The sequence below is a fragment of the Scleropages formosus genome, chromosome 22 (assembly GCF_900964775.1).
Source record: "Scleropages formosus chromosome 22, fSclFor1.1, whole genome shotgun sequence".
Classification (NCBI taxonomy): domain Eukaryota; kingdom Metazoa; phylum Chordata; class Actinopteri; order Osteoglossiformes; family Osteoglossidae; genus Scleropages; species Scleropages formosus.
The window spans coordinates 18,598,052-18,742,230 of record NC_041827.1 but is presented as its reverse complement, the minus strand read 5'-3'; the positions used below and the strand labels follow the sequence as shown (position 1 = coordinate 18,742,230).

Here is a 144,179-nt window from a genome sequence, read left to right as displayed (position 1 = left end):
CAAAATTAATGAGAACATACTGCAGAAACTACCAAAAATATAATCTATTGGCAAAAAAGATAAAACACATGAAAATAAGGAATATGCAGTTTGACACTTTGGGTCCAAAGGCAGCAGCTCTAACCACTACGCTACCAGCAGTCCCTGGTATAACAATGCAATGAACAAACAGAAGAACACCAAATGAGGCAAAATTTTGTGAGCGTGCTTTGAAAACAATGAAAATTACACCAGAAAAAACTTGCATAACAAAAAGCAAAGTGTCAAACTGCATATTCCTTATTTTTATGTGTAGTACCCTTGAGCAAGGTACTCATCCTAAATTGCTCTAGTAAAAATTACCTAGCTGTATAAATGAGTAAATAATTGTGGGTAAATAAACACTGTAAGTCACTTTTTGGGGGGTGCTAGTTAAATGAGTAAATTTAATGTAAAGTACATCCAAACTGCATTATCAGAACACAGCAGAACTTGCTGTGACTCTTATGGTGACATCATGGGAAATGATGGTGTCTCACAGCTCTTGGCTTGTGGGTTTTGTTGAGTTTGTATCCAGTTCAGTCTGTGTGGTGTTTGCATGGGTTTTCTACAGGTGCTCTGGTTTCCTCACACAGTCCAGAGATGTGTGTTTCAGGTAGACTAGTGAATCTGCCCCAGGCATGTGTGTGTGTGAGTGAGAGAGAGAGATTGCCCTCTGAACTCGTATCCCATCCAGCGTTTACTCCGCCTCGTTCCTTATACTTCCAAGACAGGCTCTGGAACACCATGATCATGCATTAAACAGTTACTGGTATTGGATGGACAGATTAAAATGATTGTTTGCACTGTTACATTATTTTTATGCACAGGAACTTAATGATATTGTTTTTAAAAGGTACCATGACATGATACCTCCCTTTTAGGTTATTTACCTGCTGCCACTTGTTAATTAGGGATATCTTTTCTGTTAATTTATGTGCACTTTGCAGCTATGGTTGTTGCTGCCCCAGTCAAGGTCCTGTAAGTGTGTGTCATGCGCCCCTTCCAGGAGGCAGAAATGTTGCGCTCCATCTCCTTCCACCCATCAGGCGACTTCCTTCTGGTGGGCACACAGCACCCAACCCTCCGCCTGTATGACGTCAACACTTTTCAGTGCTACGTGTCATCCAACCCCCGCGATCAACACACTGACACCATCTCTGGTGTCAGCTACAACCCCAGCGCAAACAGCTACGTCACTTGCAGCAAGGATGGTAGCGTGAAGCTGTGGGACGGCGTGTCCAACCGTTGCGTTGCCACGTTCGAGAAGGCCCACGATGGGGCCGAGGTCTGCTCCGCCGTCTTCTCCAAGAACTCCAAGTACATCCTGTCCAGCGGCAAAGACTCCGTGGCCAAGCTGTGGGAGATCTCCACTGGCCGCACGCTGGTAAAGTATACAGGTGAGTGAGAGGGAGTGCACCTGTCCTTCAGTGTTTTGCACACCCTTCACAGGGTCAGAGTGCTCCGGCTCATCCAAAGGTCAGAGTAAAAGTTACATGGTTTGCCTGCAAGTAAAATTGTGTGTTTTCAATGAGCTGTTGGGATGTAGCTCTTTGGTTTAAGATTTGGACTTAAAGTCAAAATTGCAGTCCCTACTCATACCTCTTGCTGTAGTACTCTTGATCAAGGTACTTACCCTGAATTGATACAGTAACATTACCCTGCTGTATGTGTGGGTAAATAATTTTAAGTAGCTTTTGTTTAAAGCTGAGCAACAAATTGAATAATTGCACTGGCTCTGGCTTTCCCCGCACCCTTTGCATAACCGTATGGTCTCCTCGGCAGGTGCGGGCCTGAGCGGCCGGCAGATGCACCGCACACAAGCCGTGTTCAACCACACGGAGGACTACGTTCTGCTGCCCGACGAGCGCACCATCAGCCTGTGCTGCTGGGACTCGCGTTCTGCCGAACGCAAGAACCTGCTTTCGCTGGGCCACAACAACATCGTGCGCTGCATCGTTCATTCACCCACCAACCCAGGTTTCATGACCTGCAGCGACGACTTCCGGGCCCGATTCTGGTACCGGCGCACCACGACCGACTGAGCTCCACACTGGCCGGCCCCACCCCAACATCACCGCACTCGCATCTGGTGCCCGTCCGTTCCCTCCCCCCCCGTCTTCTGTTGTCTCTCAGGCTGCTGGAATTTCCTGCCAGCACAGCCAGAGGAGAAAATGTGGTTGAGTACCTGCCAGCCCATTTACTGCTTCTTTTCTCCAGGAGTCTGATGGTTCTCCCCCAAGCTGGTAGTAGCTAATAGTCACTGCTGGGTGGTGCTGTTTGGCTGAATGTCACTTTTTTTTTATTTTTATTTTTTAAATTATCCCCCACCCCTCTTATTGTTTGTGGAGGTTGGGGGGAGGAAGCAACCATTGCCTTTGACTTTAACTTGAATGGTACAAAAGCTGATTTCATCATTGTCTTTTGTGCAATTTCCTTTCTTTTGTAATACCCCCGCATAATAAGTTGCAGTTGGGCAGGTTTGAGGTTGTCAGACTTTTTACAGTGCATTTACTGGTGACTGCATGATGTACATTTTTCATTAAACCATTTTCAGGTATAAATCTGTGTCAGTTTTTTTCATTAGTTATTGAATGCTTTGCAGAAGTGTGTGGTGAAAGTTCAGATGGTTCTCCCCGGCACAGTTTCTTCCTCTTGAAGTTGGCCCCCAATAACATTGACAACAAGGGAGATGTTCATCATTTTTCAAAAACTTTTTTTTTCTTCAGTTGGTGCTTATATGAAGTTATCTGTAATTTTCCGACTCGCGGCTTTCTCTGCAGGAGTGCTGCACGACTCGTCGGTGAGTTCGCCGCCTGGCAGCTCACCGTGCAGACTGGTGGGGGCGGTGTTGAGCAAGTGCCCTGCCACCCTTCCACAGAAGCGGTTTTCCCCCCTCGCGTTTTCTCACGTCGCATCTCCATCCTGCAGCAGCACAGGCTGCCCGAGTGGGCATGACATGGCAGCTCTTGCGGTTTGCCCGTACTATCTGTACAAACCATAGCGCAACTTTCATGAAGCCCATGGCCTGGGGGCGGAGCCCCGCGTGGCACTCGTCGCTAACAGGAACAGCGTCTTTTACGGACAGCGCAGTGGTGACTGTGGTCTTTCTGAGTAATGCAACCCACAGGTTGTTTGTTAATTACACACTCCATCTCTGGAAAGTATGACTTTTTTTTTTTTTGGTCTTTTTTTTTTCCCCAGTGCTTCGGCTAAAGCAGGAAAGGATATCACTCTTAGTTTCCCTGGTTTTGAATTAGTGACGACTTCCTAGAAAAATTTCACATTTAAAGGTTTTTTTTTTTTTAAATTGGGGGACTAAAAGTTTCAGTTGATTTTGAGATGATACCCATGCAGGGAAGAAAAAACAGTTCCATAGGGTTTTTCTTTATCTGATCTACCTTTGTGCGGGGTAGGGTATAGTATCGGAGTACAACTGAGGATAAACTAACAGTCATGTGATATCAATCACAGACGAATAGTTACAAATTACTGTTATATAGCACTGTGCATATATTATTACATTTATAGTGGCGTTGCGTCCTGGGTGTGTCCCCCTCCTCCTCTGGTCTTACGCCCTGTGTTGCCGGGTAGGCTCCGGTTCCCCGCGACCCCCTATGGGACAAGCGGTTCAGAAAGTGTGTGTGTGTGTGTGTGTGTGTGTGTATTTATATTTAGCAGACGCTTGTCTGCAGAGCGATGTACATCTCATAGAAAATACAATGCGTACATTACATTACCAGAGAGACAGGCAAACAGCTGATGAAGTACAATTCAGTAATCAGCCATATCAGTCTTATGAGTGGTTTTTATGAATAAATTCTTCACTGATCTCACAGATGTTACTTAAACCAATTGTAACTAATTTAAATTGAGGTGTAATCACTGTCTAAATCACTCTATTAAGGAACTGCCTATGGGGCAGTTCAGTTCCAGGATGACCTGCTGCAGTGTAGGAAGTGAACTCAAAACGCGGGTGCTAACCAGTTACGCATTGGATCCTTGTGATTTCAGATCTCTCTCACATCTTCGGAACTGCTTGTCCCTTACGGGGTCGCAGGGAGCCGGAGCCTACCCGGTAACAGGGCGTAAGGCCGAAGGGGGAGGGGACACACCCAGGACGGGACGCCAGTCTATCGCAAGGCACCCCAAGTGGGACTCGAACCCCAGACCCACCGGAGAGCAGGACCAGGTCCAACCCACTGCGCCACCGTGCCCCCCATTTCAGATCTCATATTTAACATATTGGGGGGGACAATTAGCCCAGTTCAGTGCTGGATTGCTCTGCTGTGTGAAAATTTGCGTTAATTGGTCAAACTTCACCCCTGTTCCTGGATGTCGGAGGACCTCTGTACAGCTGGGACCCCTGCTCTGCCACACCTGGCTCTTTGGATGGATCTGAATCACCTTTCCCATAAGCAAAACAGACGCACGCACACCAGTATCAATACATTTGACAATTTTTTTTTTAAGATATAGATACAAATGGCTCATGAAAGGAAAATGAAATCTAGGTTACAGTTAAAGAGAATGTCATTTATGATACTTATATGGACAGAATAGAGACATGCTTTAACTGAAAACGAGCTGAGAAAATTATTTTCCAGATTGAAGTTTAAAAGAACAGCTAAAAACTAAGGAAAACACCCATTTACTGTGCAGAGCAACAGCTTGTTTCATGGACAGTGTCATTCATAAAGCCGCAACATTTCAAAGACACCTGCGATGATGCCTCATATCATGTGTACATCATGCATAAGGCAGCAGATGTTCAATTTTCTAAAGGAATTGTTAATTAAGCAATTTGTTAATTTAATTTTTTGCAAGATTACAGTTTATTCCATTTCAGGAGCAGAATTTGATGCCCCCCAATTTAGGTACTCCAGGTGATTACCTGGGTTTGACTAATTATAGAATGAGCCATGACCCCCACATAGTCAACAATTCATCCAGAATTCCCTCATCAGCTGCATTGGGATTGCAATCATGGGGAACATGAGCAGTTACAATAGTTTGAATGCACTTGTTGGAAACCTCTTTGAACATATTTCAGCAGGAAACCAGCCTTTTGTTTATCTATCTGCCACTTTTTCCACCGAAGCATTAAGCTACTTACACAGATTTACTCATCTCGGTAATTTTTACTCCATTAGTTCGAGGTAAGTACCTTGTAATACAGCAGGATATGGGATTCAAACCTACAACATTTGAGCCCAACAGCAGCAGCTCTAACCACTGCACCACCTGCTGCTCTGGTTTCAACTCACCTCAGTAAGGAGGATTTCACGCACCACAAGATCACACGCCCAAGAACACACCCGGGCTGAGCGCTGCAACACACATTTCATCAACTCTCAGGAACTGAGAAATGCCTAAAGTAACTTGATTTTTTTTGGAAATGAATGAAATTGAACGTCGGCGAGTCTTCAGGGGAATCCTCACATCGTAATGCAATAGTTTTGGCGGCGTGATGACTTTTCACACGTGAGCGTTTTCCACTGAACTGATGGGGAAGTCTGCACACTTCCCTTCTGCACCTTGTTCTGCAAAAGCCTTGCTTTGTATACCTGGCGTTTTGACCACTACAGCCAAATTTCACCAGGTGTATCAAGCGGCGCATCAAAATAAATATTCATCATGGGGGTGACATAGTGGGGGTGTGGTGGCACAGTGGATTTGACTGGGTCCTGCTCTCCAGGGGGTCTGGGGTTTGAGTCCCGCTTGGGGTGCCTTGCGATGGACCGGTGTCCTGTTCTGGGTGTGTCCCCTCACCCTCCAGCCCTGCGCCCTGCATTGCCAGGTTAGGCTCTGGCTCAACGTGACCCCATTCGGGACGAGCGGTTTCAGACTATGTGTGTGTGACACGGTGGCACAGTGAGTAGTGCTGCTGTCTCACAGTGCCTGGGTGGTGCAAGAGGATGTGGGTTTGATTCCCTGCTCAGTCTGTGTGGAGTTTGCATGTTCTCCCCATGTCTGTGTGGGTTTCCTCTGGGTGCTCTGGTTCCCTCCCACAGTCAAAAGACATGCTGTTCAGGTCCACCCATAATGTGTGAGTGACAGAGAGAGTGTTTGTGTTCCACTGATGTATGGATGAGTGACCCAGTGTAAGTAGTGTATCTAGCAGTGTAAGTCACCTTGGTGAATAAGACATAGAGTTTATTGGAAGTTGCCTTGGAGAAAAGCTTCTGCTAAGTAAATTTAAGTATCATCATTGGTAACTTTCTCCAATTCAAGGTACCAGTGGTCCAGAGTCTTTCCTGGAAGTACAGGGGCATGAAGCAGGGTAAACCCAGGACAGTCCCTCACAGATCATTCATACACAGTAATTTAGAGTCATCAGTTCACCTGAAACATGTGGACTGTCGGGGGGGAGAGAACATGCAAACTCCACACAAACGGAGCTGGATTTGAACCCACATCCAAACCTGCATCCCAGGACATATGAGGCACCAGCATTACCTACTGTGCCACCTCAAAATAAACATTCCTCCCACTAGGAGCAGCCTGGCTCATAAACTTTCTGTCCCAGCAATGGCAGTAATCAATAATCAATACATGAGCAATACATCAATAACCTGCTAGGTCTCAATCTGGAGGTCCCTCGCAGAGCACCACTTTTCTCTGCAGCAGATGCCAGGAACGAGGGAGCAAAGACCCAAAGTCCCACTGTGCACCCAAGGTCTGTGTGCTGCCGGTCAGCTTGGCGCAATACACGCCTACGTAATAAAAAATAATAATCATTTTGCAATTATCACAGCTGCAGATTCTACTTGATGATGTGAGCAGAGCCGCCTCCACGTCTTCCATTATCTGACGGAATCTTAGTATGTTTACAGCCACCTGCTCATTTATCAGGAACACGGGTTCAGATGCTGTTCTCAGAAGAAGACGCGGACACAGCGACCGGGTGGATGTTGCGTCGACGTCCAGCAGGTCAGCGGGGTGATGAAAGCGGAAAGCCCTACTGTCTAAGGGGAATTTCTTTGCAAGCTTCTTTACTGGGCTTGTCTGTTAATTTTTGTCAAGAAAATGTGTTTATTTAATTGAAATGTAAGCCATTCTCAACGAAGGACACCAGGTGGTGCAGCGGTTGGAGCTTTTGCCACGAAACAGAAAGACGCAGGTTCCATCCACCTGTCCTTGATCGAGGTACTTACCCTCAACTGGCAGTAAAAATTACCTACCTGTATAAATGTGTAAATTATGATAAGCAGCTCAATACTGTAATTTGCTTTGCTACATGGTGGCGCAGTGGGTCTGGGGTTCGAGTCCCGCTTGGGGTGCCTTGCGACGGACTGGCGTCCCGTCCTGGGTGTGTCCCCTCCCCCTCCGGCCTTACGCCCTGAGTTGCCAGGTTAGGCTCTGGCTCCCCGCGACCCCAAATGGGACAAGCGGTTCAGAAAATGTGTGTGTGTGTGTGTGAGACTCGGCTATTTCTGTTGCAATATCAGACTTGGATACGTGGTGTCACCGAACAGACTGAAAGCCGAAGTAACATCATACAAAAGTACCGCCGTGCATCACTTTGGAGAAACTTAAATAAAGAAAGGACTTCTGAATAAATTTAAAAAAAAAATGTGTAAGGCGGAGGTGGTTTCCAGAAAAATGAAGCAGATATTTTTCTGACTACACTACTAGTCTTTTTTTTTTTTTTCTCAAAATCTCTTATTTGTTACACTGATAGCAAAATTTTATCTCGGTAGCGCAGCTTTCGCTGAAGAGATTAAGGCCAGTCTGGGCGGGGGGGGCAGGACGGTCACTGACGGTCACTGACGGTCACTGCCCCCCACGACCCCCCACCCCCGGCTCCTGAGTCCTGCTTCTCCGTGTTGCCCTGGCAACGACGAGCGGGGCCCCGAGAATCCGGCCTTCTGAACGATCCAGCGAAGGAAACCAGGCGGGAGCTGCTGCTGCTGCTGCTGCTCTGGAGGAGGAAGCAGATGGAGAAGAGAGCCAGACGAAGGGTGATTTTCGGGACCCCCCACCCCGCTGAGCCAGACGGGGCGGAGAAGAAGGTGAGCAGCGTTACTTCTGCTTTTCTCCAAACTGAGCGCCAATATAAACTTTGCAGCCTCTCGCAGAAAAATGTGAATCGCTGCAGGCAGCGAGAGAGAGAGAGAGCGAGAGAGAGAGAGAGTTGGGGGCGGGGCTAACTGCTGCAGCCGGCCAATAGCGATGCCTGGAGGCCTCGCTGCGAAAATGACGTCGCCTCGTCACGAATTCCCCGGCGTTCGCCCCGCCCCCTCTTGTAAAGCGCCGGACTCGCAGCGGCGGACCCACACGAGAAGTGCGTGGGAGCGGAGAGCGGACGTACCGCACACACCGCGCGCGCTGCTCCTGCTCATGGCACGGGGCGCAGGACCCCACTGAAGAAGCGGACCCTTTCTCTGCAGACACTGTGGCTTCCTGACGGCTAACAAATGGAGGTGAGTTCCAGACCCTCCCCGGCAACCGTGAGTCGAGCGCGCGGCGCGTTTCAGGTTAAAACCCGGCTTCTGCTGTTGTGGTGAGTTAAAGAGCGTCTCCATGGCAACGGCGATTGAAAGAGTTTTGTGAAAACGCTCCTTCCACCTTGTCTCTCCTCACTCTGCTCTGCTGCCCTGTCTGTCTGTGAGATGTGTCGAGGGACTCGACCACCAAGTGCTGAGGTCGCTCCCAGAGCCGCCGTGTCGGCGACCCCCCCTTGCCCCCCCCCAACCCCCACTGTGAAATGCGATAGGCCTCCTTCCCAAAGGAGATGCCTGAGAACGGGACCCCGCGGGGCTCATTAACATGAGCTTGTGGGAAAACTGTGAAAGGAGGGGGGGTTGACAAGCCGTGGGAGTCCTCACAGGGACAGGCGGGTGAGATCAAACCATTGATGGGACCAGGGAAGGGTTTCTTTGACTCTCTGGTCAACAGGTTGGGTTAGGGTTGAGGTTGGGTCATCGACAGTGGTCCTCTTCATCTTTGTCTGCTAAGAAGTGGAGGGACAGCTGGTAGTGTAGTGGTCAGAGCTGCTGCCTTTGGACCCAAAGGTCCCAGGTTTGAATCTCACCTCTGGCTGTAGTACTAGAGCAGGGTATTTACCCTAAAATTGCTCCATTAAAATTACCCAGCTGTATGTGTAAGTAATTGCAAGTTGCTTAATGTAATGTGGAAATGTCACAGCATGATGGGAGCCCCCACGTCACTGCCCCACAGGCGTTGTCCCCAAGTCCACTGCTGGTCTGAGGTCCTTCTCTTCACCCTGTGCCACCTGGTCAGTAGGTTTCAGACTAACACTAAACTGAGAAAATGCACCAGAGGCGTTTAAGGTGCAGATCCTTGTGGACGTCCGTTGGGCTCGGCCCAACGCTGGGGGTCCCGAGACCCACTCGGTCGTCATGCCACGCAGCACAGGCCAACGATGGGGAAACATGTCCTTAGGAGCGGTGGCGGAACCCATCGTGTCCTGTGTTTTCTACCACTCATAGAGTGTGTTGAGTTGCGTCCCCCCACCAGTGTTCAGGTGAGTGTGATGTGCCCCCCCTGGTATTTGGTGTACAGCACCAGCGAACAGTGTGAGTCCACCTGGGCAACACCTGTATGGGAGGGGCTGGACAGGAGAAGGAGAGCAAAGCTGGGAACTGCTGCAGATGAGCTGGGAGGACGTGGGGAAGTAGGTGGTGCAGTGGTTAGAGCTGCCAGCTTGTACTGGAACAAATAGCGTTTGAATCCCACCTCCTGATTGATCAAGCTACTTACTCTAAATTTTTACAGTAAAAATTACCCAGTTGTATAAATGGGTGAATCACTGTAATTACCTTAACACTAAATTGCTTTGGTGAAAAGTGTCAGATAAACGACTAAAAGTGAACGTTGGCCAATTTCCTACACTTATTCCTCAGCGGACAGTCTGCTCCAATGTGACATACTTCTCAGAGTAAACAGCCGACGGATGAAGAGTTGTAGACACAGACACACACGACTGTTGAGCACATCGCACCAGTTGCTGGGTATAGAACTGATGAGGTGGTGTAAGGGGTCTTCACGAAGCAGTTGGGAGATCAGGAGAGAAGTGGGTCTGAAAGAGATGAGTTTGAGACCCTTCTTGAATGTTGGCAGGGATTCAGCAGCTCTGAGGGGCCATCAGTGTTATTACAACAGTTCGAGATGACGGTCGTACCGAGTACAGGGTTGTGTGAACCGTCCCCTCTGTCGTTGGTGCATTTGTGACACGGCGGAGGCAGCAAGGGGAGGGTCGGGTCCGGGAAAGCAATTCTCCCCTCCTTGCAACTTGGGCACTTCTTGGGAATCCCTGGGACCCCCGGAGCCCTGGAGCAGCGGCTCTTCTAATCCACCCTGGAGAAAATGGAACAGAAACATGCGATAAGGAAGCAGATGTTTAAATAAAAATTCCCCTACTGTATAAATGGGAAAATCAGTGTAAACAGCTTTCTGTAGAAACCTTACACCAAAAGTCACTTCGGAGGAGAGAATCGCATAAGTAAATCAATAATTACAATTTTGCAGAAGGATGTCAGATTTGATAATATTAGACGATTAGTAAGTGTTTTGAGCTGCGGGTTTGAATCCCACTTCCTGCTGTAGTACCACTGATCAGGATTCTTACCCTGAACCGGTACAGTGAAAGTTACCGTGCTGTATAAATGGGTAAATCACTGTACCTTAACAGTGTAAGTCGCTTTTGGGGGAAGAAAAAAAAACATCAGCTAATAGAGTAAATGTAATATTTGCACTTCAGAGCAGATGGTGTTTGGCAGCCGGGGGGGGCACATGGAATCAACAGTAGCTACAGTGGCACGGAAAGCCAACATGGCCCAAGTGGCCTCCCCTCGAACCCCTTTCCACCAGCCCTCTCTCACATACCCCAACGTGAGCCTGCGGTGCCATTCCCCGCTAAACCATGGTATTTGCTTTATGCTCCCCCCCCCGAAGAAGAAAAGGTGGCAGGTTGGCGACACGGCGGTGGGAAAACACGCTGCGGCCACCGCAACCCGCTGTCCAGACCGTTTCCAGCTGTGACATAGTGCCCCGGGGGATCATGGGTAGGGAAGTGTGCCGAGCCATGTGGTGGGGGCCGGCAGAGAAAAAGCAGAAGATGCAGCGGCCAGGAAGTGGCTGTTGAATAAACGCAGAGATAAGTGGCAAGGCTTCGCGAGCACCTCCTGCAGATAAGACCCTACGAGTGTGCGTCTGTCTGTTCGGAACAGCGGCATTTTGCACGATCCTGCTCCTTTGAAAGGAATGTACTGAACCATAATTTCCAGAATTCCGCTAGTTAATGTTAATGGACATCATTTGGATTCAAGCATCAGCTTTAAAATCTACTCATCTGCTTTGTAAATCCAGCCAAATACTATGGTAGCACAGTGTGAAATTAATTTTAGGCTCTGATCTTCCGTGCTGTTTGTATAGACTGCGCAATTACCATAATTTTAAAAAATATTATAACCGTAGACAGCCTTTCACAACAAAAAATGTTTCATAGCCTTTATAGAGTTAATATTTCAAACGTCGTCATGTTTCCCGCACCCTTGATCAAGGCAATTACCTTGAATTGATACAGTAAAAACAACGCTGATCTGTAAATGGGACACTTTGGGGGGAAAAGTGTCTCCGAAAGGAACATAAAAATGTGAGAAAGACATTAGCCAAGGAGTATTAATCTTTATACTTCAAGACACACAGTTGCCTACACCACCACAGTCATATATCACAGTATTTGCATAATATAATATAATTCTGTGATGCATCTCCAGCTACAGTCATGAAGATTCCACTGCAAAGTGTGTGTTTTTGCCTCCATTTGAAATGACTGGTTTTCTCGCAACACACACACACACACACACACACTTGATTCATCTGTTCCTGTAACTTTCCCACCGCTGAAGCAAAAAACCCACATCTTCCCGACTTATGGGGGCGGGGAACCCGGACTGGGGTCACGACCCAGAGCACCCATCTTCCTGTTTGTCTTCTTTAGATCGGCGCTCAGTCCAGATTTGGAACACAGCTCATATCACGAACCTATCGCGCACCCCAAGGTATCCATCCCAGAATGCTTAACTGCATTTTTCTCCAAAGCTACTTACACTGATTTAGTGTAATTTTTACTGTATCGCTTCAGGGTAAGTAATCTCGATCAAGGGTACTGCAGCGGAAGGTGGGATTCGAACCGGGTCCTGCAAATGCAACATTACACTTCCCAGGGTAGGAAATAGCATACTGGTCAAAATGACCCATTTAAAGTCCGAAGGCGCTGGGTTCAAATCCCACTCCTGCTATAGTACCCATTTAAATTTACCTGAACTGGCCCAGTAAAAATTACCCTGCAGTATAAATGAGAAGATGATTGCGAATATGCATTGGATCAAAATGTCAACTAAATGAGATGTAAATGTGGTGCAGCAGTTCTGACCACAAAAGCCTTTGATCTCCCCCCCCCTCCCTCCCAGTGAGGTATTTAAGGGAAGGGATGGATTTTTTTTTTCTTTAAAACTTCCTCTTAGAGCTCTGTTTGACACCTCTGATGGCGAGAAGGTCTGATGTTTCCACATTTTGCCATTGGTTATCGGGTGTGGGGGCGTGGAGGTGGGAGAAATTAATTTAAAAAAAAAAAAAAGAAAGAAAAAACAGAAGTAACACTGGCAGTGCTGGGGGTGCTTTGCGCAATTTCTGCTTTATGCAGCACTCGAGTTGCCCCAATCATCTTAACTGCAGTGTCCTTCTATACACACACACACACACACACACACACACACACACACACACACACACAGAGAGAGAGAGAGAGCAATCGTATGGGAAACTCTTGCGTTTTGCTTTGCAGGTCAACTTCCTGTTAAGGACCCCGAGGCCCCAGCGAGGAATGAGTTCCGTGTCTCTCTGTCCACCGCTGATCCTCTTTAAATATTTACTGCTGCTCGCTCGGCTCGTCCCGTGTGAAAGTATGACACGCATGCGGCTGCGCGGCTCGCTGTCTCCCCTCCTCTCCTCCGCCTGGGAACTGGGGCTCAGCGTCTCCTTCCTGTCATGATCCCGCAGGTTTTAGGCTCTGACACCACTTTGTTTTAGCTCTCAATCTGCTGTCTTTTAGGCTCTGACGGTGCGTAGAAAGTATGCTGATGTGTTTTCAAACGCGCATTCACACGTGCGTCAGACTTCCCGGTCCTGCTCTTTCTTTGGGAGGCCCTAGGGGTCAGAGGGCAAAGGGTCAAAGTGATCTGGAACGGAGGGGTCCTGACCCCCGCTGCACCCGACCCTCTGAACTTAGCAACAAGGATATGCAGTGTTTCTGTCTATTTATGGGACACGTTTCACCAAAATGACTTTGCGTTAAGCGCTCATGCTGATTTAGCCATTTACACACACATAATTTGTACTGTATCAGTTTAGGGTAAGAGCCTTAAGCAAGGACACTAGAGCAGGAGGTGAAATTTGAACCCCTTTCCCATCAAGCTCTAACCACAGCATTTGAATGAAAATCACTGTAGTTCACTGTGAATATAGCACTGATGGAGCACTGAGTTTGACGAGTGCAGCTTCATCATGTGGTTGCCCAGCCCCCCATGGTGCTGAGGGGGAAACACACCTGTGGGTCAACTGAGAGGGGATGGATGACGGCACCCAGTCGGGTGTGTGTGGGTGTGTGTGTGTGTGTGTGTGTGTGTGTGTGTGTGTGTGTGTGTGTGTGTGTGTCCTGACCTTGCTGGTAAATTTTGAAGACAATGAACCCCGTAAAAGAGACCTCATTTGGATGCCCCTACAAAGTAACCCAGCTGTATAAAAGGGTAAATCAGTGTAAGCAGCTCAGTGTACAAACAGATGAATTAATAATGAGTGTAATAACTTGTAAGTAAAAAGGTAAAATATGTTTTTTTTTTAAATAAAAAGTCTAAATTTTTAAGTATCAGTTGCATAGGTTTTTTTTTTCGGTTAAGATCAGGGCTCGTCCCCCTGTCATTTATTTTGCAGAGATCAATGTATAAACACGTGTGTGTGTGTGTGTGTGTGTGTGTGTGTGTGTGTCTTTCAGCGCTTACAGCAGACCGAGCAAAGGGGGAGAGACAGCTGCTCTAAAAGCAACTGTCAGAGGCTGATGTGCTCAAGCAGGAGGAGCTCCATGGGCTCACAGCTGAGGCTGCTGTCTTTTCTCTCTCTCTCTCTCACACACACACACACAAGCACGCACGCACACCGCGTGTGTGTGTGTAAGAGGCAGTCACGGACACAGAAATGAACGTAAATATAGCCCTCCATCCCACCCAATATGTACCCTGTCCAGCCAGGTGCCCCATGCCTCCGCGATGAGCTCAGCGTTGCTGTTAACCTGCATAGAACATATGCTTATGTTATTGCACGTGACTATATTTTCAATATATTCATCAAAATATATATATCAAAGTTCCCCCCCCCCCCCCCCCCCCTCTCTTTTGGTTCCCCTGTTTCTGTTATTATCTGGTGGACTTTCTACACACCAGAATGACCTCAACATCCTTCCGCCTCCCCTGCTGCGCGCAGCGCGTGGAGAACTCGGCCCCCTCCCGGCGTACGACTCGGCAGGAGGGTGAGCAACGGGTGCTAGAAAGCGCACAAAGTGCAACACCCTCTGCAACCCCCCCAGAGCAGTTCGTGTGCCGCTGTTCCGAAATGAATGAGCTCATTAAAATAGCGCACCCTCTGCTTAGCCCAGCCAGAACCGCCCGACCGCAGCTCGCTGTGGGGCTCGATGATAACGAAAAATTACTCTCATAAATTAGATATTTATTAAATTACTACACACACACACACACACACACACATTTTCAGAACCGCTTGTCCCTTACGGGGTCACGGGGAACCGGAGCCTACCCGGCAACACAGGGCGCCAGTCCGTCTCAAGGCACCCCAAGCGGGACTCGAACCCCAGACCCACCGGAGAGTAGGACTGCAGTCCAACCTACTGCGCCACCGCACCCCCCTGCCCAGTTAAAACAATTCATATCAATTTCCATGTGAGTGTCAGTCTCAACCACAGATACTTTTGTATATAATGATTAATAAATTCTGGAGTCTTTTACATGCACAGTATACTTAAATATACTGTATGGTAGTAACAATTAAAGGCAGAAAAAGAGAAAGGTTAGTTTTGCTCATCACCTTGGGTGGTTTGTAGGCCACCAACAACGGTTTGCCAAAGACTTTGATCCTATCGAAAAAAGAAAATCAACTAGTAATACATTATTCATATTTTTTTTTTTTAATTCGCTTTTATATTTGCGGGTTTACCAGCCCAACTTCATCTGGTTGACTGCACTGCCTGGTGCTCTAACCTTCCACCTCCTTGTTATTAATACATCTGACATATCTGGTAATGATACCTCACTCCAGGGGTATCAAACTCATTTCATACTGCAGGGTAAATAGGCCACGTGGTGCCTTGCTGTGGGCTGCTTTCGCACATCATATTTCTACAACAGCTAAGACATAAAATAGCAGGCTGCATAAGCAGAATATCCTACGAGTTTCAGGTTATTAGGGCCGTACTTCTCAATACTCCTATATTTCTGTATATGGATCCAAAATCCATTTTCTTGGGCTTTTTGTTTGATTCTGCCGCACTAATATTTGTGAAGAATAAGCAATTAGCGAGCGGATGTGAATTAACGGGTGGAGTAACAAGTACGTTTATTAATGTACGTTTATCCGTTTAGCAGATGTTTCTCTCCAAAGCGATGTGCATCTCGGCGATCGATCCAAAAAGTCCATTGCATCAACAGGGCAGATTTGATTCAGACTCGTGATTCTTGAACACGGCCAATCTGCCACAGACCACCGTGTAAACCAGCGTACGTTACATGAGGAACTGTGCGCGCACACAGACTGAAACCGCTTATCCCAAGCGGGGTTCCACCAAATCGTTGCCTAACCCGGCGACGCAGGGCGTAAGGCTGGAAGGGGAGGGGACGCACCCAGGACGGGACGCCAGTCCATCGCAAGGCATGTATATGTGTTTATCAAGCGAATGGGAGATCATGGAGAAGTGAGTCAAAAAGTTGTTTTGAGGCCCTGGAATGTTGAGAGATTCAGCAGTCGTAAGTGAACGAGGGATGTTATTGCACCACGTCGGAGCTAGAACCGATAACCTTTGCGCTTTTTATTTTGGGCCTGTTGTGAGTTGGATCACCAAGTGGTCAGAGGTGGAGGAGAGTAGCAGTCTGGTTGGGGTGTAGTGAGTCATCAGGTTTCGGACATATCGTGGAGTGGATCCATTGATGGTGTTGTACGCCATAACCAGAGTCTTAAATTTGATGTGGGCAGCTACAGGATGCCAGTGGAGAAAGAGGATGGCATGGGATACATGGGAACGCTTTGGTTGGTCAAGCACAACTTGTGCAGCAGCTTTCTGTATCCGTTGGAGAGGTTTGATGTCAGAGGCTGGAAGACCAGAGAGGAGAGAGGTGCAGCAGTCTGGTTGGGAGATCGCCACAGCCCGGACCAGAAGTTGCGTAGAGTTTCTTCTAAGATAAGGGTAGATCTTGTGAATGTTTTCAGGATAAATCTGCAGGACTGGATTCTGGCTTTAACATGTTAATAGAAAGGGATATTTGACTTAATTATTACTCCCAGGCTCTCTTATCTGATAAAGTAGGTGAAATAAGAGTTGTACAGTTTGATGGAGTTCTCGACAGGAGGATGGACCAGCTGGGAGTGAAGGAGAGGTTGAGTTGTAGGTGGTGATCAGACATCCATCTCCGAGAGGCAGGCGGCGATGTGCGAAGAAATGCAGTATCTGTAGCTCCAGGCAGAAAGGAGAGGGAGAGCTGGGTATCATTGCAGTAGCAGTGGTAGAAGAATCCTTCGGAGGAGATAAGGTTGAGGGAAGAGGTGTAAATGGAGAAGGGTAGGGTGCCCAGTACTGAACCCTGAAGAACACCAGTTGAGAGAGGCTGAGAGGATGACCGGGAGCCCCGCTAGACCACTTGGTCAGATCTGTTGGCAGGTAGGACTCCAATCATTTCAGTGCTGGTCCTCAGATGCCAAGCTGGCCAAGACAAGAGAGTAGAATCCGGTTGCAGACAGTGTCAAATGCAGCAGACGGGTCGAGGAGGATAAGGACCGAGGAGAGGGAGGCTGTCGTAGCTGACTGGAGCGCGTCTGATACTGCAAGGAGGGCAGTTTCGGTGGAATGTCTGACTTTGAATCCAGACTGATAACCCTCAATGGGATCATTCTGGGCGAAGAATGTAGATAATTGATCACAAGTGGCTCGTTCCAGAGTTTTTTTTTTTTTTTGGCAGAAAAGAGAGGAGAGAGACTGGCCTGTAGTTCTGGACTCATAGATCTATAAAGGGAGGAGAGTTCTGGACTTCTGGATCCATAGAGGGCTTCTTTTACAGCGGTGAGATTTGAGGGTAGTTTTGAGGGCAGATGGGAAGCAACCAGAGGAGAAGCAGGAGTTGATGATGTTGGAGATAAACGAGGTGCGTTGGAGGGAAATGTCTTGTAGGAGAGATGAAGGGATGGGATCGAGGAAGCAGGTGGTGGCTCTGCGTGGCAACGGGAGTTTGGAGATTTTACATTCTGACGTGGGTTGAAATGCGGAGAATGAGACTTCGCAGGAAGGGCAGAGCGGGGAGGAGAAGGTGGTGAAGAGTCTGTGTGGATTGTTGAATAAGACTAGTTTGTTGCGCAAGAACGTCGTTTTAGTCAAGGAAACAATGAGTAATAAAGGCAAAACGACAAAACACAGTGAAACCTGCCATAGCTGCACTATACATGGAACTGCATGGGGGTCAAACGGCACCACGATGACACTAACACACATCCATAATCCAGAACTACAAACTTTAACACACAACTAAACAACCGAGCAAATCTTTACATCACAGCAGGATGAGCGAATCGCGTTGAACTTCTTACGAACATTAACCACAGTGGCAATGCATCATGGGTAGAGCGTTCATCTGTAGTTCTGGGTTTATAAAGGTGGCAGTAGGTAATGGGACGAAGAAATCTATCAACTCTGGTCTTGGGGGTCGCTGGTTTGCATCCCTCCTCGTGCCGTGGTAATGTTGAGCAACATACAGATGCTCCTCAACTTTCGATGGTTCACCTTAGGATTTTTTTTTGACTTTACGATGGTGAGCTGGCAATAGACATTTCGTAGAAACCATTCTTCAAATTTTGAATTTCCTTTTCCCCCCCCCCCCCCCCCCCCCCCCCTCTTTCTCCCCCGAGCGAGCGATACGCGTGGCGACGCTCTCTCGTGATGCTGGGCAGAGGCAGCGATCCCCATCTCCCAGTCTGTCATGCAGAGGTGTGTATTAGGTGTATTAAATACATTTTCGACTTAAGATGGATTTATCGGAATATAACGCCATCATAAGCCGGGGACCACCTGTACTTTGCTTGAACTGATCACATTACTGGTTGACAAAAAATGACCCAACTCTGTACGTTGCTTTATATAGGAAAGTGTCAGAGAAAATAATTAAATGTAAATGTGTGCCGTGTAGTAAGAATTGTGGGGGGAGGGGTGCGTTCTTACCCACCCGCTGTGGCTGGCGTCGTCATGCCTGCTGACTACTGCTGCCGAAGCTCACGCTGCGGTGAGGTTCGAATCCAGCTCAGACTTAGGTTCCACGTTCCAAAGCACATGTTCCGGACTCCTGTCTTGCAAGTCTTTCATGAGGAACATCATGGCCAAGATGGGATGTTGTAAAGCTGGTCCCGCTGGGCATGGTGTGGCTCTATAGTACATGGGGCGCAGCGGGTTTGACCGGGGCCTGCTCTGCGGCGGGTCCGAGGTTCCAGCTTCGCCTGGGTTGCCTTGTGGCGGACTGGCGTCCCGTCCAGCGTGTCCCCCCTCCTCCTTCGACCTTGCGCCCCGTGTTGCCGGGTTATGCTCCGGTTCGCCTCGATCCCGCTTGGGAGGAGCGGTTGCGGCAAATGCAAAAAAAAAAAAAAAAACGCCCTGTAATACATCGATAATTTCCTTAGTACATAACTTCACACATATGGATAAATTTATTGATTTTAATCAGTGTTGTGTTATTAGTACTTATTCACACAGTTCATAACGGCTATTGACATTTATTCATTTATCAGACACTTTTCTCCAAAGCAACATACATCTCATAGAAAATACAAAGTGTTCCTTACATTAGGAGAAAGAGACACTTAGATGCAGACGTGTGATTCTTAAGTGCACTTAGTTTGTGTCTTTCCACCATATGAACCGACGTTCATCACACGAGTAGCTGCGTAAAACTTTATCCGAATATCGACGATTCCTGATCATCTTCCCAGTGATTTTTTTTTTCTTGAAAATTTTTTTTTTTTGAGATACATATAAACTTTCGCATTACAGGAGTAGCTGCAGAAAGGTTTATCCCGGCATCATCTTAGTCTGTTTAGTCATGCCGAAATCTTCACTCAGTCATCGTGTTGGGTTTTTACACGAAACTATTTAGCGATTTACCCATTTGTGCAGGTGTTTGATTTTTGCTGTATCAATTCAGGATAAGTACACTTATCCCTGTTAACCAGTCCTAATTTGTTCTGGAAAAACAGACCAAATATCAAAAATCCAGATAATGCAATTACTTGCTCGATTATTTATTACAGGGGAAATGTCCAGTTATTTTAAACCCGCTCCAGAAATTAGGTTTTCATGAATGGGCTTGTGTGTATAAAATAAATTTAACAACGGAGTGATTCATAAAGGAAAAGTATTGTGACAGTGCGAGTGGATTGTTAAATGTGCGTATGGTTATTTATATGCAGAAGGCAAAGTTTATCACATTTAAAAAAAAAAAAAAATGAACTAGTGCATAACAGAGTGTACAAACAGAAACAGGTGGGAACACAGACTGCTGGGCCGTAAACAAAGACTAGGGTTTACGGTTCCCACAATGCATTGCGACTCAGTCTTACACACACACAGTTTATTGATCGAATGTTAACTGGGCGACACGATGGCACAGCGAGTAGCAATGCTGTCTCACAGTGCCTGTGTTTTGTGAGAGGACATGGGTTCGATCCCCGCTCGGTCTGTGTGGAGTTTGCATGTTCTCCCCCTGTCTATGTGGGTTTCCTTCAGGTGCTCTGGTTTCCTCCCACACTCCAAAGACATGCTGATCAGGTTCCCCCATAGTGTATGAGTGACAGAGAGTATGCGTGTGTTCCACTGATGTATGGATGAGTGAACCAGTGTAAGTCTTGGGGTGCTCTGGTTTCCTCCCACACTCCAAAGACATGCTGTTCCGGTTCAGAAAAGTGTCTGCTTAATGAATGTGGAAGAACAAATAAACAAAAATTTGGACCAGTCAACAATAAGTGATATTGCTAAACTCAAACTAGATGTGTGAAAAACCGAATATTGGGGTACAGGGCAAAGGGGGACGGGTGTACCAGGGCGGTGAAACCTGCCTTTACGTTTGTGACTGAATAACAACTGAAAATTTTCTTTGTGTGTGTTTTTTTTTTTTAATGACCAAATTTAGTTTGCACCTGTCTCCAGCTTACACACCAAACGACAGATGATCTGGCGCTCCTGCACACCTCCGCCCGCCGCTCCGAAGAGCCGTCCGTTGTTTTCGAGAGCAGCTCCAGTCAAAATCTTAGCGAGTCTGCTGCGCTCGATCTGATCTGAACCGTAATCGTATTCATTGTGTCGCTGGAATTTATCACACTGCTTGGGAAACATCTTTGAGGAAGAACAGAGCAGCATTATCGGGAATGCGATGTGCGGTTTGAGGTTTCCGTGTCATTCTTCACTTTCTGAAAGCAGCGCTGGCCTGCGTGGGGAGGGGGTGCGGGGGGCTGCGGACACGCGATCGCGTGGTCGCGCCCCTGTCCGGCACATTATCTGTGACTGTGGCAGCTTCAAATTTTTGTGATTACGCCCTCATTTATCTGGTACTTTTCTCCAAAGCAGTTTAAAATGTTGATGTTACTCTGATTTATACCCCTTTATACAGCTGAGTAATTTACTGGTCAATTCAGGGTAAGGACCTTGATCTAGGCTACTGCAGCAAGACGTGGGATTCGATCCTCGGTTCTTCAAGTCCAAAGGTGGAAGAAGCTTTAACCGCAATGTCACCTGGTGCCTCCATGTAGCGTAAGCTATGCGGCACAAAAGGCCAAGTGAGCCGTAAATATGTGGATGCTGTTTACCGCCCCCCCCCTCGTTTGTGTGCGTCGGAATGTGCTGGAAGCTCACAGGAGCTGTACGTCAAGGGGGAGCCGTCGTGGGGGTTGGGGGCAGGGCGGGCGCAAACCCCAGGCAGCTCGCGGGGTTTGCGCACGAGGAGCGCTTCCAATCTCGGACCCTGGACAGGTGCGCCGGGGGGCCGAGCTGGACGCTGAAAGGAGGCTTTGTTGCAGATCCTTTGGCCACAGAGATGGGCCGCACCATGTATGGTAGCACCAGCCGCATAGACTTATCGGCCGGGGGATGTAGGGCAGCGTGTGAGTGTGCGCGCGCGCGCGCGTACAGTCTAAATCTGAGCCGGTCGCTCCACGTGCGCCAGGTCAAGCGACTCTCGGACCTACGATCCACGCTGGACCCCGATCAAGCTCCCATCCCGTTGCCCCCCCGCCCCCCTTGCCCTATTTTTCCTTCTCGATTCATTTTCTGAATTCATTTATCTGACACTTTTCTCCAAAGTGTTAATCTGCTTACTCCGAGTTACCCTTTTATTCACTTGAGTAATTTTTACAGTATCAGTTCAGGGCAAGTGTCTTGATCGAAGGTAGTACAGGAGGAGATGGGATTTAAATCAAAGTCTCCTGATTGTATGTTAGGGCTCTAACCACTGCGCCACCTGCTGGCCCCACCCATGTTGCCATGCTACACTCACTGGAGCGCTAGCTGGACTCTTTCCAACAGGATTCAGGTATTAGCACATGGCTGAGGGTTTTCTCGTCTCATCCATCCATCCATCATCTCCCATGTTGGATTATTTTTTTAAAACTGGATTAGTCTGTTTTTTATCCACTAAAACCTGATTTGTTGCCGGGCTGCAGCTGTCGTTTCCTAGAGACGTCCATGAGCTGATGGTCAGTCGTTCCCAACAGACTCGCAGCAGGTGCAGCCCGGGAAGCGAAGGGACGCTCCGGTTCACCTCAGCTTGTGGTGTTTGGATCCATCGAATAATTTCGAAGCATTAAGCGGACGGGGCGCGTGGAAGCCGTCCTCACGCTGCTCGTACGCAAGTACGTCACTGTGGTTCGCCGCGGCGGCCGCCGCGCGTTGGATCGTCCGCGAGTGCGCCGGACGCTCGGCCGCGTGGGACCTGCGGAGCTCGGGAATCTGGGGACGCGTGGTTCGAGGGCTTTCGAAGACACGTGCGCGGACCGGATGACAGGGCCGTGTGCGTGTGTGCGCGCGCGCGTGTGCGCAGTGGGGGAAAAATAACAGGCCGGTGGTGTGAGGAGCCCTTAGGCATCGGATGTCCTGTCTTGTTTATGACCTGCTGAAGTTTGGTTGCTCGTTAAAGTGCCTTAATGAAAGCGCGGCGTCGCCCCGAGCGGCGGCGGCTCCTGTTTTTATCCATCTGAGCAGGGAAATTTAAACAATGTCTGGACATAATATTAAACAAGGGTTGGGTCAGCAGGTGGCGTAGTGGTTAGAGCCCTTGGGTTGCAATTAAAGAACCACCTCTGAATCCCCATCCTGCTATAGTACCCTTGATCGAGGTACTTACCCTGAATCGGTACAGTAAAAAATTGCCAGCTGGATAATGGGATAAATCAGTGTAAGTACTTTAGTGTAAAATCATAACAGTGTAAGGTAACATCTTGGAAAAAGTTGTCAGCCAAATGAATTAATAATAATAATAATAATAATAATAATAATAATAATAATATATAGTAGCAATAATAATAGAGGTGCAAAGTTTGAGCACCAGGCAGCATATCTGATTGGGTCATATTAATTTCATATAATAATAAAAAATGAGTGGTAACTGACACAGTAATTAAACGTTCAACAATAAGAGCCTTTTGGAGAAACGCGACTTTTTTGGACTTTGCTGTCCCGTTTGGGACCCGTTTTATACAAGCACGTTTGTCTCAAAGGTCATCCAAGCATCACGGTGCCGGAAGAGGCCCGAACAGCCGAGCTCGCAGTCAGGTAAAGTGTGACCGCTCGTCGACCGAGACCCGGCTGCTCTTCCTGCGCTCGGCAACGAGTCGCGGCCACAAAACCCCACGTTTCGGCACCGTTCCCGAGCGCCCTTTAACACAGCCACCGCAGGGCTCCGCAAGCAGAGGGGCGTGAGAAAGTCAACGGCTGCCTGCTTCTCTCTTAAAATACATCTGCTCAGCTTTAAAATATCAGTTATTACTTGTGTATTTTTATTATAAGCGGTAATAAAATGGGACAGCTGGTGGCGTAGGGGTTACATCTACTGCCTCTGGATCCAAAAGTCGCGGGTTTGGTCCCGACCTCCGGCTGTCGTCCTTACCCTCGACCGTTCCGCTAAAATTACCCAGAAGTCCCTTTGGAGAAAAGCATCGGCGGAAAGAATAAATGTGAATTAATTTGTTTCCCGGGAGCCTTTTTCCTCAAAGTGTCTACCACTGTTAAACTAACCCAAGTGTTATTTTTGAAGACTTGCAAAACTTGCTTAGAAAGGGAGACGAATGTCTTAACGCCGTGGTTTTCTCAGCTTCTTTCACTCGAAGTTAATTTGTACATTTGCGTTCGCATTTGCTCGTTTAGCAGACGCTTGTCCGCACAGCTTCGTCCGTCTCGGAGTAGAGCGAGCGCGTCGGAAACGGGCGAGGGGCTTTGGACGCGGACAGGCGACTTCGAAATGTGCAACTGCTCAGTCAGACCAGTGCTACTGTTTACCACTGCGCTTGACACCAGTACCTGTGTGCAGAACCGATAGGAAACACGGGGATGGGGCTCACAGGTGGTGTGATGGGTGTTTATATAGTCAGGAAATGGGGGGGGGGGCAGCGGGCTTGACCAGGTCCTGCCCTCTGGCGGGTCCGAGGTTCGAGTCCTGCTTGGGGTGCCTTGCGATGGACTGTCGTCCCGTCCTGGTTGTGTCCCCTCCCCCTCCAGCACTGCGCCCTGTGTTGCCGGGTTAGGCTCCAGCTTGCCACGACCCCAGTTGGGACAAGCAGCTTCAGCAAGTGTGTGTGAGAGAGAGAGATTGTGAGTGGAGTGGATCTGAAGGAGATTGGTTTGAGCCCTTCTTGAATGCTGGGAGGGATTCAGCAGCTATGAGGGGCAGAGGGCTCTCATTGCACCACATCGGGGCCGAAAACGAGACGACTTCTTAGAAGACGGGATTAAATCATATGAACGTTACAAGCCCCTTTGTCCTAGTTTCACGTTGAGGTCTTCCTGAGAACTGTCAGAGTGAGGGACCGGCAACATTTCGCTCCTTTTGCGTGGCGCTAAAACGGTGTCCAAGGGTACGAGTTCCGGAGGCGCAGTTATCCAGTTGGAGGCGGATTCTGTCCTTTCGGTAATGAGCCCTTGATCATCCTGCCGTTTGTCTGCCGGGGGGAGCATCGCTAGGTCCGACGCATCTCCCAGCCCCGTCACAACACGGTGCCTAGCGACACCTGAAGCTGTTATCGTCAGCCACGAAGCCTGTGTTTTAGAGCCACGCCTCTCCTGTGAAGGGCCCCACAGGGGTTCGAAGGGGCCCCGCGCCGACCTACGGAAATACTGCTGCGTGAGTCGAAAGGGCCAACATCGGCGCTGTGGTGCACAGCACTACTGTTGAGGAAGGTGTCATTTCTTTGCACCCTGTAATAGCGTTCCTATAATGAGTCATTGTGAGCCCAAAATAGCGAAGGATTTTTCCCCAGTTCCCATTGTTTGTTTTGTCTTTTAATTAAATGTCAGAAATATAGTACACACACACACACACACACACACCGTGGCTGAATCTGCTTGTCCCAAGAGGAGTTGCGGCGAACCGGAGCCTAACCCGGCAACACGGGGCGTAAGGCTGAAGGGGGCACGCCCAGGACGGGACGCCGGTCCGTCGCAAGGCACCCCAAGCAGGACTCGAACCCCAGACCTACCAAAGAGCAGGACCCAGCCAGGCCTGCTGTGCCACCACACCAACCTAAAAAAAAAAAAATAATCTATGCAGTTTTCATTGCTCACATGAAGCGAGCATGTTTTATTAGGGGAGGCACAGCAGGTATTGCTGATGCCTCACGACTCCTGGGCTGTGGGTTTGCACGCGGGTTCGAATCTGGCTCAGTCTGTATGGAATTTGCCCGTTCCCCTCGTGTTTGCGTGGATTTCCTCCAGGTGCTCTGGTTTCCTCCCGCAGTTCGAAGACACGTGTTTCAGCTGAAGTGGCGTCTCTAAATTGCCCTTAGGGGTTGTCTTGACGAATGAGTCTGTGAATGTCCTGAGATGGAGTGGCATCCTGCCCAGGGTGTCCCCTACTTCTCACCGTATTTCTCCCGGTTTGACTCTGCACCGCCGCAACCCCGCGATGCACAAGTGGTTATTGATAGTAAGAGGATGGATCTTAATGCGTCGGAAAAAGTCACTTCCTGGTGTCTTCGCTGATTCTTGCTTTTCCGTTCCGGTCGTCATCTTACAGTCCTCCTGCCCTGTGCCCTTGTTTCCGCAGAAATTGCTCGCCAAGGCTCTCTATGACAACATGGCGGAGTGTCCAGACGAGCTGGCTTTCCGCAAGGGCGACATCGTCACGGTGATGGACTTGAACGTGCCCGGCAGTCACGGCTGGTGGAAGTGCTCGTTGCACGGGCGCCAGGGCTTGGCCCCTGCCAACCGCCTGCACCTCCTCAACCTGTTGCAGGTGGAAGTTCAGAACCCCTATCAGGTCCCCAGCATGTGCCGACCATCCCCGAGCCAAACCTACGAACCAATGGACCGGAACTACAAAGTTCCCTTCGCGCACCAGTTGGCCTCCAGGGGTCTGGGCCCCTCGCCGAAGAGCCAGAGCTCACAAGGCCTGGAAATGCCCATTTCCTCCTACAAGGTAAGGCCTTCTCCTCACGTTTAGGCGACCGAAGTTTGGCGAAAATGAAGAAGTAGAGTTCTCGAGGGCCGGAGATCGAGCGGAGACCAGCGCGCCGTGCGGTCCCCCGGAACAGCAGTCGCGCACCCCTTGACGGCCGCCTTGAGCTGTGAAAAAGTATTGGAGAAAACCGGAATCTTCACGGTTTCTGCAGATTTAAATTTGACGTTAAATTTCAGGTGACGTGGGTTCTCCGCGGAGGACTGGGTCAAAGCTCATGCGCGGTGTGGCGAGACCCTGGTCGGCAAGTACAGGCCGTGTTTAGTTGCAGTCATTGCAGCTAAAGGTGACGCAACCAGTGAGCGACCGCGGAGATGGAATTACTTTTTCACACCTATTGCACCTTTCGTTGTCTTCTAAACCAAGGAAATGACATAAACGCAACACCACGGTCCCTTTATGTCACTCGGGCCCTCTTTATATCACGACGGCAGATGACGGAGGAAACCGAGCCTTTTGTGTGTTTTTCATCGCGTTGTTTTGTTCCCACAGAGTGCATCACAAGCTCTTGCCGCTTTACTCCACACACACACACACACACACACACACACACACACACACACACACACACACACACACACACACACACACACACACACACCGTAGCAGCGTCGGCCATCAAAAACACAGAAGGAATTGGCTCGATTCATCCGGCGCTTGTTAAACGTACCGAAAACACGTAGACGTTACATAGGAAGGGGTGATGGGAAGGTTCTCCCGACCCTCCGGCTTCGTTACACTGTGCTAATAGAAGTGAGAAAAGATCGAGTCGAAGTTAATGTTAAAAAAAAAACAGCAAAAGGAGGGAAGGAAAATAGAAAAAGGAAATGGGGTGAGGGAAAAAATATAATTTAAAATACTTTTTCACAGCTCCTAAGGTGGAATATATTATTTGTACCGGGGAGAAAACGAGCTCCGTTTGTAAACTTCGTTCCAAAAGTTGGACCAAAGAAGGACCTGGTGCAGAAGGATGGTAGGGGTGGAGGGGGCGGTTGGTGATCGAGACGGTGGGGAAGCGGTGCAGTAGGAAGCCCCCGCTGGTAAAAATGGTAACAGATGGGGACTCCCCAGCAGGACAGGCATGCCGCGCTGGGGCTTTACGGCCTGTAAAATAGGAGGCCGGGGATGGGCTTCAGACAGAGCTAAGTGCAAACAGGGGCCCCGAGAGAGCGGAAGGTGTCTGGGCCGCTACCCGTCTTCCTACACCTTCGCCCGCTTCCCCTTGGCGGATGAAAGGAGCTCGGTTTCCATTACACCTTCTCGGGAGAATTTGGCGTTATTAGCAAAACCCAGACGTCCCCGGGGGGCTCGATTTTGGAGGGAGCCCAATTAGACCGACGCGTAAAGTGCGTAAAGGTTGAGTTCCCGTTGTTACGGCAACCGGGTGATGCGCTAACGCGTCGTCCGAGCGGGGGCACGTGCGCCGGGGCCGAGCTCACGCGTGTTCCCCTCTCTGCGAGCAGATGGATGGACGAGGGGGGTCCAAGGCAGAGCACTACGACGTCCCGCCGCAGACGAGGCGGGTGTCGCACGGCGCAGGGAGCCACAAGGTACCGCGTTCCGCCGAGGCGCGTTTATCCCTCGTGCAGCTTTTTTTTTTTTGGGCTGTGGAACCTGTTTATTAAAGCAGGTTGGTGGAAAAATATTGCAGAAATACTGTAACGCTCATGTGATCCAAATTGATCAGCAGGGTTCACCAGATCAAGATTCCCTTTGCTATTTTTTTTTTATTCTTTATTGAAGTAAATGCAGGTTAAAAAAAAAAAAAAAAAAAAAAAAAAAAACTTTTCGAAACGAAATCAATAGACAATAAGCATGTTATGACTAAAAAAAAAATCATCCATGAAAACATTAACGGTATACTGCGGTGAAGATAATGATCACAGAAACATATTAATTTGTGAGTAATTTGTTTGTATTAAACATTTGTATAAATTAACGTTACTTTGTAATTTTAATACAAATTTAATTTTTAACGTGTTTGTTTATAACCAGTAATTATAAATTAGACAAATTAATTGGTACATCAGTATTGTACCGAATATTGCTCAATATTCAAAATTTATTTTTTTGCGATGGCATCGTGATGCACGTGTGTTCCTCTGAAACCGATTAAACTGAAAACGTGAAAAATTTAAACGTTCCAATAAATGATTAAAAACATCCTAGACGCACTTCCTCACGCTGACTTTTCACATGAGGCCAGAGGGTCCATTCACATCATATAATCGCCTCAATTATGTCATATAATTTCAAAACGTATCACTGCACAGAGAAGCAAGAATTACCCCATTATGCGGTTTAATGGTAGAATTAGTAACTTTACGATATTCCGTCTCTCAGCTACCGGGTATATCCATGACCCAGACAGCATCGCCGGTCCAGTCATCAGAGCTGCAGGGCAGAGCCGGCCGGACGACGGATGCCACGTACAGCGGCAGGCTGCAGAACAATGTGAGTTTTGCTGGACCTCTGCAGGGCATTATGGGTAACAAGTCTGCTTATTGTAGCTCCGGTTCATTCTCACGTGACCTTCAAAAGGAGACGGTCCACTCATTCCGCTGCGTCATATACCATCCGTCCAATTTCAATAACTGCCCGTCCATAAAATGTAGCAAGGACAGCATGTCCATTATAAGCATAATACGAGTAATTGCTATAACAGTTGATAATTTCTGCCGCGAGGGTCCATGACGCCACGCACCACCCTGCCCCCTACTGCTGCCTGAAAGGCATTGCACCTGACCTCCATGTGGGGTGACCTTGCGGGCGGTGGGCCCACGTGACCCCCCAACGTTGCCTTTTCGGTCCGAGCCCGGCCAGCTTACGCGGACCGCCTGGCCCCCAGACCCTTGCCTAGGAACGCTACCCCCAGGCCTGGCTCCAGGGGTAGGTTCCGGTCACCCTGTTCCGGGCAGAGTAAACATTGCAGCGTTTCCATTTCTTGTGGGGATTTTTGAATCACGTTAGACCTGGTCGCCATGGGAGACCCTCCCAGGAGCATACTGCTCCCGACAATATAGCTCTGGATATCCCTCGATCACGCAAGCCCTTCGCTGGTCGTGAACTCCGGATAATGACCGAAAGAATAAGATCGTGAATGCAAGTGGCCGAAATGAGTTTTCTCCGCAGGGTGTTGGGACTCGCTCTCCGTGGCAGGGTGAGGAGTTCGGCCATCCGGGAGTAACTCGGAGTAGAGCCGCTACTCCTCCGCATTGAGAGGAGCTAGTTGAGATGGTTCGGGCATCTGGGTTAAGGACGCCCCCTGGGAACCTCCCTTTGGAGAGATACCAGGCACGGCCAACTGGGACGAGACCCTGAGGTCGACCTCAGGCCCTTCTGGAGAGATTATATCTCCCAGTTGGTCTGGGAGCAGCTGGGGATCCCCCAGGCTGGGCTGGGCGAAGTTGCGAGGGACAGAGACGTCTGGGCCTCTCTGCTCTCCTTATTGCCATCGCGACCCTTGTAGGACAAGCGGGCAAGAAAATGGGTGGATGGATAATCGGAAAAGACCAGAAAAAAACACAAAGCAGAAATTAAGAGTATTGATAGTATTTTATGGACACCACATTGATGCACTTCCTGTTGCCCCCCCCCCCCGTGAAATGCCACAGGACCCCAGCTATGACATCCCCATGTCTTTGGTCACGGACGCTGAGCACAAACCGGCCTGCGGCGGTTCCAGCACCCTCCCCAGCCCACGCAAGTCCGAGTGGATCTACGACGTTCCCGTGTCTCCGGAGAAGCCCGCGGGGGATCAGGGCAGCTACGGCACCATGCCGGTTAAGGGTCCGGCGAGGCCGCTCTATGACACCCCCCCCCGAGCCTGGCCGGCGCTACCGCTGTACGATGTCCCCAAGCCGAGCACCTCGCCAAAACAGTCCCTGGACAAAGAGGGCCCCCCGTGCGTGATTCCCCAGGTTGGAGTGTATGACATTTTGCCGAGCAGCCGAAGTCTGGGCACCCCCGCCTGTGCCGTTCCTCCCTTCGCGCAGGAAAAGCCCCGCTACGAGGGCACGGGCAGCTCGCAGAGGCGGCGAGTGCCCCTACCCCCCGTGCAGAAGCCTCGGGGCAAGACGGACTCGGTCCCGGCCCCCACGCTTGCCCCCGGTGGGCCGGAGCAGGCGAACGACGTGAAGGCAGAGCGGCAAGGCAGCCCCCTCGCCCGCTCCCGCAGCTCGTCCCCGGAGCCGACGCGCGAGGTCACGCTGAGCCCCGAGGAGGCGAGCCGGCAGCTGTCCGGCCTGCAGGAGGCCGTGTGCCAGGCAGTTCCCAGACTCATGGTGTTCGTGAGCAGCCGCTGGAGGTGCAGGGAGCACCTGGCTCGGCACGTGGACGAGATCCGCGCCGCGGCCGAGGACGTCGCCGACGCGACGGCCCGCTTCCTGCGCTTCGCCTCGGATGTGCGGGGCAACGCCCGGCGCCTGACCGACGCCAACCTGCAGGCGCGGCTGCAGCGCCAGCTGTCCATCCTCGAGGACTCGGGACTCATCCTGCAGCAGGCCGTGGAGTCGCTCTCCGCCAGCGGCTGGTACCTTGACGCCCTCGCCCAGGACGTGCCGCCGCCGACGCCGGACCAACTGGACCGCTTCGTCATGGTGGCGCGCACCGTCCCCGAGGACATCCGCCGCCTCGTGTCCATCCTCAATGCCAACAGCAAGCTGCTCTTCAAACAGACCCCAAAGGAGCCCGACCCACCTGGCGGCAGCAGCCAAACGGACACAGGAAGCGACCGGCAGGGCGACCAGCAGATCGGCGACTCTGGAGGAGAAGACAGCGATTACGTGCATTTGCAGGTAGGTGTGCTCTTTAACCAACAGGGGGTGTAGTGGTTAGTGACATTGCTTTCTATTCTGCAGACCCAGGTTTGAATTACCTCCTTGATCAAGGTACTTACCTGAATTAACACAGTAAAAAATTGCCCAGCTGTATAAATGGGTAGAGCAGTGTAAGTATCTTAATATAATAAGCTGTTAAAATACGGTATAAGTACAGTAATAGTAAATAATTTACTTTGGAGAAAAGTATTAGCTAAAGGAATAAATCTCAGTTCCTAGTCCATCGCGGATCTCTTGACCCCCCCCACCCCGTGTTACATTTACCTTGAGACAAACTCATACTCTCATAGTGTGAATATTTATACTGGTGTGACTTTTTTTTTCCCCAGACAAAGACGGAGTTCGAGAAGCAGCAGCGGATGGAGGAGGAAAGCAAGAAGTCGAAGCAGGTCGTTACATTTGCCGGAGTATGAGCAATGGATTTGGATACGCACACACATCACACACACATTTTCAGAACCGCTTGTCCCATACGGGGTCACGGGGAACCGGAGCCTACCCGGGAACACAGGGGCGTAAGGCCGGAGGGGGAGGGGACACACCCAGGACGGGACGCCAGTCCGTCGCAAGGCACCCCAAGCGGGACTTGAACCCCAGACCCACCGGACAGCAGGACTGTGGTCCAACCCACTGCGCCACCGCACCCCCATATCCACCGCACCCCCATATCCACCGCACCCCCATATGGATTTGGATACGTAAAGCAGATAATAGCCTGAAACTGTTGTGCAGATTTATAATTGGTTATGCAGATTCAGTCTGTACCTAAAGATGTTGGTCTGCTGCGAATGAAGGGCTGGGGGACGTTGCTGAAAAGTGCCAGCTGGAGGAACAGATAGTTTATGCAGATTGATACCAGTGACTTTTTTTTGTGCCGGAGCTACATAGCTTTTTCACAAAATGCAGACCTCCGATACGTATGGTTTTTATAAAAAAAAAAAAAAATAAAAAAATTTTAAAAAGGAACAGCAAACCAGACAAGCAGCTTTTTCCTTAGAATTTATATTACATTTATCTGACACTTTGCACCAAAGCAATGCCCACTGATTTATCTATCTATAAAGCACAGTAATTTTTACTGTATCAATTCAGGCTAAGTACCTTGATCAAGGGTACCACGGCAGGAGGTGGGCTTCACATTTGCATCTCCTAAGTCCCAAAGGCAGCACCTCTGACCACTACGCTACCTACTGCCCTAAGTAGTGTACAGGTTACTATAATGAATGTAATAGAATGAATGTAGATGGATTCGCTTTTTGCTTTCTTTTTTGCAAAGTATTATTAGACAATATTATTACTTCATCCTACTTTGATAATATTAACCTATTACATTGAAACTGAAAAGAAGGCAGCAGGTGGCATAGCAGTTAAAGGTACTGGTTTGCATCTGAAGGCCCCAGGTTCGAATCCCACTTCCTGCTGTATTACTGCAGATCTAGGTTCTTACCCTGAACTGACACAGTAAAAAAAAATTACCTACTATACACAACACTGGCTGAAACCGCTTGTCACGAGTGGGGTTGCGGTGAACCGGAGCCTAACCTGACAACACAGGGCGTAAGACTGGGGGGGGTCACACACCCTGGAAGGGACGCCAGTCTGTCACAAGGCACCCGAAGCGGGACTCAAACCCCAGACCTACTGGAGAGCGGGCACAGGCCAAACCCGCCATGCCACGCACCCCCTGAATTACCTGTTAGTTCAGGGTAAATAATAAACTTAACACTAACTTGCAGCAGGGGAAAGTGGCAGCTAAAAAGTGGAATATAAATGTAAGTCACACTAAAAGAGCAGTGACTCACTGGTCCATGGGGCTGCATTTCATGAAACATGGGTGCTCCTGTATGTTGTTTGTGCCGCCTTTGACGTTGAAGCAGACGAAAATCAGCGAGGAGACGCTCGGCCTTGATCTGCCCTCCTGCCGTAAGCAATAAAGCAGCTCGAGCTGTTTGCTCTTGATAAATACTGAAAAAAACTGATTAAACCGATCACTGGAAACTGATAAATTGTTGGCAACACGGCGTTAGAGAGCAACGCCGCTGTCTCACAGCACCTGGGTGGTGCGCAAGGACATGGGTTTGGACAGGGGTCACCACTTACTCAGTGTGGAGTTTGCATGTTCTCCCTGTCCCTGTGTGGGTTTCCTCTGGGCGCTCTGGTTTCCTCCCACAGTCTAAAGACATGCTGTTCCGGTTCACCTGCGGTGTGTGAGTGACAAAGTGTGTTCCACTGATGTATGCCATGTATATCCATGGTCATGCTCGGATTAATCCTTTACAGAGCCACTTCTGCAACGTAACATAAATATTTAGACCGTTTTTTTTTCAAAAAAAAAAAAAAAAAAACTACTAGGAAGGTGATTAGGAATCTGCGATATTCTGGTAAAGTTTTATGCAGCTTTTTGCATGATGCACAAATTGTATTTTCTGTGGGATGTACGTCGCTCTAAAGAAAAGCGTCCGCTAAATAAATGTAAATAACCGCAGTAGGGCAACAGCAGAGCCTTTGGGGCTATAAATACCCTGTTTTATGACTACATGTGAAACCCGTCACTTTCCTCTCTCCTGCACGCAGATGGTGGCAAAGACACCGCTGCAGACCTTGTCGGAGCACTGCCGTCTCTACTTCGGCGCCCTCCAGAGGGCCATCAGCGCCTTCGCGAGCAGCTTGCTGGAGGGCCAGCCCCCTGACTCCTTCATCGACCGTGGCAAGCTGGTCATCATGGTGGGCCAGAAGCTGGTGGACACTCTGCGGCGTGAGGCGCCCGGGAACCCCGCCGCCAACCAGGACCTGCTGTGTAAAAGCACCCACCTGTGCGCCCTGCTCAAGAACCTGGCCCTGGCCACCAAGGATGCGGCGCTGCAGTTCCCCAACAGCGCCGCCCTGCAGGCCGCCCTGGAGGTGGCCAGAGATCTGGCCCAGCATGCGCAGCTCTACCGGGCGTCAATGGACCACAGCCTCAGCAGCACAGACTGAGTCCCGCTCGACAACCTTGCGTCTCCCCTCGCTGCCAGACCAGCGACCGTTCAGCCCGCCGATCCCGGTCTACCCTCTGTCACAACCCAGTTTTTTTCTTTGTTTTTTTTTAGTGATTTTGTATTTTATATTTATGTACTGTATATTGACAGGTAGTGCAAAATTACCCTTCTGCTTTTCCCACTCATTTTAGCCTAGAGGAGATGAGCGCTTCAACCCTGGGGTGGTCTTACCGTCAACTTTGACCCGTTTACAGAAGTCCGGATCATAAATCATGAACTTGGTTTCTCTCGCCTGATTGCCGTACGGCTTCATGACACCCTCCGCACCAGGCATCTGAACTCATGCAATTAACGACCACACGTTTCACTGAATTTTATCAGTTTTATTCACATTTTGTACGTTTTGTGCGTGCGGTCACATCTGGACATACGAAAGGGTGGGCGAATGGGTGAGACTGTAATAAATAGCATACTATAAAATTATAATAGAGCATCAGATATCATATTCGCGAGCTCACACACACGGTATCATTTCAGATAAGACCATAGACTCCAAAAAGAAGTGTAGAATGTGTGATAATGACTAGCACTGAGCTTGTTTAGAAGGCGTAACGCAACATTAGATGATCATTTATGTTTTATAATTGCTGTATAATTAATTATAATAGGCAGGAACCCGACAACAGAACGCTGTCTCCGGCACAACCCAGGGTTAATCGCAGTGACGTGATGCTACTGGAACTGATGGGCCATGAGCGTTTTGAAGGCAAGAAGAGACGAAGGCAGGGTCGCAATGCCCACGTGCAATCGCTGTGATGTGAATACAGTATAAAGTATCGACTTGTCCCATATGATCAGTTAAGTGCGTTATTTTAGGTTCCTGTTTGCAAAAAAAAATGAGTTATAGCTATGAAACCTGTGAAAAACAACATACGACATGGTTTTCATTACTTTTTTTTTTTCTCCCCAAAATATACTGAATCTCCTAAACTCAATACGTGTATAATTTGAATAAATATAGATGCGTTTGATACTTCCATATTTTTTGTACAGACCGTTTTAAAATTCGTAAACGGAATTTCCGAATATTTAAATGTTTTGCGTGTATTTAATATTTGATGTTGTGTTTTTTTTAACTACGTTTCCTGTGTGTGTAAACAAGACCCCAAACACTCTCTCTTTCCCATGATGCAACACAAGCGTGTACAGAACTGTCATTCCCACGGATAAATGTGAACAGCCTGAGCTGGGAGGTTTTGCAGTTCCATCCCATCATAGAGAAGGTCACTATCTACTGCATTTTATACTGTATTTTTCAAGAATTTTGTCTTTTACTCGTGTGACACCTTTATTCAAGACAATTTACCACATTAGATCATGGAACTTTATGGTGATTTACGCGTTTGCAAGGCAGCAGTCATAAACACTGCACTCCCTGGTGTTATAGGCAGCAGGTGGTCCAGCGGCTGGAGTTGTTGCCTTGCAAATCCCACATCCTGCTGCAGGGCCCTTAATCGAGGCTCTTACCCTAAACTGATGCAGTAAAAAATACCCTGCTTTATATGAAGCCGAATCACTGGGAGCAGCTTAGAGTACAAATTCAGCGTAAGTTGCCATGGACAAAGGTGTCCCATAAAGCACCTGGGAATGGCACAACACAGACAACACAGTCATAGCAGAAAGGTAATAAATAAGTTGCCACAGGTTTTGGATAATAATACTTTTCTAATAAAGTACTAATGTGGTCTCCCTCTCTCTGTACAGCGCTCTCCTGCGGCTGAAGGGGCACAGAGATGTCACTTTGGCTCCTTCTACTGGTTAATATTCATATTCAAACGATAAATGGAAGCGAGACAGAAAAACTAATTTATTACGTTGACTAGTGGTATTTTTTTTGTGCTTTCACAAAAATTTAATGCAATGTAGCGAAAATATCACAGTGGATTTTTCATACGTTTAAAAAGTATTAAACACGATTATTCTTACAAAATGCGTTGCTTTCTATTTAAATATTCTGAACGTCATATCACAGAATGTTTTATTCAGTATTCCTAAAATAAATGACTGATCCTAAAATATAGAGATTTAGCACACAGGAGAGCCCCAGACCTGCCTTTCCAAGAAAAGCGGACGTAAAACAAAAGAACCGTTATTAATATTGCATATTGTTAATATTGTACAATATTAAAATTGCATAGTGTCTGGGATTATTTGCTGACGGCTGGTGTTATAATATGTAGGGTTTTCAGAAAAACTTACAAACCACCTCCAGAGTTTACTTACTGGGCTTGATTCTCTCAGGGTGATCCTCCGTGATCCATCCTCTCGTATATGTTTGCATTTACGTTTACATTTATTCATTTATCAGACAAAGCGATGCACATCTCAGAGAACACAAACGTACATCAATAAGAGGCAGAGATACAGACAGAGACACGTTGTGGTCAAAGTGCGGTCAGTCAGTCTGATACCAACATTCGTCACGAGTAGCTGCATGTAAAACCGGGAGAGAGTAAAAATTTATTTACACAAAGGCGATCAGGATGGAGTTGGGTTTGAATAAAATGTGTTTTGAGACCCTGCTTGAATGTTGAGAGGGATTCAGCAGCTTTGAGGAACAGAGGGAGGTCATTCCACCACATTGTGGCCAAAGTTGGGCGGCACGGTGGCGCAGTGAGAGGACATGGGTTTGATCCCTGCTCGGTCTGTGTGGACTTTGCATGTCCTCCCCATGTCTGCGTGGGTGTCCTCTGGGTGCTCTGGTTTCCTCCCACACTCCAAAGTTCAGGTTCACCCACAGTGTGTAAGTGATGGAGAGGGTGTGTTCCACTGATGTATGGATGAGCGACCCAGTGTAAGTAGTGTATCTAGCAGTGTAAGTCACCACGGTGAATAAGGTGTGTGGGCTCATAACACTAGAGTTCATTGGAAGTTGCTTTGGAGAAAAGCATCTGCTAAATATGTAAATGGAGCATTGAGAAGATGCAGACTTTTGATTTTGAACCTGTTGTGAGTGAGATGAGACTGAATCCTGCTGATGTTATTCAATTAGATTAATTGGAACTATAAACATTTCTGAGAAAAAACCACAATATGCATTAAAACACACTGATTACATGTTTAAACTGTTCATTGTCTGTGTCCTGAGCCACCTGCTGTCAGCCACATGAGGAATTGATGGACTGCCTGATGTCTGATGATTCATGACCCTCTGAGGTCATCATCATTTCATAAATGACCTCTTCTGCTTGGCCCAGTGGACGACATGTTCGAAAACACTCCCAGCCCACAGTGCACTTCCTCCCCTAAAATGGTCTTGCTGCGCTCGGTGTTGGAAGGATGACCTTTGTCCCCTGACTCGTGGGAAGAAAATGTGTCCTTCCCTGCTTAGTTACTACTACTACTTCTTAAAAATCATTAAACTGTGTTCATGTGAGGGGGGGGGCATGGTGGCGCAGTGGGCTTGACCGCGTCCTCCTCTCCAGTGGGGCTGGGGTTCGAGTCCCGCTTTGATTGCCTTGTGACAGACTGGCATCCTGTCCTGGGTATGTCCTCTCCTCCTCCAGCCTTATACCCCATGTTGCCGGGTTAGGCTCCAGCTCCCCACGACCCCACATGGGACAATCAGTTTCAGACTGTGTGTGTGTGTGTTGATGTGTTTGAGATTTTTTCCTTGAACCAAGATAAACTTTTCATTTTATGTCATATAATTTCAATATTCTATTAACATTTGTTGACCGGGCGCTTTTTTCCAAAGCTACTTATAATTACAGCATTTGATCCATTTTTACTGTATTAGTTCAGGTTGATCAAGGGTGCTTAAGGGGATTAGAACCCAAGTCATTTCTGTAGAAGCTACATCACTACCTGCTGGCCCATTAACACCTGGAGAACAAGAGAGCGGAAATGAGATGGATAAAAAGGACATATTGCATTTGCCATTGAACGTTTGCGCACGGATATTTTTCAGACATTTGTGTTTAAATTAGGGGGCGCGGGGGCGCGGTGGCACAGTGGGTTGGACCGGGTCCTGCGCTCCAGTGGGTCTGGGGTTCGAGTCCCGCTTGGGGTGCCTTGTGACGGACTGGCGTCCTGTCCTGGGTGTGTCCCCTCCCCCTCCTGAGTTGCCGGGTTAGGCTCCGGTTCCCCGCGACCCTGTATAGGACAAGTGGTTCCGAAAGCACGCGTGTGTGTGTGTGTGTGTTGAAATTATACAGAGATCTGAAGGTTCAGTTCCACTGTAATAGAGGGATGGGTAAAATATTACCACATAGTTTTTACATTCGTATCCAACATGTTCGGTGTCATTAAGCAACACTGAGCCTGTGACAAATGAGTCAAAGTGAGCAAAAGAGAGGAATCTAGACAGGCTGCTATGAGCTGAGTTCACACACACACACACACACACACACACACACACACACACAGGCTGAATCTGCTTGTGGAGCATAGGGCGTAGGGCCGGAGGGGGAGGGGACACACCCAGGATGGGATGTCAGTCCATCGCAAGGCACCCCAAGCGGGACTCGAACCCCAGACCCGCCGGAGAGCGGGACCCGGCCAAACCCTCGCCACCATGCCCCCCCTCAAGTTCACGTTTCACTTTTATTCATTTATCTGACATCCACTTCACACTGTTAAGCTATTTACCCATTTATGCAGCTGGGTAATTTTTACTGTAGGCCTATCGGTGCAGGGCAAGTACATTGAGGAAGGGTAGTGCAGCAGGAGGCAAGACTGGAACCTGAGACTTTCGTGTAGGGGGGCTGACACCGACCACTGTGCCATGCTGGGAGGTTAAGCGTGTGCAGTGTGTGTGTAGTGTGTGTAATGAGTGCAGTGTTTAGTGTTAACTGTAGCATTTCACTGATTGATTGGAGAACTTTTATTATTCCGGAATGATTCTTATGTTTTACTTTCCAATGAAATGTCGCGTGCGTGGTGCGCGCAGAGAGGGTGCATGATGGATGCACGTGACGCACCGTGCTGGCACGAGCCGGGCGAGGCACGTGTCCACGCGCTTCTCAATGTGGGGCACTAACGGGGGGGGGGGTTCGCCGTCGAGTTTTTTCTGAACATTTTTACCGACCACATATTTCACGACACACCTTATTCATCTGACCTGTGTGGGCGCGAGCGGGGTGTGTAATTCATTGCTTTCCACCGTCTTTGTTAACAGTTCTTCCCAACTCGTCCGTTCACCTTCATTTCATACCGTAAGTCAGGCCGAGGTTATTATAGCAATGACTTAACGAGCACACAGACACCGCACCGACAATTTATCTTTCGTCAGATATGGCTGGTAAAGTGAAAACCGTACTTTTGATAACCCTCCCCCTTCCCTCCACGCTAGTTACGTTACTGTACAGTACAGGGTCGGCGGAGCGCGGAGCCGCGTCATTACAGCGCTGCCCACGCGCACTGTACGTGACTGTACGTGTCCGTGCGTGACTGTACGTGACTGTACGTGTCTGTACGTGGCCCCTCCCCTACCCGCGCACGGCGCTCCCCCACCCGGCGCCGTGCGCGTCACCGCGGCTCCTTCCCTGCGCAGCAGACACATCTACAGACATGGCTCCGTGAGACGCGGCACATGGCGGCCGGCGGCCATGAACCAAAAAAAAACAACTCACCAAAAAAAAAAAATAATAAAAACAACCCGTAAATATCAAATGCATCCGTAACTGCCCGGTGTCATTTTCCATTTGTTTTTCTTTTTTGGATTTTACAGCTCCACAAACCGACAGCGTTTACTACTAGCCCATGATCATCATCATCCAGCAGCAGTTTTTTTCTTTTTAATTCTGTCCAGATTTTATTTTATTAAGCGGTGGGGGGACTCGCTACTACCAGCAACCGCCGTTTCCAACAGTTCTGTTTTTTTTTTTTGACGCTTTCCAGCACCAGTCAGTCCTTTCCGTCGCGGCTCGTCCTTCCGTCTGTCCGTCATCATGGGCGTGCAGGGTTTCCAGGAGTACATCGAGAAGCACTGCCCCAGCGCCGTGGTGCCCGTGGAGCTCCAGAAGCTGGCCCGGGGCAGCCTGGTGGGGGGCGGCCGCCAGAGACCACCCCAGAGCCCGCTGCGGCTGCTCGTGGACGCCGAGAACTGCCTGCACCGGCTCTACGGCGGCTTCTACACGGACTGGGTGAGCGGCGGCCAGTGGAACCACATGCTGGGCTACCTGGCGGCGCTGGCCAAGGCCTGTTTCAGCGGCAACATCGAGCTGCTCGTGTGCTTCAACGGCGCGCTCGAGAAGGGCCGCCTGCACGAGTGGGTCAAGCGGCAGGTGAACGAGCGGCAGACGGCGCAGCAGATCGTGAGCCACGTGCAGAACAAGGGCACGCCGCCGCCCAAGGTCTGGTTCCTGCCGCCCGTGTGCATGGCGCACTGCATCCGCCTGGCGCTGCTCCGCTTCCACATCGGGGTGAGTCCGCCCGGCCCGATCCGGCCCGATCCTATACGTAGCGACCCGACCCGCGCTCCCGCTCCCGCTCCTTCTCGCGGTGACCCAGCGCTCTGAGTCTGAGTCAGTCTGATCTCCTCCTCAAGGAGAACCTGGATCTCTGATCCTCCTAAAGGAAACCAATGGGTTCCGTCCCTCCTCGAGGAGATCCAGGGCTCTGATCCTCCTACAGAGGAGAACCGGTACCTCCTATCCTTCTGCAGCACGTCTTGGGTTCTGCTCCTTCTGGAGAGCTAAGGTTCTGATTCGGCCTGAGGAGAGCCTGGGCCTCTCGTCATCCTAAAGGAAACCCATGGCATGGGTTCCGTCCCTCCTCGAGGAGATCCAGGGCTCTGATCCTCCTACAGGAGAACAGCTACCTCCTATCCTTCTGAAGGACATCTTGGCTTCTGCTCCTTCTGGAGATCTAGGGTGCTGATTCATCCCAAAGAGAACTTGGGGCTCTTGTCATCCTAAAGGAGAACCTCATGTTCTGCTCTTCCTAAGTGGAGAAACCAGGATTCTGATACTCCTAAAGATCAGTGGTTCTGTTCCTCCTACAGGAGAACCTGGATCTCTTATCTTCCTGAAGGACTTCTTGGGTTCTTCTCCTTCAACAGGACCAAAGCACTGATCCATCTTACAGAGAACCAGGGCCTCTTGTCAACCTAAAGGAGAGCTTGGTCTTCTGCTCTTTTGGGGGTCCTGATCATGGGCCTCTGATCCCGTCAAAGGTCCGCGTTCTCCTCCTTCTCAAGGAGAACCTGGAAATCTTGTCCTAAAGAGCATCTCATGCTCTTCTAAATCTTCCTAAAGATGGGTCCCTGGTCCTCCAGGGGGATGTCCTAACTCGTTGACCCTCACAAAGATCCAGAGTTCTGCTCCGTCCAAAGGAGGGCTTTGTCCTCTTATCCTCCTAAAGGAGATCCATGGGTTTCCATTGTGAGCGCCAGGGTTCTGCTCCTTCCTTTAGAGGAGTCTGGCTGCTCACAGGCCTCCTGGACCAAGTGTTGGTTATGTGACATATCAGCAGTCACATGACCAGTAGGTTTGGTGACCACTGGCCGCTACAGTTTGGTCATAGTCAATCCTCCATTGTGACATCTCCACCCAGTCTGGAGCAGCAGCAGAAAGTGTGCATTTTACTCACTTCTCCTTCACACACAAACCTTGACCTTTAGGTTAATCTCATTGTCATGGCAATCAAAGACACACAGAGGAAGCTGGTTAACTAATTGGTAGTTGAAATACTCATGTGGAAGAGCTAGTAAACGAACGCTGATGGTCAGTGGTTCGGACGCACACTTGGATTAACCCTGAAAGTGAGTTTTGTTTTTTTTTTTGGTCCTCATTAAAATGCATGGCTCTTGTTAAATGTGGATTTCGTGGGTTAATAAATGTGGGCAAACGGGCAAGGTTCACAAAGCCAGCAGCGCCCTTATTATGTCAATAATATTATGCAAAACTCATAAAAGTCATGGGTGCTGCTGGGAAGTGCCGGTATGCCGTGTGCTCTGCTGCTCCAAACCACAAATCCTGCAAAAATGAACATTTCCCCAAAAAAGAAAGAATATATATATATTTTTTAAACTTGACCTGTAGCAACAATGTTTATCTTGCACCTTGTTTACACAATCTAGTGCAAATCAGTGTTTGTTTACTCTAAGTCTGTGCAGGACTGCGGTGCACGGTTTGCGGAGGAACACCTGAGGAATATTTACTGGAATTAACAATCGGAGCGGTTCCTCGACGCTGGGAAATTGTCTTCTGTTAGAATCCAAAGTGTAATTTTCGTACACGTCACGTGTGATGTACACTGGTTTACACTGTGGACTGTGACACGTTGACTGTACTCTAGAATCAGCGTCTGCACCCAAATCTCTCCTCTTGTTGATGTGATGTACTCTTTGTGTTGTTCCCTGAGGTTTGCAGCCCTTTGCACTGATGTAAAGCTGATAGTGTAGCGGTTAGTGTTGTTGCCTTTGGACCTGAAGGTTGTAGGTTCAAATCTTGCCTTTAATATCCTTGGGCAAGGTGCTTACCTTAATGCTCCAATAAAATTAGCGCAGTGTACAAATGGGTAAATAACTGGAAATACCTGTATGTTGCTTTGGAGAAAAGTATCAGCAATGAGAGAGAAGTGTCACACAGTGAAGATGAATGGAGAGCACCGGTCCAACCCGACAAGTGTGATTTTAGGTGGGATTCCAGTGACAGGAGTGGGAGGATGTGGTTTGGGTGTAATGAAGGCGGAGACGAAGCTGCTTTGGGCGGCACGGTGGCACAGCGAGTAGTGCTGCTGTCTTACGGCGCCTGGGTGGTGTGAGAGATCATGGGTTTGATCCCTGCTCAGTGGGTGTGGAGTTTGCATGTTCTCCCTCTGTCTGTGTGGTTGTGCTCTGGTTTCCTCCCACACTCCAACAACATGCTGTTCAGGCTCACCCACAGTGTGTGAGTAATGGAGAGGGTGTGTTCCGCTGATGTATAAATGAGTGACCCATTGTAAGTAGTGTATCTAGCAGTGTAACTCACCATGGTGAATAAAGCGTGTGTGTGTGCGCTGATAACACTACATAGAGTTCATTAGAAGTTGCTTTGGAGAAAAGCATTTGCTAAGTGAATATATGTAAAGTGTCTGGTAAATGTATTTTGAAGTAAAATATTGGGGAAGGGCTGCTGCTAAAGAAGTGTTTTCTTTAGTATAATCTTACATATTTCTGACAAAGCGCAAGAAGTGCAGCGTTTTGGGCAGCAGGTGGCGCAGTGCTTAGAGCTGCCGCGTTACACTTGAAATTCACAGGTTTGAATCCCACCTGCTGCTGTAGTGCCCTTGAGCGAGGTGCTTACCCTGAATTGCTCCGGTTAAAAAAATACCCTGCTGTATAAGTACAGGTGGTCCCTGATTTACGGTGGTTGGACTTTTTTTTTCGACTTTACGATGGCGAGCTGGCGATAGACATTCAGTAGAAACCGTACTTCGAATTTTGATATTTTTTCCCAGGCAAGCGATATGATTTACGCTGCTCTTTCGCGATACTTGGCAGCGGCAGTGATCTGCATCTCTCAGTTTGTTACGCAGAGGTGCGTATTAGGTGTATTAAATGCATTTTCGACCTATGATGGGTTTCGGGGTATATCAGTGTAAGTGGCTTAACACCGTGAGTTGCTTTGGAGAAAAGTGTGAGATAAGTGAATAAATGTAAATGTTTTTTGTGAATCGCAGAATATTTTTGGACTTGCTGTTCCTTACAGTAAAGGTCCTGAGGGCGGCTTAGTGTAATGTAAGTCAACGGAGGGAGGATTTACGTTGGGCGCTGCGTGTGTGTGTGTGTTGAGTGAGTGCCGGGCCCTGGGTGGCCATCGGCCCTCGACCGTGCTCACGTGTCCCTCCCCTGCTCCACAGGCCTCGCCGAAGCCGCTCGAACCAGCTGCCGCACGGCTGGATGTGGGGGTTGGGCCTCCTGTGCCACTTGGAGAATCACTTAATTTAGACTCAGTTTTTAAAGGTGTTTCCAGTCGGGAAAAGCAGCGGAGATGTGACTATGTGCTTGGTTTGCTTTAACACTTTTTTTTTTTTTTTTTTTTTAAATATTAAAGAGCAGTCGGAGCAGCGTTTAAAACCACTTGCACCCGATGGCATTCGTGCGATGCGGTGTAGGTGCGGCACACGTTCAGAATGAAATGGCCCAATAGTAGCATTTGTTAAATTAATTTATGTGCAGGACAATCTGATGCAAAGGCACTTAAAGCTTTTAAACTAGTTTGGAATAACAGTTTGTTTACATTTTTCTGTTGTGCTCTGATATGATTAACATAATCAGAAAAAAATTTCATTACAATGTCTTTGTAACTTTGTAGCCAGATGGATCTCGAGGCCCGAGCCGTCGCCTTGCAGCCGGACGGTCCTGGGTTTGAATCCCACCCCCTGCTGTGGTACTCTTGATCAAGGTACTTACCCTGAACTGATACAGTAAAAACCACCCTGCTGTATAGATGGGCAAATCGTGGGTAAATCAGCGTAATTTCAGACAAAGTTGTCAGCGTAATTAATATTTAATAATTTATCTGGTACTCACAATGTCAGGTTTGTGCAGCAGTCTGTTTACACTGATTTACCCATTTATACAGCAGGATAACTTTAGCTGTATTAATTCGGGAATAGTAAGTACCTTCATCAAGGGTACTACAGCAGGAGGCGGAGTTCGAACCCGGGTTCTTAGAGAGGAAGGCAGCCGCTCTAACCAGTATGTTACCTGCTGCACTTCAGCATGTAAATATTACATGTTATAATTATTAATATTTACAACCAACATCATCAATATGTGTGGTGTAAGTTTCTCCTTATATTTCTCAGTGCTCTTACTCTTAATTTACTACGGCGATGCCAAACCTTGCGGACGGGAATTTTGCTCAGATCCCAGACGAGAAGCACAGCTCTGGTTTCTCGGTGCCCCCCTCCCCCCCGTGTTGACAGGCCCCTCTCTGCCCCCTCGCCATCCAGGTCGCCCAGAGCATCGAGGACCACCACCAGGAGGTGATCGCCCTGTGCAGGGAGAACGGCTTCCACGGCCTGGTGGCCTACGACTCGGACTACGCCCTGTGCAACATCCCCTACTACTTCAGCGCCCACGCCCTCAAGCTGAGCCGCAACGGCAAGAGCCTCACCACCAGCCAGTACCTGATGCACGAAGTGGCCAAACAGCTGGATCTCAACCCCAACCGCTTTGTCATCTTCGCTGCGCTCTTAGGTGGGTGCAGCGAGCGAGAGGAGGGAGGGGTGCCGTAAATCAGCTCCGAGGGTCGTTGGCTTCAAGACACGGGGAGAAAAGGCGAACTCTGACTCAGCACCTTCGCTTCTCCTGTGGACCGTGGTAATGGTGACCACTGGGATCCCTGAATTGTGGCGGATAAAAAATAGTCAATAATTGGGCATTATTATACAGTTGTTATAATACTGAAGGAAAAATTATTGTCGGTCACTTTAGAGGAAGTATCACCTTAATGATTGAAGAATCAACAAACTTACCCATGTTAAGTCACCTATGAAACCAAGTTTTTAAGTAACACACACACAACATCTGAAACCGCTTGTTCCATACGGGGTCGCGGGGAGCCGGAGCCCAACCCGGCAACACAGGGTGCAGGACTGGAGGGGGAGGCGACACACCCAGGATGGGACGCCAGTCCGTCGCAAGGCACCCCAAGCGAGACACGAACCCAAAACCCATCGGAGAGCAGGACCCAGTCCAATCCACTGCACCACCGTGCCCCCCGCGTTTTTAAGTAATAATTATGCTTAATTATGATGCATAGATGACAGTTGTAAGTCAGCAAAGCCATCCAGTATAAATGTCACCGGGAGGTCAGATGGCAGAATTTGAATAAAGCCCACTGCTCTTTCTCTTCTTAGTGGAGCACTTTATACTTTTGGCAACAGGTGGCGCAGTGGTTAAAACCACTCACTTTAGACCTGAAGGACCTTGTTTTGAATCCCACCTCCTGCTGTAGTACCCCGGATCAAGGTACTTATCCTGAGCTGATATAGTAAAGAATTACCCTTTGGGATAAATGGGTAAATCGGTGTAAGTCGCTTTGGAGGAAAGCGTTGTGTAAATAAATACAGGTTTGCTTAGGGGTTTGATGCTCTTAGAACAGCTTAACCGAACTCCTTTAGTGACAATTTGACCATAACTCAAGCTCGTATAATTTTTCTCTTGCAGAGTTTTCCAGCAATTACAGGAGAACTGATAAACCAGTTGAGCTCTTGTTTTTTTGTCACTGAAGAAGAGCGTCGGTGTCCCCAGAATTATGGCATAATGCGTTGGGTCGTTTTTCACACTTTCAAGTAACGTGATCAAGAGGTGGGGGGTGCGGTGGCGCAGTGGGTTGGACCGGGTCCTGCTCTCTAGGGGGTCTGGGGTTTCAGTCCCGCTTGGGGTGCCTTGCGATGGACTGGCGTCCCGTCCTGGGTGTGTCCCCTCCCCCTCTGGCCTTATGCCGTGTGTTGCCTGGTAGGCTCCAGTTCCCCGTATGGGACAGGCAGTTCCGAAAATGTGTGTGTGTGTGTGAGTGATCAAGAGGTATGAAGAGTGCAGCACTCCACTCTTCCAAGGTGTATTTGTGGAAGATTTTTAAGGCTCTTCCCGGGTTCTAAGTAGAGGGTAAATATGAAACGAAGATCTACTTGATTATTCTCCGCTTTGTTCCATGAGCTCAGCTGTTTTGGCGACAGAAGGCGGCTTCACCCCCCCCCCCAGAATTTCTATTTAGTGTTTTGTTCTCCTTTCCCAGGGAACTTGGAGGATTCGCTCTTTGCCTCGGGATTCGGGGCGAACGTGGAAAGGCTCCCTCCTTCCGTTGCGCCACCGCTCTGATAATCTAGAGCCTCTAATGTAAACCGTCTCTTGCGCAGTCGACATAAAGTTCTTATCTTCCACAGCACAAGTTAACCTTCTTTAGGAGGAATTAGAAAAATATTTATTTCATTTTGTTGTGTTCTATTTTTTTAAATTTATTTATAACAGGTTAAATATTTTCTGGGACCAGTCTGTTTCACCTTGCACTTTCGCTGACCGCATCGCTAATAAATTTGCAAATCTTTCCTTGTAATATTTCCGGTCTGACCTACAGTTTATGCTGTTCACGCTGGTTTCATTTCATCCTGGGAGCCGGAAAACTTTGGGAAGCAGAAATGTTTTGTTTTGATATCGATTTATTTGTGGTGAATTAAAACAGAATTCAGATACATTCTCAAACAATACATCAAACTTCAACTTATGTATCTGTAACTTTTTTTTTCTTAACCACATCTGCTGCGTTCTCCTCAACATAAGGGGCAAAAAGTTAGGAAGCAGCTTGGAGCATAGTGGTTAGAGCTGCTCCCTTTGTATCCAAAGGTCTCAGGTTCAATCCCTACCTCTAGCTGTACTACCCTTGAGCAAGGTACTTACTCTTAATTGCTCCACTAAAATCACCAGCTTTATAAATCAATAAATAATTGTAAATAGCTTAACATTATAAGTTGCTTTGCAGAAAAGCGCCAGCTAAATAAATAAATGTATTTGTTTTAAGTGTAAGAGGGGCACGGTGGCGCGGTGGGTTGGACCGGGCCCTGCTCTCCAGTGGGTCTGGGGTTTGAGTCCCACTTGGGGTGCCTTGCGACGGACTGGCACCGGTGTAAAAATGTGCACAAAGGTGACCCTTCGCTTGCAACGTAAGCATCTTAACAGCAACCTGGACTTATGATGACCTTCCCATGAATATTATTGTATTATTTTTAAGTACCAATATTCAGCCATAACAAAGCGATAACAACCTTTTCTGCTCTTGTTTGGGTCTCAGTTGGATTGCTTTTCGTTTGTTCGGTTTGTCATTTCCTTCAAATGACTTCATTCACAATATGCAGCTCGCGAAAGTGAGTTCTGGTGCTGCTGAAAAGAAAAGCGGAAGACGGTAGTGACATGAAAGTGAAGCGGCGTGGAAATATAATTGTAGTCCTGTACTGTATTTATATTATTCTGTATAGCCTCATTGGTTGTGGTGGTGCAGCGGGTTTGGCTGGGGGCTGCTCTGTGGGCGGTTTGGGGTTTGAGCCCTTCTTGGGGTGCTTTGCAATGGACCGGTGTCCCGTCCTGGGTGTGTCCCCTCCCCCTCCAGCCTTACGCCCTGTGTTGCCGGGTTAGGCTCTGATTTGCTGTGACCCTGCTTGGGACAAGTGGTTTCAGACAGTGTGTATATAGCCCTGTTTATAAAAGATAGCATGTTAATTGTTATATTCTCATACATAATACAGTGCAGTATAAGGGGATTTGCGACATAGCAGTTGACTTATGACAAGGTGGTCGGAACGGAACCCTGTCGTACGTCGAGGACCACCCGCGTTTGCGGCTCCGGTCGTTTGCCTCACGAGCAAGGAACGCTTTTCTTTCCCCCACCGCTGCAGGTAATCACATTCTGCCCGACGAGGACTTGGCGGCCTTTCACTGGAGTCTCCTGGGACCGGAGCACCCCTTAGCATCTTTGAAGGTAATGCGCCGGTACATTGTGAGAATGAGCCGGGAAAAAAAAACTCCAGAACATCGTAATCAATAATAATTTTTATTTTGCACCTCCTGTAGAACACCTGAAACCCCTTTCTGTTACACATTGAACTCCGGCTCTTTCTGAGGGTAGCTAAATAACGTGGTTTTTTTTATTATTATTATTTTTTTTTTTTATAACCGCACTAGAAATGACCCAGAAGGGTGGGCAACTGCTGGCACTCGGACCTCCGCAGGTCTATTTTTTTCTCCCTTTCTTTGAGTCGGGAGTTGTTTTCCTCTCCTCGGTTTCCAGACGGGCCGCCTGCTTACTGTTTAGAAACAGTTATCTGACATTTGGTTTTCTTTTATCCCTTTTGTATCACGAGGGCTCAGAAGTTCAGCTTTCTGCATCGCCGTGTCGAGAATAACGCTTTCTAAAGAAATGGAATCGAATATATTAATGCATATTTGTGTTTGCACCATCCGGGTGTCCTTTGCGTCCTAGCGCACGTGTGTTTATGGCGCATAAGCGTGACTTGTTTCCTGGCCTCTTCCTTGACCTCCAGTCGCTCGTTTCCTTGACAACGCGGAGTAAAACGAGGCTCGACGAGTAACGCATAAGGACAACGTGGAGTCGCTTAAGTGCTCTGTTCATTTGCGCCGCTGTAGCCAGGCGACCCGGCGTGAACCGAAACGACAAAGCGTCACTGCCTCCACCTGTTAGCGCAGCGGCAGCCCCCCCCCCCCCACACACACGTCGATGCCAGGTGGCAGATGGCTGTGTTTATCCAGAGGCGGAGGCAGGCGGCGGAGCACTCGCAGAGCCCTGCTTGGCCCCCTGTGCTCTAAAAGTTCCCAAACAGTTGTGGTCGTCACCCTGAACATAGTCCTCCCCGGGCCCGGGGACCCTAAACGCTGCTAGATACCACGTTAATGACCATTCATTTTGATTCGCGCTCTTTATTCATATCGTTTCGTTGAATTAATTCCCAGCACATAGTCATTTCCGAAGAGTTTCGGATGAAATTAAATTTTTTGATGACGCTGTATAACACGGTCCAATTGTCCCCGCGCCGCTGTGGAGCCGCTTCATTTTGTGGGCAGACTCCTCAGTGTGTGGTTTTATGCTGGTGGGCAGAGCTCAGCGCAGCATAATAAACTCAGATGATGAGTTGAACATATAAAAATCAAACGTTTTTAATTCACGTAGAACACTTACCAGATGAAAACAGAGCATTTGATTACACAGTTCAAGCAGCACAGTTTCAGCACCGGTTGTAATATCGCAGTCAGATAACTGGTACTTAACTAGGGGCTCCTCACTGGTCGGATTGATGCGGAAAAATATCGGATATTACATTAGCATTTATTTATTTTGCAGACGCTTTTCTCCAAAGCGACTTCCAGTGAACTCTATGTAGTGTTACCAGCCCACACACCATATTCACCGCGGTGACTTACACTGGGTCACTCATCCATACATCAGTGGAACACACTGTCTTTGTCAGACACGCTATGGGTGGACCTCAACAGCATGTCTTTGGAGTGTGGGAGGAAACCAGAGCACCTGGAGAAAACCCACACAGACACAGGGAGAACATGCAAATTCCATGAAATCACTCCTTTTTTTTTTTTTATATTCATCATACACGGTACTAAGTTATCTGCATCAGTTGCACAGTAGTACCCTGCTTAACGCTGTCCCGTTCAGAGCTGTTTCATTATACTCCGTGGGCAGTGGAACCCGGAAGTTATGCACTCCCCCCCCCCAACAACCCCTGCCCCCATAGTAAAAATAATAGACATAAAACACTGCTTATTTAGTGTTTGTGGGCTTCCTTGTGTGTGTGTGTGGGGCAGCCTGCCTGTTTCAGTGCTGCGAAGTGGCACCGGGAGCCAATTTTTCAGTCCAGGTGCACGACGTTCCTTCCTCTTCCCGTGTCGGTTCAACCCAGCGACACTAAAGGACTTGATGAGACGCCGCTGTCCGCGTCTTCCGTCTCACTAGCAAACAAGCTCGGCGCAGCAGCGTCTCATTCGCTCCCTCGGAATCGGACATGGGGATATCGCATTTACCCCATTTACCTCCATTCAGCCCGTAGCCTCCAGAGTGATACGTATGGAAGTTTAATTTTTTCCACGAACGGGGTCGATCTTCGGGCCGTCTCTGGTTTCGCTGTCTTGCGTCCGCCGATGCTCAGCAACTTGACACGTGCCGCATGTGTAATAACACGTGTAATGACAGGTACGCGCCCACCAGCTCGTGCTGCCGCCCTGCGACGTGGTGATCAAGGCCGTTGCAGACTACGTGCGCAACCTGCAAGATGTCAATGACTTGGAAGCCATAGCGAAGGACATCTTCAGACATTCGCAGGTACGGGGCTTAACCGTTAGGTTTAAATTTCCGAAACTGATTTTAATTGTGAAAAAGCGAGAGCGCGGTATTGCCGAACACGCCGTTCTGTGTTTCGAACGGTAAGTCCTCCTGATATTTACTTTGAATGCTACACGTTCAGAATGTTTCCCTTTTATCCCAGATTTTTTTTTCCAAAACGGCAATATACGTTCACTGGCTGATGAACGTCAGGGACCGTAAAAGCTGCCAATAGCTGCACCTGTCCACTAACCGCATGATTGTGGGTCACAGCCCGTTGTCGGAGCTCCTATGACCGGTACCGTTCTCGTGACTGTAGGGAAACGGCGGCGTACGGTTATTTTGTCATACATTTGTTGAACTAACACAGTAGACGTAAAACATAAATTAAAAAAAAATAAAATTTTAAAATATTTTGAAGTAATGTGTAATAATTCCTTACCTGTGTCCAGGGTGTCACGTGATACGGAAAATAGACTAAAGAACATTGTTTTACGATTTTGTTTTTGCAAATAATTATGATGTATTGGCGTTTATTCTGAGTATACCTGTGAGGCACATACATGTATGAGCTGCCGCCCCTGTGTGGAGCCCGGTATTTTATGGTAGGTTATGCAGGTACGGTGAAACACAAGCGCTTTAAGGAAGTGGTCCCTAAAGCTCTACATTATCAGAGCGCCATTGTTAACCACGTGTGACGTTAACCTTGTAATAGCGACAATCGGAGATTTGTAGAGAGCTGCTCACCATCGAGGTGTCTGTACCATGGAGCCCCCCCTTGCCGTGGAAGCAGACTGGCGACAGGAAGTGATGTCAGAAATCTCAGCAATGAGCGGCAGCTCTGAAGAACTTCCACCAACCGCACTTCCAGAGACATCGACTTCAGCCGAACGTATTAAGCGTCACACGTAGAGCTGTGATTTTCATGGCCTCCAAGTAAAATCTGGGTTAAAAAAATGGGTAAAAGTGGACTTCAATACTTTCAGGGTGGTGAGGTTCAGCTGAACGCGCAGTTGTGTGAACTGTTGTTCAGAAAATACTTGATGATTCTGAGACTGAAGCAGCGAGGAAGCAATTTATTTGGGAAACTGTAGTTACAACAAGGGCCTTTCTGTGTGTCCCCCCCGCTGAGTTCAGTGTGCCTGTTTTATATTCTAGTCCAGAACCGATGACAAAGTGGTGCGATTTAAGAAGGCAATCGAGTACTACTCCGCCGCCAGCAAACCCCTACCGTTCTCTCCTTACTTAGGTAAGCCAAAGTGCTCCTCTCGTTTTCTTTTCCCCCACCTGTGCTGTGTATCCTGTACACACACACACACACACACACACACACACACACACACACACAGTTCAGAAATGTACACAATGGGTGCACATTGCGCTCCGAGGTTCTACGCCCAATAGAGTGGCTGTGAAACGCAGAAGCAGCTCAGGACACGGGGCGGTGCTGAGCAGAGCAGTTGGGGACAATCACCCGTGGTGTTTTCTTGGGCTGCTGGGCGCCGCTCTCGCCCGACCTGTTTCCCGTCCCCGCGCACTGCTCTGCCGCCGCCGTCCTGCTCTCCTTGTTTCCATGGCGCTGACGCGTGAAGGAATGTCTTGTGCGCAGCAATGAAGTTACACGAGAAAATCTACACGTTTATCCGTGTGGCTGTTTTCTCCCAGTCTCCACCTTTTATTTATTGGTTCTGCTTCATGCAAATATATGTGATCCAATCCCCTCCCCTTCAGTTTTGTAGCATTGAAAAGCAAGGCCCAAATAAGCAGATTTAGATTTTTTTTTTTTTTTGGTAAATGCGACAATGTGGGAACTCTCTCCCGTTGCCTCGGACCCCGCGCGCGTCCTGCATACAAATGGGCCGCTTTAGAAAGGGCCCCACACTCAGCCAACTGCCACCCCTTGTGTTTGCCATTTTTGGAGTAAAGCCCCTGGTGCTGTTGAGCCTCTCAGCGGGTTTCCCTGTGTTGCTGCGTAAGGAGACATTTGCTGTGACCTGTGACCTGTTACCTGTACAGCTAGCTCTGTGTGGGCTGGAAGATTCAGATTTAATTGTTGTTCACTCTTATAATAATAATGAGAAGAGTAAAGCAAGACTAGCATAGTGCTTAGTGCTGCTCTCTTTAGACCCCGAGGTTGCAGGTTTGATTCCCCCCACTTGCTGTTACATTCACTTATTTATCTGATGCTTCTTTCCAAAGTGAATTATTGTTTCCTCCACTGATTTACTCTTTTATACAATTGGGTAATTTTTACTGTATCAATTCAGGGTAAATGCCTTGATCGAGGGTACTACAGCAAGAGATAGGATTCAAACCAGATCCTTTGAGTGCAAGGTGACACGTCTGACCACTACACCACCTGCTGCGCCACCTTTCAGCTAAAAGAACTTCACATTCTTGCTTCAGCCAGCACTGTTGCAGTTTAACTGAATAATAGTAATTATTATTATTGCCCTTGAGCAAGGTACTTAGCCTAAATTGCTCCAGTAAAATTACCCAGCTGTATAAATGGGTAAATCATTGTAAAATAGCTTAACTTTGTCAATTGCTTTGGAGAAAAGTGTCAGATAAATGATTATATGTAAAAAATTATTGTACCTTATTTTAGATGTTTTATTAAGCCAGTATATCTTGCATTAGGGAGGCGCGGTGGCGCAGTGGGTTGGACCGGGTCCTGCTCTTCTGTGGGTCTGCGGTTCGAGTCCCGCTTGGGGTGCCTTGCGATGGACTGGCGTCCCGTCCTGGGTGTGTCCCCTCTCCCTCTGGCCTTACGCCCTGTGTTACCGGGTAGGCTCCGGTTCCCCGTGACCCCGTATGGGGCAAGCGGTTCTGAAAATGTGTGTGTGTGTGTGTGTGTGTGTGTGTGTGTGTGTGTGTATCTTGCATTATTGCGAGGGCTGTGATTTTAACTGTAAAGAATTATCTTTTTTTTTTTTTTAAAGTTTTAAGTATTTTCCAACAGTTTTCCACCTGTAAGACCTTGTCAGGTGTTGTAGGTTCCAGATAAATATTTTGAGGATGTTAAACGCACTAAAACAAAAACGCCGAGGTATAAAATACAACTCGGCTTTTATTCACTTCTTCACTTATTAATTTCTTGGAATTACTGCAGAAGCTTCTCAATAAGATTTTTCTGATTTGTACAGTGTCAGTGCCAGTTTATGGGAAATACAGAAATTGAAATTGACAGCCACAGATAGAAGAGAGGCGCTCACACACAAGTGTCCAGGCGGAGCAGTGAAGCTCGTGTTAAAATATAGCAGTAAAGAAATACAGCGGTACAATGGATTGGTCCACACTGGTCTGTACAGTACAGGTACAATGGATGGAGTCACACAGGTAGGTCCACTCAGAAGTCCCCCCCCCCCCGGTGAGAATTGTGTTATGGTTTTTTGTTGCAGTCAGACCAAATGCGATGGGAGTGCCCATCCCTGTACCGCAGTACGTACCTCCACAGATGCTCAACATTCCACCGACTGGCGCTCCCGTGAAACCCGGGGTAGGTGCCTTAACCGCCGAAGTCAGAGTCGCCCATCCGTGATGGGTTTTGCGCTCATCGGGACAGCGTTTGATGTTGCGGTTAAGGATGGGAACGTAGAGCCCCAGGAGGGACCCAGGTGTTGTATCTGTGAGCTACACTGCATTAGTTACACCACTTCTGTACCCTCCCTTACCGTGGAAAACACCATGAGTTCAATAAGCATGTCTGTAAATGTGCCAAGGAGTGAAAGCGTAAGGTGAGGGCTGACAGTGATGTGTTGTGTTTGGTCGTCCACGGGACAGGTGCACGTTCCACTTCACCTGTCCCATCAATTTGTGTACCTCTCCAGTCCTGGGAGAGATCGCAAGGGCGAAAATAAGTACATGTCCTTCAACGGGCAGGAACTCAAACATGCATTGTGCACAATTTTATTTTTGCTCATAATATATTTTCACCGAACACTTCCGCAACGAATTTAAATGACTAGATATGAATGTAAACAAGACAGTAAATTAGAGGCGATGTCGTACTTCTGAGTGTTTGGACAAGAATAGCAAGACACTATGGATGTTTTGCTCTCTTTGTCTTTTGGACGAGTTTGAGCTCTTTCTAGAAAATGATTAAAAATGACCACGCGGATCACGTCTTTTGTTTTCAGTTTAATGTTTCGCCTTAATTTATTGTGCACCTGTCCGTGAGACAGCTAGAAGAAGGATTCTACCTGTGGCGACTGTGCACATTTTAACAAATGACCTGTCCCGGACAGTCGGACGGTCCTTAAGGTCGAGCCGAGCCCTGCAGCCGTGTGGTCGGTGTTGAACAAAGGTGCTGAATGTTTGCATTAACAGCAAGAGTATCGGGTGGGTTGGGGTTCGAAGGTCCAGCAGCTGCCTGGCCAGAACGCCTACTCGACCCCCCTGGGTGAGCTGGGCCTGGGCCTGGACCCCATGGGGAAGAACCACCCGGATCAGAACAGCTTCGGCACCATTCCTCACGAGGGGAAGCACACCCCCCTGTATGAGAGGTCCTCGCCCATCAACCCCGCCCAGGGAAGCAGCCCCAACCACGCGGAGCCCGCCTTCTTCAACACCTCGTCCACATCCTCGTCCTCCGAGAACGATGAGAACATGGGCACCGCTGCCAAGTGAGTCCTTCCAGCTGAGTGAACTTTGCTCTTTTTTATCGCGTTGACGAAAAATACAAACGCTCAATATACAAAACTCTTTGGCCTGGAAGTCTAGTTTTGTTTTGCTTGGTTTTCTTTTCTCTCTTGACTCCAGTGTCAGTAAATTTACATTTATTTATTTAGCAGATGCTTTTCTCCAAAGCGACTTCCAGTGGATACTATGTAGCGTTATCAGCTCACACACCTTATTCACTGCGGTCACTTACACTGCTAGATACACTACTTACACTGGGTCACTCATCCATACATCAGTGGAACACACACACACACACTCTCTCTGTCACTCACACACTAAGGGGGAACCTGAACAGCATGTCTTTGGACCATGGGAGGAAACCCATGCAAACACAGGGAGAACGTGCAAACTCCACATAGACTGAGTGGGGATCGAACCCACCTCCTCTCGCACCACCCAGGCACTGGGAGACAGCAGCACTAGTCGCTGTGTCGCCATGCCCCCCACATACATAATAATGTGCTTCGTCGCTGCTCTCATGGCTGAGCTCGCTACGCACGCACACACACACGCGCGCACACACGTGACTATTTCTCTCTCCCCTTCAGTCATATCAGCGACCATAAAGGAGGCTGGGAGAAAACAGGGAGCCAGTTGGAAAACGTACCAGAGGGCGACCTGGGAGACCAAAGTAAAGTAAGTAACGTTCCGGGGGTTTTGGTTGCTCGCTGTGTGCTGTGCGTGACAAGGGCTGCGACGATTGTCAAAGTGCGTGACCTCAGCAAGACACCGTTTCTATTGTCGGAGCGACTCCTTTTGCTGTATTGGGGCCGTCAGCGAACTTCGCAGCACCATGGCACTATTATTAATATTATTATTATCATTATTGGTATTTTTACAAATATTCTGTGAAATTTCTAGAAAAATACAGCAAAGCCTTGTTATGCAGTGTAGGATTCATATATGTTCATTATTTATATATCCTTATGATTCATATAATACAGTATAAGGGGATTTGTGACGTTTGACGAGGTCGTCAGAAACGGAACCTCGTGGCAAATCCAGGACCACCTTTACTGCTAACTACAGTATATAGTACCTGTTCAGATTATATAATTAGTTCCCATGTTACGTTACAGAAATGTGTGAATTGTTGTTCATGAGCTTGAAGGAGCTGCTGGAAAGACCATCATGTTCACAGTAAATCTCAGTAAAACGAGGTATTGCCCCTAGTCATTGTTCACGTGGCCTTTTTTTTTTTTCAAACTAGTCATTTGACCAGCAGCTTAGAGACAGAGCGCACACATCCACACACATAAAACAAGGTGAAAAGGTTACAGTCTTTCACAGGTATGACCATTTAGCTCTGTCTAATAAACCCCGGAAAGGTGTCCAGACATTCCAGAATTCCTTTGCATTGTCACGCAGATCAAATATTAATATTTCAAGCGGAAGAGAGTTAAACACTTTGCTCTTCGCATATTTACAGAGGGACCTTCGGGTGTCGACCAGAACAGTACGACAATTTCCTTTCCAAATATGTAAGACTAATGAGGGTTGCAGTTCAGTAAGAGAACTGAGGGGAACAAATGATGGTTTGGAGGAGCGCGGCAGTGTGTTGCGCTCATGGAGAGGAGCTCATCCCGCAGGCTGAGGACTCGCCCACAGCGTACCCCGGGGGGCACCACGGCGCCAACACCCAGATCCCCTCGCTGCTGTCGATGCCGACACGGAACCACATGGACATCACGACGCCGCCGCTGCCTGCCGTGGCTCCCGAGGTTCTGCGGGTGGCCGAGCACAGGCACAAGAAGGGCCTGATGTACCCCTACATTTACCACGTCCTAACCAAGGTCAGGAGACGGGCGGCGAAGGAGCCGCGCGCCAGGCTGTGCGCAGGCCCGAGGATGAGCACGTTACATTTACACAACATTGATTTGTTTATCCAACATGTTTTTTTTCAAAGCTGCTTAGTCCAATATATCCGTGTATACAACAGGGTAATTTTTACTCTATCAATTCAGGGTAAGTACCTTGATCAAGGGTACCACAGCAGGCAGTGGGATTCAGACCAGGGCTATTTTAGATCCAAAGACGGGAGCTCTAAGCACCAAACCCACTTCTGACCCCATCCTGCTCTTTAGTCCAGAACCGTTTGTATTATTATTATTATTATTATTGTTGTTGTTGTTGTTTTAAAAAACACTGTAAAAAGCTCTACTTGTCCCACCAGGTGCTCCACCTTTGGGGGCTTTACTTGAAATGCCGGAGTCAAATATGAAGGTGTATTTGGATGAAAGTGTTGACTTTGTAACAAAGTAATACGATAACTTGAGTGCAGAGTAAGGCTTTTGGAGAAGTTGCAGGTGGCACAGTGGGTAGCCCTTTTGCCTCCCAGCACCTGTGCTATAGCTCTGAATCCAGCTCGGTCTGTGTTGAGTTTGAGTGTTCTGTCCGTGTTTGTTGGGGTTTCTCCCAGGCGCTCTGGTTTCCCCCCCACAATCCAAAGCCGTGTTTCAGGCGGCCGCGACTCTGAATTGCCATTTGTGCGTGAGTTTTTTTTTTACACCGCTCTTCTGTATAAATGGATGAATGACCATAAGGAGTTCAGTGCAGTGCATCGTAAGGGCAGCAGGTGGCGCAGCGGTTGGAGCTGCTGCCCTTGGAGCCAAAGGACACAGATTAGAATCCCACCCTCTGCCGTAGTACCCTTGATCAAGGTACTTAACCCTGAACTGATACAGTAAAAATGGCCAAGGTGTTTAAAGAGGTAAATCAGCAGAAGGAGATTAACAATGTGAGAACGTTTGGGGCTGCAGGGTGAGATCAAGCTGTCCGTCACCATCGAGGACGAGGCCAATAAAGAACTGCCTTCGGCCGTGCAGCTCTACCGGCCCGTGCGCCAGTACATCTACGGCGTGCTCTTCAGCCTGGCCGAGGCCAAGAAGAAGGCGGAGCGGCTCGCCATGAGGAGGAACCGCCTGCCTGAATGTGAGCGCCGTCGATGGGTCGGGCACACGGGGACACGTGCGCCGGCGCACGACGACCCCCATCCGCTCACCGCGCGCATTTCCGCACCTCCTTCCCGGCTGCAGATCCCCACGTGATCGTAAAGGAGTGGGCGGCCTACAAGGGCAAGTCGCCGCACACGCCTGAGCTGGTGGAGGCGCTGCCCTTCCGGGAGTGGACCTGCCCCAACCTCAAGAAGCTGTGGCTCGGCAAGGCCGTGGAGGACAAGAACCGGCGCATGCGGGCCTTCCTGGCGTGCATGCGCTCGGACACGCCCGCCATGCTGAACCCGGCCAACGTGCCGACGCCGCTCATGGTGCTGTGCTGCGTGCTGCGGTGAGTGGCGGCGGCGGCGACTCGCTCGGCGTCACCCCGTCGAAAGTGATGACATCAGAGACCCGGACGTCAGTTCCTTTATTTTGTAATATTTGATCCTTTTTGTTTTGCTTCAGGTTTATGTTACAATGGCCAGGAGTAAGAATTTTGCGTCGTAACGAACTTGACGCTTTCCTAGCCCAAGCACTTTCTCCTAAACTATATGAACCTGACCAGCTGCAGGAGCTTAAGGTGATTCCCTAGAGAATGTCGTATGAGAGGTGTCCTTCAATCACTCGATAACCCTTTCCCCGTCCATTCCGTAACACACGTGGCCTGAGGTTGTCGAGAACGGCCCAGTAGCGCTTCCACGGCGAGATCCAAAACCAGAAATGGGTTATTCGGTTATTCCAGGACATTCCTCATATTATCATGTGCGGTTTTCTATTCTTTGCTAAGAAATCAGATTTAAATTTCTGGAAAAAAAAAAGAAAAAAGAAGGAAATCTGTGAGGGAGGTGATTGCTTTAGTGGGCTCGTGGGTAGATATTTGCTGCAGCTGTGTATGGGGCAGCTCGGCCGGCGGCGCCTGAGTGGAGTGTATCGGGGTGTGTAAATGACGCCGGCTTGGTCCTCTTGGTCTGGACTGCGTGCGCTGTGCGTTTGCTGTGACTGTGCTGAACCCCCGATGACCCGTGACGATCCCCACCCCCCGCTCCCTCTCTCACTCATGCGAATGGCTGTGGACTTCCTCCTGCTTGCTGTGCGCTTCGCTCTTGGCCGAGTGGGTGGGGTGCCGCGTGTGCGTGCGGGTGTGTGCGGGCTGCCGGCACACCGGTAGGCTGCCTCTCGCTAATGCGCGTATCCTGTGCCCCGCAGATCGACAACCTGGACCCCCGGGGGGTGCAGCTGGCCGCGCTCTTCATGAGCGGCGTGGACATGGCGCTGTTCGCCAACGACGTGTGCGGCCAGCCAATCCCGTGGGAGCACTGCTGCCCCTGGATGTACTTCGACGGCAAGCTGCTCCAGAGCAAGCTGATCAGGGCGAACCGGGACAAGGCCCCGCTCATTGACCTCTGTGATGGTCAGGTAGCGCCCCCCCCACACACACCCCCCGCCTCGAATACAGTGCACTGCGCTGCTGTCCCTCCCCTCCGTTGCGTCGGTGCAGTGACCGGTCCACGTTGACCGAGCGCTGAAGGAAGTAAAGACCCACAGCGTGGGTTTAGCTGCGCTCCGGATTCCGGGAAATACATAATTTTGGGAACGATGCGCTGCTCTAGGGCTGCCCCTTTTTTTTTTAATGAATCAAAAGTCATTTTTATCACCAAGTCCCGATACCCTTTGATTTATTTATGGGTTAGGTTCTGTAAAAATCTCAGAAATACCCATAATAAGCAAAAAACACTTTTTTTTTCCATGTTAATATTTTTTAATTATTGCATTGTTAAAACGAGAATTTGATTCTAGGTGAGCGAAAATAGAAATGCGTTTTTCTCGTGAAGCCCCGTCGATTGCAAATCGCTGACCAATTCATCCCATATTGATCACTGACACTCAGGAATAGCACAGAGGAGTGTAAACACTGTGGAAGCGAGTTGAATAGATGCAGCCTCTAACTGCAGGCAGTATTTTGCAAAATTTTTCGCAGAAAAAAAAAAACGCAGTTAAAAATAAACCAGAAAAGCTGTAACTTGACCTTCAGTAACAAAGGGCACCAGTTTATCGTATCGTTACCTTGTTTTCCGAGTCAGCTCTTTTTATTTTTTTTTAATTCCCGAGACCGAGTGGAAAAGCAGTGGATAAAGTATTTGCACCGAATAGGAAGAGAAGAGCTACACTGTTGCCTTTTGTCAAGACAATGTATTAATGTTTCTTAGGGAAACTGGCCGAGCTGATGGTACTCTTGTTAAAATCAGTGACTCTTCACTCATAACACAACTTGTGCTTTTCAAACATTGTTTGCGCTGTAAGGGGTTTTATCCATTCAGTCAATACCGTCATTCAAAGTGTGCTATTATTCACACCACCGACTATATATATATATATATCGACATGCAGTGCGCTGTCTGTGGTTATTAATAGTTCCGGCAACAATGTGTCCGGGGTTGTCTGGGGTCACGCCTTAGGCGACCCCGCATGGCCTGTGTGTTCCCATTGTCCCCCCCGCTTTAAAGCGATGCTTTCATTTTTCCATGGGATGGACGTTGTCTGGGGCGGGTGGGGGGGGGGGCGTGGCTTAGCTGTCTCACGGCAGCCAATAGCAGCGTGAGAAGGTTTGACGAGCGCTTCCTCTCCCTCCCCCAGGCTGAGCTGGTGGCCAAAGTGGAGAAGATGCGTCAGAGTATCCTGGAGGGGCTCACCTTCTCGCGGCCCCCGCACCCTCTGCCCTTTCCCCCACCGCCACACGGCATGCCTTTTTACCCCCCGAGCACTACCTTCTACCCCCCACCCCCTATGCCCCCGCCTCAGGGCAGAGGGAGGGGCATGCCAGGTAAGTGGCCGACAGCAGAAGTCACAGCTGCCAGCACAGTGTTACTATATTATTATTATTATTATTATTATTATTGTTGACAGTAATGTTTTGCCCCGTATTGTGATGCCTGAAAATCACTTAACAAGCAAATGTGACAATTAAAGCAAAATGGTGCTTTTGGGAGAAGAACCTCATGATTCCAGCGTAGGGCTTTGCACTTCCGATCTGTTTCTTTCATATCGATAACTTTTCTGGTTCACGATTCTACTGTATCGAATCTTATGGCCTATTTCCCAGCCTTTAATGTTTTATCCAGTATGATTTGTGTTTTTGAGTGTATAATGTAACATAACTAAATGCTGGGGCTTCTGTTTTTGGCCAGATGTTCAATTCTTCAAACAGGTAGATACATATATGTACAATATGTATATATGAGACCTGCATAAAAGGGGCAGCAGTATACATATATAGGTTATTTTATAAAAATAATGCATTACTACCTGGGGAGTCAGTAGTGTATGATTAGAGCTGCTGCCTTCAGCCTCAAAAGACACAAGTTCGAATCCCTCTCCTGCTGCTGCACCATTGATCAAGGTACACCCTGAACTAATCCAGTAAAAATTGCCCTGCTTGATAAATAGTCATTGTAAATAACCTAATATTTTGAGTTGCTCTGAAGAACTAATAAATGTAGATAAAATAATGTCCATTTGGTGCCAGGGCTTCAAGCCATTCCCTCCCAGGGTGGCAAGCTGGAGATCGCGGGCACCGTGGTGGGCCAGTGGGCAGGGAGCCGGCGTGGTCGGGGCCGGGGCGCCTTCCCTCTCCAGGTGGTGTCAGTAGGAGGACCAACCAGAGGGTGAGACAAATAGTTGTGCAAATATTTTTGTTACCCTTTAGTCCTCCTCCTGAAAACAAGCTGTTTGTTTTTTTTATTGTTTTATTTTATCTATTCATCTTTCTCCCCTGACAGTCGTCCAAGAGGGGTGATTTCAACACCTGTCATCAGGACCTTTGGTCGAGGAGCCAAATACCACGGTAGAGGCTTCAAGGCTCAAGGATCGTACCAGGTACACTCCATCCAGGTAGCTGAGCTGTGCAGCATGCAGGCCTGCATCTTTTGTTTTCTGAATCCAGCTAATCTGGAATATCAGCATGCTTGCTTAACATGCATTTTGGTATTCCAAATTCCATGCATACTTCACCTGCTTTCAGTTGCCTGAAATTATAGCGAATTAGGTGGCCTGTTGCTCCTCCCACCAGCATTGGGATCATACTGTAATTTTACCCTAATGCATACCACCGTTTTGATACTTTGCTCCGACGCACTCATAATTTACATTTATTCATTTTGCTGATGCTTTTCTCCAAAGTGACTTATAGTGTTAATCTACCTACAATTATTTACCCTTTTACACAGCTGGGTAATTTTATTGGAGCAATTTAGGGTAAGTACGTTGCTCAAGGGTACCGCAGCCGGAGGTAGGAATCGAACCTGCAACCTTTGGGTCCAAAGGCAGTACCAGCTGCCCAATAATAATAATATTATATTTAAATTATTATTATGCTTCAGTTACTAGAACAGTGTTGGCTGAACGAAGACTGTACTAGTAGTCCTGCATTTCCTCAAATGCCTAAATCCCTGACAACCATCATGTTAACATAAAGTCACAGCTTTCAGTGTGAGCTCAGACCCGTGAAATACACTTCACATGACCCAAGTGGGTTTCGCCGAGGCGTCTGGTTAACACACAGCGCAGTCGCTCGTGTAAAGCACAGCGCACGTTGAGGCTCAGTCGCTTTGTTCGTGCCGCCAGTGTTGCTGGGAATGGGGCTGGAAGAGCGAGTCGAGAGCACTGCGTAAGGAGATGCGCCTTTTCACAGTTAACGCGGTGCATCATGAACGACTGCACTTCCTGCCATGTCTGAGCAGCTGAAAACCCTACTCAGAGTGCTTTAGAGGTGGTAAAACTTGGTAAAGGTCCTTCTGTTGCTTCTTGGATTTTTTTTTCCATTTATTTCTATTTGGATTTTTCTGTATGTCTGTTTTCTAAAACCTGTCTGCAGCAGAGTGAACACAACCTGTGTTTAACTACCAAGGAACAGCTGGTAGTGTAGTGGTTAGAGGTGCTGCTTCTCGATCCCGAGCTTGCGGGTTTGATCCCCACCTCTTGTTTTAGTAGCCTTGAACAGCATACTTACCTTAAATTGCTCCAGTAAAATTAACCAGCTGTATAAGTGGGAGGTAAATAATTGTAACCTTAAGATTGTGAGTCGCTTTGGAGAAAAGTGTCAGCTAAATGAAAATATATTATCTTTTTTAAACTATATTGCTATATTTCTAGATCATTATATTTTTTACCATTATATTTTACCTTACCTTATGTTATTTTATCCTATTTTTATCATTACATATTCTTTGTATTTCTGTTGCATGTTTCTAATTTATTTTATTTGTATTTCCTTATTTTTATTATCTCTGCTATTAGTATGTATCACGGACAGTCGGAAGCATTTCACTGCACGTTGTACTAAGTATGGTTGTGTATGTGACAAAGTTTGAATTTCAGTTTCAATGTAAATGTAAGCTGATAATTGGTAGTAAAGCTGAGATGGTCTTTGGTCACTGTTTATTGTGGCCATACTGGCGTGTTACAAATAGCTGAGTTACCAGTCTTAGGCGCGTTTCCGCAGCCGCCCTGTAGATGTCAGTAAAGAGCACTGAAACAGAATAGCACTGTGGGACATTGATTCAACTCAATTCCACGGTGTTTACAGCTCTTGTTTGTTGTTCCCGAGTGTCGATGATCAGTAACGAGATGAGGAACATTCCGTGTTTTTCAGATTAATCCTTTGTTACCTGGCATTAAATAAGTGCGTCGAGACATTTTTTTTTTCTCAGCTGTTTTAAATTTTTGTTTCGCTATAGCTTGTCGTTAAGAAAAATTCATTTTACAATACAAAAATCCAAAAGTATTTTGTTATCTATATGCAAAATTTGTACATAACCACACACACTTTCTGAACCGCTTGTCCCATACGGGGTCGCGGAGAACCGGAGCCTACCCGGCAACGCAGGGCGTAAGGCCGGAGGGGGAGGGGACACACCCAGGACGGGACGCCAGTCCGTCACAAGGCACCCCAAGCGGGACTCGAACCCCAGACCCACCGGACAGCAGGACCGTGGTCCAACCCACTGCGCCACCGCACCCCCTGTACATAACTAACTAATTTTAAAATCATCTGTATCAGCCTTTACTAATTTTGTAATGTATAAGCCTTTACTAATTTTACTTTGGAATTGCAAAAAACGAATTACGAACATTTTTCTGGTCCCATGTTCTCCTTGCTCTGGCTGGGAGCCGCAGCACCTGACTTGTACTGACGGGCAGATGCGTGGAATTTTGTCAGCCGCTGCAGTTTGAAAACGAGCGTAAATGCAGGGTTGCTCGACTGAGAGACGTTCGTAGCTCCAGTCGTGTTTAACTGTTGCACTTGAGGCTAAAAATGAGGTCACTTTGGTATTCTTTGCGCTACCGTATTTTTACAGCGGGAGTCTTTCTGTGCATCCTTCAAGTTAATTTGGTGACGACGTGCCGGGTGCTCAGAGCTGGCCGTCACGCAGTCATCTCAGACATATTGATCGCTCGCAGTGCTGAGTGTGTGGAGGGTGACATAAAATATGAATGCATAAAATAGAATGGGAAAGGGTGTCTTCATCATCCAAAAATACAGGCTTCGCCATGAATGGAGACGATTTTGAAACACTTTGAATATAGCTGTGCGGGGCAGCTTGGAGTGTGTGATGCCTTTAGAGCATAATGGGGTGAAAGGAGGATTTTATGCAACACTGGAATGGAAAACCTTGTTATCCTGATTAAGGGACAGTGGGGGAGAATTTGCAGTTCTATTTTGAGCCGGCACTGTGACTTTCAGTGCCTTAGTGCGATTTACTTTAATAAGATTATCGCTGTTATTCCATTGTTCTCTTCATCTTGTGTGTGTTAAAGTTAGATAAACCATCATTAAGAAGGTACATGTTCATATACTGTCTTCCTTCACATAACAAGCGCTGAAATTGAGAACTCAGACTTACAAGCCCTCATAATTTGCACCATCAAATTTGCATAATGAGCTATCAGCTCACACTTAGAAGGTTTAAGGGCACAGAAATTTCAGTTAAATGCAGAATATACCTTGGTGAGCAGCCCCCACACCCCCACGTGGGCTGTGGCTTCTCCCGTGTGTCTCGGTTCACTCGCTGTCCGCTGTGACTTGACTTAGTACAATGGCATTACCTGTCATAATAATGAACTTTAAAGCAAACAAGTTTTTAAAGAAACTTATAGTTATACGGACAGCTGGTAGTGTAGTGGTTAGTACTGCTCCCTTTGGACCTCCAAGATTACAGGTTCAAATCACACACCCCACTGTAGTACCCTTGAGCAATGTACTTACTCTAAATTACTCCAGTAAAAATTACCTCTGGTATCAAGAGGTAAATGATTGTAAGGTGCTTTGGGGAAAAAAGTATCAGCTGAATGAGTAAATACGTAACTGCTAATACTTGGTAAATTGCTTCTGACAGTGTCAACATTTATATATTCATAGGCTCCTAAGTAAATGAATACACTTGAAGTGTGTTTGTAGTTCATTTTGCTCCTAATACAAGTCACTTGTATCACAAAGTCATGATCAATAAAAGCTTGTGATACAGTTTATTGAAGACTATTAATCTATTTATAAATTAGCTTGGGTGAAATGTTTGTTACAGATGTAATAAATTCTTTAAAACTTTTTTATTTTTTAAGACCCACTTGTATGGTGGTGCAGTGGATTGGACCAGGTCCTCCTTTGCAGTGGGTGTGGGGTTTGAGTCCCACTTGGGGTGCCATATGACAGACTGGTGTCCCATCCTGGGTGTGTCCCCTCCCCTCTCCAGCATTATGCCCTGTGTTGCCAGGTTAGGCTGTGGCTCCCTGCAACCCTGTATGAAACAAGTGTGTCTGTGTGTGAACACGTATGTGTTATATCGCAATGTCTATTTGTTTTTTGAAATCCCACCTTCAGACGAAATCAAATGTCTTTGAAGGAGTCAAATGTTTATTATTTCTTATGGAAGAGTAGTTCATTCCTGGATGAAAAATGTAACCTGAAATTAATTGAAATACCAGTATAAAAAGGTTTGTTTATATGTGTTTAAATGTAAATCACTGTAAGTAGTTCAGTACTGCAGTTCCCTTTGGAAAAAAAGCACGAGCTAAATTAATAATAGTACTGGCTGCTAGTTCAGTTGTTACACTGCATTTAACTTAGTCAGGGGTTGTGATTGCTTAAGACTGTCAGTGTGATGGGAAGTAGGAAATACATGCAGTTTTTTTGTTATGAAGCATAGTTCTGCATGCTGTACATAGTGAAACACTTGGTAAGTGAGTAAATAAAATGATGACATAACCAGGCAAAAACATAGCTGGAGTCAGCAGTAAAAAAAGGGAGTGTGTGTGAGTGTGTGTGTGGACAGCATGGTGGCACAGCAAGTAGTGCTGCTGTCTCCTGGTGCCTGGGTGGTGCGAGAGGACGTGAATGTGGTCCCTGCTCAGTCTGTGTGAAGTTTGCATGTTCTCCCTGTGTCTGTGTATGTTTCCTCAGGGTGCTCTGGTTTCCTACCACACTTCAAAGACATGCTGTTCAGGTTCCCACATAGTGTGTGAGTGACAGAGAGAGTGTGTTCCACTGATGTATGGATGAGTGACCCAGTATAAGTAATGTATCTAGCACTGTAAGTCACCTTGGTGAATAAGGTGTGTGTGCTGATAACACTAAACAGAGTTCATTGAGAGTTCCTTTGGAGAAAAGCGTCTGCTAAATAAATAAATGTGATGTACATTAAAACTAATTTAAAGTTACCAAAAATTCTTAGTCTCCAGAAACATTCATTCATCTGCTGTTCATCACAGATTGTTGTGTGATTGGACCCATAAATGTTAGCGATCATCATTCAGAAAGAACGGGGGCGAGCTGTAGACCTCGTTGAAGCGAATGAACATCAGGCAGTGGACGCCGCTCTTCTGTGGGTGCTCTTCACTGCCACCTATTGGCTCGGTGGTTAAAAAGGTCGCGATTGTTCTGCCGCAGGGGGGGATGTGGGTAAAACGGATCGTTGAAAAATATTGTTAAAAACAGAAAAACTGGAATAAGATAAATTTGATAATGTGAGGGTCTGAAATAAATGAAAATATTGTTTTTGTTAACCAGAGCAAGCCTGCATACGCTGCTTCAGCCACCGAGGCAGTGAAGGAGCGGAAGAAGCCCAAGCCGGAGGAGACCAAGTCCCCCCCGCAGTCATCGGAGGGGTCTGCGGCGGAGAACGGGGTGGAGGCAAAGGAGGCCAAGGAGGCAAAGGAGGCCAAGGAGGCCGAGGAGGCCAAGGAGGCCGAGGAGGCCGAGCAGCTGAACGGGAACAAAGAGAGCGGCGGGGCTCCGAACCAGCCCCAAAGTGCCTTGAGCAGTGACTCTAAAATGTGCAATACTAATCCTCATTTAAATGCACTAAATGCAGACGGCGACTGCCACAGGAGCGACTCTGTGAGCGCCTCTGTCTTAAAAACAGAAGAGTAAACCTATTTTTATAGAGAGGGTGAAGGATGATGAAGGGTTTAGGGTCAGGAATATCTGGAAAGACGGAAAGCCTACAGTTGACGTACATTTTTTCCCCTCTCCGTAGGAGAAAAATGGAGGACCTGTTTTGAAAATTTGGATCCCTCTTTTGATGTCAGCAAGAATTTAAACACGAAAGTCTGTTTCTCGATTTAACGAAAGACGATAATACCAGTTACGGATACAACACTTACCAGTTTAAGGAGTAGGACAGAACAGGCCGCTCCCTCATCACTGATCTTTACACGTTTCAAACTGGTTACGTGAGCGTTATTTTTTTTCTTTCTTTCTTGAAATAACTAAAGCGGAAAAATGCTTTCATTTGGCACAAGTCTTTTAGTACTTATAGGTTGAGATACTCTTTTTCAGAACCTGGCATCATATATTTGCCATTGTAATTGATTTTGTGTTGTGGCACAGTAAACTCTGTGAAATAAACTCGCATATGAGGAAAAAAGAGAAACACAAAAACCACATTTCTCACATGGGTCATAACTGTGGGTTTTATTGTGTTGAAAAATGTGCAGAATAATTTCGAAATTAAGTAACTAGAGTAAATACTGCAGCTTAAGTTCAGATATCATTATATGTCATTCTTAAAGATATATAAGTAACATGTCAAGAAACGGTTTAGGGGAAAAAAAAAAAAGAATCACCTACGATGCAGACGATCTCTCAAAGAAACTCAAGATACAGTTTGTGTCAAATTGCCATGCATCAGTGATCAATGAAAAATGTGGTTTCTTGAATCCAATGTAGAACATTAGTACTACTGTTTCAGCTAAACTTTCTGCATGGTTCATAATTTTAAAAGGTGTGTAGTTATTATGCATGTTGTCCTTTTTCTTCCATCCTTACAAGTACTGTGCCCATTTACAAAATTTAAAAAAAAGGCTAATAATCAGTAATAGTCCTATAAAAGGTGTTAACTGTTTAGTCAGTAACTGATTTGCTCTAACCTTAAATTTTTGTGATTATTGACCTCTGTTGCATTTAATCAAAAAAGAAAAAACTTACAAAAAATTATCTAGCCACTTTGAATATTGTTAACCCTGGTGTACTCATTACTGTATACATTATTGTTCTCTGTTGCTGTTTTATGCATTCATATTAGCAAAACATCTCTCTGGAAAAAAGAAAAATCTCAAAAAAAAGCTTTGATCTTAAATGGGCCCCCCCCACCCCCTTTTCGTAGCTGGAAACGAGTCGGCAGGATGCTTGACCTTCCCATCAAGAGTTTAGCATAAGCAAGTAAACCTGTAATCATTTTCAATGTTTACTTTAGTGTTTTCAAACTTATTGTACTTCTAAAAACAGAATCGTTATGAACTTTTATTTTCCATCTAATTCTCCTGATGCTTTCCATCACACATTAGTGATCAGAAATACGATGTATTCCCCCCCGTTCCCACCCGCAAGAGCTAAATAGGTTACCTTGATGTAAGTTGGATGGAGTTTCTACCTAACTCATGGGTTGTAAAAGAATGAACTACTGTTGGGTTCGACTGAATGTTGATGGATTGTGGCTTGGTGTTTCTGAAGGCAATTGAATGCAACTTACAATGCTTAATAAAAGTCTATTCTTTTAGTATAAACTGGATTGTGTGTCCTTTTGTGGCCGCGTGTGTGTGTGTGTCTGTATGCTGATACGGAGATGCAGAGTTTGCTTCATGTGAGTGTCGGTAGTGGGGTGATGCCCAGCTCTTCGGAGTCACCGTGGTGAGATGTGGAGACTGTTAGTGTTTATGTGCACTTGAGGCTGTTGCTCTTTTTGATGCCAAGTCCCAAAAACGCAGTCTCGTTACACACACTTGTTGCTGCTGGTTTTATCTCACTCACCCATATCGACCACCTCCCTTTCGCAGCCCTCCGACTTCCGCAAACTTTGACCGTCAGGACCCCAACCTTCTGAAACATCCTGCAGAAATGTAAAATAAGGGTATAACAGAATACAAGCACGTATTAAGAGGCAAGATTAAATAAAAGAAGCTTATATAACAAAAAAAGAATGATCCATAGGCAAGAAAAAAATTACTTTGAAAAGAAACTTATTTAGGGAGTGTTAAGGGTGAACTTATTAGCACTTTGTTTTTGATATTTAAAGCGACAGCAGGTGGCGCAATGGTTAAATCTGCTGCATTTGGCCTGTAAGGACTCAGGTTTGAATCCCACCTCCTGCTCTAATACCCTTTACCAAGGTACCTGCCCTGAACTGATATAGTAAAACTACCCACTTTGGTAAATGGGTAGAATTTAAGTTGTCAGTAAAGTAATTTCCTCACAAGCAGAAGCGCTGCATCTCTGGTGTCACTGCAAGCGAGGAGAGCCTAACACCTACCGGAGGATGGTTGTGGTCAGTCTTGCCTGGTACTTGTCCCTCACTTCAATATGAACTATAATAATAATAATAATAATAACTCATTAATCACAACCTAATGAGAGCAGGTGGTGTGTGGGCTCTCACTTTCTTAAATATTGAGTTGATTTTAATTATAACAGTTAATGCTGTATTTTCTATTTCAGTTATTAATAATGTGTTTTTAATATTCTCCAGTTGTGCAGTGAAATGCAGATGTAATTTTAATAAGGTCAATAGGGGTCATTAGATGAGATGGTTTGAACAAGAAATCACCCCCATTTCCCACATTATTTATGGATGGATCATTTCCCTTACATTTAATCCATATCTTTTTGAGGTGTAAGAGAAATTGCGGGTCCAGAGGTTTCTAAGTTCTGGTCCTGCTTCTGAAACACCTCCTTCCGTTGTGTTTTTTTAAGTGAGAGTTTGTTTTCAAAGATGCTCTTGTTTCCATGGTGAACGGGCTGTTTCCAGTCAGTGCTGTGAAGCAGGGATCTATCATGGAAAAATGATGAGAAGCGTTTGAACAGTTCAGTATCAACGGCCATACCATTATTATAAGGCATTAAATCAAATGCAAATATTTGCCTTTTTCATTAACTGCCATCAGGATTCGACCGCTGCCCAGGTGATTAAATGTTTATGTTACCAAAGGTTTACATTCTGTCTTTAAAAATACAGTATTGCTTCCGTATCGGCCTTAACTTTCAATGCCTGCGTGTGTGTTTGTATTAAAACATAATATTATTTCACATAAATCAGTCTTTTGGAATTGTTACAAATACTCCCACTTAAAACAACAAGTTGAAGAAATCACAAGAGTGAAAAAAAAATCGAATACATGCAGCAGTCTGCATTTTATTTTAATACTTAGGGGAGCTGTTCAAATAAGAATTTAAAGCATTAAGACGCGCCGGGGAGCTCGCGCCCGGGACACGAGGGCCGCCGCGCGCCTCCGGGCGCCGAACTCCTGCGGAAATTCTACGGGAGCGGTTCGAACGCGCGCGCGGCGGCGGATCACGTGTCTCGGCCATTCACTCCGATCCTGAGACACGGTACCGTTTTCTTTTTTTTTTTTTCTCTCCTTAACGCGCTGACGTAACAATGTTACAGTGAAAGGAAACGTGTGTTTTTTCCCTCTCTTTTCTGTCCCGCTTTACGGTTTATATGGAAAAAAGGAATCTCGATTAACGTGCAGTCGGCAGGGGGCACGCGCACAATAACACACTTTTCGTAATCATCACTTGAGGATTTTCCCCCCCACGTTTTTCATTTATTTATTTATTTATTTCGTACGGAGGGGTCAGAGCCCGTTTGTGGGAATTTTCTTTATATTATTATTATTGTTGCTATTATTGCGATTGTTATTTTGAAGAAGCAGGGACGTCGCCTGTGTGTGTCCGTCCTCATGCCGCCGGAGCGCGCCGATCCGTGCCGAGCAGCGCTGAGCGAGGACTGAGCAGCGAGCGCCGAGCGAGCCGAGGACCCCAGGACCCCGCGCCCAGGAGCCTCAGCCTGCGAGCCGCCATCCGCGATCCGTCCGTCGCCCCTCGCCTCGGCCCTCCAGCCAGTGCGAGCTCTCCGGCGCTGCCCGCCGCGGAACCCGCGAACATGGCGGCGGCGGCGGCTCCCGTCTATTGCATCTGCAGACAGCCGTACGACGTCAGCCAGTTCATGATCGAGTGCGACGCCTGCAAGGACTGGTTCCACGGCAGGTAAAGCGCGGGCGAGCCGAGTCGAACCGAACCGAGCCGAGCCGAGCGGAGCGGAGGGCAGCGGCACGAACGAAGCAGCCGGCGTGGCGGACAGCGAACGCGTCACTCCAGCGCGGTGTCCGCTGGCGCCATTTCGCTTTTATTGTTGTTATTATTTATTTCCTCGCTTCGCTACAGTTGTATCCCGGGAGCGCGAGGCCGCCGCCGCCGCCGTAGTCGCCGCCGCGCGCGGAAGGCGGAGTTATATTTAGCAGCTCGCGCTGGATGACATTTGCGTGTGTGTGTTTTCTTGTGTGCGAATGGCACAAAAACATCGCGCGCGTCTGTTATATTTGCCAATTTTCGTATGGTTCGCGAGGTGCCCGTCCTGAGCCGCGGCTGCGCTCCTTTCTGCTTCTCCGCACTAGTTCGAAATCCCCTTTAAGCACCTTTTACATTGTTGCCGTAGCGCCTGGAAAAAAAGGGGCGATAAAGTGACGCGCGGGAGCCTGATCTTTCGGGGCTTTTTCCATATCCGATATAATTATGGATCATGGAAGAGTTGCGCTCCGCTTGGCGTGTTTATGTGCGCCACGGGAAAAAGCTTCTTCGAAAACATGCGCGACTGTTTCGCTGTTGCAAACACAGCAGATGACGCTCGTCTTCCATCCATGCAGTCCTGCACACGAGACATGACAATATTTCCATGTACCGCAGTCCGATCTCCTCCCCCTCACTGCAAACGGTCCGTTTTCCAACGTACCCCCCCCAACCCCCCCCCGATATATTTCACCATCGGAGCTGTTTTCTGCACACGATCGGATTGCTGAATTTACTCGCAGAAAACACCCGTTTCCTGCTGCTATGGCGCCGTTTATTGTCGGAATTTTCGGCGAATGTTGCTCTTTCTCGCTGCCGCGGGGTTCCGGGGGGTTCGGAGGCGCGCACATGTGTGTTGGAAACGTGCCAATTTGCATGTGGAATAAACGTGTGAGGAGCTTCTCGAGAGTCGGAGTCCCGCTGCACCTCCGGTACATGAACACATGATTTACCCGCGTTCAGCGTTAACTCTTTCTCTCTCTCTCTCACACACACACACACACACACACACACATTTACCTGTTCCGCCACAAATCACGGTTCAGTAGAAATATGACACCGTTATACTGAGCAGAAGTGAAGGATTCCATGTGTGGGATGGAACCCGTATAAGGAATGAGGGCTGAGCATGAAATTTTCTGATTGTCTGAAATATCAGTATTTTCACAATGTGAGGAGAATGATACTTAAATATAGAAAATGAGTTACAAATCTGTGTGACGGATCTGATTTCAGACAGAGTGACATAGGGCCGCAAAATAAAAGGTAATAATAATAATAATAAGAAGAAGAATGGTGTTAATTGTAGTAATAGTTAGACCTCGTGTATGATTTCCTCATAAAGTGTTGATGCTGATTATGCTCAAATATGCTCCTCCTGTGGTTGAGGAGAACTGGAATAATACCCTTGTTTTCATTTAATTATGATTATGCTTGACCAAGGTCAACTTTGTGAATATGAATGAGTTTTTGTTGATTAAAAAAAAACACCTCCCTCTGGAAGGATACTTCAGATTCTGGATATAGTTTTGTCACTGCACATAAGCATAAAGTTTTAAGTGTGTCTGTTTCATTGTTTTAATGTGTGGGATATTATGTACATTTTAAAACTCCTTATTTCAATAATCTTTTTCATTCTAAGTACTTCTCAGAAGTCCCGAGGAACTGGAAGCCAAAGCAGCTTCAGGGAAAGACAGAGGTCTTTATGGGTGCGGACGTTTTTCAGACGTGTCTGGACCTTTTTGTTGCTTTAATGTGTGTTTCTGGGTGAAAACAGTGATCAATGAAAATGAAAGGGATGTGTTATTGATTGTGCGATTCTGATTGACTCCCTGTCTTCGCGTCATGCGCTGTCATGGGCGCAACAGCAACAGCAGCAGCTTTGCCTCATGAAAGTCGATCCGAGGGGATCGAGGCCCCCAATGGACATGGGGCCACTGTGACATATAGCCAGGGCATCTTCTGTACCGCCCCGCCCCCTCGGTCACGCGCTGTCTGAGCGCCTTCATCCGTCGACAGCAGGTTTCTTTCATGTGCATCCCATAAAACTGGAGAAGGGACACACCCGGTTCTCCTCCGGGCTGCGATCACCCCTCCTCCTGGATGCGGCCTCAGGTTTGGGCGTTGGGGACGCGCATCTTCTCGGGGTTTGTGTCCTTCCCTTCGAGACGCCGTTCCATCACGGTGTTCATGTATTTTGAGTGCGAATGAAAGACAGGCCGCGTGACACCTTGCTCAGTGCACGAGTCCGCCGCGGAGCTGCGCGCTGAACGTGAAGCAGAAGTGCAGTAATGTACTGTAATTGGCATTTCTGCACCCAGATCTCTTCGTCTGCTGGCGCGTAAGAAATCGGAGTGTTGCTTTAACCACAAGTGGGGAATTATGGGAGCGTCTTTTGGCCAAAATGGGTGTATTATTTAATGGAATGATTGCGGAAATGGCAGAGCAATTAGCAGGAAAAGTTCAGCTCATGGTTTTTTTCAGTATGTATGTGCATTTTAGCAACAGTGCGCAGTTTTAGAAAGTTGTTCACAATAAATGCGACGGGTTCAGTGGCTCTCCGTTTAGTTTATTGCAGTATGTGTGTAACTGTAAGCATTTTATATCATGCTGAAATCATGGGTTGATAGTTATATAGGTGTTTATGTGTGTGTACTGTGTTATAGTGGTATTCGGGAAAATTTGCGGTTTTAGCATTGGCTGGGAATGCATTATTGTTTTTCCCCATTTTAAAATAATGTGGAATAGGTGTTCGGGATCTGAAATTTCAATATCCACACCTTTTTCTGTCAATGATTAATTAAGTGGAGAGGTGGCTGTAGTGTGTTATTTGTTAATGGTGCACTTTGTGGTGATGAAGTGGCCAAGAAATAGGAGTAAAACAAAAATCTCCGGACTGATGTGAAACTGCAGCGACCCAGGTTGCCTCCACCCACATTAGTCTTTAATTAGTATTTAATTTTCACAAACATTCAGACTGTAGATCTGAACAGTATGTCAAAAAGCTGTCCGTATCCCAGTGAGTCTGTTTATATCACACAAACATGTAATTGTGTAATAGTGATGTGTGTGGCACGCCGACACGTGTCTGATTTGGGAGTTTTATTTGAAAATATAAGTGCCACTTGCAGAAACAACATAACCATTGAAAAGAGGATAAAATTAGACCATAACATAAATCATTTACAATAAATCATCAGATGTAGCCCAGCATGTTTTCTCAGCCCCTATCATTCATTCTTTACCCAAACTCCCTATAAATACTCAGGGCTCTGTTGGCCGCACCTGCTGCTTGTTTCCACCCCAGACATCATCTGAGCTGCTGTCTACCACAGTGTACCTGGTCAATACATTGTCCTGTAGTCAGAGCATTGGTTTATGTCTGGAAATTATATGAATTCCGCTTCGACACTGAAATTATAAACATGATTCATAATTTGTCACGTTCTCCAGTTGCACTGTTAATGGACTCAGTGATTTGTGGTAGAGTTACAGTGCCATGAGGATACTGGGTGAGCTGGACCCTTTCAGTCATGGGGTCCCTGCCCCTTGTAGCCTGTGGGTTGTACCATTGGCTGTACTGTGAGCCATTCCATGGGCCATATTGATTTTAATTCCATCCGAGCTTTAAATCCCATTCAAGGTTGATTAATTTTGATTTACTTCCATGATCCAAATCATCTTGGGAAGTTGTTGTCTGCCAGTTACTTAAAAATAAACTAAGTAGCCTGTTTCTGGTGCATGTGTCCTGAATTTTTTTTTTTCCCCTATTATCACTAATCGCTTGTCCATGGCAGGGTCACCGTGGTCCAGAGTCTATCCTGGAAGTAGAGGGTGTGATGCAGAGTACACCATGGCGAAGACACAGTCCACTGGAAGGAAGTGTCACACACATAGACAGACACACAAACACACAGAAAGGGCATTTTAGATTCCCCAGTTCACCTGAAACACATGTTTCTGGACTGTGGAAGGAAACCAGAGCTCTTGGGGGAAACCCATGCAAACGCCACACAGACTGAGCCAAATTCAAACCCACATTCAAACACAGAGCCCATGGACTGTAAGGGATCATCACAACCTGCTGTGCAGCCCTCAATAAAACGTTTCCTTTACTTGTTAAACCAAAACTAGAAATTAGCATTTCACTTAATCTTTATGTATCAGTCCTTTAGTATTTAATTGTTAACAGCCTAAACATAATGATTAATTGAAAAAAGAATGTCTTTACTGTTCATGGACTCAAAATAATCTTTTACCTGTTATCATAATGTTATTCCTGTATTAGCACACAGTAATTGTGAGTAAAAGCATTTTTGAAAAATAGTACCGAGTTCTTAGCTGATGCTTTTAGTTTAATGTGATCTGAATTTTGATTTGCATTAGGTCAAATCAAAGGTAATTAAGTGATTAAATACTCGAGTGCAAATTTAGATTCCTTACTGCCAGCAAGATTCGGGAATCTTGATTCTCAAGCGATGTATAAAGCATACATAAATCAGATATGGGTATTCTTTTTAAAAAAAAAAAAAAGTTGACTTCCAGTTTCAGAGCTGACTTCTAATATGACTAATGAAAATGTTGGTTACACCCAGAATGCTGGGTTTAGAATTAATTCATGTCTGGAGTGAGATTCCGCAACTGGAAAGAAGTGTCTTTTGGAGCCAAGTGCTGTTTCAGAGAGACAGAGTGCGTGCGCGCGTGCGTCGCTTTTCCAATGTTTGTTGGCATTTGACGTTTTGCTTTATTATTTCCACTTTAGTTTCAATCGTGATCCTTTCCTTTAATGCATCACCATCACATTTACACTTTGGTGCCATGTGGTCACACACACATTTTCAGAACCGCTTGTCCCATACAGGGTCGCGGGGAACCGGAGCCTACCCGGTAACACAGGGCGTAAGACCGGAGGGGGAGGGGACACACCCAGGACGGGACGCCAGTCCGTCGCAAGGCACCCCAAGCGGGACTCGAACCCCAGACCCACCAGAGAGCAGGACTGTGGTCCAACCCACTGCGCCACCGCGCCATGTGGTCATAGGAGGGTTTTAAAAAAAAAAAAAAAAAAAAAAAATTAAAGTCAAATACAGTAACACACGAGACACTGTTAACAGGAAAAGAAGGAAGTCTTTGTCCTACTTCGGGCCCACGCTCTCTGCCCGCGAGCCCAGAACCGCTTTAGAGGCACAATGTTTCGATGTGCATTGCAAAGTAGCGCCTGTTTGTTACTACAAACCACGTATGTCTCTCGAATTCTGAATATAACAGGCTTTATTATGAAGTTTTTATTTGGTTGTTACTTAAGGTAACAAAAAAATTAACTTCCACTCAGTAAGGGGGTGGTTCGTAAGTACAGGTTGTATGTAAGTCGGATGTTCGTAACTCGGGGACTGCCTGTACTGTTTTGGGGCTGTAATCTTCGTCTTGTATACATACACTTTGTCTTAGTTTGTCTTCCATTGCCTAAATTTACATTTTGTGTTGCGTAAATTGAGCTGTGTGAGAAACTTAAAAAAATATATATGGTAATCTGCTTCTTGAATGGGGGGGGTGCGGTGGCGCAGCGGGTTTGGCGGGTGCCTGCTGTGTGGTGGCTCTGGGATTTGAGCCCTGGTGCCTTGCAACGGACTGGCATCTTGTTCGAGGTGTGTACCCTCCCCTTCCAGCCTTGCCCCCTGTGTTGCTGAGTTCGGCCCCGGTTTGTTGTGACCTCCGCTTGGTACAAGCGGTTATAGACAGTGTGTGTTTCTTGAAAGGAATTTAAACAAGGTCGCAGTGCATCGTGTCTTCAGGTTTAACTTTTGTGGAAAACTGGACAATTGTTTCTGTTTTATACATTTTACAAAACTCACGGTTCGTACTTGGGCAATTCAGACACACGTACCCAATGCATACTCTCAGATCAAATCACTTTATTGTCACTTCACCATAAACACAAGTGTACAGGTGGTAAAAATTTTGTGCGTTCTCCGCAGCTGTTCGGCACAAGTTAAAGATATACAGACCACAAAAAATATACACAACATACAGAATAAACCTCTGTACAGTATGTACAGTATTCACATAATACGATATACTGTACGCAATATACATGTAGGACTCAAGATGTACAGCTGTAAAACACATGGGAGGTGGAGTGGGTTGTGCGTGTGGTGGCATTATTACCTGTACCTGTACATCTTGCAAATGAGCAGCATGAATTCGATATGAAGGTGCTGGACATATTCCATGGGGGTCTTTGTCTGTGCTGGTTTGAAGGATACACACTGTTTCTGCACATTTGTTGGCTGCTCATTCATTCTGCTATCACCTCATCCCAAGGATGTTCTATTGCTTGAGATGAAATGGCTATGCAGGCCATTGGAATAAAGGCGCTGGGCTGTGTAGAACATCTTCACATGGTGTGTGTTTTGTGACATGGCTCATCATCCTCCTGGGGGTATTGTCTTGAGACAGGCTGGACTGGCTCTGAAGGTGTCAGCCTGGTCAGCAGCAATGTTTTGGTATTTTGTGGCATTCAAACAAGCCTCTGTTGGTACTGAAAAGCCTAACGTGCAAATGAAACAATGACACTGCCACCACCAGTCTACTGTTAACACCAGGCAGGATGGATCTAGGGATTCGTTCTTTTTACATCAACATCTGACCTTGCCATCAGGGTGTTGTAATAGAAACAACATATTTTCACTCTTCAGTTGTCCAGTTTTGATCACAGCATGTCCAGTGGAAAATCTTTTCGCTCTGAGCGAAAAGCCGATAAATCCAGCATAGTCTCCTGCTGCTGTAGCCTGTCCTCTTCAAGGTGTGATGAGCTCTACATAAAGAGATGCCTTTTTACACACCACTGTTGTACTGGACTCTTATTTCAGAACTTCTGGCCTCCCTGTTGACTTTAACCAGTTTGCCCATTCGGATCTGACCGCTCTTGTTAAGACAGTGGTTTTTGTCCGCAGAAATGCCATTGAGTGGATTTTTTTTTTGTTTATTACAAAGTCCTCTGTAAATTCTAGACACTGTAGGGTGTAGTGCCCTTTCTGAGATACTGGCACCACCACATCAGGCTGTTGCAACAGAGTCAGTTAGATGTGGTCCGCTCTTTCAGTGGGACAGTAGCTGAACCTCTTGACCCCGTCTGCACGCTTTATGTACTGAGACAACCATGTGACTCACTGTGAGTCGGGGGTCTGTGTGTGTAAAGAGCCCATTGTGCCAACTAAAGTGGCTGTTGAGTGTATAACAGTTGCTTTTTAAAAACAATTTGTCAGGTTTTTTGTACTTTAAAATGTTTTTTTTTTTATGACATGATTATTGAGTTATGGACCTTAGGATGTGATTCTTGCTCAATTGCCTATTGTTTAGCTTGACTGCATTTATCTGAGAAATAAGTGTTTGTGACCACTTAGTTTATTCTTATGCACTTACTATGTCTGTGCACTCTTAACTGGAAGGTCACTTTCTATGGAAACATTTGCTAAATGAAATAAAAAATTATTTTTTTTCAGAGTTCAGACTGAATAAAATGTTTATGCTTTGTTATATTTTTTGCCTGATTTTAGTCATTAAAACAAATAGTAAAATGTTACTGGTTGGTGAAAAATCTCAGAATAATTGAGAACCGGACAGATGATAAATAAAGATATCACATTAAAGCAACTCGGACATATAGTCAAAGGATTCAAGTTCAAATCCCACTCCTGCTCTAATACCCTTGATCAAAGTACTTACCCAGAACTGATACAGTAAAAATGACTTTGCTCTATAAATTGGTAAATCAGTGTAAGTAGGTCAGTGTACAAACCTCACCCTTTAAGTCCCTTTTGAGAAAAATGTCAACTAAATGAAAAGAAGAATAAGTAATTGGCACTCAAATTGTCTGAATGGTGTCCAAGCACTTTCAGACACATTAAATGGTTTAATAATATTCAACAAATTAAGCCAAACAATTAAATCACCTTCTCATGTATCCTGCAATTTATTGCTACTACAGCAACTATTACGCTTTCAGTTTGCGAAATGTCTTGTGGGAATACATGTCACTTTCATTAAATATGTGCTGTAAAGTGTTATTGTTTCATAAGGAAATAAATGTTTAATGTTTGACAGTTTGCTTTCCTTCTTTCATGCTTAATCGCATTTTTCACGTTGTAATCATTAGAATTCAGCGCTTTCATCGAAGTTGCCTTTCTGCCCAGGAGGGAATGTTATTTTTGTGTACATCTACACTTTAATTAATCCCCCAAGGACCACAAGCAAACTTCTTAACCACATTATCAAACATTAGTTTTCATTATTTTTATTATTTCTGCTGTTTTGCTGAAGGTGTGTGGGGGGAAAAACTGTCAAGCAAGAAGCAGTATTATAAGGGCCTTTGGAGGGGTCAGTCCACGTTGTGCAAACGTTGCCATCTGTTGCAGCGATTCATGGGAAACACAGGCCTCTCGTAGCTGACAGGTACACATGTGGTCGCGTAGGTGATGGCAGGGCCAAGGGTAGAATTTGGTGAATTCTTTGCTACTGGTGTTTTAACCTGGAGCACAGTGTTGGGTGAGGAGAAGTTGGAAGATGGCATGGGCTTTGAGGGACAGAGATTATAATTTAGTACACATGTTACCAACATCTGAATTTTGAAGGAATTTGAATTTGAATTTTTTTTTTTGAATTTTTGAAGGAATTTTCAAGGATATCAACATTTCCAAGTTTGTTTATTTACTTTTTTAAAAATATTTTCTTTCCTGTTTCTCTGTTGGGGAGCGAAAATTGAGCTGCGTTTCCACTTGCCACCATTAGAGGGCAGAAGAACACATTCAGAGAGAGTGCAAAATCAAATTTCAAATTTACTGCTATATCCTAGACTTTTACAGAAACTACCCAGCGAATAAATAGAGATACATTTCTGTTATCATGCTTTTTGCTGCAGACTTAAATTAAGCAGGTATTACAGAAATATCTGTGGAAATGTCAATGGATTGATGGCTTCCTGCTGTCTAGTTTTGTGAAGTTTACATTGTGACCCAGTTGGCACTGAAACACTTTTTAATGTCTTCTCCCCATGCGATACTCCATTACACTGCAACTCACCCTCCTGTGTTTCATTCTCCAGAAGCCACACGCACCATATTGCATGTATAAATCAGAACGCAACACGTTAAGATACAATGCTGGGTCTCCGGCTCTCTAGAGTTGTTGATGGCGAATAGAATAAATAAGTTTGAAATGCATATAGCAGATTGATGGTGTTCGTTGCTCGGGTTGTTGATTCAGATGTTCGGGTCTTTGCTGACCTTGGCATTCAGACTGCAAACGTTTCATTATCGGTCAAGGTGACATCACCAGCACATTAAGCACTGATGACATCACCACTGATGATGTCACCTTATTTATTATTTATTTAGTAAATAAGTCTTGCAGCAAATTCATAATTCTTTATGCATTAATTTGATGATTGAAACAGAACCTAAATTGTCAACACAAGGGATTAAGCTTGTTTTTAAGCTTTTCTCGACTGTGACTTAGTGAGTGGACTTAAGAAAAATTTCCAAGTTTCAAATAGACTTCCTGTCCCAGTTGGGTTCATAGGGTGAGCTACAAGTGTAATTGCCAAGAATAAAATGAAAAGAAAACCAGGTAAAGACAAACAGAAGAATTTCCGAAATGGGGCCCATATATTTTTACTAGTAATTAAGTAGCATTGTTATTAATTAAGTTTAAATAAATTGCAGTTAAAATATATTATTAGAATTATTACTAAGCCTTAGTTCTTCGGAGAAAGTGATGAATAAAGTAAGGTAACAAGCCATCACATTAATGCTAAAGGTTGCTAAAGTTTGTGACAGGAGTTGTAGGTCTTTATTTAATGACATATTTGAATATAGTTCCATGTTGCTGCTGATGTGTCCTTTTTCTTACCCTTTTCCTTTTTTCCTCTGTAATTTAACTTGTGACTAGGATACAAATAATAAGTGTCAAAGGGTGTTTTTTGAATTATTATTCTGAATGTGTAGAATTTTCACAATTGATTGGATTCTCTAAGTCTTTTGTTCAACAGATTATTTTACTCCCATCTTTTGTACCGAATTTTGAAATTGCCTATAAATTTTTCCTATTTTAAGCGACTTGCTGGTGACCGTTCAAGGGATTTGCTTCGTGAACAAAAACAAATGCTGCCACATTATGCTCACAAAGTTCCGCTTTATGGTAAATAATTTGTAAATGTGAAGAGATTTAACAAATTAAAGAAAAGCTTGTGTTTTTGTCATTTCAGCTGCGTTGGGGTGGATGAGGATGAGGCTCCAGACATCGATATCTACCACTGTCCCAACTGCGAGAAAACTCACGGCAAATCCACCTGTAAGCGCTGTCCACCAGCCGTGCTTGGACTCGGGTTTTACATTTATTTTTGTATGCGGCACTTCCGCTTCCCCAGAGTAACTTCTAATGTTAATGCACTGATTTACCCCTTTATACAGCAGGGTAATTTTCACTGTTTATTACCTTGATGAAGTGTAGTACCGCAGGAGGCCAGAATCAGTCCTGCTACCTTTGAATCCATAGGTGGTAGCTCTAACCACTACACTACCTGCTCCTGACTCTTTTTTTTTTTTTTTTTTTTTTTTTTTTTTAAATTGGCTCTAATGCTAATTTTTTTTAAATGTGACGGAATTGAAGAGCTCCTCGTTTGTTTGAGTCATGAGATTTTGCTTCTGCGGCTGCTGAGTTGGTCCTCGAAGAACTTTATTTCTGCACATTCATTTTCATTACGCTAAACCGTCACAGCGAGGTCGTTAGCGGCGCTGAGATTAATTTAGTGCTTTTCCCTGAGCTCACATGACTGGGCCCACAATTACATTTTGAAAATGTGCTCTCAATGATTGTTGTCTGATCTACTTAGACCCTCCAGAAATGAACGTGGGTGTCAGTCGAAATTTGAGACGCGAGCTGTCGGCCCGTCGACCGTCACTCGTGTTCGACGCATTTTCTGAGAGAAGCTCTTATTTAATAGCTTCTCTGTTTGCTTGCTCCAGTGAAAAAGAAGAAGAACTGGAATAAGCAGGATACCGGGCAGAGCACAGACGTCAAACCTGTCCAGAATGGCAGCCAGGTGTTCATCAAAGAGCTTCGAAGCCGGACCTTCCCCAGGTTCTCTACATCTTCACCCTTTCGGCTGTCTTGAGGCTGGATGCCTGTTCATAACTCGATTTGTTTGTAATCAAAAGTCATTAAACGTTTAATTATACCAGCATGTATTTTCAGTTAAAAAAAGACAAAAAAAATTCTGACAAAACTATAATGAATAAAAAACCTACAATTCTGGATAATTTTTTCTTAATTTCAAACAACATTGAAACTGAAACATTTAAATAAGTGAACCTACTAAAATCTACATATAAGAGAATTTGCATTAGTGACTGTATTTACATTAAGCTGATGCTTTTTCCTCCAAAAGTGACTTAGGGTGTTAATCTACCCACCACTGTTTACCCATTTATACAGCTGGTAATTTTACTTCAACAATTTGGGGTCAGTACTTTGCACAAACATACTACAGTTAAAGATGAGGTTAGAACCTACAACCTTTGGGTCTAAAGGCAGTAGCTTGAACCTCTATACTACCAGCTGTCCCTGAATATAAATGTAAGTAGCAGAATTTAAGCAGTACTGCTGTCGCAATATTTTTTCAGTACTTGCAGTAAGCATTTATAATTTGACTTACAGAAGGAAACGTCAAAGTAAATTTTCACTACAAACCCCTGTTCGATTCCGACTGTTGATGGATTCATCCCATAAACTGGAGGGGTCACTTCCCATGAATTAGTCCAGTCCCGATCGTCTTCGGGTCCGTTTCGCTACCAGCTGGGCGTTGAATGAGACGTCTCTGCTGCTCCAGACACTGTTCGAAAAGCCGATGTATTTAAAAATAATGGAAAAAGTTTGTACGTTCAGGAGTTCGTAAGTTGAGTGTTCATAACTTTAGGAACCAATGTACGCCTCCATAGTTTTCTAACCATCTGTATAGCTGAGAAGATGCAGTTCTCCTTTGAAGAGCATCCCAGGGAAGTTTCTCTGTAGCTTTCACTTCATGAATGTTTCAGTAGATGGTGCTCTCAGGCTGATCTTCCAAACGTTCCCGAGATCCAAGGTCTTTTCTCGGTGCACATGGGTGTTTTTTTTTTTTTTTCATTTATTTTTTTTTAGTGATTCATCGAACGTACTCCTTTGCATTCTTCTGTTGTAGCTCTGATGAGGTGGTCGTGAAGCTGAGCGGAAGCCAGCTGACAGTGGAGCACCTGGAGGAGAACGGCTTCACGGAGCCGATTCTGGTGCTGAAGAAAGACGGCCTCGGGATGACCGTGCCCGCGCCCACCTTCTACGTTAGTGATGTGGAGAACTACGTCGGTAAGAGTCCTGAGGTTTACAAGGCCCTTAACGCTCATCATTTGCACACTGCTAGCATTCCAGCTGTTGATCCAGTCGAGATTGGTCTCGACAGCCATGAACACGGTGTGTGAGCAGTTTGTTTATATCAAATACACTCCGGTTATCAGACACGTTATTCTGCGGAGAACATATTACTCCTATAATACAAATACAATAAAATAAAGATGTGATGTAAGCCTTAGTAGGTTAGAGCTGGGGTTAGAGCTGTTACTTTGGGAGTTAGAGGTCACAGGGTCAAATCCCTTCTTATGCTGTTGGAAGGTACTTCCCTAAAGTGATCAAGTAAAAGTTATGCAACTGTATACGTGGCTAAATCAGTGTAAGTTCCTTAACACCGTAGTTCTTTAAGTTTTGGCTAAATGAATAAATGTTAAAATAATTGTGTCTCTATGTTATTATTAACATTTATTTACCTGATACATTGGTTCAAGGCAGCTTACAGTGTTAGATAACCTGTACAGCCTGTACACTGATTTACCCATTTTTACCGCAGGGTCATTTTTAACTGTATCAGTTCAGGTTAAGTACAGTGATCAAAGGTGCTGCAGCAGGAGATGGGATTCAAACTAATTACCTTCAGATTGCAAGACAGTGGTTGTGACCACTGGGCCCCCAGCTGCCCCAATTAGAATGAAACAGTTGCTTGAGTCTGTCAGAAGGGGGCTCCACTGCACTCTGTCTCAAGAGCTCTGACTCTGTGTGTGTGTGTGTGTGTGTGTGTGTGTGTGTGTGTGTGTGTGTGTGTGTGTGTGTGTGTGTGTGTGTGTCGCTCCAGCCCGGTATATGCCCACCATCCACTCTCCCATTCGTGTTGATGTTTAAGATAGGCATAGATTCTGAGTTGTTGAAGTTATGGCAAAAAAAACAAAACAAAAAAAAAAAAAAAAAAAGAATGAATTAATCTGTCTGTAGCTGAAGCTCCCTCTGTGAAACCGTGAAAACCCCAAACCTTGAAAACACCAAGTGATGAAATTTCTCCTGCTAGAAAAATCAATATTTCTTGTGCGCGATAACTCGTAAACTCTGGACACCTGTTCTGACCGCCGCCTTATCGATCCGTGGTATTGATCACGTTTGAAGTGCTGCAGCCTATTGCCCTTATTTTACACGTGTGGATGTATTTGCAATGTTATCCAGTGCTGCAGTTGCTATTAATCAATTTTAAAAGATGAATTCAAGATAAGATTGTTGAAATATGTCATTGGGTAATTATGTAATGGAGCAACATTTTATTAAGCAATTATATTAGAACTTTGTGGTAGCTGGTTCTGTATTTTTCGTTTTTACTCCACCAATTGTGCTTTATTTTGCGTTATCATTTGTTTTTACACCAGCTGCTGTACTTCATTTTGGCTTTTTGTTTTGGTTTTACACCATCAATTAACAGATTTGCATATTTGTTTTTTGTTTTTACACCACCGATTGTATTTTATTTTGCATTATCATTCATTTTTGTTTTTCCACCAGGAGCAGTAATTTTGCCTGCTTTTGTTTTCCTTTTGAAAAGGTGTGAATGGCTTATTTTGTACTTTTTTTTTTACAGCAGCAGAACATAATTTTGTATGTGCTTCTTTTAGTTTGTACACCAGCAGCAGTTTCTAGCTGTTTTAACATCACTTCCAATTAATTTTGTCTTTTTTTTTTATACCGCAGTGGCAGAAAGAGATATTTCTGTTTGTTCTTTTTCTTCTTAAAGGCCCAGACGTTGCTGTGGATGTCGTCGACGTCACCAAACAAACCGACAGCAAGATGAAGCTCAAGGACTTTGTCGATTACTACTACAGCACAAACAGGAAGCGAGTGTTAAATGTGATAAACCTCGAGTTTTCAGACACAAGGTAAAAAAAAAAAAAAAAAAAACGAGGTCCAGCGTGTGACAGCAATATTTAAATGCATTAGCAATACGGAAAATACAGACGGTCCCTGATTTACGGTGGGGTTACGTTCCAATAAACCCCTCGTAACTCGAAAATATCGTGAAAATGCACCTAACCCTAACACCTAACCTATGGAACATCATCGCTTCTTATGCTTTACGATGGTCGATATGGTCAAGTGCAGAAGTCCAAGTTCACATTTGATGGCCACTATGGGCTTGCCACTTTCACGCTGGGCAATTATCTTAAGTTTCTCCTCAAGAGTAATTGCCCTCTTCTTCTTCTTCCCACCAGTAGTAGGAGACACAGATGGGCGTTCAGTAGACATAATGGATGCGCAAAACACAATGTAGATGTGGGGGGGGGTATCTGTATAGCGACTGCATGCCAGGCTGGAGATGCGGATCGTGGCGCTGCTCAGCATCACGAAAGGGTATTGCACCGCATATCGCTTACCCGGTTAAAAAAATCTAAATTCAAAGTAAGGTTTCTACCGAATGTCTATCGCCAGCTCGCCATCGTAAAGTCGAAAAATCGTAAGTCGGACCATCGTAACTTGGGGACTGTCTGTATGATCGTCTCACATCTATTATATACACGGTTATGCGAGACCCTGTCCAGAACGCAGAAAAACCACAGCTGTCCATTGTGGCAAATATTGTAATATGAAATATGTGGCGGGGAGAGTCTGGTGTCGGTATTTGGGCGAGACCCTAGGGCCTAGCGTGAATGCAGGCGCGAACGGATAACGAGCGGCTCTCCGTTCCCGCGGCAGGATGGCCAGCCTCGTGGAGAGCCCTGAGATCGTGCGCAAGCTCTCCTGGGTGGAGAACTACTGGCCTGACGACGCCTTGCTGGGGAAGCCTCGGGTCACCAAGTACTGTCTGATCTGTGTGAAGGACAGCTACACGGACTTCCACATCGAGTGCGGTGGCGCCTCCGTCTGGTACCATGTGCTCAAAGTACGACGGGTCCAGTAGCTACTGCTCGCAAATCAGATCGCTTCTCTCGTGCCTTTTTGTTGAAGAAGCACTTTATATATCATGCGTATTTTCATACACACGTTCATTCCTCGCTTTACGAACCTAATTATTTGGTGAAAATTTGTAACTCGAAATGGCAAATGGCATTATTTCTTACGGGAAAATTCGAAATCTTTCCAAGCTGGACCGAAGTGCACCCAAAAATCACTCAGCAACCAGAGCACGATGTTATTCATATCTCATCGTATCTCACAATTATCAAAACTCCCAGCAACTGTACTACACTACAGTACTGTACCTACATACATTTCTCCTTCTCTCTATATACAGTATGTACTGCATATATTTATGTATGCTATGTATCTTTGGTGAGGAGAAACAAAGGAATAAAAAGGCAAAAAGTGTGCCAGATATAACAGATTATTCCCATTTTCTCATAAATTGTCTTAAACGTAATAAGAAATCACGTTAACTAGTTAGCTGGTTAAAACTCGCAGGTTAGGCGACTAGTCTAGTGAACCGTTTCAATTAGTTTGATTTTTAGGGTTTTGTCGGTAACTCCAGAAATGTTGACCGTTAACCAGAGTTAAAGGTATAAATTCAATGGCTTTGCAAAAGTGAAAATGTGAATGATTGAAAATTAAGGAATTATTGTTCCCATGATATTGTAATTATTATACGTCTCTGCGTGTAAATCGTGTGTCAGATTTGGCAGGTTTGGGTTGGTCATTTAGCGTTGCACCTTTCATGGAGCCATATGGAGCGTATGGACGTGATATGGAATATGGATGTGGTGAGTGGCGAAATACAGGTGACTTGGGTTTGAGCATAATGGGTGCGGCTCTCCTTCGCAGGGAGAGAAAATCTTCTTCTTGATCAAGCCCACGTCCGCCAACATGTCGCTGTACGAGCGCTGGAGGTCTTCGTCCAACCACAGCGAGATGTTCTTCGCCGACCAGGTGGACAAGTGTTACAAATGCACTCTGAAGCAGGGCCAGACGCTGCTCATCCCGTCCGGTGAGGGCGACCGTCTCCTGGAGGTGGGGGTTTGGGGGGGGGGGGTAGTTCATCCTGTGGAGCTGTGCTGACCTTCGCTCTCGTCCTTCTCCGCGCAGGGTGGATATATGCGGTTCTGACCCCCGTCGACGGTCTGGCCTTTTCTGGCCATTTCGTCCACAGCCTGAGTGTGGAGATGCAGATGAGGTGAGATGCTGCTCTTCTCCGCGTCTTCGCCCTCAATGTTAATCTCTCACGTGGTGCGCGACTCGAGTCTGCCGAAGCTCACCTGAGATCGTCCCAACTGGTCCCTGGTTCATTTATACGAATAGGATCCCCTTGACACCACGCAGACTGTACCTGCTTTTCGATACGTAGTCAAAATCAATATGTGAGAGTGAGTGCTTACCATCTTTGTGGTATTAATGAAGGGACGTGTCCGTTGTGCTCTTTAGAGTCACTGTGTAGGGTCGCGGTGGTCCAGAGTCTATCCCGGAAACGTAGCAGGGCTCGGCATTAATTCTTTGCGTTCGGTTGTCCGCGGCGCCGGGTACGCGTTACGTTTCACCTGTCGCATCTCATTTTGCAGCTGTCCAACTCCGGAACATAAACGCAAAATTAAGTGAATGCCAGCGTCGAAAATATCCATGTAAATCCATGCGATCTGAAGTGAAGGGATCGGGGCGACACGTGAAAGGAAGTTTAATTCCAGAAATTCCCCAACATAAAGGAATCGCCCGCATTAATAAGATTTCGGGGCCCTTTGCCTGTATTTTAGCCAGATTTGGGCGCTTTCTAATGAGAAAAAGAGTTCGAGATGAGAATGCGAATGATGCATTTGGTCATGTCACGTAGTTCCTTTTTTATAATGGACATCAAATAGCCTTAAGATTTCTTAATATTTTACCTTAATGTATTGTACACGAGGGGGTGCGGTGGCGCAGTGGGTTGGACCGCAGTCCTACTCTCTGGTGGGTCTGGGGTTCGAGTCCCGCTTGGGGTGCCTTGTGACGGACTGGCGTCCCGTCCTGGGTGCGTCCCCTTCCCCCTCCGGCCTTACGCCCTGTGTTGCCGGGTAGGCTCCGGTTCCCTGTGACCCCGTAAGGGACGAGCGGTTCTGAAAATGTGTGTGTGTGTGTGTGTATTGTACACCTGTGAATGGGACAGGTGTTAGAATAATTCTGCCTGCCGTTAATGTCGAGTCCTGACATAAGGTGTGAGGAAGGATACACCCTGAGCGGGACCAGTTCACGCACACACACACACACACACACACACACACACAGGACTGTGGGAGGAAACCAGAGCGCCTCGAGGAAACCGATGCAAAATTGAGGAGAACATGGAAACTCCACACTGGGTTCAAACCCAGCTCAGGAGCAGTGAGACAGCAGCGCTACCCGCTGCACCACTGTGCCATCCTGTTGCACCCTTATAGTTTACTTTTATATATACTTTTATATGTTACATACAGCAGCAGGATGAGGGTCATACGGGGGATGAGGATTGAATTTGGCGCAGGAATGGATTTGCATGCTCAGGGTCGAATCCCCCCCCCCCCCCCCCCCAAGACCCGAGTCGGGCGAACGAACAAGTAATCACAGCTTGTGTAAATACAGGACTTGGAAAAGCGCAAAGCATGTGTGCTGTTTATCTGAGGTAATGTGTTCTTGCATCTGCTAAAATCACTGATTGCTCTGTTTGGTATGTGTTGCTCCAGTGGGGGGTCGGAAGGTTGTTATTCATGGGCCTGTGTGTGTGTGTGTGTGTGTGTGTTTTGAGTTTTTTTTTCTTAATCCCAGAGCATATGAGGTGGAAAAACGGCTAAAAGTTGGCAGCCTCACTCCATTTCCGAACTACGAAACGGCATGCTGGTACGTGGGGCGGCATCTGCTGGAGCGGTTTAAAGGTAAACGTGCTGGTCAGTCACTTACTTTAAATGGTCATTAAGTGGTCTGCTGCCCAGGAAGGGGGTGGGCGGCTAACTGGCCTCGGTTGGTACAATTTATTCCCCAGTTGACCCCCAGGGGTTCATTTTCCCAAGTTTGATGTCAGATGGGAGTTTTTTTTTTCCTTTCCTCATTTGCCGACAGCCACTTCATCAACACTGTGACATCGATGGACATTGGTGATGACTGCATTTGTATATTTATTCATGTATTCTTTTTTAATCTCACAGTTGGTGTTATATGTGTTGGTCAGTGATTTGTCTTTGGTTTGTGATTTGTTTTGTCTGTAATCTATGAAAATGTGAAATTGAATGGGCAGCAGGGGGCGTAGTGGTTAGGGCTGCCACCTCTGGACTTGGGGGTTGCGGATTTGAATCCCACCTCCTGCTGTAGAACCCTCGATCAAGGTTTTTAACTTAATTGCTCCAGTCAAAATTGCCCAGCTGTATAAATCGGGAAAATAACTGTAAGTAGCTTAACGCTATAAATCGCTTTAGAGAAAAGTGTCAGATAAATGAATAAATGTACTTTGAAAGCACTCTGGGACTGCATTCAGAATAGACTGCTATATAATAATAAGTTTTATTGTATTGTAAATTATTATTATTATACAAGGGCAGTCGTCTTATTGTATTATGGCGAGTTTGTGTAGTATTTTCCTGCAGAGAATATGAATATATTCCTTCAAATTTGGCCCCGATATGAAGGAACGAGTTACCTCCGTTCCTCAGATCTGCTGAATCCCTCCCAATATAAACAAGAGTTTCAAATCCATCTCTTTTGGACTCATTTCTCTTCTGATCTTCTCCATAAACTATCACTGCATTATGTGTTTGAAGGATGTACTCGCTGTACGTCTAACCGAGTGCACTTAAGGAGTGTGTGAATAGTGTGTCTGTATCAAAAGCTCTTCATCTGTCATTAATACGCGTTTGTTCACTCGGACGCTTTAGAGGAAAGCGTCTGCAAAGCGAATAGATGTAATGGAAACGGTTAGAACAAAAAAAAAACCACTCGGGAGGAAGGTTATCCGTTTGTATTTTCCCTCCCCCGACGTCCAGCAAATGTGCTGCGGCACCGACACGTGTTCCGCAGGTCGGCCCGACGCGGAGTTTGACAGCTCCGGTCACAGCCCGTTTCACAGCTCCGGCAGAGTCGCTCTGATTGTCCTGACAGGGCACGTCCACGGTCCTCCTGAGGACACAAACAGGTCCGTTTTCAACCCGCACAGGTCCTTAATCAGTGAGCCACCAACCCCCCCCCCCCACCTCGGTTTTTCCCCCGCAGAACATGTTTCCAATAAAGTAAAAGAAGAGAAAACGGTAAAGCAATGGCGGATCTCTCGCTTGCCGGTCGGCGAGTGTGCGTGTTGCGCGGCCGAGGGCCTGCGGAGCAGATGAAGACCCGCATTCCCAAATATTATTTCAGTCATTACTGGGGAGCATCAGCCAGTTCACAGATGATTGGCTTCAAAGGCCACAATCACTCGCTCCATTACAGCTCCGCGTCCAAACTCGGCTCAGCTGGCGCTCAGCTTCTCTCCTTATTTCCACATTTTCTATTTAGTTTTCCTTTTTTCTTTTTAATGATTTTGTAATTTCCTTTGATTGCCTTCATGTGCGCGCTGGCACGCCCTCTGCGTCCGCCCCGGGTCCAAACGGGGACGGGTTCGCCCTTGAGCCACCCTGGTTCTCTTTTTAGGGATTTTTTTTTTTTTTAAATTAAATTCTCAATAATACAAATACAGAACAGGACAGAATATTATATAAGTAACACAAATAGAGCGAAAGGACAAATGCCAGGGGAGCCAAAATGCAGAGAAAGAGCAAAGAATGTGAAATACGGACACAATTAAATGCTCTTTAAAGCTTTACAGTGACTAGAGGTCAGTAGCAGAACTCACTTCTATGATCTCTTAAGTACATGGTTATGTGTAAATGCTCACGCTCTATAATTTTGAGATCATAACTGTTGAATAACCAATAAACTTTCATGCAGCTACTCATGTGATGTAAATGTTTAAAATAAATTGAGATTCGGAATCGTCGATATTCCGATAAAGTTTTATGCAGCTACTAGTATTATGTACATTGGTTCATATGGCGGAAAGTAACAAACTAACTGGACTTTAGAATCATGCGTCCGCATGCAGGTCTCTCTTTCTGCTGATATAATTCGTATTTTGTATTGTATTTTCTATAAAATGAACGTTGCTTAGGAGAAAAGCGTCCTCTAAACGAATAAGTGTAAATGTAATAGTATCAGTACGCTGCTGGGCATCACCAGGAAACACAGCAAAAAGATTCTTTTGCCACTAATTTACTATTTTAATTAGAAAATTTTGCAAGTAAATTAATAAGATTAATCAAATAGTATTCTTCCTATTCTTCTCTTCCTATCGAGATCATATGAACCGAGCAGTAAAACAGCCCTCTGAAAGCTCAGATGAGGCCCAGGCCCCATATTGTTTGGGAAGATGGATAAAACTTCTTTTAAATTAGAGTGCCATGTGAAACATTTTTTTATTAATTCAATGCATGGCAGTATAATTTTATTTAGCTTTAGGCGCTCTGGCTCGACTTGTTTGTACGTTACGCTACAATACACCCCTGGCTGAGCTGAGACCCTTGTGACCCCCGTCTTACATTTACATTTATTTATTTAGCAGATGCTTTTCTCCAAAGTGACTTCCACGGAACTCTATGTAGTGTTATGAGCCCACACACCTTATTCACCGCGGTGACTTACACTGCTAGATACACTACTTACACTGGGTCGCTCATCCATACATTTCTTTATTATTTAGTGACATACATCTTGTTACTAAATAATAAAGAAAAGCCATTTAACAGGTGACTGTTAATAAATCAACACTATTTTTTTCCAGAACAACTGACTCCACCCAGTCTATAAATTTGGCACCTTTCCGCCTCTCAACTAAAATTTCTGCTTTTAGCCTATTCTTGGTGGTACTAATTTAAATTCGGCATAGAACGTATTTGCTCTGGTGGTGAACTGTCCAGTCCAATGAGGGGCTCCAGACGCATACGCGCCCTGTCCTGCGCCGCTAATGAGACGTCCGGCACAGTGTCCTCGGTTGTTAAACAGTTTCGGATCGGGTTGCGGCGTCCTTCACGTGTCAAGAAACGCTCTTGATTTTATTCTGCCCCACAGGATTGTTGTGGTTTTTGTAATGTGAACAAAGTGCACATGTGCGGGTCAGTTAAGGATCAGTGCTGTGTGTGTGTGTGTGTGTGAGAGAGAGAGAGAGAGAGAGAGAGAGAGAGAGAGAGAGAGAGACCCTAGAAATATTCAGCCTGTGTCCTGCTGCTTAATCTGAGTTCTTTCTTATATTGGACACCTTTAGGACTTCCAGGTTTGAAATAACTCTTGAAATTAATAGTGGAACCTCTTTCTTTATGATGTATGTCTTATTTTGACATCGTTCATTTATCTGGCACTTTTCTCTAAAGCACTTTACCGTGTTGAGCTACTTGCAGTGACTTTCCCATTTGTTCCTGATTTCCTCTATTGCAAGTTTTGATCCTGAATATTTGCAGGTTTTCAAACTAAATGTAATATTAGATAAAGAGCACTTGAGTTAACAAATAAAGGATTTTTTGCTTATTTAATGTACTTAATGAAGTTATCCAACACTGGCTTTGTATGGAAAAAGTAACTGCTCCCTAGTTAAATCAACCCAGGCTGGACTACAGGTGGCCCATCTTACATTTATTTATTTTGCAAACACTTTTCTCCAAAGCAACTTCTACCAAACTCTATGTAATGTTATCAGGCCACACACCTTATTCACCACGGTGACTTACACTGCTAGATACACTACTTACACTGGGTCAGTCATCCATACATCAGTGGAACACACACACTCTCTGTCTCTCTCTCTCACTATGGGTGAACCTGAGCAGCATGTCTTTGGACTGTGGGAGGAAACCAGAGCACCCAGAGTAAACCCAGACAGACATGGGGTGAACATGCAAACTCCACACAGACTGAGTGGGAATCAAACCCATGTTCCCTCGCACCCTCCAGGCAATGTGAGACAGTAGCGCTGCTCACTGTGCCACTGTGCTTTCTTATCTTAACATAAACCACACTTGTTTTGATCCTCACCATCAGAGTGAAGCTGTCAGCACAAAAAATCAGCCACCACATTGTGCCACAATCAAGGGACATTCCTGAAGAGATCAGAAATAAAGTTGCTTATGTCTGTCATTCTGGAAAGGGTTACACAGCCATTTTTATGACTTCGGGACTCCTCTGATCCACAATGAGAGCCATAATCTCCAAATGGAGAACACTTGAGGCAGCAGTGAATCTTCCCAATAAAGTCTGCCAAAATTTCTCCAAGGGCGCAGCATAAAATCATGCAAGAAGTCACAAAGGATTGTTAAAAAGCATCCAATCTGCAGGCTTTTCTTGCCTCAGCTAAAGTCAGTGTTCATCACTTCATAGTCTGAAAGACACTGGGCAACAATGTGCTTCATGGGAGAGTGGCAATCTTAATCAGGAAGATCATAAATGTCATTTATAATTTGCCATAAAGTGCCTGGATGATCCCTAAGCCTTTTGGAAGAATGTAATATGGACAGCATTCCACAGTAAGGACATCATACATTAAAAGTGGAACATGGTGGTGGTAGAGTAATGATATGGGGATGCTTTGCTGTCTCAGGTCCTGGATGACCTGGCATAATGGAAAGAACCATTAATTCTGCACTGCATCTCAAAATTCTTAAGGAGAATTTCCAGTCATCCATCTGTGAGCTGAACCTGAACCGTAGTTGAATCATGAAGCAGGACAATGATCTAAAACACAAAAGCAAATCCACATCAGGAAAAGAAGAAAAATTATAAAGAAACAAAATTAAAGTTTTGATGTGGCCTAGTCCAGGACTAAACCCAGTAGAGATGCCGTGGCTGGACCTGAAATGAGAAGTCATGCAAAAATGTACGAGTGTTTCTGAATTAAAGCAGTTCTGAGAAGGTTAAAGCTCAAGGAATTGAATTATAGGAAGCATTTGGTTGCAGTCATTTTAGCTGAAGTTAGTGCAGCCAGTTAAGGGGCAATTTAATTTTTTTCCACAGTGCTAGCTATTGTTGGATTACTTTGTTAGTTTAAAAAATGAAAAAATTGGGGAAAAAATGTGCCATTCAATCCAATATTACATACTGGCTGAAGACCTGAAAACAACCAGTGTCAAAATTTTGCAAACATAGAGGAAATCAGAAATGGAACAAACACTTTTCTCATAGTACTGTGTTAAGAAACAAATGTGTATATAGGACTATAATGGATGGTTTTCAAGGTTCTCGTTGAGCTCTTTCTGTACCGACAGCTCTGAAAGGTTTGCCCAGGGAGGAAATTATGGCTCTTCATGAGTGTTCTGCATATGCTCCTTGATCTTTTTCACAGTCTTACACAAGCTGTACATCACTTATTCATCACTGCGTACTTGACCTTGAAACCGCCGCCATATAATAACTTGCATCTTAAACATTTTTCATTACTTTGAGTGTGTTAATAAGTATCAGCATGTGGTTGGTGCTTTGAAATGCACATGATTAAAAGTGTAAGAAATCATTTGTCTCCCTGCAGCCTTGCATAAAGCAAATAAACAGCCAGCCCCGTACCTGGTTCATGGTGCCAAAATCATCAATGGAGCCTTCCGATCCTGGACAAAAAAACAGGTATTTCTCATTCTGAACCACACTAACTAGTTGGTAGTTAGATTAACTGCAAGTCATTAACCTTTTTATACTGAATTTATTATGATTATTTTAACCATCATTTAACAGACAGTGTGATTTACCGCTTCACACTGCAGCATGATTTTTACTGTATTAATTCATGATTGATACCATCACCAAGGGTACTACAGCAGGACATGGGATTCAAACCCATGTTCTTCAGGGGGGAAGGTAATGGCTCTGACCACTAAGCCACCTGCTGAACCTCAGCATTCTCTTACAAAAAGTTGTGAATAATGTGGCTTTTTATGCATTTTATTTTCAGATTAAGTATCAGGATTTCACACATCTGACTCCATATGGGGCGGCAGTTAACAGCATGCTCGTTCTTTCTGCTCAACAGGCTCTTCTAGAACACGAAGATGAACTTCCAGAAAATATGAAGCCAGCACAACTGATTAAAGACCTCGCCAAAGAGATCAGGATTTCGGAGGTAATGAACGATTTCTGCTTTGCGAAGAATAAAGAGGCAACTGGTGCTTCTCGGCCCAGAGCTGCTTTCTCGCTGTGATGCGGGAGAAGAAAACGATTTAGGCAGAATGTGCACGGTTAGAGTATGAAGACGCGCGAGTTGTTCCGAGAGCTAGAGTCTGGTGGTGGTCTTCTTCCTCGGCATGTTTCCAGCCTGTAGATGAGCGCAGAGGAGGTGCTGTGTGGTGTCCTTTGAGGCCAAAGAAAGCCAGAATTCCTCACTCTAAGCGTGACTCTTCAGTTACATTCTTACCACACCGTCCGCATTCTGCTGAAACGAACGAGATGCGGACGATTCTGGCTGCGACCGTGTGGTCAGTGTGACGTGACCGAATGCGAGCTCTCTTCCCAGAATGCAACGAAAGCCGTCAAGACGGAGCCCAGTTCCAAGGCAGCAGCCGAGGAGCCCCCGGCACCCCCGCCGGAGCCGGAGCAGGAGGAGCCCATGTCCCCACCGCCCACCACTGCACCTCCGCAGGAGAAACCGTCCCGGAAGAAGACCCCCAAATCGCCAAAACCACCGAAACCGCCTAGACCGCCCAAGCTCCCAAAGACCCCGAAGCCTCCAAAGACGACGAAAGCGAAGGACGACGACAAGAAGAAGGCCAAGAAGGCGAAAGACAGCGTCACGCCTGCGAATGTCCCCGACACGCCCCCTGTCGAATCTCAGACCAAGGATGTCCCACCCAAGGTGGACCAGCCAAAGAAGGGAAAGGTGAGCAGATCCACAGCTTGGCTGCGGTGTGGCGTCAGGGGAAACGAGATGTTGTACCTTAAATATGGATCCTCTGTAAAGGCAGGAGCTCAGTATTTGTAAGAACATGTATTTCAGGGAGGGGGTGCAGTGGCGCAGTGGCGCAGTGGGTTGGACCGCAGTCCTGCTCTCCGGTAGGTCTGGGGTTCGAGTCCCGCTTGGGGTGCCTTGTGATGGACTGGCGTCCCGTCCTGGGTGTGTCCCCTTCCCCCTCCGGCCTTACGCCCTGTGTTGCTGGGTTAGGCTCCGGTTCCCCGTGACCCCGTAAGGGACAAGCGGTTCTGAAAATGTGTGTGTGTGTATTTCAGGGTTATATTATGTTGTTTCAAATTTGTCCAAGTCTGCACAGTTTGTTGGTTTATTTACTGTTTTATGTATTGTTATTAAAGCTAAATGAAGTAGAAATGAAGTAAATGTATTTGTCTAGTTCACACTTTTCTCCAAAAGCACTCAGTTTCAGGTTTGCGTCGTGAGATACTTCTGGGTACGGCGGTGCTCAAGTATGGATCTTTAGCAAAAGTCCCATGTGCATTTTATTCCATGTGCAGGTTGTGAAGAATGCACTGAGCGTACCAGAGAAGGAGGTCAGTAAGCAGAACAATGTCGATAAATTTGAAATCCGAGAGCAGAACAAGAGCAAAACTGAAGCAAAGTGGAAGTACAAGGTGAGGCAGCTGGGTTGGAAACGAAGTGATGTCCATTCAAACATCATCACTGACCGCTTGTCCAGTGCAGGGTCTTGGAGGTCCAGAATCTATCCTGGAAGCATAGGGTGTGAGGAAGGTACACCCTGGATGGGAAAGCCAGTTTGGCACTGCAATCACAAACATACACAGTCTCGGACTGTGGGAGGAAACCAGAGCACCTGGAGGAAACCCACACAAACACACTAACATGCAAACCCTACCCACGCTGAACTGGATTTCAACCCGGTTACGAACTCACCGTTGAGGCTATGCGAGGCACCGCTGCTACCTGCTGTGCCACCATTCCACCACGCGGCGTGACATGATTTAAAAATAAATCATTTCTTCTGGAAATGAGCCTCTGATTGTCTTTAACGAGAAGAAAGATGCAAACTGGATTAGAGCCTGAGAAGTTCGGATGTAGCTCGGTGGAACTCAACCCAGTCAAAAGGTGCTTCTCGCATTTAAGATGAAAGCGGTCAACAGCAGGGTCGCTGGCGTTCCGTCGGAATTCTCATATCGACTTTCCCGTGGCTCATCGCCGCTGCCACGGAAACAGACCGTGCCTGGAGCTGACCTAACAACATTCTGTCATATTAGCGGCATTTCGGCTAAGTATTTACACATGCCCCCACGGCAAGAAAAAAACACTGGGTCATTATTTCCGAATAATATGGAATTGCTTTTGTAGGAGGGCTTAATTTTTGAGAACGGAAGACATTAGGGGGATTTTGTTTCGTGGAAAATTGTATGCTAAACAGTCGTGGAATGTTTTGTAGCGGCTCCAAGAAACTCAGCTCCAAGTGCTGCTCGGGAGATGCTCGAGCGTTTGCAGATGTAACGGGATGTCGGTCACACTTCGGACCAGGTCGTCCCAGAGCGCATATTTACATTTCTCGGGGGTTCAAACCCGGGGCCGACGTGTGCGGCGCGTGGGCCCCTGCGCGGGGAGGAGCTGAGATGGAACGGACAGCAGACGTGGCGGCAACGGAAGAACTCGGCAACCCCGTCGATCCAGCAGAGGCAGAAATCTCCGGAACCACGTTGCCCATTTCTCTCTGTCATAATTAATAAGCCTTAAAAAGCCGTGCTCAGCTCTTCAGGTGTGTTACGTTGAGGCCTCACGCCTGCGATGCCCAAGAATATGACCTGCGGAAGGTTCCAAAAGACAGTTTCGGTAATCGGTTGGAATACGGTAAACGCAGGACCGCACTCAAGGTTGTGACCGTATTTATTACAGGATGGACTTGGAACATGACCGCGTTTGGTGCTCATGTTCACGTTTGCTCAGCCCTTTGGTGTGTGCAATCATTCACGACGTGAATAAATAGGGAACGTACAACGACGCTGTGTAACGAGAAGGATCCTGCACACATGGTAGTCATATTTTTCAGTACATGTAGCTGATATTTTTCTCCAAAGCAATGTAGTTTTACTCTACATACAGTTATTTACACCTTTTATGTAGCTGGGTAATTTAGGTTAAGTACATTGATTAAGAGTACTGCAACAAGAGGTGGGGTTCAAACCCGAAGTCCGAACGCAGCAGCCCTAACCACTACGCCACCTGCTGGCTCATGTGAAATAAACTTAAAGCTCTTGGTTCAGTTGATACGCTTCTCTTTTAACATGTGGTTCTTATCTGAGTTATTCAGAGAAAAAAGTCTTAATCATGAGAGGTACATTTCCAAGCAAATTAAGAAATTAAGAATTTGGGGGAAAATGAATAATTAAGGAATAAATAATTAATAATTAAGAAAACAGAGTAGCATATGATTGCAGCGATTTTTTCAGAAAAAGCAGCATTAATAAAAATAAATAAAATGTTTATGATAAATTGTTATGTATAACTTTATAATGCTCTTATTATGAATAATATTATGTTAATGCAATGTGATATAATACTAGCTGCAGTGAGCACATAGTGTTTCTCTCATTTAATTATTTGGCTGCCTTAAGATTAATGTATTTAATGTTTTTCCACAGAACAGCAAACCAGATTCACTGCTGAAAATGGAGGAGGAGCACAAATGGGAGAAATCACTGCTGTCGGGAAACAAAGACAAATTTGCTTTTTCGTTCTCTAATAAAAAGTTACTCAGGTGTGTATTATACTGTATCAACTGTGTGGTCAAATTAATGGGACATAGAAGGATAAAAGTCACGCTGGTAAATTTACATTTACATTTATTCATTTAACGGACACTTTTCTCCAAAGCGACGAACAGCTCATAGAAAATGCAATGTGTCCATTACATTAGCAGGAAAAGACACTTAGATGCAGACGTGTGATTCTTAAGTGCAGTTATTTTGTCTCTTTCCACCAAATGAACCAATGTTCATCACACGAGTAGCTGCGTAAAACTTTATCCAAATATGGATGATTCCTGATCACCTTCCTAGTAATTTTTTTTGAGAAACATATAAACATTTACATTACATTGCAGGTGTAGCTGTGTGAAGGATTGATCCGAGCATGACTGAATTGAATAATAAATTGAATAAGCTGAATTATAAAATGATAAATAGAATAAACTGATTTTAAATTTAAATAATAAATTGAATATTTCCGGAAGGATCCTCATGGTTATGACTAGGGGGCACGTGTAGTGTTTATGGTGATGTTTACGGTGATGTTTATGAGGTTCATGATGTCTGGTGGGTGTGACTTGACTTTACTTCTCCCGTAGCTCCAAGGGCCTGAAACCGCAGAGCCACACGAGCGTGTTCGGCTCCCTGCAGAACCTCAAAGAGGACAAGGCCAAGGTGGTGAGAGACGAGTACGAGTACGTTTCCGATGAAGGGGAGCTGAAGATCGACGAGTTTCCCATCCGGAGGAAAAAGAACGCGGCGAAGAGGGACCTCTCGTGTGAGCGTTCGAACCACAATCAGTAAATTGATCGGCCGGTCGGTATTGATCGGTCAGCGAGCTGGCCAGCGCTCCTCTCCGAAGTCGCTCATCACATCCCGGTTCACATTAAGCACCTCATTCAAACGTCACAAGGGCAGCTTCCAGAGGGACTTGAACTGGAAATCTTCAGGTTACATCCTCGAAGCGTCTTTAAACGCCACGTCCTCTGCTGCCATATGCAGTGCTCGCTGAACACTCGTTAATATTCAGGGTTACATGTTACCGTTTTTGGACACTTCTAGCCAGTTACCGTACGTATAGCTCGTATCGGTCCATGTAAAACTATGTTAAGGATCTTTGCACATTTTGCTATTTCTGCAGTAGAGTACATGTGCCTCTTACTTTCTCTTTAGTTCTATCAAGTATTAAAGAACCCGTCCAGCAGTCTAAGAAACCAAAGCTTCAGCCCGCCGTCCCCAAGGTATGTACATCTGAACTCGTTTGTGTGTGAACACCAGGTTGTGTACTCTGCTTTGTACCCTGTTCTTGTGTCCATCCCGCAAGCGCAGAAGAAAAAGTATATGTACAGGTGGTCCCCGATTTACGATGGGGTTGCGTTCCACGAAACCCATCATAAATCGAAAATATCGTAAGTTGACGATGCATTTAATACACCTAATACACACCTCTGCGTGACAGAGTGCCTAGCACTGCGTGACATATTACTTGACGGGGAAAAAATCAAAATTCAAAATCCGAAGTACGGTTTCCATTGAATGTCTGTCACCGGCTTATCATCGTAAAGTCGAAAAAATCGTAAGTCGAATCATCGTAAATCGTAGACCATCTGTACATGTATTGAGCAGATGCTTTTGTCCACAATGATGTACAATGATTTTTGCCACTTAAAGGCATCACATGGTTTCTTTATCATAAGGGGATTTGTTTTTTCTATAACATTTTTTAATATATTACCTTAATTTATTGTGCACCAGTGAATCAGACAGGCATCAGGAGGATTACGCTGATTTGCTACAAATACTTAAGCAGATTACCTGTTCCAGAGAGTGAAACAATCATTAGTGTTGAGCCCCGATGTCATGTGTGAGGCGGGTACACCCTGAGCAGGATGCTAGTCCATCTCCGTTCAATCTCACACACACACACACACACACACACAGTGTGTTACTCACCAGTTTAGCTGAAGCATGTCTTTGGACTGTGGAAGGAAACCAGAGCACTGGAGGAAACCTACCTGAACACAAGGAGAACATGCAAACTCTACACCAGCTGAGTTGGATTCAAACTGACGTCCAAACGTGCAGCCCAGGAGTTGCGAGGCATCAGCACTACCTGCTGAGCCACTGTGCTGCCCAAAATGATCACAGATTACTGCAAATCATTTCTGTATTATTGAAATTGTACGAACCAACGTTCACTTCTGTGAAATTACAATTAAAATACATAAAACAGGAGTTTTTCCCAGTGAAGCGCGGAGCTCAGTGGGTCGATTTTTGGTGCGACGGTGAGACCAGGTGCCGGGAGTTCGTGTTGGCTTTGTCGGGTCACAGGATCGCTGCTCCACAGGGACGTAAAGGAGAAGCGTCAGGAACGTAGTCAAGGACGGCCTCTGCCGAGTCACCACGGTAGCTGTGGGGTAATCGAAAGGCGCTGCGGAGACGCGTTGCGGCTGAGTGAAAATCAAGAGACCGCAGACAGTCGTGGTTTATTTATGTGAGTGTGTGACGGTGTTATTGGACACACCTGACAGCAGCATGTTGTGCTCAGTGTGCCGAGAATGTCGCCGATCAACACTGGCTAATTGAATTTTACTGTATGTCAACATCTGTTTGCACGTGAACGTCGGAAGGGGATGGATTGCACGGGTGCCGCTCAGGGACGGCCCATTCCAGTCTTCACAGGCTGTGGTCCTGCACAGTTTAAGATTTAAAACTATTGTAATAGGTGAGGCTGGTTCATATTTGAGACAGTGGGTGAAATATTTTATTTTTCCAATAAGCAACGTCATTATACACCAAGCTGATGAAATGAAAACAAGTATACCATGAGGAATGTCCCTTCTGTTTCCTTAACCAATTGTTACTTTTTCTCAAGAACGACACAATACATTTAATATAATATAACTGACTTTACACGTGTACCTGGACTTACAAACACAGTTCACCAGAAGTCTGTTCGTAACTCAGATTGTTTGTAATCATAACCACTACCTCACCATCAATAAAATCTTAATAATTCCGATTAATCCCATAGGTCAGATTATGTTAAAAACATCAGGTAAATGATAGCAAATTAAAATTTTGTTGTAATACCTCATCTGGATTTCATCAACAGCTCATACAGTGTAGGACCTCTGTGTCCCATTATGCTGGAAGCACAGGGCATGTGGCAGGGAACTCTGTGGATGAGATGCCAGTTTATTCTGGGACGTTGATTTTCGTTTTATTAACTTGATGCAACTTCAAAATCTACTTTAGAATGACAGAAAATGTAAAAAATATATACTGTCATCTTCACAACATCCTGTTCACTGTGTTGTGGTCACTGTGTGAAACATCAAGTGCTGCAGGGGAATGAAAAAGTGGAATAGTGAAAGGAGAGTGAGAGGAAGAAAGTATTAAAAAGTGTTTGAAGATAGAAAGGTGGAGAAAATGCAAAATAAATAAATAAAAAAAATACACACACACACACACACACACACACACAGAGTTTCCGAATACAATAAATAAAGAAATAAACAGGAAAAAATGTATCTTTGAAATTCGTAACTTGACTTTCGCAAGTTACAAGACAGGAGTGTGTAATACAATGTGTAAATTTAATACTGAGCACTGTAAGAATGCATTTTTCTTAATTACAGGAAATAGTGAAAAGACAAGTTTGGTGAAATGCACCTCAACTTATGAACACTCTTAGTACTGTTTTGGTTCATAACTCAGATTGTTCATATCTACAAAAGTCTAACAATACAGCTCAATCCTTCAATTTATTAACGTTTCAGGTTCTGTTAAAAAATCAGATTAAGCTAAAATGAGCAGAAAATCCTTCGTAAGAGTTTTATTCATTTATTCTATTTTCATCAGCAGCTCAGACAACGCAGGGTCTCAGTGGTCCTCAATACTGGAAACATGAGCCGTGACGCAGGATATGATGTGGACTGGATGCCAGCTTATTTTATTATTTTTAATTAAGGTGAAGCAACATTAAAGTTAAGTCTGCTTTAAAATAACTGAAAAAAATTGCTCATCTCTGGCACCTCCTATTCAGTGTTTTGTTCTGCTATATCCACCCAAGGCAGTGCTGTGTTCCTCCATCAAGTGCCACAGGAGGCTAGAGAAAAAACAATGAGCAGCAGCGTATTAAAGGATGGTGTGGGGAAAACATATTTAAAAGCGTTTCGCCGTAAAATACCGACTGTGTCTCATTTTGTCTCATTCACAACAAAACTGGCCATGACAGAGCAACCGATTCGTCACGTAAACATCAGTTTCTTGTTAATTTAAGCTTTCAGTCATAATAGTGTAACGGTAGAAATATACGCATGTATTTACTGTATAGTTTCTGTAAAAGTCTCAGATATAGTTACAATACATTTTTTAAAAACACACACAGAACTCACCCTAACCCCCCTACAGCTTCGTTCGAGTTTCGTTCGAGTTTCTAAAGGCAGCGAGTGGAAACGCTGGCCGTTTTTCACACAGCAACAGTTTTCGCAAATAAAACGGACGAAAATGTTATTTTATAAATAAACTGGGGAAAAAAATATTTCCACAGTTTATTTATAAATAAAGAATTTTTCAAATATACAAATAAACTGGGAAATACTTGTATATTTGAAAATTTGCAACTTGGATACTCGTAACATGAGGTGTCAGTATTTATAAGAACACATCAGCGTTTTGAATGTATTTATCGTCCCCCGCATGTCACTTCTATGTGGCCGCAGAAGGCTGATTCATCAGACGAAGAGTCACTGCGCATAGACACAGAGGCCAAAGTGGAGGTGAAAGGTCGCAACTCAAAGGTCAAGAAGGAGAGTGCGAGTGCAACGGGGATCCTGGACTTATTACAGGCGAGCAAGCAAGTAGGCGGGATTGACTACAGTACCAACAGGTAAGACTGTACTTTGCTATTCTGGGTCACTTCTCTCTCCATGGCCGTGCTTGTGAGGCCTGAATATTGTTTGAAAAAAAATTAATCAAATTCAAAGTTAGGTCTCAGTTTGAGCTGTTGGTTGAAAGTGAAGCAACACCGAAACAATGTTAGCAGAAGGTTAAATCTGGTCAAAAGCAGAAGGGGGCAGTTGGTAGCATAGTGGTCAGAGCTGCTGTTATTGGAGCTAAAGTTTGCAGGTTTGATCCACACCTCTTGCTTTAGTACCCTTGAGCAAGGTACTTACCCTAAATCGCTCCAGTAAAATTACCCAGCTATATAAAAGGGTAAATAATTGTTACCTTAACATTGTAAGTTGCTTTGGAGAAAAGTGTCACCTAAATGTAAATCAAACCTGTTTATCCACGAGCACCCGTGATGCCAGAAAACACCTGTAATGATCCAAAAATATCTAATTATTTACATTTTTATGATCAGTATATTATAAATTTTGCATAAATTAAACATGGTTGCAGAGGTTATGCACTTAATCATTTTCAGATTTTCAACACTTCATTTAAAAATTTTACTAATCCAAATGGCCTTCAATACTAATGTAGTCAATTTTCTCTGAATATCAGTTTTCAGCTGATCTTTAGTTTTTGGAAACATTAGATAAATGAAACATTGGACTGCAGAAACCCGTAAAAAGTCTCGATATTCGACCTTCCACTAAAACAGTTAATTTCACGTTTTGAATAACTGTATCAACAGCTCTTTGAAGCATAATTGAAAACCCAGCTGTACAAAAACCAGCATACAGAGGGACACTCAAGGACCGCAGTTTTATAATACTGTATACAGAATTTTATAGTATTTATAATTTTATAGTACTTATAGTACTGTACAGAGGATAATGGCATTAATTAAATTAACACTTACAGGCACATTTTGGCTTTAAGTGAGCAAAAAATAAACAAGAAGAAAATTTAAGCACTTGCTTTGAAAAGGAAATATTAAAGTAGGCTGATCCGAACCAAAATCAAACCACCTGAATAGTGTCTGAAATATATTTAATTCACTAGAATTCTCTTGTAGGGTTGTTTTAGGCAAAATATAATGGGGCAGGAAGAAACATCCAGAAACAAAGACCATCCGGGCTCTTGCTTCACAAGTTCATATCCAAAGAACTTGCTGAAATTCTTCATTTAATTATCCATCTGTTTATAAATGGGCAAAGTGTAAAATTCTGGGCTTTGAATAAAATGGAATTGCAGACTCCACATATACTGATAATAAGTTGATACTGAAGTATTTTGACTGGTTCTCCCACGTGTGAAGGTGCCACTCGTGCCTTCTTCCAGCTGCTCCACAGGTTCTCAGTGAGATTTAGATGTGGACTCATTGAAATACTGACCACTTCAGAACGGTCCAGCATTTTGTTGTGAACCACTCCTGGATGTTCTCTGAAGTGTGTGTTGGGGTTACTTTCCTTCTAGAAGTCCCATGACATTTAACAGAGACCCAGCTTTTTGACACTGGGAATGACATTAAGCTCCAAAAGGGTGTTCTCCTAATTTCTTGACGTCATTAGCATACTCATGGTACTCCCAAAACGTTGGTGAACCTCCTGCATGTTTCACTGTAGGAAAAGTGCTCTTTTCTTTGAAGGCTTCATTTTGCTTTCTCTAAACATAGAGGTGATGTGCTTGACCAAAAAGCTCCTGTTTGTTCTCAGATGTCTACACAACATTCTCCCAGAAGGATTTTGACACATTCAGGTGTGTCCCTCTGTCTCAGAAGTGGGGATCTCCTGGGAGTACCATGTAACCTTCTTTCATGGAGTTGACGACAGATGGTGCCAGTTGAAACTGTTGCACCTGGTGTCTGAAGATCAGCTTGAGTCTATGTGGCAGTTGATTGAGGTGCTTTGCTTTTCTCACCATTCGTTAGAACAATCCTTCGCTACAGTCGTTGGTCTACGGTTCTCTTGCGGCCATGTCCAGGGAGGTTGTCTGCGGTATCACGCAGTGCTGTGGAGTCGGAGTCATGGAGTTGGAGTCGGAAACAGTTATTGGGTTACTGGAGTCGGAGTCGAAGGTTTTGTGCACCGACTTCACAGCCCTGGTACCATGGGCCTTAAGCTTCTTGATAGCGTTAGGCCCAGGGGAAGCAGGGACATCCCGGCCATTGGAAATAAACTTGTAGCTTTGAGATTGTCCAAGCCTGGATACAATCTAGTGTGTGACCTTCTCAAAAAATTCTTTGCTTGATTCTTGCTTTTCTCCTTGCTCATTGTGCTGAACACATTAATGCAAAATATGAGAATGAGCCCGTTTCTCTGTTCAGTCTGGCCGAATGAGTGATTTCTATATTGCAGGTGAGTCCAGTTTCAAAGAAAATAAGAATCACCTGCTTGAAATTGAATTATTTTTCAGTAATTGCGGAAGATGCCAATGATATTGTCGAGGCCAATGCAAAGGAGAAAAAAAATGCATATGTGGGTACCGAGAGATTTTTTTTTTAATTTCAACAGTTTTCTGAAAAAAAAAAAAAGTTGCATTATTTGAAAAATAATTTTCAGATAATTTTCAAAATAAAATATTGGCAAAACGTTGCCAATATTTTTGGCCTTGATTGTATGGAGGTGTATTTTATTTGCAAATGACAAAAAAAAAATGTGCTTTGCAAACCACAAGAACGTTCGTCTGTCTTCGTCTGAAATCGTTTGGTTCGGGAATGGAGTGTGAGACACGCAGGCTTTTCCTCTCTTCGATACTTGATGATTAAATCCACTTTTTTATTATTAAAACACATTGCGCGACCTGCTACCGGATTTTATTACTGCACTTGATGTATTTTGGATGGATGCGTGTCTGGTTGGGCGTTGGAGTAAAACACCACACACGGTGCTCAAGGAATCCAGTCCGATCACCTTTGTCCCGAAACACAGAGTCCCAGCTAGGCCGGCATACCAAAAACAAACTATTTCTATAAATATATAGAAATTAGAAGGTAGCCAGAATGGCAGGGGAGTCTGAAAGCTATAAACCAGTTTTATAATGAGATTATCGGGTTAAAAACGACAGAAATTTCAGCTACAAATTGAAAGCCGTCCCTGGAAAAAGTAAAAATGCAAAAGTTCGCTGTCGACACCACACGTGTAGCTAATGTTCCCGCGATACCATTCGACAAATTAAAACTCCTGGGAGCAACTTTTCATTTTTCTGTTCGCTGTTTTCGGGCAGCTTTTGATGGTCCGTTGGCGATGTGCTGAAAGCTGCGAATGAACAAAAAACAGAAGAAAGCATTAGTGAAATATGTTAATTTCTCTGCGATTGTTTCTGCTGCTTTTAAAGCTGACAGATGATTGCAGAGTCGCAGGAGAGGAAACAACCGCCCTCAATTACAGGCGCTTTAAACGGCCACTTTCCTCTTTGTTGCTGTTCACTGGATAATCACGCTGTAGCCAGTAATCTTGATTTTTGCGGTCGCTCTTGCAGGTTCCTTGAGGCGCGGGGCCGATTTTGCCATCTGTTCATTATTACGCTGGGAATAAATCCATTAATCTAAATTAATTTTATTAAAAAAAAAAAAAGCTGGAATTGGAAATGCTGTTGATGCCGATCGTACATAATATTTTTAGAAGGAAAAAAGGGAAGCTGACAAAGTGCAATCGGTCGCTTGTCGTATTTAAGTTTTGTTTCAGTTGCCGTCGCTAATCACATACAAACGGAAAGGACCTCGGAAAGTGAGATCACCAGTGAAATGGGATAAGACAGTGGCAGATACTAAAGAGAAGGTGATGTTAAAGAAGGAACATGACATTTCCTCATGGGACTGAGTCGCTTAAGTCTGAACAATTACAGTATATTGTGGAAATGCCAGGGTGGGAGAACCATGTAGGATGGTTAATGCATGTTACCTCGGGGGCAGTAGGGGGCGCAGCGGTTGGAGATGACCCTTTGCATTCACAGGATGCAGATATGAATCCCACCTGCTGCCGTAGCACCTCTGTTCAAGGTACCCTGAATTACTCCGGTAAAAATGACCCTACTGTATAAATGGGTAAATCCATGCAAGTTAGTCACTCTGGAGAAAGGTGTCAGCTAAATAAATGAACGAATAATAATAATCATAATAATGCAACTTGCTTGTGTGTCTGAAGTATTTGTTCGGAAGCTGGGGCTCCTGTAAACCGCCAGTTTCTGAACTTGCTCAGTGTTTGCCTTCAGGGACCCCAGGGAATGCTGGGTAAGTTCTAAGGGAACATCAGCTCTTACAGTTTGAGTGGTTAGGTATCTTGCTCGGTGTTTGGTGCCGGTAGTTGAGCTCTGATGTCCAGCGGCTGCAGGACGGCGGGTCTGCCTTCGGCCGTCCTCGGCTCTGTGTGCGACAGCAGCGGCGGCTCGCAGTAATGCGCGTGTATGTGTTGTGTATCTCTTATCGACGTACTTACAGTCAGCCACCTGCATCCCCCAGCACCCAGGAGGCCATCCAGGGCATGCTGTCCATGGCCAACCTGGCCTCCTCAGAGCCATGCCCGCAGCAGCCCTGGGCCAACAGCCAGGCGAGGAACAACTCGCACGGAACGCCACCCGGGAGGAAGACGGCCGGGGGGAACAGCAAACCGGCGCCCAAGCGCCTCCCCAAGAAGACCCAGAAGGCAGTCGATGTGGACAGCGTGGACATGTTCGACGACGACCAGGACCACCTTGACGCCTGCTTTAAAGACTCCGACTACGGTAGGAGCTGTAGCCGGCTGAGAGTGGCTCTATAATAATTAGTTAAATAAGCATTAATGGGAATTGCATGTGAACAATGTTGCAATATACCTTTTAGATGTTTCTTCCAAATCTTTATAAATAACTTGATTATTTGCACTTAAATGGTGTGCAAATGCACTCAGTAGGCAACAAGTAAACTTGAGCTATTATTATTCTCGATACTTTTAGCTGCCGCTTTTCTCCGTAGCAACTTCATTTTAGAGTTTCATTCTAAGCAGTTTACACTGACTTACCCATTTATATAGCAGGGTAATTTTTACAGTGTCGGTTACGGGAGATTAAGGGTACAGGAGGAGTGAGATTCGAAGCATTGGCTGCAAGATGACATCTCCAACCGCTACTCTACCTGTTGCCTTCAAGCAGCGAGGAAAAGGGGTTCAAACCAGCAACATTCAGATTGTAAGGTAGTTGGTGGCATAGTGTTTAGAAGTGCCACCTTACAGGCAAAAGACAGGTCTGTATGCCACCTCCCACCGTAGCCCTTGATCAAGGTACTTACCGTGGATTGATACAGCAAAAATGACCCTGCTGGCTAAATCACTGCAGGTCACTTTGGAGAAAATCAGCCCACACCATTGTCCACTTCGAACCCATATCCTTAGACTGCAAGGCAGCAGCTCTAACTGCTGCGCCACCTGCTGTCCTCTTACAGAGCTCTTTGACAAAAGGAAGAAAAATGCATTTAAATGCAGTATATTTTATAATTTGGGAGAAACAGTTGTGCGGTGCTTTTGTATACTACAGTATGGCCTCACTGGAGGCCCGGGTTGGGGAGTACATAACTACATTTGTGCTGCATTAGTTTTTACCGGTTGTGGGTTCAAGTCTCGCCTCCCCCAGCCGGTTTCCTCGCAGAGACTTTATTGTCTTTCCAAGAGGCCGCGCTCGCAGGAATCCAGCGCTGGGCTGCTTCAGAGTCCAGTCCAAAAACAGCAAAAGTGACCCTCCGCTTGTTAATATTTCATTAGCGCAAGTGCAAGATTGTTATTTCAAACGCTTTTTGATCTGATGCTCTAATTAGTCATTAGAGGCAAGATCGTTTCCATTTTAAAATCACACCGCAGCAACATTTTTATCAAATTGCACAAGCGTTCGATGCCTTGATTTTTCTGTAAACAGGTCATTTTTAATCTTGATAATTTAATTATAGGAAAGAGCGCACAGTTAAATGGTTTTGTTCAAAGGACCTTGGCTTTTCAGGGCTGGGGGAGTCGGTGGTGGGTAGACGGAGAGGGGGGGGGGGGGCACAGCATCTGTCCTGCAGATGGTCCACAGGGTCTGCAGAAACACCTCCCGGTCTAATCACGGAGAAACCAGATACGAACGGCTGCGCTCCCCACAAACGTCCTCAGAAAAACACACTTGTTCTCATCCCTTCAGCCACTGCTGCATGTGGGAGCGCTGCTGGAAAATATAGTCAGTTACATTGCACATATATACACTGCACATACATGCGTTACACTGACGTTCTTACTCCAAAGTGACTTACAATGTTAAGGTACGCACACTGATTTACTGTTATACAGCAGGGCAGTTTTACTGTATCAGCTCAGGGTAAGTACCTTGATCAAGGGCGCTACAGCAGGAGGTGGGATTTCAACTCGGGTCTTTTGAGTGTCAGGCAGCAGCATCTCTAACCACTACGCCACCTGCTGCCCCATGCGTGAGTGAGATAAAATTAAAGCTCTTGATTTTAGTGACTCAGTGACTGAATATGGCAGAAAAAGCAGAATTAATAATAAATATAGAATTTATAACAATATTTATAGAAATAAGTTATAAATCGAATACCCTATTATTATAATTTGTATAATATTAATATAGCATTACCCATGAAATTAAGAGAAATGTGGCAGTGAGGAAAGAACGCAAATAACAAAAATAATCTTAAATGCTGTTTTAAATTAAGAATTAATTTTTAGCCCTTAGCAGATGAGGCTTATATGAACGTTTGAGTGCCGATGTGCACGTTAAATATTGAGTCGAGGAATGAAAGGGAGAGCAACACTTTTCTTTATTTTCCACTCGTTTGTTTTACTCATTTATTGTTTATAGTGTACCCATCCCTGGAGTCGGAAGAAGATCACCCGATTTTCAAATCGAGGTCCAAGAAGAGGAAAAGTTCGGACGACACTCCGTACAGCCCAACCGGTATGTGAGCCGAGCCGCATCTCCCGTCATGCCTAGCGTGGCCCCTGGAGTTCATTGCGGGTGGAAGGTCTCGTCCCGGGGTCCAGGCTCTCGACTGACGCCGGCTCTGTGTCCTGCCGCAGCTCGGGTGGGACCATCCGTCCCCCGGCAGGAGAGACCGGCCCGAGAGGGGGCCCGAGTGCCCTCCATCGAGACGGGGCTGGCGGCCGCGGCAGCCAAACTGTCCCACCAGGTCAGTGGTCATCCGTCCATCTGTCTGTCCGTCCGGGCACCGCGTCACTGGACTCCGCAGCCTCTCGGTCTTTGGCAAAGACAGTTTCTCCCAGTGGCTCCAAAGTGACCGATGCCCCGGATGAGAGAGCCACACACTGACCTCCTGTGTCCGGTTAGCAGGAGGAGCAGAAGATCAAGAAGAAGAAGAAAAGCACCAAGAAGAAGTCGCCGCCGCCAGCAGAGGAAGCGCAGCAGGCTTCGCAGGGGAGCGGCTCCCTGGAGCCGCACCCGGACGCCCAGGACGGCAGCCTGGCGGACCACGAGTACACCACGGGGACTGGCAAGAGCACGGGCGGGTCGCAGCCCATGGCGCCAGGAGTGTTCCTCACGCAACGGAGACCCTCCACCTCGTCACCTAGCAACACCACGGCCAAGAGCGACCGCGGCCTGACGGCAGACGCCAAAGGTCAGTGTGGGGTCAAGGGGATTCATGGGGACCGGAAGGAACATCCTTAGGGGTAAGAGGGAATAGCCGGGATGTTGAGTTTTTGCGAAGCCGTGGTCCGCTTAGAGTCATGTCCATTTCATGATGCAGAGCGTTACCTTGTTCCTACTGTATTTTTACTTTGAAGAAAAAAAGAAGCATATTTATTTTCAAGCATCTCAGGGAAATATACATCTAAAAAAATTTTTTATCCTGACGCCCATCCTTACCAGCACAGAAAGGACAAAACTGACGTATTTTGTCTTCCATTCACCAGAAACACATTTACCTTCCATTTGACACTTTTCTCCAGAATGACTTACAGTATCAAGCTACTTACACTGATCTACCCCTTTATACAGCTGGGTAATTTTTACTCTATCAATTCACGGTATGGTGCTGAAAGACACTCCCTCCCAGTCCAAGGCAGCAGTTCCAACCGCTGCGCCCCCTGTTGCCCCCACCTAAGGAGCGGGAGGGAAGCTCGTAAAGTGCTGATCAATACGCGCAACATGCATAAATTAGAAACATCGTTCAAAGAGGGAAAGAGATTAAATGATACAAATGTGCACGTTTAGAAGTCCAACACGTTTCGAAAGTTTCATCAGGCGCCATGTGTAAAAAGAGCCATGATGGACGCTTAGAGCGGCTCTTCCCTCCCTTTCTCCTCGCTCCAGCCAAGCGGCTAAAGAAAGGCATGGCCACGGCCAAACAGAGACTGGGCAAGATCCTCAAGATTCACCGGAACGGGAAGCTCCTTCTGTGACGGACGGCGAGAGACAGGTCGTCTCCCGCGATGCCCTGGGCCGCGTCCCGCTCGGACGTCCGTCCCGGCCCAACATGCACAACGGCAGCGGACCCGCGGCGCGAGGGAGGCCCGCGAACGGGTTCCGCATCTTCTCCGTTTCCAAGAAGAGCGCCGCCCCGACAGGCTTTCGCCTCGACCTCTACTTTATATCTTTCGGACGCTAAAAAGTGTACAGAATACCTGCTATAAATATTTTTTAAGGGAATCAAAGTGTGTCATTTTACTACAGCTGTTTGTCAGGGGTTGTTCAGCAGGAAACAGTGCAGTCATTCCAAGTCCCGGAAAGTATCCCTCATCCTTCGCACACGTTAGCGATTGCATGCACACACACACACACACACACACACACACACACACACACACACACACTGCGTTCGCACACTCTTAACGACCGCAGTCCTGGTTGTCTTGCGGTTCACGTTTAATCGCGCCGTTCGGGCGGCGTACGGGCACCGAGTGGCCAGCGGCTCCTCCGTCGGCTCCAGTTACCAGAGCGCCGTTCAAAACACCGACGGCTGTAATATTTTTTGACTCCATACAATTATATGCTATGAGCTCATAAAGGACAAACCGCACGTATACAGTACAGGGGGTGACAATAAAGCACTAAAATAATAACTCGAATAGTATTATTATCTCACGCACACCATCTGAAGCCACTTGTCCCGAGGCGAACCGGAGCCTAACCCGGCAGCACAGGGTGTAGGGCCGGAGGGGGAGGGGACACACCCAGGACAGGACGCCAGTCCATTGCAAGTCACCCCAAGCAGGACTCAAACCCCAGACCCACCAGAGAGCAGGACCTGGCCAAACTTGCTGTGCCAGCGTACCCCCCCCGTTATTAGGGTTATTATTATTTAGTAATAACGTGCACCTCATCTGGCCAGATTTTCCGTGTGAAATTCACATTCATGTTTTAGGTTAAATTATTTAATCCCCATTAATGTTCTCCTGCCAGTTCAAAATTGGACTATGTGAGATGTTTGTATGAGAGCCTATTAACCCTGAAGTCAGTTATGGAAATATGAAGCAGGCAGTGATTTCTGACAGCAAATTTGCATGTCATTAAAAAAAAAAGCTCATAAGCGTATGAATAATTAAGTGTGCGATGCGAGAGCTCTTAAGATGTACTTTTCACTCGCAGGTGTTTCTTGCTCAGCTCAGCATAACTGCGAATGTAGACAGGTATATAATGCTGGAAGCAGTCAATGAAAATGTGATGAGCAAAACTAATTGCATATTAATATATTTGTATGAAGATCCAGGTTTGAATCTGTTTCCGCTTATGTGATCTGTCAGTGACAGTGAGAAAAGAACAAAGTGTTCCCTTCAGGCTTTAGCTGGTAGACGAGAGATAAAAATAGCTTTGCTATAAATAATTAGCCAAAAGTCAAATGAAGTAAGGCGGTCAAATTATTAAAATGCTGAAAACTGGCATTTAATAATTATTGGCAACCGCTGTGGATAATGTATGAATTCTGTTCTTGCACCAGGTGTATTAGTTTTTCGTGCATCTTACTGCATATTAATGTAAAATATGTATTTTATTTGACTTTTTTCGTTGTCCAAAATAATGTTTGTAGCAAGGAACTCTGCACCAGAAATCAGGCTTTGATATTGTTTTGCAAAACAGGGGTCCTGTGGAATCCCAGACAGTAGAAATTAATTGCTTACTCAGTATTTAAAAAATAATAGCGTTCTCGCCGGGACAGGAAAAAAAAAACGGTATTTATACTAATATTTAGTGAAATATTTTATATCGGTAAAACTAAATTGCAACATGTGCATCTGGCCAATTAGACATGTCACTTCTGATTTTACACATTTACAAAATGAACCGCAAAAAAGGTGTGAAAAGTCAGTCGCCTTTAAATACCTTAACATTGTGTGCTTATGTGCCCTACACACACAGACACACACACACACACACATTTACATCTATATTTAGATGTATAGGGCACAACTATATATAACTGATAACTCTGGGTTTCTTTTTAAAGGTAAGATTAAGCTTAAAAGTGTCAATATGTCCTCTCTTAATTATGTAAATGTGTGGTGTGTATGTATATGAGAAGATATCAGTGATTTTAGGCTTATGTACTGTATGTGTATACATAAAATATATATACATACTGTATATACAATATATACAGTACATACATATACGCCACACACGTCCTCTCTTAATTAATTATACTTCCTCATAATTAATAGAGAACATATTGACACTTTGAAACTTAACCTCACCTTTAAGAAGAAACCCAGAATTATTAGTTGTTATGTACCTTCGAAGGTGTTATTTGCACGTTACAAATGGAACGGCAGAAACGGACACTACGCGGCGCTCGCGCCCAGCCTCATCCGTCCTCATCCGTCCTCATCCATCCTCGGCGTGTTCCTCACAGCTACACGGGATACTTTCGCCTCCAGTTTGTTTCACAGGCAGCACCAGTTACTAGGTGGAAATTCGCATTTCTATCAAGTTGCAGTACAGTATGTAGAATGTAGCCTGTACATAGCTTTTTAAATGACTACTTTTTGTATCGGTTTCTTTTTTTAATACTTCATTTTACATTTCTACTAGTTTTTTGCTAATTACAAGAGCATATATATAAGTATATATAAATATATAGATAGCATTTACTTTTTCATTTAATCAGACACACGATATAGGGTGTTTTTATTTTATTATCATATTCCTTTGAGACAGTTTATTAGACTAAGGTGTTGCCTGGAAAACAAAATAAAAGATGTTAAGTGTCATTCGGCCTTACGCGACACAAAGGTTACTCGTATTGGGAAGGTCCGGTCGAAGTGGGGAGAAAGGCCCAGTTTCATAACCAGCCTGTCGTTCTCGAACCCCGACGGAACTCCGGATTATTTTAATAGCACCTTGTGAAGTGTTTTCTGTGTCTGTGATGTAATTTATAAATGTTTGTAGTCTTTTATATTTGTACATTTCTCGAGAGCTTGGTTTTTAAATATTTTATCAGCCTGTGAAACTCTTGTTCGAGGAGTCTTGGTGTCACAGTCAGTGCAAAAGGAGACGCCTGTGGTCTCGTGAACGCTTCCCAGCACTTAAGGTCAATCTTACAACTGAAATGATATCATCTTGTTTATTGGTTTTGTTTGTTTTCTTTTGTTTTGTTCTTACAACTGTCAGTTATTCCCAACAGGGTATCACTTTGACAGTACTGCATTATTATTATTATTATTATTATTATTATTATTATTATTATTATTACTACAACTGTTACTTTCACTCCTACCAAGCAGCTACAGTGTGGTATGACTCAGCCATCATGCCTTCGATTTTTACTTTGGTAAATAGGTTTTAACAAGGTTTACAGGGCGATACTGTCTAATCTATTGCAGTGCTATATTTACCAGTGTAAATCTTGTGTCCACTTCACATAATTGTTTAAATACACTCAGATTGAACTTTGTCAGGTTTTTATTTGTATAAAATGTGTGTTGCTTTGTGGTTTATTTTTCTATGTTGGACCCATTAAATGCGGGCACTGGGGCAGTGTCACACACTGTTTGTATCTGTCCTCCTTGGTCGCTGTGAGAACGTTCTTGTTTACTCTGGTAACACGAACCGTGCTGCTGTTTGTGTTCAGGTTCATCCTTCTTCTGTGTTGATAGAAGATCCCATCACCTGTCATAGTTACTGTACTTAACGAACTTGGTCATTAATCCTGTAGACATTTGATAACGTCACTGGCTGCAGAAATATTCCATATTTTCAAGATGTTTCCCACTATCAATGAAATGCAACAATTATGGTTATGATTTACAACATTCGGGTAGCTACTGAAAAGTGTGACTTTGTTACCGTAAACAAGGGGTTTCCAACCTTTTGTGGCCAAGGGCCACAGTCATTATTGAGAGACCTTCTTCCACACATTTCTATGGGCTGTGGAAGGAAACCCATACAAACACGATGAGAACATACCACAGTATAAACCAGTATACACTAGGTGAGTAGCTGAATATAGAGTTTTTTTAATTATTGAACAGATAATGCATAATTCTCAAGCACATATGACATTGAGGGAGAAGTGAGCAGTGTTGAATGATGAATCCCTTGTTGAGAATGATTCACCCGCTCCAAGTGAGGGTGGGGTGTCATTCTGCCACGCTGGAGGCAGAACTGCAAACCTTTGTGCGTTTGACTTTGGACTTCTTGCGTGTGGAACCACCAAATGATCAGAGGTAGAAGAGAGTAGCAGTTGGGTTGGAGTGTAGCAAGTGAACGGGTTTTGAAGATACTGGGGAGCAGAGCCATTGATGGTCTTGTAGTCATTAGGCCATAACCAGGGTCTTGAATTTGATGTGGGCAGCTATAGGAAGTCAACGGAGAGAGAGGAGTCGGGGGGATGCATGGGAACACTTCAGCAGGTCAAATACAACTAGTGCAGCAGAGTTCTGTATCAGCTGGAGAGGTTTGATAGTGGAGGCCAGAAGACCAGACAGGAGAGCTCCAACAGTTCAGGCAGGATGTCACCATGCCCTGGACCAGGAGTTCTGTAGAGTTTGTTGTGAGATATGTGCAGATCCTGTGGATGTTACACAGGATGTATCTGCAATACCTGGTTATGGTTTTGATATATTGAGAGCAAGTCAGACTTGAGTTGATCACTATTCCCAGGCTCTTTTCTGATGAAGTTGGTGAAATTTTCAAGTTATCTAGTTTGAAAGAGTTCTCGACAGCAGGATGGACCAGCTGGGAGTGAAGGATCTCTTGTTTTGGAAAGGTTGAGTTGTCGGTGGTCAGACATCCAGGCAGAGATGTCCGAGATGCAGGCAGCAATGTGTGAGGAAATATCCGCAGCTCTGGAAACAAAAGAGACGAAGAGCTGGGTATCGTCAGTGGAGCAGTGGTAAGAGAATCTACGTTAGGTTATGGTAGGGCCAAGAGAAAATGTGTAGATGGAAAAGAGTAGGGTGCCCGGCACTGAGTCCTGAAGATTACCAGTTCAGAGGGGATGACCGGGAGCCCCGCTAGACCACTTGGTAAGATCTACCTGACAGGTAGGACTCAAACCATTTCAATGCTGTTCCTCCGATGCCAAGCTGGTGAAGAGAAAAGAGTAGAATCTGGTTGCTGACAGTGTCAAATGCTTAAGACAAGTGGATAAGTAGGATAAGGACCGAGGACCAGCTGCTGTCGCTGACTGAAAAGCATCTGATATTGCGAGGAGAGCAGTTTCAGTGGAATGTCTGACTTTGAATCCAGACCGATGAGATGTAATCCAGACCATCAATGAGATAATTCTGGATGAGGAATGCAGATTGCTGGTTATTGGTTGCCCGTTTCAGAGTTTTTAGGACTGTCTGGTACGCCTGAGTCTCGATTCAGTTGCACATAACGCTTTGTCGCTTTCGAGAAAAGCAGCCGATAAATAAATAATAGCAATGTACCAGATCAGGATGCCTCTTTTTCTATAACTCAACAGCCTGCGGATCTTTCACTGTAACAACAGATGGAAGCATTTTCTGGATTTGACAGCTGTGATCTTTCCATCAGTGTGGAAACAGGATGTAGATGAAGACTCAGGACTGGAACCCATGAGACCAAACCAACGTCAGTCTATCGCAAGGAGTCGTCCCAAACATGGCAAAAAAGCAGCTATGCGGAAGAGTGGAGCACCATGGCTCACCGCGGTAAAGTCTCCAAAAAGCACCTCCACTTGTTTCCAAAGGACTCCTGTGTCTTTCCACTGTGACCAAGAGTCTAACATGCAATGATGAAAAAATAAAGCTGCATTATTTCACGGTGGTAAGAGTTTGTGATGGCTGATCGCTGCATGAGTACCTCCTACCGGAAAACTATAGAACTACACTGAGCAACACACCACGTCACCCGTGTTGCAAGTGTGTCACACTGCGGGTGGTGTGAATAGTAACGTATTTGCTAACATTTTGCATGACCATTCATTTATCAAGCACCTTTCCCCCCAGTCAACTAGTATGCATGGACACTAAATACACAGACATAGAGTAAAATGTTTTTTTAAATAAAAATGCTGCTCCATGGGGAAAAAAATGTTCTGGGGGAAAAAAAAAAAAAACAATAAAATGTTTAAGTATGAAATATGGTAGTACTTTTGCATTTAAGCAAGCAATTACAGAGGAAGAAAATACTTTTCTTTTCTTGCAAAATGTGGAAAACAGCAGTCTGTGACATTCAGTAAAATCCCACATTAATCTTGCGGCCATGACGCTCAGAGCAAATCAATAAAGAAATGAAAAAACCAAAGTAACATGTTTGTTAGTGTTTGAAAACATGGCACCGTGCCACTATAACATGAAAATGCTGTTTTTGTCACGAGCATCTGACACACATCTGCAACAGCAGCGGCATGGCAGGCATCCTAACGTCCCAGTAACTGACACCAGACTCTTTCCCATATTCATAACTATGTTACTGTACATCCGCTATTACATTAATGATGTTTATCGCAAAAGACTCTCTAGAAAGCATCCGCCCACTATCTCAGCTAACAATTTATTTCACAGCAGCTCTATTTGCAAATAAAAGTAAATAAACGCAAGTGCATCTGGGAAAATTTGTTACGTTTAATTTGTCCGTAAACATCAAAACTGATCTAGTTCAAAGGTTCATGTCTTCGCAAGAATTTGCAAGCTTTTAGGAGGATTTGCACTTATATGAATATTCATAACCTTTTGCAAATAGCTTTTTCATATCTATATAAAGTATGTGAAATACTTAATGTTCATCTTTGACATGTTTTGGTCAAGGCAATAAACTTACTGTGCTGTTATTAATTGGTTTCTATTATCGACTATTGAAGCACTTAACTGTTGCCTTCAAAAAATCCTTATACAGTTGAATATGTTTTATGTAATATTTAAACTACATTGACACATGGTAGTTTGTGTGATTTTTAATGTATTCTTGTTTTCTGGACCAAACAAGTTATTGAAGGTTATTTATCAGATTTCAAGTGTTCTTTCAAAGTAGTTAAGCTATTATTTTACTTTAAAATAACTGAACGCACAATAAATCTAAATAGATTTAAATATATTTAGCTGTACACAGCAGCATTTTTTTACATTTTTACAATATAAACTTTATTAAATGTTTCTGTGTCTTTATGGTTCGGTAGTTGAATGCAAGGTGATTAAAAGATTGTCTAAGGTTTGTCTTTTCTCTTTATTTCTAATTAGAAAAGTTAAAATGCTGGGCTGTGTTCGCATACTTATGGTGCTAATAAATTCTGCTGTTTTTCTCCATACAGAACCCAAATGTTAGAACAGCTGTGGACAGGAAATGCTCTCGTTCTGCTCTCATCGCAGAGGGAAAAAAACAATGCAAAGGATCGAAATAAACATTTTCAAACTTTTTTTTAAACATCGAAATGGCACAAAAATTGAGATGTGTGTTTCCAGGGAGTGGACAGCAGATGGGGAAGTAATGCAGAATAACTTCAACAGAGCGGGAGGAAACAGGAGCACTTTAGTCGAGCTACATCACGGCAAAGTGGGAAATGGCCTTTGAGAATTATTGCTTTCATTGTATAGCTACAAACATTTAATTCACACTCACTAATACATTACGCTTAACAAAGTTAACGATACTGCGGTAGAAGATGCTGTGTAAGTTTTATTGTGAGCTATTAAATTTACTGAGTAAATACGCAGTCTGATATGTTTTCGTGATGATTAGAACATGCATGCACCGATAAAACAAATGACAAACACAGTGAGTTAAGTAAACCGACGCGCTTTGCGATGTGAATAACTGTAAAATACTCATCTTATGAAAACCATTCTGTCGTTTACGAAGTGTACAGTGAAAATATGCGCACACATACTTGTGCGTCCCATACTCTCATTAGATCATCTGGGCAACAGCGCAAATACCCATTTAGTTTTTTTTTTTTTTTAAGGAAAATAATCCCAGATGTCACACTCCAGCATAATTCATGGCCCTTGTGTGTTTAAGGTGTGGCCTTGCACGTCAGCCAAAGGCACGACCCCCCCCCCCCGCCGTATTAGCAGATCCCTCGTGGTCGCTCGAAACGTGCCCTCAGAAAGAGGTCCTAATTACGGTGGAACGCCGGCGTGAGCCGAGCCTCTGTGTGGCCTCTGGTGCTGCGGACGCTGCCGTAGCGGAACCGCTCCTTTTCCATGCAAACCTTTTATTCAGTAAATTCCTGGGCTTCAAGGCTGTCGCTTGTGAGAATGAGCTGTGGTTCCACCAAGAGAAGAACCGATTGCTAGGGACTCAATGATGCTGCTCCCCATTACTGAGTACAGGCCAACCACTCCCCCCCCCCACCGGAATTTGTGTTTCAGTCGCTCGAGTTTTGTGCTGGTGATGAAAAGGCTTTGACTCGAGATTTTATTTCTGGTGCACAGCTTTGGTCTCCCTCCCTTTGCGTGGATTACCTAGTTTAAAAAGTTGAACGCAACGGTTCTGCACAAGCCAGTGTGCAAACACACGTCGATGGTTTCAAGATGCGAAAATCCTCCGATGAAAATGGCTCTGTGGCCTGTATTGTTGCTGAGCGTCAACAGAGCAAACGGCAGCGGCAGCGACTTCTTCTGCTATAATGACAGCTGATCCGGACTGACAGAAATGTCTTAAACAAATGGATTTAGCGGAAAAGTCACAAGGAAAAACACCACCCTGCAACCTCCCCGCTCTGAAAGCTGAAGAGTACAAGTTTTCAGGAACTGCCCATATTTTCAAAACCCTCAGATGGCTGGACAAATAATTCCACAGAACAGACATAATGAATAACACATTTGCATATTGATAAATACAAGCTCCATAACATTTATAGCTTCATTTTTGCAACAGCAGCTGGTACCAGCCACTGATACTGGCATGCAAGAGACAAGCACTTTATACAAACCACAGTTGTAGAAAAACTCCCATGCTTAAAAGGCTTAAAAAATAACAAAATTACAAAAATAGTTTTCATTCGCATTGGTGATATTTGTAAGCTACAAATATTTATTGATCTATAGATCAAAACTTTTGAATTGCTTTGAAAAGGTATGTTTCAGGGAACTGGCATTACCATTACCATTACGTTACCATTACCACTGCCATTCCCATTCCCATTACCATTACAATACCACTACCATTCCCATTACCATTACGTTACCATTACTGTTACCATTACCACTACCATTACCACATTACCATTTTCATGACGTTACCATTACAGTTACTGTTACTGTATTGTGCTAAAAAGTGTTCAGTTACCAGTTAATCTGAAAATCAAATTATTTGTGGTGTTATTTTTATATTTTCTGCAGCTGCAACGACAGGAAGATGTAGGGGTTAAATATTTGCATGATGTTCCATATTATAGTTGGTGGACCTCCCTGTGTGGGAACAAGGGACACTGTGGGTACTGCATTATATTGACCAATGGGTGTTGACTGCATGTTTGAAAGCAGCGAACAGAAAACAAAACACAAAGCAAGCAAGTTAACGCAAAGCATGCAGCGTATTTCTCTCAACGTCGTATCGTGGTATAATGTTCTTTGTTTCAGAAATTATTTTTGTGACCGTTTTTGTTCAGTTCATTGAGATCACAGATAGTTTATTTTTGCTCTTTGTTGCATCAGTAAAAATACACCATTGGCTCAAGTTAAAATCTGAGGAACTGGGAACATCTGCATTAGGCTTCCTCCAAGATTCAGAGAAGTTTGCGTGTGTTTTTTCATCATTCCGGTAATTTCAGAATCTGAATTAGTGAATTTTGTTACGACCGGGTGAAGACGAGCTGGAGAGAAGTGCTCAGCATTCTGTGCAAAACTTACTCTGCAACACGAGCGTGTAAAAAACATGAGCGTGCCTTATTCTGGCGGAAAGCAGGGTTGGTGCACGATTTACTGAGAAACAGCTGGGTCAGGCCTGCCGCATAACAGAAACCAGAGCGACGTTGGCATTTCAAAAGATCTTCAGCATCCCGTTTTCCTTAAAATTCACTTCAATTTGCTAAATCGAGGGCCACCTCACTCATCGGTCCATTTTCCAAACCTCTTATCCAGGTGAGGGTCAAGGTGAGCAAAATTGCCCGTATCATTATTAGAAGTGACCATGCTGCTTGTCTTATTTATAACATCAAGAGGTTGAGCTTAAAATCTTACAAAACAAATTCATTTTGACAAACTCGTGGCCATACAAGACATCTGAAAACAATTAAATGGTTAAACAACATTTTCAACTTTAAACAAATCACGTAAATTGCACCATCCGATGAGCGATTTAAAAGATTAAAAAATCGAGATTGATATACTTCCAGCGTCGCGCAGGCCTAAATGTGTCTCGACGAAATGTGACACGACGACCGTGGCGATAAAGAATGAACGGCTTCACCCTGCGCTACGCTGCGACGTTCGTGCCTGGAAAGAAGGCCTGTAATCTGCCCTTCGCGTTAAACGACTGCGAACGCGAAATGTAAGCAACAGATGCGATGTACTGTGTCTTACGGCTCGCAGATGTGGACATCTGGACTCTTACCCTGTAAAACTGTTACCGCAGACATGGTAAAATTCGATTTCTTCAAATAAGCAAAGCGGCGGTTTACACAAAAATTCCGAGATTAAGAAAACGAGCCATTTGCAAAGATGAAAACAAAGCTGGTGTGCGCCTTAAAACTGCTTCATATACCTCGAACGCACGCTAATTCCAGCTATTTGTTACAGATTCAATTAAATAAACACGTAATTTAAAGGGAATAAACGTAAATGAATTCGAATACCATGCATGATTATTACGAACATCACTCGTTATAGGACAAGCATGCGGTGTAGATGGCAATGTTTACTGGATCTATTTCACTGGGGAAACAGACAAACCGACATCAGCGAACATCCCATTTATATTCCAGGCCAGCGGCTGAAATACTGATAGCAACAGTAACAATAATAATATCAAAGTTACGTGACCTGTGTGATGCATCCATGTCGCTCACACGCCGGGAACAAGCCGCGTTCAGCTGCCGTGGCGACCATCCCACAGCGCCTGTTACTCTGTTTACATGCAGCAGGATGGTGCGGAAATGGATACTGAAAGCATTGTTGAAAAGGGGCCTGTTTGCCGCGTACACTAAGCCCTCTGTTTACCGGGGAATTTAAAGAAAAGCCAAAGTCGGGTCGGGCTGCTCCGCGCAGAAGACATGTTTTCCACGGGCTCGAACCGCATGGCTCGATCTAATGCGTGTGCGGAGGGTGGCCCTGCGACCGGAGGGTCTTCGAGATGGGGGACGAAGGTAAAGTGGGGTGAAAACCTTATTAAATACAGACAAATATGCAGCCTGCTGATGGCTCTTCTGTTGGTGGCCTTGGATGTGTATGGTAACAGCAAAGCACTTTGCGGGGCAACAGGTGGTGTGATATTTGGACTCCCACCTCCCGTTGTAGCGCCCTGGAGAAAGATACTTTCCCTGAAGTGATACAGTAAAATGTCCCAGCTGTATAATCGATAAATCAGCGTAAGTAGCTTAACGTAATAGATTGTTTTGGAGAAAAGAGTCAGATGAGTGAAGCATTGGCTCTTTGTTCTTCCCTCCTTCTCGGAAGCCAGCAGAACCGTCGTGCTCTTTTGGGTCGATACCTTGAAACAGAAATGAAAAGGGCTCCCCGGAGCGATGCGGCAGGGCGCTGGTGGAAACAGGTATGTTTATTTTTGTGAGGTGGGACTCTGCTTTTTCTCCAAATCCAGATTGCCCTGGAAGATTGCCTTTCTCCTGGGTGTGTAACAGATACCCCCCTAAATCATTACGGCCCATTCATTGCAGTGTGCCACCCTTTCAGCTCAATTCTGCACGACCCCGGGGGTCAAGCGGCTAAAAGCTCCCGCACCCCGAGCACTTCCTCTGAATATTAACAGGGTAGTTATGCAGTCAAGATATACAACATGAGTCCACCGGGGTAACAAACAGCCGATGAGGCCGAAAGCTGCCGAAAAGCCCGTTTGTTCCCAGATTGTCGCCAGCCTCCCATGTGACGTTTCAAGAGGGCGACAAGAGCGTGGTGAAGAGCGGAGTGTGTACGTTGCGACCGAAAAGGTGCGGCGACACGTCTGAGTAGCTGGTGCTCAGACTCGTAAATGGCTCAATGATGCCGAGTGACTGTATGTCAAAGGCCTGTTTTCAAGGCAGGGTTTGGACTTAAATTATTATTATTAGAGCGAACTGAACTGAAATTGAGTATGCTGGCTTCCATCTGTGTGTGTGTGTGTGTTTCGGCCCCAGGGAAGGGCGCGTCCCAGTGCTCAGGACCTGCCCAACTGGGCGTATGGGAAAAATCACACACGTCAAGTTCACAAAGTAGGAGCAGGCAGCAGGCGCAAGGTGCCCTCCGGCTGGGCCCTCCTGGTTCACCTCTGACCCCTGGAAGTGCAATTAATTGCGGAACTCCGCTTTCAACAGAAGTGGAGCAGGAGAGGGAAACGCCTCTGGCTTCGGCTGCTGTTACCACTCAGTTAGGCTGTCAGTTCACAGACGTTCGAAATTTCTTTACGTTCAGAACGTACTGGGGAAAAATAAAACGAGTATTTTTTGAACAATAGACAATATGCATTTGTTCATTTAGCTGAAGCCTTTCTCCAAAGTGGCTTAGAGTGTTAGGTTTGTACCTTAAGCGACTTACACTGATTTACCCATTTTTGGTACTGCAGGGTACTATAGCAGGAGGTGAGATTCAAACCCGGGCCCTTCAGTGCAAGGTGTTCCCACTGGTCTGGGAAATTTAATTCTTGTATTTTAATACAGGCCTTGATGTCATGAGCTACTGAAAGTGCTAAATGTGTGTGATGGTCTGTGTGCTGCTGGTGTCTGTCAAATCATCACCATCAGCGAGTTTCAAATAAATAACAAATACAAAGGAAATCATGTATAAAGTTGCAACACAAAACTCTCTCCCTCTTTTTGTGAGACATTTAAAAATGCACATTTCACTCAAAAGTTGGTACAGTTACGTAAATGTCTGGCATTTTTACACAAATAATGTCTGTTCAGGAAGACATTTGACAAATTATGTACACTGGAGAAACACACACAAAAAAAGTTGTAAAAATGTGTTTTGCAGTGATTTGAGCCACTGCCACGAAGTTGGAAAAATCAGGTTCATATTCTCACGTCATGTCCCTGATCAGGTACTAACCCTGAATAGATGCAGTAAAAATCACCTAGCTGTATAAATGCCAAAATCATTATCAGTAGCTTAGGCTACAGACCTCAAACTTTAAGTTGCGACAAAATGCGTGAAATTTAAATGCATGTCTACAAGGGGTGGACAAAATAACAGAAACCCCATATGAAAAAGGAGTTTAACTTTGAAGTAACTAAATTCCAATTACAAACACAGCTGCAAAGGTGAGTCATATTAGGTTGACTGTCAATTAGCTCTGTGTGTGTGTGTGTGTGTGTGTGTGTGTGTGTGTGTGTGTGTGTGTGTGTGTGTGTGTGTGTGAGTGAGTGAATGAGCTATAAAAGAGCTTTAACGAATGATACGTGTTTTTCAAAGCAACTCCAGAGAAATAAAGGAGTTCCAAAAAAGACAAGCAGCCGAAGCTCATGCTGCAGGTGCGTCGGTTGCAAAAACTGCTAAATTATAATTTGTCAAGGAGGGCGGTTTAAAAAATTACACCGTATGGTAAACATGAACAAACTGTATGAGCACAGAGGAACAGAGATCACAAGCTGAAGCTCACTGATAGATACAGACAGACACTTCACAGGATAGTTGCTAAATGCCCCAAAAGAACAGCCTCAAAAATTACAACAGAACTGAATCAGTCCATCTGTCACCAAGTGTCCACAAGAAAAAAACGCATTCTGAGCTTCACAAACCCGGAGTTCATGGCACGACTGCTATTCAGGAACCGCTTGGATCTAAGGCCTCAACACAAAAACACATAACTTGGTATTAGTAGGACAAAAAGCAATAGGATCTGTAAAGTAATATAGTCATCCTTCGCTTTATTCCCTTCATCCTGATGGCTTTATGTTTGGAGAGAGCCAAAACATGCCTTCAACCCGCAATGTATTTTGCCAGCTATTTGGTGCAGGATCTATGAAAGCATGAGCAGGTATCTTCTGGGTGTCATTGGGTTTGATGATGATCACTCTGCCCTGACTGCTCTGCGTGGTTGTACAACACATGCAGAATATGCGGCCATTTTCGGGACCAAGTGCACCCTTGGGTGTAAATACTGTTCTTTCATCAAATCAAAGTCAAAAGTCAAAGTGGTTTTATTGTCATTTAACCATATACAGCTGGTACAGTATTCAGTGAAACGAAGTAACATTCCTCCAGGACCGTGGTACTACATAAAACAACTGAAAGGTACCTACACAATAAACAATAAATATACAATAAATGCTGTAAATGCGGGGGGCGCGGTGGCGCAGTGGGTTGGACCACGGTCCTGCTTTCCAGTGGGTCTGGGGTTCGAGTCCCGCTTGGGGTGCCTTGCGACGGACTGGCGTCCCATCCTGGGTGTGTCCCCTCCCCCTCCGGCCCTACGCCCTGTGTTGCCGGGAAGGCTCCGGTTCCCCGAAACCCCGTATGGGATGAGCGGTTCAGAAAATGTGTGTGTGTGTGTGCTGTAAATGCTTGTTAGGTTTTAGCAGCAAGTGAAGAAAGAAGAGTGTAAAAATTGCCAAGGGAGTGGAATGGTGTTCAGCTGAGTATGGGTGTGTATGTGTGTGTGTGTATATGTGTGTGTGTGTGTGTCTGTGTGTGTGCGCGCGTTGGTGTCAGTCCAGTCCCTGGGTATTGAGGAGTCTGATGGCTTGTGGGAAGAAACTGTTACACAGTCTGGCCACGAGGGCCCGAATGCTTCGATACCCTTTACCAGATGGCACGAGGGTGAAGAGTTTGTGTGTGAAGGGTGCGTGGGGTCATCGCCAATGCTGGTGGCTTTGCAATCATGTTCCAATATTCCAGGATGATAATTTCCCCGTAGACTGCAAAACGCATTCAGTTTCAAAGCGTTTTTCTGAACATCAGGATGAAGCCGAATATCTTCCATGGCCTCCCCAATCACCAAATCTAAACATCACTGAACCTTTAGGGGAAGTCCTAGAATCCAGAGCGCAAAGCAGATTTACACTGCCTTTATCCTTCAAATAATGCTTTTCTTAGATTTACGTTTACGTTTATTTCATTTTCCTCTTAAAGAACGGTGCGATACACCGCTACACAAAGTTCTGTACACATAGACTTGTATGACAGTATTCCAAGAAGGACATATTGTTAGGTATTTCCATTATTCTGGACACTCTCTGTGTATACACATGGAATGAAAAGTCTTAATTCACCCGAAAAAAAAAAAATGCAGGCAATCTGAGGACTTTCAGCACTTGCTACACAGTGTCTCTAAGAGCCGGAGAACGATAGTCTGCCCGTGCTCTGCTATCATGGCTTTAATCAGCCAAACAGCCCTGGGCCTTTGTGGAAGTGAAATGGAGCGAGACTCGCGATGCCCGCGCTCGCCAGGGGAGCCGTGTCGACACCCTTTGTGTCTAATCGCGCAGATGTTATCGCACCGGGCCGAGGGATGAGGCCGCAATTATCGTCTGTGTGGTCAACACTTGATGATAAGCGGCAGAGAAAACAGAGCCCCCCCCCCCCCCCCCCCATCTGCGTCTCTTGCTAACATCTGCTGACTCGGCCCGAGCAAACAAACGGCTCTCGCGGAGCAAGGAACGCACCCCCATTGCTGTGTGTGTGAACAAGGCTTTTTCCTTGTGCCAGTTCTTTTTCATGGCCATGTTCCTTGCAGAAGCATCTGGTAAATTGTTCTGCGACCCTGCAGAATCCATCCATCATTCCATCAATCTGTCCATTATTCATAACCTCTTGTCCTCTGAAGGGTCATGGCGGTCCAGAGTCCATCCTGGAAGCACGGGGTGCGACTCATAGTACACCCTGGACAGGACGCCAGTCCATCACAGGGCAGACCCTGCTTGAGTGTTTATCAAGTGTGTGCACTTTTTTGAGTTTGTTTCATTTCCCCGAAAAAAAGTATTTATTCTGTATATGGCCATGCGTGTTGCTTCTCAGGTAATGTGTGAACTGTTCAGCTCAGGCAGAGCACCGTGCACAGCTCATGTTCTCGCTTGCTCCTTTAATTATCTCATTAGAGAACTCGGCGTGACCTCAGCTGCAAAGTGGCCCTGAATGGAGAATGAGTCATTCCACTGGAGATAATTACAAATGCTCTTTTTTGGGTTTCCCTGAACAATGGTGCTAGACCCATGGTATGTACTTCACGGGTTATAATTTGTTCCCATAATTCCTTTAGTGAAAAACCTCTGTACTTGTGTAAAGTCTGCAAGCTGGAACGATGCTGGGGACTGTAAGAGACCAAAAAAAAAATGTTTAGTTCCAGAGATGGGGACATGACAATAAAGAGCAAGAATAAATTTAATTGTGAGAAACTCAGAGAAGATGCACAGGCCCTTCATGAACATCAGCGAAAAGTGGTAGGTGTTGAGACTGGGACGATGCAATGCAATCAGCTGGTAATGCAGCATATTGTAGGGTTATACGTAGATGAAGCACATATGATTTGGGATTTAAAGTAATTGTCATTCCTTGTCTGTTAATGTGCCTCTCCCACACCATACACGGCCAAGGATTTGCCCCCTCGCTGGCTTGGCTTGAAAGCCCGTCAATTGCAAGCATTCGATGCACGGCCTCCGTGAGTAAATAAACACTCCGACAGCGGAGGAATGATCCTTCCCCTTTGTCTCGCTACGGGGCGAACATGCATGACGCACACCGTCCGTATGCTAGGCATTCGTTCGGCGCTCCCCTCTATAAATAGTCGGCAGCAATCAAATAAAATAAATGAACTGTCAGAGCACAAGTGTTTACAAGCATGGCAAAATTAAAGCAATTATAACAAAATTTGTTGCATTTCTCAGTAAGTGGTAGCAGATACGACTCTGACATGAAACCAGCGGACTGTGACCGGCTCATTTTGAGAGGCGAAGCGGTCCGTTTTCCTCCAGAACAAACAAGCGACCAGCATGGATCTCTGGGTCGGACTACCAAGGAACATGGTGGGACTCCTGAGCCCCTACCACCATACCAATGGCAACCTGAACGGTAAAAATCTGGCACATTAGTGAAACAGGCACTTCCTCCGTTGGCCCAGTGCTCTCATATTCATTTTGATTCTTAATCACCTCCATAACAGGATAATTATTTCATTCTTCTATCCTAACTTGCTTTTACTACTTAGAAATTTGCAAGTCTAGCCCTCTGATAATGTGGTGCAGCTACATTTGTTGTCTTGCAGTCCAGCAGACCTGGATTTGAATCCTGCTGTAGTTGATCAAAGTACTGACCCTGAACTGATACAGTAAAAAATACCCTGCTGTATAAATGATAAAATCATTGTAAGTATCTCATAATACAAACCATACATTATCAATTTCCTTGGAGAAAACTATTATTATTATTATTATTGTTATTATTATTATCATTATTATTATTTTTTGTTATATTTAAAATAATTTTATTATTTTATATTAATATAATAAGAATAATAATAAAAAATAATAATAAAAAAACAAGAAATTATAATAATTATTATATTATTATTATTGTTGTTGTTGCTGTTGTTAATACTAGTAATAAGATTGTTGCCCTGAATTCCTAGAGTAATCAAATAGACAAATCATTGCCATCATTTTCATTATGCAAATCTGACATTGTAAATTACTTTTAAGAAAACTACAAGATGAATGAATAACAGTAATGACATTTGATTACATTCTGTGCAATTCCTTACTTTGCAACGTTGCAACCTTGGTTAAACAAATAAAATAAATTAATTTGATTTAAACTGCATCAAGTAAAGAAAAAAAATTCCGGTAATTTTTCTCATGTTACTTATTAAAGTATTTTCAGATTAACATAATTAACATGTGAATGGCATTATTATGAAGGATTTTTTGTGTTCTTCTGCTATGAAATGCACAGATATTTGTCTTGTAAGAACAATATTTGCGGAGCTCACACATGAGGGATGTCTTCCCCCTTCTCCGTAATTAAGGCGTCTAGTTTGCAACCCTGATCTTGCGCTATTCCAATTTACTCCAAACACATTGTCACTTCCTGTCCTAATGATCTTCATTACCCTAAGACTAATGGGCGCTAGGAAGCAATAAAACGGTCATTTGAAAATATGAACCCGTGTCAAAAACATATCGGCCTTCCCACGAACCGCCACGGAGACAGATGTTTCCTTAAATGTTCCCGGGAATTATCCAATTTTAGGAGAAAATGACACAGGTCCGTTTTTTCAGCAGCCACCCAACTGGACAAAAGAGGAATGACAGGTAAGCGACTGGCTGGAAAGGCGATGTTCAAAAGAAACGGAGCGTCACGGGCTGTGCCGAGGAAGCAGGCCAGCGGGGGGCCGAGTGCCTCTAATTCAGGTGAATTACTGACAAATTTGTTTGACTGCTGCACCTGCAGCTGTGATAACACAGAGACTCGGCAGGGGTGTGCCGGCACGGCCCCGAGGCCCGGCCAGGTACGGCGGCAGCATCGTGCCGTCCTCCCGCTTCCTCCCCCTTGTAGGAGGCTACGTGCGGCGATCCGTTTTTGGAGGGAAAAAAAAAAAAACCTGCCAGGGAGCGGTAGTGAAAGATGACAACAACATGGAAAAAGAAAGGCTACAGAGTTTGTTTTCTTCTCTTTTTTTAACAAGGCCTTGTTTGTTTTTCTGCTCCTCCAGTTTCAAAGCTCGTGCACCACACTTAAAACGTAACCAGAATAATCCAAATTAGGGTTGCTTTGACTGAACGGTGTTTTCCAGCGTTCGGCACAAACATTTCAGATCTGTCCCTTCTCGCCGTTCCTGCAGATCTGTACACAGGCGCTTCTTTTTTCTGAGGACGAGTCTCAACATTTCATGCTCTGTTACAGATTACATTGACAAACAGCAGGATTGCTTCGCCACAGTTAACGTCGTTGTTATAGCAAAACGTCCAGCGCTCATTTAAAATCATAGCAAACGGCTCCTTTCCCTGGAAATGGCTTCGTTTCCCTGCTCCTCTGGGTTGCGTCGACGTAACCTGCTGCGCTTGGACACGTCAGTTCTGTAATGACCGTGGTGAGGTTCTCGGATCACAGGAGATGAAGGGGAGAAGAAGGATGGTCTGCTGAGGAAGCCATTATAACGTAGCCACGAAAGCCGCCCGTCAGCTACGCGAGGACAAGCGCAGCTAACCGTAGCTAGCAATAGCGTCGCGCTGCAGCTCGGAACGTCAACGTTTTCCCTCCAAAAACTCTTTAGCTACAGCATTCGTTTTTTTTTTTCCACCAGGTTTTTTATTTATTTATTTACTTATTTTTAATGCTGCATACCACTTAATAACCCGTTGCATCAGACATCAGATGCGGTGCTTTTCCAGGGTACGCGTACGCAGATGCGTGCACAACCGCGTAGCTGGACCGCAGCGTACTTCATGTAAACATTTGGTTAACAGCCTGCCCTTACTGTAATGGTTTGCAGAGGAATCCGCACGAAATAGCTACATGCACTTAAGTCACACTGAAAGACATATTTTTATATTTTTAGCACAGGAGCTAACCTTCCGAGAGTCAGACGTTCCTTATTAGCTTTTAATAGGCCTTTTTTTTTTTTTTTTTTGCAAATTTTTGTACTGTTTTGTTTCGAAGTAGACGTGTTACACTTTGACTGGGGCTCTAAGTCTTCACTCTGCAATTTAAGATGCTTCCAACACGGGAAGCGAAACGTCGGAACCGGTTTCCTACACGACGCGGTCTCATTCAGAAGACTTAGAACCCCAGTCAGTTGACACCGGCCCCGGAAGCCTAGATGTTTTGATATGTTACACTTTGTTAGCTATTATATAAGATCGTACATTTATTCATTTAGCAGATGCTTTTCTCCAAAGTGACGTCCATCTCAAAGAAAACACACACACACACTTTCTGAAACGCTTGTCCCATATGGGGTCGTGGGGAACCAGAGCCTAACCCGGCAACTCGGGGGCGTAAGGCTGGAGGGGGAGGGGACACACCCAGGACGAGACGTCAGTCCATCACAAGGCACCCCAAATCACATGGCATTCAAACCCCAGACCCACCAGAGAGCAAGACCCGGTCCAACCCACACGCCACCGCGCCCCCTACTCAAGGAAAATATAATATGTTCATTACATTAGCAGGAAAAGAGACATGGATGCGGACTCGTGATTCAAAATGAGAGTTAGTTTGTTACTTTCCACCATATGCACCAATGTTCATCACACGAGAAGCTGGATAAAACTATCAGAATATCGATGTTTCCCGATCACCTTCCTAATAATATATACATTTTTATGGAGATACATATAAGCATTTACGTTACATTACAGGAATAGCTGCGTAAAGGATTGATCCGGGCATCATCTCGAAGTTATAGCGCATGAACATTTACACCGTATATGAACTTATGAGATGATGGGCGAAGCGAGTCTGGAAAAGGTGAGTTTTAAGATCCGGATTCTACGCAACAACAGAAAGCTATATTGATACCGATGGCATCTGCGTTGTAAAAGCGTCTGCTAAAGGAATCGACGTAAATGCACGTCTAATTTTTTTAAACAATAAGCGGAACTTTAATCGGATACATTCGCGCAGCTTGCTAGCTGAGATCGATCAGACTCCCCACTTCGAGGCAGCTGCTGCTGTGCAGAACGGAAAAGAGAAAAAAAGCGGTGCTCAGCGCGGCCTGAGCTGGTGCACACGTGGAGCGTGTTGGGCGCTGGGGTGCGGGGAGCAATGACACGCTCCTGAGCGCCTGATTGCAGGCATCTTGAACAGATCTCTTGGCCTCGGCCTCCAGCGCAGGTCTCATTTCAGAGCGCTGTCATTAGGGACTCCCGCGAAGCGGAGGGGAACTCGCGAGCGCGGCGGATGACCCTCGCAGGCCGATCCGGGTTCGACTCGGAGGGCCGCAGCTCGCGTGAGGGGCTCGGCCTTCTGAGACGGGCGGGGAATGTGAGGCCTCGCGGCTCGAGCTGCCGCAGAGACCACTTAGTACAGCTTTTCCATTCGATCCAAATGTGTATAAATGTGTGTGTCAGCTGGAGGCTACATGTTTCCAAAAAACTGTATAAAGACTTTGAAAGTGAAAAATGAAATTTATTTTTCGTCCACACGCATTTTTTGAAGTTTACAGTAAAATGTGAGGATGCAGATCTCTTGACATCCTAGCTTTATAGTGGAAGCCAACGCATTTTTTGGTCTCTTTGATCCTAAGCTGAAGACTATCGTCCCTACGCAGGAGGTCAGTAGTGTCCTCGGGATGCTCTGGTTTCCTCCCACAGTCCAAAGACATGCTGCTCAGGTTCACCCATAGTGTGTGAGTGACAGAGAGAGTGTGTTCCACTGATGAATGGATGAGTGACCCAATGTAAGTAGTGTATCTAGCAGTGTAAATCACCTTGGTGAATAAGGTTTGTGGACTCGAACCCCAGACCCAGCGGAGAGTGGGACCCAGCCAAGCCCGCTGCACCACCGCACCCCCCGCTTTGGAGAAAAGCATCTGCTAAATAAATGTAAATGTATATTGAAAAAATGACATGAATAAATGAGTAAATAATTAAAACGAACTTAACATTGTCAGATAAATGTAAATGAGTTGCCTTTATAGAAGTGCTTATCTCAACTAAAGCCCCCCCAGAACCTTCTGAAAAATGATGTCAGAGATACACGTGTTTCGAACTGCAGGGATTCTCCACGGCGGATCACCTGGACCGGACAGAGGGGGTGTGACACCGAACACCCGCTTGAGGGCACATGGGGGGTTGGGGGGGCAGCCTGACAGGTGTGCGGCCGTCCGCTGCCGAGGCCTCGCCGCGCGGACCGACCCCTGCAATCCGAGACTATTTGTAAACAGTCTGTCCTGTCTCAAAAGTGCCCTGGAGATTCGGCAAAGGAAGTGAAATTGCTGCAAAGCGGCCCAATTTGGCACAGAGCGTCGGGCGCACGCTTGAGTGGCCGTAATTGCAGCGGGACGCGACCCTCGCTCAGCCGGCTCCGGGCACAGCGCAACCCAGCGGCCCGTTTGTTTCTCAAAGTGATTAGCCCGAGATGCCTGGGCCTCCAGCATCTGTAATTGCACTGTGTTATTTACATTTGTTTCTGATTTATTGTGAAATTTGTGTGTGTTTTGCGGGGATTTAACTTCCCTTCGCAGCAGCATCGCAGTGTGAGTTGAGAACACGCCAAGAACGAACAGGTCAGAAAGACTGTTTACATGTCTGCCAGATGGCACCGTGTACGAAAACAACTCATTTGCAGCAACCGTTATTGCAGAAGGTTTTTTTTTAAAACCAAATTTCAGCGATTTTGTATATTATCAAATTATGAGTAATTGCATATAATGCATGTACCGTATTATACTATAATATTTAAGTTTAAATTTTATGTTTATTCATTTAGCAGATGCTTTTTTCCAAAGTGAAAGTGTCACAGAAAATACAATGTGTGCATTACGTAATATGTACTATACCATACTATATTATAATATATTCATGTATTTAATATATTCACAATGAATTTTGTGCATTCTGGGATAGGATTTATACTTTGTGGCTTGTTTTAATTTACATGTTGTAAAATATGCACTTCTACGTTTACGAATAAAACGCCGAATACAAGTGTGGCTTCACAATGATTTTCAGATGTTGACTTTCCTCACTAGAGAGACACTTTATTTCACCATACTGGTAGAGTAGTGGTTATGGCCTTTATACTTGAAAGACGTGGCTTTGAATCTCACCTTCTGCTGTAGTGCCCTTCATCAAGGTACTTCCCCTGAAATGATGGAGTACAAATTATGCAGTTGCATAAAGGGCCAAATCATGGTAAGTTCAGCAGCTTTCATTATAGCTCTTCTAGTCATCTCAACCGACTGATATGTGTTTTTAGTCTTTGAGATTTTTATTTTTTCACTTCTTCACATCACGACATGCTTTCCACCAGCTGCAGGAAATGCACATTGCAGATCCCAGGGCAACTGGCCCTGCTGTCCGTGCAGAACGACGACCTCCTTTCTCCCACAAGCACGCAGCCCAGAGACGTCACTGTGTGCAGAGGATGTGTCGCTAACCCCAAACCGACTGGTGTTCTTTATAATGCACGTTTTAAAATAATCTGCTGCTTTGAGTAGAACTGCTGCCTCAATTCTCCCGGGCTGTGGGTTCGGACATGGGTTCGAATCCACCTCAGTCTGGAGTTTGCATGAACCTCCTATGTTTGCATTGGATTCCTCTAGTTGCTCTGGTTTCCTCCCACAGTCCAAAGACATTTGTTTCAACTGGATTGGTGACTGTAAATTGTCCTTGCTGTGTGTGTGTGTGTGTGTGTGTGTGTGTGTGTGTGTGTGTGTGTGTGTGTGTGTGTTACGCTGCTTGGCTATATAAATGTGTGAATTATTGTAAGTACTTCAGTGTATTGTGTATCTAACACTGTAAGTCGCCTTGGATACAGGTGTCAGATAAATACTAGTGAATAATAACCGCATTTGTTGCTGGCTTTCAATGAGCTTGTCGAGGAAATGCCCCCCCTCCCCCTCACCTGTTGACAGCAGCTGTCACCCGTCATCTGTGCTGCCTGTTCTTTTGAAAAGCACCACCCCTTTAAAGACAGTGGCAACAACAGCACACGGCACACACACACACACACACACACACACACACGAGCAAGCCACACAAATCCAGCAAAACTTGCACACACATTAAAGCTGACAGCTCCCCAGTTCCATGTTGAGATTTCTGTTTTTAAATGTTTACAGGCGACGTCTTCTGGCCAATTACTAACTTTCGAACGCAATGTAATCACTGGCAGATTAAATGGGACAACAGGGCGACGGGACAGCAGACATACCGCGGTGAATCACCATTACTTAATGCATCACTTTGCAAATGGATGTGATTCACAACAGAATTATCTCAGTGGAGGCACATGATAATTCTTTTCTAAAGTGTTTATGACTCACAATGTGGGGGGAAAGAACACCTCGGTGAAAGACGGGTGTTTTTGAAAAGCCGACTCGCAAAGGGATTTCGGCCTTCCGTAGGATATATGCGTGTGTGTAAAATCTTGTTGTGCGGAAAAGCAGTGGGGTAGGTGGGGCAATGGGGGAGGGGGGGTGTCACCGTGCCACCTAGGGAGCCCGGCTGCACGTTTGCTGGGCCCTGATTAATTATCTGTGTGCTTGAACTTACAAGTTTGGAAAATTAACAGTTAATTAGCAGCTGATAAATGACAGAACTGCGTGAGCCCCCCCCACCCCACCCCATCCCGCCGTGGCAAGTGTTTATGTGTTGGTAACAAGTGGCAGAGCGCACTGTTATGTCTGCGCTTTGTCACACGGCAGGATTATTCTCAGATGTTTGCCCCCACCCCCGACCCCCTCGGGTCCAGCTTTCCTCCCCACCGCCAACCCCACCCAGCCCCCAGAGCCCCAGCCCCACCCTGACCACACACCCACCCCATCCCCCATTTATCAGCCCTTTTCCACACAGCAACACACTCGCCCAAGAACCCGAGTCTTGAGCGCAGAACCACTTCTGAGCGTCTGAGTGCTTTCAATAGACACTTAGGGCCGAAAGGACGTCTGAAGGGTGTTTCGGCCAGGATATCAGTCCCATTATTTAACTGAAGTCACCAGTGGCAGTCAGATGAATTTAAAAATACACTTTTAAACATACTCTAGATGCTAATCTTAATAGACGGCCCGACGAGCACAAGATAAAAGGTTAAAATCACAGAAATGGTAATAAGAGATTACGATCTCAGAGCCTACTGTGGGGGACGAAAGGAGCTCCGAATCTAAACAGAACACAGGGGCCCGGGGCCCTGTGATCGCATCTGCGCCGGCGGTTCGGAAACCCGGCCTCAGACATGTAAATTACACACAGCTCATACATGCTTGACATGTGTAATGGGTGTGGAGGAGGAAGCATTTATGTTAATGCTGCCTGTCATTTGTAACTGCCTTAAAATCAACACGCGCTTGAGGCCCCTGCAATAAAATCCATCACAAACCACGTCTTTGATACAACATATCCGGAGAAATATAACAGAACGACGGCAGTAATAAAAAAACATCCGCTAATAAGTTTTCTGACCGCTCTTAAGGAAAGTCTCCATTAGTATTACACTGTTTTACACTGCGGTTTAACATGACTAAACGAGGCATCAGTTACACAGAGGTCAGCGGCACTCGGATACATCAGTGTCAACAGCGCAGTAAACACAGAGTACTTCAGAGGAGCCCTTATCTTATCAGCAAGGTAAAGTGTAAGAACAGGCTGCGGAGAGGTGCTTTTTAAATGGATTGTCAGTCGTGTTCCTGCTGGAAACCCAACACAGCAGACATTTCGGACACAGACCCAAGGCGAAAAGTAGCAAACAAGCCGGAGAAAAGAAGCGTCATTTCAGGGCTTTAAAATAGCATTTTCCATGTTGGTTTCAAACAAGGAAAGCAGATCAGTCTGCTTTCATGCAGGGGAAAATGTAAATATATGTAATATACCATAGTATATTTATAATTTGGTGGCACGGTGGCACAGTGAGCAACGCTGCTGTCTCAGAGCACCAGGGTTCTGCGAGAGGACATGAGTTTAATCTCTGCTCAGTCTATGTGGAGTTTGCATGTTCTCCCCGTGTCTGCGTGGGTTTCCTCCGGGTGCTCTGGTTTCCTCTCACACTCCAAAGACATGCTGTTCTGATGTGTGAGTGACAGAGAAAGTGTGTGTGTCCCACTGATGTACGGATGAGTGACCCAGTGTAAGTAGTGTATCTAGCAGTGTAAGTCACCGCGGTGAATAAGGTGTGTGGGCTGATAACACTACATAGAGTTCATTGGAAGTCACTTTGGAGAAAAGCATCTGCTAAATGAATAAATGTAATTTATAGTATGTATATCATATTATATATATTAAATATATAGATTTTATTACATATACACTAATAAAATTTGTATTTATTCATGTACACATAGCGTTTTACAAGGGAATACAATAGTTTTTCTTGTTACATTTACTTGTTTGCTGTGAGCAATCGCTTAAACATACTGTTTTAAAATGTCCAGTTAGTTGTCCATGAAAGTCTATGCAAACAGCTGTGCAGGTTCGTGTTTTTGGGAGACAGGACAGACAGGACACGACGGAGTTGTGCTCAACAGGACACTTGACCCGTGTCAAGAGCTCAACATTAAACAGCAGAGAAGAGCGCAGCAGCTGGGGTCTGGTGCCAACATCCTGGCTGAAATCAGGGTAAATCGGAGTAAAGGGGAAACGCCGTAATGTCAACTCCTGACTTAGCCACAGGACAGCTTCTAAAAAAATTTAGCAAAATTTACTAGTGAATGTAACCCCGAGTACTTAGGGGTTTTTTATTAAGAAGATGATATTAATAAGAGATCATAATCTCTTATTACCATTTCTATGATTTTAACCTTTTGTCTTGTGCTCATCAGGCCGTCTATTAATATTAGCATCTGTATGTTTAAAAGTATATTTTTAAAATGGATCGGACTGCCACTGCACTGGTGACTTAAGGTAATGACGTAACTAAAAATAACGCATCATATGCACTATACTTCCTTTTTTTTTTAATTTATAACCCAATTACGTTATAACCCGATTTTGGAATATTTTTGAGTAATGTAGATTCGCATTCATAAATTATGGAGAAAATAAGGCAGCGCAGTTCAATCACTGCAAATATTTCAAAGGACCCAGATTCTGTGTCCTTTACACGGCACAAAAATATTAATATATCTGGCTGAATAACCCGGTGAAGTGTTTTGTTAACCAATAAAAAAAAAAAAAAAACAATTAGCACAAAAGAAGAAAAAGGGAATGAGAATTTTCCCCGCGTGAAGAACTTAGGGCATTTTCATTAGATCGAATAGGAAAAACCAAATGTAAAGTATGTGGACATTTTATATCTAATTACTAATATCCCATTAAAAAAAGGAAACATATTTCTAAACTTGTTGGAGACAGTAAAACCCTTATTTTGATTTCGAGCTCGACCCCGACCGACCAGCCTTTGCTTCCACCTCCAACAACAAGCGCGGCAATTTCTTAATGAGTTTATAATCCCCGCAACACGAATGAGTGCTCACTTTGTGCGCTTTGTTGTCTCTCTCTGCCTCTGACATTTAATAAATTGCTTTTTAAGGAAAGGAAGTGTTTTTTTTTTTTCCCCGCTCCGGAGAGCCATTCATTTCTCGGCGCGGGCGGCAGCAGCAGCCGGCGGCCCTGCAGGAAGCGCGTGCATGTGTGCGCATTCATTAGCGCGCGCGCCCAGCCTCGGCCCGGCGGCCGCCGCCACGGATCGGCCCCTCACGCGCCCTCCCGCGCGCCCACCGACTGAGGCCCTTTGAGGAAGTGTCGCGTTAACGCGCTCCCGCGGCGGGGAGGACCGTCGCCCATATGTCTCCATTTGCCTCGGGTGAAAGGTGCGCGTGTATCGCCGTAAAAGTGCGCGCAGAAATTAATATCACGTTTTCACTTGTCCCACATTTGCAAATTCGTCAGTGAGTTCATGGAAAGTTTTCTTTTTTTCTCTCTCCTGCTTTTTCTCCCCCCCAAAATCGCTCCAGTGAGTGGAAAGCCATCAATCATGGCTCCGAAAGGAGCGCAGGTGGGGGGGGGGGGAACATAAGCTTGGATTTGAACGGCCGCTCCAGACCCCTGCGGTCCCTGACAGGTGTCAATCACTCTGTCTCTGCGCACGTGGCCTCGGCCCACACTAGCGCGGCCACCTGGGAGAAGGTTTCCGTAGTTAAAGCACCGAAAAGACAGACAATCAGCTCTTCCGACCTCACTTCACCGACCATCATCTCCTGAGTTCATCATGGAACGCGTAAATGTTCACGCTCTATAACCTTGAGATCTTACCTGTTAAACAAGGGATAAACCTTCCCGCAGCTACTTCTGTCATGTAAATGTTATTAATAGAAAAAATATCAGGAAGGTGATCAGGAATCATCGATATTACACACACACACACATTTTCAGAACCGCTTGTCCCATACGGGGTCATGGGGAACCGGAGCCTACCCGGTAACACAGGGCGTAAGGCCGGAGGGGGAGGGGACACACCCAGGACGGGACGCCAGTCCCCGCAAGGCACCCCAAGCGGGACTCGAACCCCAGACCTACTGGAAAGCAGGACTGTGGTCCAACCCACTGCGCCACCGCATCCCCTCATCGATATTAGGATATCATAAAGTTTTACGCAGCTACTGTGTGATGAGCATTGGTTCGTATGGTGCAAAGAGACAAAACACACACACACACACACACACACACACACACACACACACACACACACACACACACACACACACACACACATTTTCAGAACCGCTTGTCCCTTACGGGGTCACAGGGAACCGGAGCCTACCCGGCAACACAGGGCGTAAGGCCGGAGGGGGAAGGGGACACACCCAGGACGGGACACCAGTCCACCGCTAGGCACCCCAAGTAGGACTCAAACCTCAGACCCACCAGAGAACAGGACCCGGTCAAACCCACTGCGCCACCACATCCCCCGGTGATCAATACCTAAATGCGTTATTTCGCACGGCGCTCGCGCGCTAAACAGTTTCCGACAGACGCGCAGCGGCTCTTTCGCGCCGAATCAGAAATGAATCAAAGCAAAGGAAAAAAGAAGAGACTAAATTAGGCAAATGAGCTGCGCTTTGCGCGTCCCCCGCAGCCCTTCCCGCCTTCCCACTCATTCAAAGATTCATTCACGATAATAACACTTAGTCCATTAATTGCATGAGGAATTTACATTTATTGATTTATCAGACACTTTTGTGCAATGAACTTTAATCACTTCAAATTCACTTCCAATGGACTCTATGTAGTGTTATCAGCCCACACACCTTATTCACCGTGGTGACTTACACTGCTAGATACACTACTTACACTGGGTCACTCATCCATACATCAATAATAGAATATTAGCATATTATTAGAAAAGGGAAAAGGAACAGGCAGCTGGAAGGGCACAGAGAGGCCATCAGTGCGCTTTCCATGTGCTAGGTACTGCCCATCCACATGCGTAAAAAACACCCTTCTCGACCTAATGGGAATCCCCTGTGGAAGGGTAAAGTACAGGCATGTGTACCCCATACATACCGAGCTTTTTCAATTTAATAAAGCATGTACTCCAAGATGCATTGTTTGAATTAGGGTTATAAATTCCTCCAAAACATTCCTTAAGAAAATCCTTAAAAGGAACTTGTGGTCTTCTGACCCATGAGTCATTGTAGATTTTGAAATGTAATTCTCATTTAATGATGCTGTAAATGTATCCTTTCAGTCCGTTGCAAATTAATGAGCATGTATTCCAAAACATTTGGTGTTGTTCGAATAAGGCAGGAGTGGTGTGGTAGTGTGGTGGTACAATGGGTTTGGCTTGTACTCACGCGCTGGTGGGTTTGGGGTTTGAGTCCTGTTTGGGGTTCGAGTCCCCCTTGGGGTGCTTTCTGATATCTTCTCTTTGGTGTGTCCCCTCTCTAGCCTTGCACCCTGTTTTGGTGGGTTTGGTTCCAGTTTACCACGACCCCACGTGGGACAAATTCATCTAGTGTGTGAATGAGGGGTAAGGATTTAAATTCCTTCAAAAAGGACTAGTGGTCTTGTGACCCTACGGTCATGTTAAATTTCAAAGTTTTACTCTTATTTTGATGATTTTGCAAATGTACACACCTGCCGTGTGTTTTTGAGCACTTTGCATGTTAATGGGGATACGATCATTTTTCTTGTTCAATTTACTTGTTTCCTGCAAGCAATCTCTTAAATTTGCTTTCATGTGTTTCTGAGCACTTTTCAGTGGAGGAACTAGAAGAAATGTTAACAGCAGCTTTGACTATTTCACTGTGATATTTTACTCTGTTAAGGCGCCCACAGTAGAGGTTGTGGGCGAAGAGGCGCGCGTGTCCCTCGGACCGTTAAAGAGCGAACAATGACTTGGAAAGGCTGGATTAACCGGGAAGTCAAGGCATGTTGCGGGTGGTTAACTGCGGTTTCGGTCTCGATCCCGAGCACCGCGACACACTTCCTCTGTGAAGTATGTGGTGCTGGAAGGCGTCGCTCTCCAAACACAGCGCACCTGGGACAACAGAGTAGGTTCCAGAGCCCGTGTTACTGAGCCGAGGGGTGCGAGGACCAAACCCGCAGGAGCTCGGTTAGCACTGCAGGCGGCTCTCGAACAGGCCCAATATCGGGGAGCTTCGGCACACCACCCTTTTCCGGGTAATCATCCCAGCTGCTCAACGGATTTTTTAAAGCTGAGTGAAGAAAAATACTTTAGCAGCCCTAAAATATTAAATTGCTATTTGAGGGCAGCAGGTGGCGTAGTGGTTGGAGGTCTCACGTTGCAATAAAAGGACAAAAATTCAAATCCCACCTCCTGCTGCTGATCAAGGTATTTACCCTGATCTGGTACAGTAAAAACCACCCTGCCATATAGATGTGTAAATCAAGTAGCTCGGTGTACAACCCTCACATTGTAAGTCACTTCGCAAAGAAGCGTTGGCTAAATGTAAAATGTAAAAATAATAACAACAGCAACAATAATAATTGGGCAAGAAGCGGTGTAGTGGTTGGAGGTCCCGTCTTGCGATTAGTAAATCGCTGTCAAGTGACTTTGGGAAAAAGTGTGAGCTAAATAAATAAAAGTGTGAGTTAAATAAATCACTGTAATGTAAATGCAATAATAATAAGAAGAATATCTGTTTCTCAGGAAATATCTGAGAAAATGTAACATTTAGGTCCGCCAAAGTTCATGTGGCTCAGATATTTAGTGCAAAGGTTTGAAAAGGCAAAGCGACACTTTGTGCGGATTCAGCCACAGTTGCCCCCCCATCACCCAACATGAACCT

At 45.6% G+C, this 144,179-nt stretch overlaps 4 protein-coding genes across 7 annotated transcripts in view; all 4 read left to right on the top strand.

The window, feature by feature from the left end:
* The window catches only part of cstf1 (cleavage stimulation factor, 3' pre-RNA, subunit 1), a 4,505-nt gene extending 1,923 nt beyond the window's left edge, over nucleotides 1-2,582 (top strand). For both annotated transcript variants that reach the window (XM_018734060.2, XM_018734059.2), the window contains exons 5-6: nucleotides 1,028-1,418; nucleotides 1,804-2,582. In XM_018734060.2, the coding sequence (XP_018589576.1) occupies nucleotides 1,028-1,418; nucleotides 1,804-2,063 (651 nt within the window). In that variant the 3' untranslated portion in view covers nucleotides 2,064-2,582. The remainder of the gene's footprint in view (nucleotides 1-1,027; nucleotides 1,419-1,803) is intronic.
* A 22,884-nt stretch (nucleotides 2,583-25,466) lies between these two features.
* cass4 (Cas scaffold protein family member 4) lies at nucleotides 25,467-34,314 on the top strand. The gene is made up of 7 exons (XM_029247972.1): nucleotides 25,467-25,487; nucleotides 25,608-25,979; nucleotides 27,482-27,568; nucleotides 28,362-28,472; nucleotides 29,633-30,814; nucleotides 31,186-31,245; nucleotides 33,431-34,314. Exons 1-7 carry the CDS (start codon nucleotides 25,467-25,469, stop codon nucleotides 33,830-33,832), a joined length of 2,235 nt encoding a protein of 744 aa, XP_029103805.1. The 3' UTR covers nucleotides 33,833-34,314.
* Nucleotides 34,315-39,359: 5,045 nt separating this feature from the next.
* On the top strand, nucleotides 39,360-69,346 carry LOC108923339 (constitutive coactivator of PPAR-gamma-like protein 1 homolog). 2 transcript variants are annotated; one of them, XM_029247997.1, is made up of 17 exons: nucleotides 39,360-40,259; nucleotides 44,779-45,025; nucleotides 48,220-48,302; nucleotides 50,544-50,672; nucleotides 51,831-51,921; nucleotides 54,074-54,171; nucleotides 55,032-55,297; nucleotides 55,904-55,991; nucleotides 56,945-57,148; nucleotides 58,115-58,286; nucleotides 58,391-58,640; nucleotides 58,757-58,871; nucleotides 59,498-59,707; nucleotides 60,926-61,112; nucleotides 61,815-61,953; nucleotides 62,068-62,164; nucleotides 67,350-69,346. In XM_029247997.1, the coding sequence occupies exons 1-17, from the start codon at nucleotides 39,786-39,788 to the stop codon at nucleotides 67,710-67,712; spliced, it is 3,213 nt and encodes a 1,070-aa protein (XP_029103830.1). In that variant the 5' UTR covers nucleotides 39,360-39,785; the 3' UTR covers nucleotides 67,713-69,346. The 2 variants fall into 2 exon arrangements, with proteins under 2 accessions (XP_029103830.1, XP_029103829.1); XM_029247996.1 differs by having other exon boundaries at nucleotides 62,068-62,179.
* Nucleotides 69,347-71,104: 1,758 nt separating this feature from the next.
* Nucleotides 71,105-113,280, top strand: phf2 (PHD finger protein 2). Of its 2 annotated transcripts, none has more exons than XM_029247999.1 (22): nucleotides 71,105-71,825; nucleotides 82,165-82,250; nucleotides 82,925-83,039; nucleotides 84,136-84,296; nucleotides 86,035-86,176; nucleotides 86,991-87,177; nucleotides 88,053-88,215; nucleotides 88,314-88,401; nucleotides 89,997-90,103; nucleotides 95,761-95,852; nucleotides 96,256-96,345; nucleotides 96,736-97,098; nucleotides 97,686-97,802; nucleotides 99,810-99,925; nucleotides 100,514-100,692; nucleotides 101,088-101,155; nucleotides 104,642-104,808; nucleotides 109,270-109,532; nucleotides 111,630-111,725; nucleotides 111,848-111,957; nucleotides 112,119-112,404; nucleotides 113,100-113,280. In XM_029247999.1, the coding sequence occupies exons 1-22, from the start codon at nucleotides 71,722-71,724 to the stop codon at nucleotides 113,186-113,188; spliced, it is 3,189 nt and encodes a 1,062-aa protein (XP_029103832.1). In that variant the 5' UTR covers nucleotides 71,105-71,721; the 3' UTR covers nucleotides 113,189-113,280. The 2 variants fall into 2 exon arrangements, with proteins under 2 accessions (XP_029103832.1, XP_029103831.1); XM_029247998.1 differs by having other exon boundaries at nucleotides 109,249-109,532.
* Nucleotides 113,281-144,179: the final 30,899 nt, after the last annotated feature.

Bases quoted from the DNA above. Each gene is read 5' to 3' on its own strand.
- LOC108923339 (XM_029247996.1), top strand. From the start codon at position 39,786: ATGGGCGTGCAGGGTTTCCAGGAGTACATCGAGAAGCACTGCCCCAGC. The intron at 58,287-58,390 runs GTGAGCGCCGTC...TCCCGGCTGCAG, and splicing joins GAGGAACCGCCTGCCTGAAT to ATCCCCACGTGATCGTAAAG. The intron at 58,872-59,497 runs GTGATTCCCTAG...TGTGCCCCGCAG, and splicing joins ACCAGCTGCAGGAGCTTAAG to ATCGACAACCTGGACCCCCG.
- cass4 (XM_029247972.1), top strand. From the start codon at position 25,467: ATGCACAAGTGGTTATTGATA. The intron at 25,980-27,481 runs GTAAGGCCTTCT...CTCTGCGAGCAG, and splicing joins TGCCCATTTCCTCCTACAAG to ATGGATGGACGAGGGGGGTC. The intron at 27,569-28,361 runs GTACCGCGTTCC...TCCGTCTCTCAG, and splicing joins ACGGCGCAGGGAGCCACAAG to CTACCGGGTATATCCATGAC.
- phf2 (XM_029247998.1), top strand. From the start codon at position 71,722: ATGGCGGCGGCGGCGGCTCCCGTCTATTGCATCTGCAGACAGCCGTAC. The intron at 88,216-88,313 runs GTGAGGGCGACC...TTCTCCGCGCAG, and splicing joins GACGCTGCTCATCCCGTCCG to GGTGGATATATGCGGTTCTG. The intron at 104,809-109,248 runs GTAAGACTGTAC...ACGTACTTACAG, and splicing joins ATTGACTACAGTACCAACAG to TCAGCCACCTGCATCCCCCA.